The 141394-nt window shown below is 37.7% G+C and overlaps 2 protein-coding genes across 2 annotated transcripts; both read left to right on the top strand.

The window, feature by feature from the left end:
* The first annotated feature begins 10702 nt into the window (after window positions 1-10702).
* On the top strand, window positions 10703-106872 carry gli2a (GLI family zinc finger 2a). The gene is made up of 14 exons (XM_055215514.2): window positions 10703-11152; window positions 28941-29059; window positions 67094-67196; window positions 76806-77008; window positions 80213-80389; window positions 91068-91269; window positions 92083-92278; window positions 93183-93293; window positions 96319-96447; window positions 101280-101429; window positions 102555-102719; window positions 102851-103132; window positions 103678-104014; window positions 104094-106872. Exons 2-14 carry the CDS (start codon window positions 28945-28947, stop codon window positions 106244-106246), a joined length of 4323 nt encoding a protein of 1440 aa, XP_055071489.2. The 5' UTR covers window positions 10703-11152; window positions 28941-28944; the 3' UTR covers window positions 106247-106872.
* Window positions 106873-115674: 8802 nt separating this feature from the next.
* slc15a2 (solute carrier family 15 member 2) lies at window positions 115675-139914 on the top strand. Its single transcript, XM_073855300.1, has 23 exons — window positions 115675-116129; window positions 116788-116834; window positions 117058-117145; window positions 117714-117855; window positions 117950-118042; window positions 118198-118297; window positions 121144-121234; window positions 121330-121407; window positions 121963-122045; window positions 123809-123892; window positions 130153-130242; window positions 130622-130666; window positions 131914-131949; window positions 135731-135814; window positions 136118-136204; window positions 136307-136432; window positions 138110-138274; window positions 138363-138409; window positions 138594-138701; window positions 138782-138878; window positions 139011-139154; window positions 139228-139332; window positions 139408-139914. The coding sequence occupies exons 1-23, from the start codon at window positions 116114-116116 to the stop codon at window positions 139609-139611; spliced, it is 2160 nt and encodes a 719-aa protein (XP_073711401.1). The 5' UTR covers window positions 115675-116113; the 3' UTR covers window positions 139612-139914.
* Window positions 139915-141394: the final 1480 nt, after the last annotated feature.

The raw sequence follows: 141394 nt of genomic DNA on the forward strand, positions 1-141394 counted from the left end.
TAAGAAAAATATCCATGTTTCAAACTTTATAACCTATGATAATTAGCTTTCGGTAACGACGCCATCTTGGACTCACGCGATTAACGGGAGTCACTGCGCAACGTACCTTTTAGTGATGCGCGGGTCTTCTTATAACCCGTGAGTTACCCATGGGGTCCGCGGGTTATAAGACGACCCATGCATCACTAAAAGGTACGCTGCGCAGTGACTCTCGTGAATCCAAGATGGCATCATTACCGGAAGCTAATTATCGGGTTGGAGTGGGTAAAGAAATTGTCACTTTATTTAAAAAAAAAAAAAAAAACATGTATGTTGCATGCAATTCCCTATAGCCTATATTACATACTTGGGAATATATATTTTCATAATTTATTAGGTTCTTTGCTAAGGTTAAATTACATAGCAATGTAACTTCCGCAACGTAACTTGCGTAAAGTAACTTGATATCCCCAAACCTTTGGCCTCACGTCACAAAAGCACAAAGCAGCTCGCACTGCTAGCCACAACAACAAAACAAACAAAGAAATAAAAGTGAAGATGAAAAACGAGGTGCAGGACAAATTAAAGCAACACTAAAGAGTTTTTGCTCTTTGCTCCCCCTACAGGTTGGAAGCGGAATTGTCCATTACCACGGTTGTAAATAATTTAGCCTACTGCAGCAAAGCTGGCTCTGATTGGATTGTAGGTCTGCCGTAAAGCAAGTTTTTGTAGTTTTTATTCGAACTACAGGACGGTTGGAAACTTCTTTATTGCGGTTTTGGCCGATAGAGGGCTACAAAGCGAATGTGAAAGTGCCGTTCACCCTGTTTCGAGTGGATGAACAACTGAAACTTTTTTGGAAACGTTATTTTAAAGTAAAAAAAAAACTCTTTGGTGTTGCTTTAAGGTCAGGAATTTGTGAATAGATAAACAAACGGTGCCTTGTAAATGTTACAAATATTTATCATTATCCTATCTTGTTATTAATATGATCATGCTGCTTTCTATAGTTCATAAGCATATGTTGTTGCCAGTTTACAGGGCGATGTAATCTAATGGCGGTTTCCAAGCACTTTTAGGCTGAATTTATTTGAGCTTCTTTTCATTTACATTACAAATGCCTAGTATGTCTATTTTAATGTTCGCAGGACGAGTTGTAAAAATAGATACAGTCGTGCGGGTTGGGGCGGGTGCGGGCCAAATATTTCATAAAAGCGAGACCCGCGGGGTGAAAAAAAACACGTGCATCACTAGTACCTATGGAAACCAATGCTCACTACGCTATATCTTCTTGTAGTGGGGGCTCGTGACTGCTCATCCGAGGGGCGCTAATTCAAAATAAGTGTTCGGAGTGTCATGCGTGTTGCTTTTGTTTTCAAAATATGTGTATGTTTAATTACATTATATTATGCCCTCGCAATAAATTAGCTGCAAGGCACAGCTGTGTGTTAGATGCTGTATAACCGGCACTTTTGCGTTTGTGCACTCGTATTGCTATAGTTTCTACAACCGGAAACTGGGGATATCACAGATATGAAGTCACTAAAAAGGAACCACACACGACGGGCGACATACATGTTGTGACGAACTTTGCATCGAGCGCCCTCGAAAAAAGAAGTCACCGGCTATCTAAGTACACAATTGCATTAAATATATCACACTGTGCAAACGGTTTTTGGATATTTAATTACAAAAACATGCATATTGTGGCTTTAAAGAAACAAACATAAAAATAGCTTTCATCCTGGATTAATGTTTCTAGTTCTTTCCCCGTATAACAGGTCATTGTCTGGCTAATGTTACGTGACCTCAGTGGGGGTTTTGTTTCCTGGATTAAGCCTCTGCTTCTGAAACAGGGCGGATGAAGTGAGCGTCTCTGTGATGTTTGCTTGATAGGCCGTGTGTTCACAAAGACGGTCTAGAGTCGGGGAGCATTTTAATGAGATTCCCGTAATGCGCCCGTAATGCCAGCGACAAACCGGTCAACCTTTCACAACAAAACAACTTCTAATTTTCTAAGCTTTGAGATGGTCTGAAACGTGAAAGATCTCGAGCTAACACCATCTTAATTCAAAAGGTTGATCAAGGCCTCAGAACTTTCACCAAGTCAGAGACACTGTTTGAAAGAAGGGCAGAAAAATCAAAGTTTCTGCCAAGCGCTGCTGCGGGCCCAGGTGGACGGCTGGAGTTCGAGAGGTGTTAAGTGACATGCAGCAATGACAGGAATGACTGCAGCTGGTGGGGGTGTATAAAAGACACACAAGAGGCCCCAGGACATTCTCAAATGGACTGTCCAGTTTACAGCCCGTGTTTATGACAGGTATGTGGAAATGTCCAGAATTCTTGGCTCTACCCCCAAGTAAACTGCAGGAACAAGCCTTTAGACCTGCGAGACATTGTTCAGATCATATCAGAGAGTTGTGAATTATGATCATATGGATTGTTAATCAAGTAAGGGATGAAGATAAGTGATATTTCGAAATAAATGCACTGACCTTCAGTAACAATTTGTGGTATTATGAAAAAATCTAAATCACAACAACGCGGGTGGGGCTAAACGTGTAAAAGCTATAGCAACGACACATTGCGTGCGCATTAGAAAAAGTTGTATTTAAAGACTCACATTATGATTCAGTTGGATTTAGATGACTATCCAAGTTGTTGAGGAGGATGATTTCCAAAATATCGGTAGAAAAGCACAAGGACCGGCATTTCAGAGGGTGTCAGTGAGTAGGTAGATTGGCATGGGAGCGAGACGATAACATCAAAAGCAACACAGTTAGAATCTCAATGTTATCAGCTGGTGGCGTTCACATCACGTACCCGTTTCCCAAAAGAGATGAAAAAGGTTTGCTGTGTAAATCATAGCGAGAACGCATTTACAGACTAATAGTAAAATAAGTGTTTAATGTACAAAGTGTTTAACGTACATAAACATCCATAAAGAGCTATCTGAAACTTTATCAAGACTACCTGCCGAAGCAACAATAACCCTTGCCCTCTTGCAAAGGGACATCAAAGACGCCACAAAGCATGTGTACGAAGCAAGCAGCGAAGAGTTAATTCATTCCTCTAACACTAAAGCAATGGAAGGGTTACAACAGCACAACAGGGCAACCCAGCAACCTCTGACCTCCTCTTCCTGTGGTGCTCCTAAGTAGAAAGAAGTAACCCTGATGAAACAAACAATCCATTTGTACATTTGTAGATTACATTTACTTTAAGAGACTAGGTTTTTCTAAAAAAGTTAATGATTAAAACCTAAAACAGATCAAAAAATAAGATTTTTCCATGAGATACATCACACTCTGCAAAACAAGTAGAAACAATTTTGTATCAAGAATGGGCGAAACAAAAACTAGTTGATGCATCCTTTCTCACAGCGAGGCAGGTAGATGTTATATCTTCCAAAGATTGCTGATAGTGCTCAATGAAAATACAGGCAACACAGCTACACTGTATCTGTCCAAGCTTTGCTTGATCTGTCAGTTTCCATAGCGTTTATTTGTGGGACATCGATGGCATTGTGCAGAAGAACGACAGTAAGGCTTTGAAGAGCCTCGCCCAAGCCACCCGCAGGGTTTCCTCGTTTTATGAATACACGATGGATATCTTAAATCAAACCCATATCAAGATGTGACCTCATCCGAGGATCCTTACAACTCTGCCTGGTGTTTGCGGCTCAAAAGGAGAAGATAGCATTCAAAGCACCATGACTACAGAGTGACGCACGAAGCTTCAGCATTTTATCGGCACATCAGAGTCTATTTCAGACACATTCCTGTCAGTTCACGTTTTGACATCGCCACCAATGTGGTGCGTAGATTACAGATGCCAAATAAAGAGATGGTATATCTGCGTAAATCTTTGCATTACAATTCAAGCATACTGGTATTGTGAATGTTACTGGTAAATATGTTTTGACTCCACAGACCTACTTTTTGAAATCCGAAGCCAGGAGTGTGGAAAGTTTCCGAGGAGTTTTCGAGAAGCGATACCCCGGAGTCCTTTATCAATTACAGAATTAGTTTAAAGATAAATTGAGTTGATTCTAAACAGATTTTAGTGATAAAACAGCAGGATGTCACCGTCTACCAAAGGGTATTTCTGTGGTACCTTTTAGGACACACAGCTGGTCAAACCACCTGTTAAAAACCACCACAGTATCATTGGAATGTCACAGAAAAGCTGTTTGTGCTAAAACATAGGGGCCTGGTCTTCCTCTCCTTGTAAAACGGACAGCGTGCACCAGCACAAGGGACGCGGCACGATTTAACAGACAAAAAGTGTGGAGTTCAAGGAGAAATGGGGGTCAGAGGTGAAATCCTCCCATGACAGAGGTTCTCACATACTAGATGGTGGGGGAGAGAAGATCCAGAGCATGTAATCAGAAGGGTGGAGGAGACTGCACAATAAGTTACACACCTGCCAAGCTCGAACATGGAGAGGTGAATGGGGGTCACCGTGCAATTTGTTTGCGTACTGGATTTTTGAAATATACTGCGGTGAGGTTGCCTAGTGGTTCAACACTGAGACAAGGTCACACGCTAAGTTGAATGTTTGTATAGGGCCGTTCATACAGGATAGGCCCCTTCGCTCAAGAGACATATTTGAGTTCTGCTATGAATTCGATCTCTGTGATGCATTTTGCTTAAAAGCCTATCCACCTTTTTCCCGAACGCGGAAGTAGGTGATGTGATGTATTGTCGTTCCGAGACTTCCGGTTCAATAGCCAGCCGGTAGAAAACAGTGTAGTGGGAGCACGCGTAAAACATGATTTAAACAGTTAATATTTACTACACCTGCCATGTATGAACCAGTGTGAGGATGAAATTAAGAAATGGCTTGACATGTGAAGATATATTCAATCATTTCGTGTTGTTGACGGGTCTTTAATGTGCAAATATAAAAGCACAGAGACACACCAGTATCTTTACAATGGGAAAGTCAGTCGAGTGTTTGTACATGGAATTTACCAAGACTTGGTGTTTTTAAGTTTTCAGGGGCTGGTTTAAAATGTCACAACTGTCCATCTGGTGTGAGTTTTTTTAAACTGCAATTTTTAATGGACTTATGGCGGACATCAAGCTTCACACGGTCCGACACAGTCAGCAGTATCTTTCTCATTCAACACATTGTAAGTTATTTGAACAAACCATAATAAACATATTAAACTACTACATGTATTGAGTATTGTTTTCGTTTTATGAAAATGTTATTACATCGCTTTTTACGCACTATAGGTGGAGACATGAGCTTATTAAATTATTTGCTTACTTTTTTTAAAGTATTCGCTTTTTCATTTAAAACATAACAAAAGTACGCGCAAACACATTACGAACTATTATAAACATTAAAAGCAAATTATGTTGTATATATTCTGTACTGTAATCACATTTTTTTGTAATAATATATAGTAGCAGAATAAATAAATCAGCTAAATCAGCATAATGTTAGTTGTTTTTAAACAATTATTGTATTTATTGTTTACTGGCAGTTTCTATGAAAGGTTTTACTGGATGGATTTGTAAATACCGATCATGAGTGCATGTGCGCCACATACACATTCAGTTCTTGTGCATGGATTGTGGTTAAAACAAATGTTTTGTAGAGATTTACTGCATTTGTATTAACTATTATGGCAACCCCCTAACTGCACAAATTATGTCGGTCTTCCTGGATTTCATAATAAACATTAAACAGCCATTCAAAGCGGCACACTTGTGTCCTTCGCAATAGACTACCATTAGCTTTAGTGGCTTACCGGAAGTCATAAAGCGGAAAGCTCAAAAATGGCGGTGCCCACATTTACGTCAAGAAACAGGTGGATATGATGCTTTATCCTCAGTTTTTAAGAAGCTTTGTCAAGTTAAAAAAAAGTTCAACTTTTTCGTCAAAAGACCATTGCGTGTTCAAAGGGACATGGGTTGGAATCCCGTCTGCATCTTATGCTTACTCTCAAACTGGCTACAATTTATTGTCCTATAAAAAGAAATAAATCCGATAAAAATAACATTTAAGAAGTGACTTTATTATGATTCAAGTCCTTTTAACAATGCAATTACAGAATTTTGGCAATTTAGAGTAATCTGTTAATCTAATACAAGGCAGAATTGCACCTCACCCCATATTTTCTGGGTCATGTTTGCATCTTTGCATTTGTAGGTTATGCCCTACAAAATATAATTTCTTCACTAAATTAAGTACGTAGAAATGAATGATGTTGCTTCAAGATAAGTAGCACAGACTGTATGGTCCTACATTGCAAAGCAAAGTTCACTGATGCCATCTAGTGCCTAAAGCAAAGAGTTCAAGTTTGCAAAGTGGCATTTCTTGGTTCACTGACTTGAGATCCAAAATCTCTGTCATTAGACTAAAAAGCAGGCCAAACCACACAGAACTAAACATTACGGGAAAACCGGAGGCGTCTTTCCAGGTCACCGTCCCACTTCAGAGGCCTTTAATTTATTTCTCTCTGGAAGCGTAAGTTTGTCATTAGCAGGGAGGATATTATGGTCGGGTCGCGTGTTCTTGCACAGACACTGAAGGCACGACATGGTGGACAGAGTCATTTATGAGTCACAGATGAGCGTCGTCTGGCTGGTATAAACAGATATAGCACTAGATAACATCTCAAGCAACAGCCATATACATAACTAGTTTAGACATCAGACCAGATTAAAATCATATTTAATGTGTTACCATGGTCAAAAATATCTGACAGAATCTAAAGACAAGACAATCTAAGGTACTCTCCAAAACATACACATTATGAATCCTGGTATTTGTCACAAAAGAGGAAATTTGGGCATGAAATTTTGTGTAACTAATACATATAATGAAAATCTCAGCTGCTAAACAACAATTAAATTAAATTAGAAGAAGAAAATGAAGAAAAAATATATTTTTGCTTTACAATTTTGCCAAAATCAAATTATCTGGGCTATACTGTCCACATTAATGTTGTAGCTCATGCTACTGTTTTTGTCCAAAGTAATTCAGGAGAAACTTTTGAGACACAAAATGCCTAACATTACAAAGAAAAATTTGAAGTATCCTCAGCATATAGAAATAAGTTTGTTTTGCTTAACACAAAGGAAGATATTTTGAGCAATGTTTGTAACCAAATCGCTTTTGAGCACCATTGACGTCCATGGCATTTTCTTTCCTACTATGGAAGTCAATAGTGCTCCTGTTTCCTGCTTGATTACAAATATCTTCCTTTGTGTTGTTTAGCAAAACAAAGGCATTTGTACAGGCTTTTAACAACTTGAGGGTGAGTTAATGATGACAGAAATATCCTTTTTTGGTTAACTATCCCTTGAAGAATGCAAATTAAGAGTTTTGTTGCAAAACAAGATAACTCTGTTTTTTTAATTTTTCAGAAATCTAATTTTTTGGTTGTGCATTCCAATTAATATCAATTCAACTGCAGTTGGAACACATTTTGTTTCTGCTGAACCATCTTTTGGCTTTCACATAAATGGCAACATCTAATCTGCCTAAAATAAACAAAAAAGCCACAAATGAAACCACAGACTCTGAGTCAGTTGAGGGACCGTAAACCTCCCAACTTTCTTGTTCTTTGAAGTGGCAACACTGGTCAAACAATATAAACTATCCCATGACAAACCGGTCCAATCACCACCTGCTGAATGGCCTGTCCATTAGTTTGGCATGAAAACGTTAGACATGCTTTGTGATAACATCTAAAAATGATCAGTATTAATTTGTGCTTCAAAGAAAGTCTAGACGTGATAGAGGTCTATCTGAATAATCCACAAGCATGACCAACCACTACATGCATCCAACCATGTATTACCATTAAAAGACAAACAACAATACGATTTTGAGTATTTCTAAACTAAATCTACATTGAGATATAATCAAAAGGGACCCCTAAACTGTGATCTCACTGCCAGTAAAAGATAAACTGTTTAAAGGACTATTCAAAAGATAAAGGCACAAACAGAGCAAGTGCTATATGACATATAGTTGTTTTTTTATATATATGCATTATCATGAATTCTCAGTGTTTCTATTGTGATTGTTTTAAGAAAATAAGTATACAGAAAACATATTAGAAAGAAGCCAACATTGTAGAAAACAACAAATAATAAATATAGCATACAAAAAACATGTTGTGCTACAACAAAATCCCTAGAGACATTTTGCGTTTTGAAAACGTTTATCAACTGAATACAACTTACCTGCATTTCTGGCTTCTGTATGACTTATAAAGGTGATATGAACATCTAAAAGTAGGCTAAATATCTGACCTAGTGCTCGAATTATCTTGTTATTTGGCGTCCTCTAGTGAGTAACGAGGAGCGTAACCGCGTGACGTAAAGCGCATGTGAACGTAACAGCAGACTTGTTCAACTTCATGCGGCGCCGCAAGAACCGAGAGCCGGATGACGTTAAAGTACCGCGAGAACAATTAGAAAAATCATACGAAGTCTAATTTCGTCTCGCTCTCGCGGTACTTTAACGTCATCCGGCTGTCGGTTATTGCGGCACCGCATGAAGTCGAACAAGCTTGTTGTGATGGGTAGCGATAGAGGAGTGAGAGGTTTCTAATGTACTAGGACTGAAAGGAGGTCCCGTGATTTAATAAAGTAACATATTGATTTAATATACAGTTCCCGTTGTTGCTGAAAAGGTGATTTGTTCATTTATGAACATATGGACAGAATTTGCCTAACGTGCCGCTAGATGTCGTTGTTTCCTCCGGACTCGCGCTTCCAAAAAGTTGTACAGACTTTTCAAATTATTCATTTCAAATCGTTTTCATGCCTATTTTGTTACTCTTATTAGGTCGGTGTCGCTACCAGGCTACCTATTCGGTACACATTGGTAGTCTGGGGTTGTTTAAAAATGTCGCATAACACAATAAGGAAAATATGTGCATGCAACAAAAGTTCATAAAGCATAAGTTCAGGGAAAAAATATGTGGTGGGTTGAAGCTTGTTTTATGTTAACTGGGAAAGAAATGTAAGCTTGAATACTTTTAAAGGTACACAGACAAGAGTTCATCCATCAACTCAGCCACATGTTTTATTAAATACCTAAAAAGTGTGTTATGTACTTTTAAAACACTTGCAAAACATTTAAATAAACCCAAAAGTTTAAATGTATTATTTCTTTGTATGTATTGGGTTTTTAATTTCCTTAATTTTTGTTCTGAAGTGAGAGTGATTTCCAGAGAGGACCAACTTGCTCATTAACATTCCTGCCCTTGGGGCCTGCTGGCACAAGAACAAGGCAAATGGCTTGTGAGCAAAACCCTTTACGTATTGGACAAGAAAAGCAGCGAGTGTGCTTTAGCACTCAAGCATGATGGACCCAAGTGACAAAAGCTTCCCCTTTGTGACTACGATCTACAATATGCGTTTCTAGGCATTGGGTAGTGGTGAGATCAGAGTACTGATCACTGATATTGCCAAGGTTTTCATATAATATCACATCAGATTTAAGCCAAAGGTTTAAATCAATTTAGGGTGTTTAAATTAAGTTTAGGCCTATATTTAAGCAGTATCATTAACTGTACATTCTGTCATTTAGAAAGTTTGGTGTTATTTGACAATTGCTAAAAATTGTCTAAATCTCATAATTTTATTTTGTTAAAATAATAGGCTCCATTTGTGTATATTAAAAAAAATATTGATCTTGAAGTTTTCAGATAAAGACTATTTTAACAAGGTGTCAATAAGAGAGAAAAAAATATTTAATATATTAAAATGTATATTTTTTATTTCAAATATTTAACATGTATTAAACTATTAAACTTTTTTTTTAATTATGCCATTAACAATTGACAGTTGAGAACATAGTATTATACAATAATAAGAACAAACATTCTGTTATAAGGGATTTACAATAATAAAAAAATAATAAAAAATAATAATGATGATAAAAAATAAAGAACAAACAAATAAATAAAATAAATAAAGAACAAAAAAACATACATAGACATAAAATAATTAATACATTTTTACTCAAGTAGGGGGTAGGAAAGTTCATCTAAAGATTTTATCTCAAATTACAGGTTCAAAACCTTATTTAAAATCTGGTATGATTTAACTGCTTTTTTGTTTTTCTTTAATTTACATAAGGATTCGGTTAAACTTTTTAATTCGGAGAAAATATTAAACTTTTAATAACTACCACACTGTTTTATACGTGAATCTCCTCTTCTCCACTAGATGTCGTTGTATTGAGTTTTTGCATCGTCCATCACGTGCGGTGTTTGAGAATGCTTTTTGTTATCATTCAATGTAATGGAGTTCATAAAATCACAAGAAAATAAACACACATTTTTGTATTAATTTATTGCTTCAACTATATATACCAACAAGACGCAGTCATTAAAATAAATTTCTTTGAATTTTTTTATAAATAAAAAAGGTACCCACGAATATGTATTTTCTTTTGTATAAAAATACTTTTCTTTTGTATAGAAAATTTTAAAGAATCTGTTTAAAATTAGATTTTCATTGAAAATTTAACTTTTGAGTTTTGCAGTGACCTCAAATATGAGTTGTTTCTAAATGAATAAGGTAGCATTTAAAGTGCCAACTAATCTAGCATAATTACACTTACAACTTTAACTTTAAACTGTTTAAAATTACATTGTATTTAATGTTCCTATGCAAGAGGTTTTTTAAATCTCCGTTGAAACTTGAAATCAAACTCCTCTTACGCCTTACCTATGGTTTCATTAAACCCGGCCCATCTGCTAAAGCGAGTGGCCCAGTACTCAAAGCACTGACTGAAGATACAGACGAGGGCAGATCGCATTGAAAACAAATCAACCCCGCAGACTTTCACAACGTCACAACTGACGGCTGAATAAACTTGCTTTGGGTACATTTCAGCCGCGCGGAGGGACAAATAGCGGTTTAATGTTCGCGTAACAACTCTTTTCAAGTGAGCGCGTGATGGATCGACGAAGTTTGCGGCGAGATGCAACTGTAGCGCTTCATGCTTACAGTGAATGATGTAGTTTTTCCTCTCGCGATCCCAACATCTGCTTTTGCAAACGATAACAGGACGCTGATGGAGTTTTGTGACATTATACAAGCCACTTCTAGCGTTTTTTCGATTACAAAGTTGTTTTTCGGATGCACGTTGGACAACTGAACTACTGACGAACTTTGCACCATCGAAAGAGGTATGCGTTTCGTTATGTATTATTTGTGAATATTCACAAAGCATAATAGATGTTACTTTTTATAAGTTCTGTGTATTTAGTAGCGGGCATCTCAAAGTTTGTCTCAAGTGTCCCATGCAGCGATAAACAGACTGCATCTAGTCAGTTGTTTCCGTGGCGTTTCAGCTATCATGAGCTGTGTAGTTTGTTAATGTGATTTATATAGTACAGATAAACACAAAAACAAAGTCATTCCTGCTGTAAATCTATGAGTATAGGGTGCACAGTGAAGTTGTTTGTCACATGCAAACTTCCTAAAAAACATTTTTTGACTGATAACACAACTCTGTAATTTACCAAGATCAACATCCCCAATTACAGGCAAGCATACATTCATTGTTGACTTATCTTTGGTTTTTCTGTTGACATACTTAACCCAAGTATTCTACTGAGTTTATGAGTAATACTAAGCTTAGTTAAGCCAATTGAGATGCCACAATACTAAACATTTTAAGACATTTTGTCACTATTTACAAAAATAAACCCCATTATTTTCTAACTTTGTCTATTAGTCAGTAGATTTTTACACGCATATTGCAAAAAAGTAAAGTATTAACCTTTTTTTTATTTTGTGTGTAAATAATTGCAGCAAAAGTGTGCCCTGTTTTCCTTAAAAAGTGTTGTGTATGTTAAATTTAATGTGATGCCCAGTCCAGGGCATTAGCATAAGAATAAATGGTCTTAGTGAATTTGCCATTGTGTGGAATGAGAAGCGCCAGCAGTCAGAAGCAGAGCGAGTGAAAAGATAAAAAAAGATGGTCCATTCAGATTATTCAGCCTGGTTTGGGCCACGACTTCAGCTTCTGAAGATTGGGTCGACCGTGTCACTTTCATGTTCCTTTCCTGTTGTTCTGCACCATTTTCACACATTTTCTCTTGTCCCGGCTTAAATCACGGCTGTTCAGCCTTGGAATTCCGCGGGAGATTTTTAACAAATGCTCATAAAGACGGACCTTGAATGACGTGGTGAATGAACCCAACCGGGGGGAACCGCAAGTGACTATCAAGGAAAAAGTTTTTGTACAATTAAGTAAGGATTTGTAATATCAATAAATTTAGTTGGATAAAAAAAAAGTTTAAAGTAAAGGCTGCAATTCATGATAACTCGAGACAACCTGGTATGTGCATAGCTGCTTCATTTGAAGTCACAAATCCAGTTTGATCCTTGAGGATATGAATAAAGTTATGCTATTATACATCAAACGCAGGTTATTTGTCAAGTGATTAAAGGGAAATGCTTTGACGGCTAAAAGAGGCGACTTTGTGTCTTGGACAACACATTTAACGTCTTGGCCAAGGTAGAGTTGTGAGGAGTGCCTGAAGTACACTCGTGCCTCCAAGTGAATTGATGAGAAGTGGTGTGAACAACAGCTGTGTGTCGTGTTTCTAGTGTCGGTCTGAGCTGGAGATGACAGCAGTGGTGTGAAAATGGAAGGATGTGGAAAGTGGTAGCCCTCTCAAAGACTCGGTTCTTTCAGTCCCATCTTGTCAGCTTCGGCCTGTAGACGTGGGACAATCCCTGCATTTTAGTAGCTTGTGTCGGACGGCCCTCCAGACATCCGCCTCATTCTCTCACAAGTGTCTGGGGTTAATTAGGATCACATCACATCCGGTTTAGGAGTGTGGATGGGGTCCTTCAAAGTTTTTTCTGTTCTCTCATGGAGCTATCAGGGCATTGTTAGGTTTCGGCTGATGTTTTTGAAGAAACCACACGTTTATATGAATGAAAATATCTTATATAAGGCTTTAATATGGCTTTAAATGCGTATGGCAAATTAGTGAAGGTTTGATTGATGGATCTCATTAGCCAATGGCAACTGTTGCCAAGACGTACTAGCAAGTTTGTAGATCTTGTAGGTCTTTCACATATGCTGGACACGTGCCATGTATTAATTATAATATAAAAATCACACATGCGTTTCTTTATGAATTCCATATCCCAATAGATTGGGGATAAAGAAGGGGTTGTTGCAGGCGGCGTGCCACACCAAACGTGTGTGTGCAGCGAAATCACAGGAAGAAAAACTTAACCTTCCTAGAAAAAAGTCTGTTTAAGGGTTTATACCTTTTTTTGACTATGTGTTTTCTTTTTTCCATGCAATAAAAATTATGGGTACTGAGGCTGTAAGTCACGACTAACATCATATTTTGTGCTTTAAAGAATAAAAAATAGTCGTACAGTTTTGAAACTGCAGTAGGGGGTGGAAATGACAATTTTTATTTTATTTTTGAGGGTGAACTGCGCTTTTAAGTGGATACTGATATGGTTAAATAATGGGGTGTGGTATTATATCATGCAAAGCACTGCGTAGTGTAAGCATTTGGATGTAAGACCCAAATTTTTGTTATTTCAGATTGAACTATGTCTTTAAGTTAAAAGCTTTCCTCTTTTTCTCGGTTCTTTTGTGCTTCCACCATTTAAAGACAGCTGGAAAATGAACGGTTGAAATGTATACTGTTTACATTAAGTTATATTTGACTTGTCATAGCTGTGCAGGGACTTTATACACAGTCAACGGCTAACGTTTCCCAAACCACACGTCCACCTGTGATTCATGCAAACCGCCAGACAGAGTGCGCGGAGGATGGACCTAAATTTATTTTATTAGCTGACCAAGAATAAACATTATACTTAACCAAAATTATAAGGCTGTATGTGAATTTTAGATGAGGTGTAGAGACAGCTGGTTCGAGCCCATAGGAATACCAAGAGAACTTATAATTCCAGCATCGCTGTACGTTTTCATGTGTACAACTATCAGAATGAGATGGGTTGTGGTATGGGAGTTCCCAGGATGGAAATTTACAATACAAATAAATACAGACATTACATTTTTAAGTGGATTGTTTATTTTTCTGGGTTTTATTTTGATTATATACAGTTTCATGGTCATAGTGTAAAATAGGCTAAAAATGTGTTGGTTCTCAAAGTGTCTAGACGAGGCGAGCTTTCAAAGAGTCCTACTTTTGGAACACTCGGCTCTCAGTATCAAGCAGAGATCAATAATGTAATCTAAAAGTGTTTTAAGAGAGAATGAGCATTGATATTATTTAAAATATAGCATAAAGTCACTCAAAGATAGTCTTTAAGCTTGTGTCTTAAAGTAATTTGTGTGTTATTTGTTGTAGCTTGATAGTTCCTGGATGTTCTGCATTTATATTTACATTTGCATTTATGCATTGGCAAAGCGACTAACTAATGCTGCGTCCGAAACCGGTTACTTCCATACTATATAGTAGGCGAAAAGCAGTAGGCGAGGCGAGTAGTATGTCAGAATACATATTTTATCAAAAACAGTATGCGAAAAGTACCCGGATGACCTACTGCTTCCGGTTAGATTTTGAAGTGTGCATATGACGGACACTTCACTATCCCATGGTACCCCAGGAGAGGAGTTATCCAATGCAGAAGAGGAGGCGATGTGGCTGTATTCACGCTGGTATTACATGACGTGATGATAACGTATGTCACGTGATGTATCAACATGGCGGACGTAGTGCGGCCGAATCACATTCATACTACTAGGATTCATGCTATACAGTACCTACTGTTTTAACGATCAGTAAGTAGGTACTTCATCTCATTCAGTACGTACTGTACAGTATGCAGTTTCGGATGCAGCCCAAGTCTAATTCTTTTCAGTATTTCAGTATAAATTTTCTGGGAATGACCCCATGACCTTTGTGTTGTTAGTTCAATGTTCTAACCACCGAGCCACACACTGAACATTTTTTTGTTAAATTAACTAAGATTTACAAGTCATGTCAACAGAGATGAGTTGTCACAACTTATAAAATATAGTTGAGAAAAGTCAACAAAATTTTATAAGTTATAACAACTTACCTGTAGTTATAACAACTCATCTCTAGTCAAGATAAATAATAGTAAGTTGAAATGACTAAAAGTTTTAAGGCAGCAAAGTATTTTTTACAGTGCAGGAACATGATCGATCATTCTGGGGTGCGTTTCCCGAAAGCAACTATAGTGGTCCCAAGTTTAGTCGTTACCAATAGAGTTTAATGGTAACAACGATCATAGTTAGCTAACGATGCTTTTGGGAAACCACCCAGATCAGTGTACCTCAGTGGTAGAGCATTGTGTTAGCAGCACAAAGAAAGGTTTCATCCTGGGAACACAAATACTGATAAAATGTATACCACTTCAAGTCTGCAAAATGCATATATTTTAATGTAATCGTAGTTTGTAAATGGATAAAAATAAAAAAAGTATACTTTATTCACTTTCACTCAGTGATGTTTAACATAAATCTGTAAATTATGTTAAAAAAATATAATTCAACAGCCACTGAATCAAAGTATGTTGTGACACACTGTTCCCTCTGAGGGTTGGCTTTGATAAGCTAGTTAATTAATTCCTGAAGGGTTAGTGACAAGTGAGCCGACACTACGCTGGATGAACCTCTCAACTCATTATTACAGTTATTGTATCATCTTCACAGCCCGGGAGTCGCCTAACAGTTTACCCTCTCGCTGTCGCCTGCTCAAACAATAGCACAGTGTTCCAAGTGTTTGTTGTCGGTGTTAATCAAATGCAGGAACCCAGTCTGAACTGCACAGGGGCCACGGGCATCTCCTCTGTGTCGCTGGGACGATCTTCTGTTTCTGCTTTCAAGATGGGATTATTGGAAACGGCAAAGTCGATGCAGCAAAGTTGTGATTTATCAGTCTCGCAGCTCCTGACCAGGCTTGCCAGGAATGGAGGGGGCAGATAGATCGTCTCGTCGCGTTCCATAGGACGAGCAGGAAGATCCAAAGAGGAGCTCTGAGCCCCTGCCAGGCCGCAGACTCCTCTCCAACAGACTGGAAGACGAGCTGGAAGCGTTGAGCAAGGAGAAGCCATGTGGTAATCTTCAGCAATCGGCTCGTTCTGTTCCCTGACACACACGTCCACTCCCGCCCGTAGCCTCTCCCTGAACGCCTCGCTGGCCCTCGGCCAGGCCGCTCCGCACTCACTATGGAATTCTCCCTTTCTCTCGGAGCGGACTGGATAAGGATCATGTGTGTCACTGTCATCATCTCGCAATTCCTGGTGTAACTTAAATATATGACTCCCCACAATGTGGTCTTGAAAACGGCAGGCGTCTCGGAGAGTTAAAATATTAATGAAATGGGACAGGAAAGTGGTCTTATTTTAACACACATTGAGTCCTTCCCTGAATAGAAAATTTCAATATCATTGTCCAGGGGCCTTATTTATAAAGCATGCGTACGCACAGATTTGATCGTAAAGTGTGGATACGCAAAAATCCACTGCAAAGTCCTTGTTAGGCATTGTTTAAAAGCGGAGGTCTGAAACTGCGCAGCTGCGCACAAGTTCAAGATCATTTGCGATTTATCAATTTTACATCTAAAAGAAAGGGGTACGCACATTTTCTGTACATAAGTTCGGTTTATGAATCACACGTACGCATTAGGGGTGGCACGGTTCATGAAAAAAATCCGAACTGTTCGGTTCGCTTGTCTCGGTTCGGAGCGCGTGTGTGCTGTACGGTTCAACGGTTCATGGCATGCGCAATGTAGCCTCATGCCCTGTATGTGACCCCAGATAGCGTGTTTCCCTTTCGCGAATAGCGCGAAAGAAGAGGTGACTGGTGTGGAGAGTGAGTGCTGCCGGTCATGTTACGTGTAGAAATGGCAAGAGGGAAAGAAATGGAAGTCTGCCCGGAGTTGGAGGATGCCCCAGCGTCGTATAAGTTTGGTGTGTGGAAACATTTTTTATTTTATGTTACCTATGATGACAGCGGAAATAAAACAATAGACACAACCACACGCGACAGCCTTCTCTCCGACCATTTATCTAATCTGAGGTAATGAACACTGTTTTACGTCTTTTCGTATTCAGCGCTATTTTTAGCCTTTCATTGATAAAACGAAAGCGGCTGATTTCCGCGTAGTTTCATTTTGCTAGCGTGTGAAAGTTGCGCAATCTTATTTCATAAACTGCCCCTTAAAGTAACAGTTAATCAGGACAGAAATGGTCAAAAGTGGACAAAAGAGACGGATTTAAATATAACAGGTATAAACGTTATGTTTCTCTCTCGTCTACATACTCTCTGCAGTATTTAAGCAGCCTCTCGGTGATAAATCTTAGAGCTACACTGAAATAGGCATTTTGATAAATGCAAGTTATCTTTGTGTGCTAAAAAGGCACATAAGTTCATGTAGATGGCAATACACATTCTCTTTTTTGCCAAATAAATGAAAAGCATGTTGAAATCATCAATGTCTTCCCTCTTGCTGTATCAAAATCTCGCCTGGCTTTTCTCAGAGATGGTCCCAATAATTAGTGATGCACCGAAATGAAAATTCTTGGCCGAAACCGAAAACCGAAAAAAGGAAACCAAGGCCGAAAAACCGAAACCGAAACACCGAAATAAATTATTATGCCAATTATTAGTACAATTGCATTTATGGCTATCACTGTGTGCTAACTTTACTAGGGGTGTGTGACGGATAAAAAAACTCACAGTTCGGATCACATTACAGTTTTTGAGGCACAGATCAGATTATTTTTCGGATCAGCAAAAAGCAGGTGGGAAAAATCTAATAAACAATAAAGAAATTGCAAACATTTATAAAAGAGTTGAGGTTGTAAATTAATAAGGTCTGAAATTAGCATTAGGTACAGAAATCAAATTAAATTAATCATAACACAATAAATTAAATATATTATTATTTTTTAGAGCTATTTGTCTCTTTGTCATGGGTTGTTTGATCAACATTAATGACACAGACTTCAGTAGGTTAATCTGACTGTAATCTTTACAGACATAAACAAATGTTTTTATTAGAAAAAGAATACTGTGGAGAGAATTTTGTTTATATGTGCCCTGTCAATAACAGAGATATTTTATGTTTGCTTGTTTTTTTTTAAACGCGTCTCTATTCAAATTATTACTCTAGTGCAGCACTGATTTGGAGACATTTACAGTACATTAAAACATTAGGATAGGTGAAGAAAAGAAACCGATCCACCATTGCAAACACAGTTTAGAACAAACAAGAAGACAACAAAGAACAGGAATCAAACAATATGGTAACAAACATGCTCCACAGCTTTCTGTTTATGGATGAAATAAAATTAAAGAAGAAAAACAATAGTATGTGTGCAAATGCTGTCTATTTCCTTTGTATAATTGTTTGTAGTGGAGTGTCCTGTCTAAATATTTTCACGCGCATGCGATGTTGTACGCGGACTGTACGCGCACTGTCCGTGCGTTCTCAAATTTTGGGCTGCACGCAGACGGCCGCAGACCCTCCTGATGACGAAAATGATGGCGCGCATACGCGGACGTCCCTAGTATACTTTCGGCTTTAAGGGCACTTAAACGCATGCATATACAGAGACTGATGGTGAATCCCAAACAGCGCAACAGTCGCTCCACATAAAAACGTTACGTTGTGTTTCATTACTTTATTCGCCAAATGTACGTTAATGGATTACAGTAAGAGACACATAGCGCGACTCTCTCTAAAGTTTACACATCAAGACATTCTTAATCTTTGCAGACGCGTGCAAACAGCTGGACCCTGAGTGAAACCTGCTTGAGCACGAAGGGGAGGGGTGGGAGACGACTGATCACCATGAGGCTGAGTGAAACCCAAGCGCTAGCGCACAGATGAAAGGAGCGCGGTTGACATTCATTTTCGGTTTACATTTTCGGCTGGATTTTTTATTTCGGCCCGAAACCGATAATGCCATTTTCGGCCGAAATTTTCGGCGACCGAAATTTCGGTGCACCCCTACCAATAATGTGCTTAAAGTCAAATTCAGTTTGTGCATGATTACATGATATAACTTTTTTAATACTCTATCCTAAATTATGGATAATTAATACATTAATAAGATAATACATTTCTGGAGTGTTAAAAATTAAAAGAAAAAATAACAACAAGAACCGTACTGAACCGAGAACCGTGATACGAACCGAACCGAGGGTTTTGTGAACCGTGCCACCCCTAGTACGCATTTTTGATAACTGATCGTAAGATCAAAGATGGTTTCTAGGCAGCATTTTATAAATGAGGCCCCAGATTTCCACAACCATTCATTTATAAAGCGTGCATACGCACAAATTTGATCGTAAAGTATGCGTACGCAAAAAGCCACGGCAAAGTCCATATTTATAAAAACTGTCTTTGACGTGTGAAAGTGCTTTGTGCCACGTCAGGGTCTGAGCAGACGTATGCACTTTTGCTTATTCGATTGCTGCAGTTTTTTGGCAATATAAGCCATTCTTGTTGCTCGAAATTGGGTTTAAACATTGACAAGCGCTCTTTTATATGTCTATGATGTTAATTAGGCTTCGTTTAAAAGCGGAGGTCTGAAACTGCGCAGCTGCGCACAAGTTCAAGATCATTTGCGATTTATAAATTTTACATCTGAAAGAAAAGGGTACGCACATTTTCTGTACGAAAGTTCGGTTTATGAATCATACGTACGCATTTTTGATAAATGATTGGAAGATCAAATGTAGGATGGTTTCTAGGCAGCATTTTATAAATGAGGCCCCAAATTTCCACAACCATTCATTGTGACCTGGGGCTTTCAAACTTTACCATTAAAAAAATCATAAAAGTAATAATTTTTACATTTACAGCCTGTTGTCACTATACACAACATGGTGACTACATAATGTTTCTTCACTTTTGTGTTATATAAAGTTATCTGTTTGTTATTTGTTATATAATAACATTTTAGAATGATGGTGCATAAATAATGGCAATGTTTTCACATTTCCACTCCATTAAATAATCTGTTTGATATTTTGTAAAAATACTATTTCCAAATAGTGTGTTATCCAACTTTTTCTCTAAAGTTGGACAACATAAACACCCCCATATCTAAATCTTTATATTATCAAAGTAACGCAATAAATGGCAACATCAAAACCTGCACTCAAATTTTGTCATACCCAAAATATAATTAATGTGTGGGATTTGCGGTTGCCATAGGCAATGTTTCCTTATCCCAGATTATATTTACAGTACTTTTGATGCTACCGTATACGCCCATACTACAGAGCCAAACTGTACAATAAAATACATCCCATTCAGTAAGTCAGCTGCTAATTACCTTCAAACTACATTACACCACAACCGTCAGAAGCGGGTAATTAACATTTGCGTCTCTTTCTCTACGGGAGGACGGACGGAGACATGACAGCTGGGTTTGTAGCAAATAAGCACTAACTACCCATTTGGTTTAGCGACCCGAGCAAATGGTGTGCAGAGAGAGCAAATTCTTTCGCGAGCTCCGATGTGACAAGCAACAGCTGCGAAACGCCGTTAAAGTATCCTCACAGTAAGCCATACCTTATTTATAAACACTTGTAGTATAAACACAGCTCTCATAACGATTTAATTAGGTGCGCAAACATATACAACTACATTCTCCGGGCGCTCGACGCAGCTTCCTCTCTGACCCTCGCTGAGAAAGTTTTTCAAACGAAACGATAGACGGAGACTCTTGCAAAGTGTAGGCTGTAAAGTCAACATCTGTTTCAGATTTTTGGGAGGACAAAGAGATCAACCACAGGATATTGCATATATGCAGGGGTTTTGGGGTGGGGGTGAAGTGGGGGTAAGGTCATCCTTTGGTCTTTGAAGAATTCCTCTTGCTGGTCAGTGTGGTTTAAATCTATCTCTAGCCAGCTGCCAGCTCATCGGGTCTGTCAGTGTGGAGAAAGGGGTGTTGTAGTGTGGCTGTTTCACGCTGTAACATCTGACCTCCGCAGTTAGGGTATTTGTATGTGTCATCGGTGTGTTCGGGAATTCGATAGTGATGTATATTATTAAGTTTATGTAGTAACGTCAGTGAGTTGACTCAGAGAGCACATGGGAGGATTACGTCTGAACTAAAAACCTCAAGAAGAGGTTTAAAAGATAAACTTGAATGGTTTTGCCTGGCAGACGAGCGTAAGTGGAGTATAATGTGCAACAAAAAACTCACTTTTGTGTTCGTCATTGACGTAAAGGAGTAAATAAAATTTGAACAATTTTGATTTAATACAAAAAATGCTGGTTTATTTTCAACCCAGCGTTGGGTCAAAAAGGGACAAACCCAACTCACCGAGTTTTAATTTTTAACCTATGCTGGATTGTTTCAACCCAAAACGCTGGGCTGTTTTAACCCATTGTTGGGTCAAATATAAAAAATTCTGGGTTAATTTAACACAACAACTGGGTTCGTCACGGGTGTGCCTCATAAGTCTTGAAAAGTGAAGCTGTGGTTCTTTGATCGCCCCCTAGTGCTGGCTGCAATACAAGTGATAAACCCCGCCCTCTCCTCTCAAACGAAGTTTCCGAAAGATGGTTTTGGTCCTTTAAGGTAGTTGTTTTCACGCTGATATATGTTCAAGTGTGATTAAGTTTCATTTTAGCAAGTAATTCGATGCTATATAAACGGGGCATGTCGTTATGATTGGTGTCGTTGAATTGGCCCGAGTGTTTGGGCGGAAGTTTGATACCGCGGCTCCACCTCTGGCTCCATGGACGATTCCTTCTGCGCATGCCTTGGCTCAAAACTGATGTTTTTACGTAACATGGCGGCGACCATGTTTGGACATTTTTGGCTTAATTCATTACAGTGAATGAGGAGGCGACGTCACGTCATCCATCTTCTTTGACAGTCTATGGTGCGTCCCTTTTGACCCAATGGGTTGAAAATAATTTTTTTGAGTATAAGAAAGACGAAGCAGGGCTCCAGACTGCCACCAAAATGTGCGACCAGTAAATTTGGCCTTTTTTATGTGATGTGACACTGAATTCAGGGAACTACACTAACCTTTTCCACTGGTGGCACTCGCGCTACCAACTATTTCAGTTACTGGCGCAAAATATGATTTGGTCGCACATATTTTTTTCAAGTTATATTAAGGCGCTCTGGATGAACAATAATGAAACTGTATTGCATACAGATATGCTTTTTATTTTACTTGCCATCTTTTGCACATGCCTCCTTGTTTTCTTAAACGTTGCAGTGTTTCCCACAGATCAGAAATTTACTTGGTGGTCGTAGCCGGTGAAAAGGGCAATTATTACCCACTGACAAATAATGGTCTACTATACATGTGACGAAGAACTAATAATGTGTGACACAACACAATACTTTGATTTATTGAAAATTAATATTAATTTCACATTATATTTCATCAATCTAACCACCCCAAACTTTCTTTGCCATTAACAATCTGACACTGTTTGTCAAAGCACCACGAAAACACTTACTGTTTTTGCACTGATATATGAAGCAATTAGACCCCTTTTATCAAACTCAATATAATACAATACTATGTATAGTATATTAAACGACAGTGCAGGTCTATAGATTATAAATGTGACTGATGTTATGACTGATGTTATAATGGTAATAATTTCTATTAGATAGGCACTTTTACTGCTTCTGCTCTATCTTTCTATTTCTCTCTTGCCGATTTAAAAAGCTTAATCCACTCATTAGTTCAAATTTAAAAGTCTACTTACTGTCCCGGTGACAGACTTTTGCTTTGCTCGTTCAGTGCAATGGGCTTGACATTAGCACTGCTTTTTGCTACAATCTCTGTCCAAACTTAATATGGATGTGGTTTTAGAAAAGATATGGTTTATTAATAATAAGATTATTAAAAAACTGTGAGAAAGAAAAATGCTGCGCGTGGTCGTAACAAGAACCATCGCCATAGAAACCGAAGGCACGCTGAGACTGCACTCGAGCTTTAGCGCGGTAGCGATCATGGCCGTTTTCCGATCGACCCGGGTTATAAACACAACATTAATCAGACTTGGGACCCAAAGTAATTTAACTAGGACCTAACCGGACCCGACAGACCATTTAAAATATAAACCCGGAACCATACGGGTCCCGCGTCCTCAGTGAAGAAAGACCTCTGCTCAAGTTCAGAAACATGGAAGACACTGACTGCGCTTGCGTCGTGTCGCACCTAATTCATTGAGAAACAGCTGAGCACGCAAACGCACACTGATAGGGAGAGACACGACGTGCTTTCACGCAAAATGAAGCCAACGTGTTGATGGCTCAGAGCACGTTATAAAACGTATTCTTAAAATCCACATTCCTGTTTTAATAAATGCTCATAGTAAATCATAGCATATTGTCTAAAACATTAGGTAGCACATTTGCGACCCATTAAAAATTAGGGTCGCAACGGCAGTTCAAAAGGTCGCATATGCGACCATTTTGGTCGCAGTGTAGCTCCCTGGAATTTGAAAACAGCACATTGTACTTTCTGCATCTATTATTAAAGTATTTATTAGAAATACAGTGGAAATTAGTAGAAATGTTAATATTTGGTAAGCATGTTGATTTACAGTGTGTGCCCCTACATTTTCTGGTTGCGCCCCTAAAATTTTCAGTTAGGGGCCACCGTGCTCCTAGTGAAAAAAGTAGAAATAAATTTGCTTAACTGTTTCCTCAAAGAAAAATCTGGTAACAAGTTTTAACACTGGGAGTAATTACTAAAGTATTTCCATTATAACAGAGAATACAATGAGTAGATTTAATTCGTTATCGAGTAAACAGATATTGCATTTTTGTAATGTTATCTCTTGCTGGGATTACAAAACAGCCTTCACATGCAAACTGACTCTGAATGCAGGATTAGATGTTTAGAGATAAGCAAAATCTTACCAGCCACTTTAGTCTATGAATAGATTTGTATTGTCTTCTGGAAAGCAAATAAGTTAATTTAGACATAATGATATTATAGTTATTATTTAACTATACATTATAGTTATTATACAGTTTTAAGAAAATAATAGGTAATTTTTGTCCCCACCATAATGTTTTGTGAGAGATTGTATCCTACAAAAGATCAGACATCAAACAAGATTAGGTTTTGAACTGTTTGCATTCCATAGCGTTGTGTGAAAGGCAAGCTGTAACACAGTAGTTGGAGAGAGGATCACTTAAACGAAACAAGACTCCAAGGCAAACACATGTCCATGTCATTAGCATACTGGAAGTGTTTATTTGTTAATGTAGCAATATCATTTATCAGTTTATCCTTCAGTTTGTTTGGTGTTATTGGTGTGCATAAGACACATTGGCTTCTAAATTCAGTTATCATTTATTATATTATTAATGATGATATAAGATTGTACTATCTTTTTTTTGTTGTTGTTTCCTTTTGATTGTCCTGAAGGGCCACAAGGGCTGCTGTCTTTATCTTTGGTTTTTGTCTGACTGTTTCTTTTCCCTGTCCCGTGGGTTAGATGGTCCTTTTCACACCTGTTGCTTCCATTCAAAGTGATTACAAGCACAAAAGGAAACGGTCAAAGCTGTCTGTCATGTATTCATGAGTTTTCTGTAAGAAAAACATTTTTGACACTTTGGGAGTCCATGTAATTGCCGGTGTTAAGTAGTCGATGTAATTACGTTCTTCGAAATGGAGGAAATGAAGTTGGAAGCAGATGAAATGAATAGTGTAAGGCCTTATTGCTTGACTTCTCTTGCCATTGTCAAGCTGTTTTGTAAAAGGTAAATCGAATTTATATAAAAAGGATAAAGGGGAATGAAATGTTCTTTCAGTTTGCTCTCACTCACACACTGGTGGAGAAAAAGATGGTCAGGTATTTTCATTACCTATGAGGGTGAATTTGTAAATCAAGGAGTTGATTTACATGCCAGGTAGAAGAAAAACTATTTAAGGCTGGTTAAGCATTGAGACCTAAAAGTGCTTAAAGTCCCCATGTAGTCAGTCATTTTATCACTTAAAACTCATTTTTGAGCATCATAATAAAATATCTAAAAGTTTTTTCTGTGACAGTAATTTTTTTCATGCTGTAAAACAGCTTGAATGTAACTCTACACCCTTGCCTCCTGTAGTATATGTATATCTGTAAATCAGTCCCTCCAAAAAAAACGCGATTATGCGTTTGCATGATTCAATGCATAATTAGCCAAAGTCTTCATATTTATGTGGGAGCCGCATTTTTTAAATACACTGCACTTTCGCCGCATTAATTGCAGATTCCTGCTTGCAAAGTATGGGGCCGTGCATGATTTCGTAACCCCCGCATTTTCATAACAAAAAGTCATATAGCAGAAAGTTGAAAAATATTGCATTTACTTCACACATGCGCAGCCATGTCCCCTGTGGTCATGGGAATGTTAAGAAGTGACATAATTACGCGACGTGAACATCAATGAAAAGCTGCAGTTTTTTGCTAATTCCCTGCAATTTTGGCAAGTTCCCGCAATTTCATTGCATAAAATTGCATAAATATCCCGCATATTCCATCGCATTTTTTAAGAAACCGCGCCACAAGATCAAGGATTTGACCGTAAGAATCACAAAAAAGGCGTTTTTCTGGAAGGACTGATAAATATGCAAATTACTCAGTCGCACTGCTCGGGCCATAGATACAAATATGCACATTAGTCCCCACCTCCACTCTTTTGCACCACCTTGGACCATAGATATATATAAAATAGATGCTACATTCAGTAGTTTCGATTACATAACTGCTAAGTCAAGTTTTACACAAACCATACATGAATTGCAAGTTTTAGCACTAATATTTTTAGCGCTGATGTTAACAGGCTCGTGCATTCACAGAAGTAGAGCTGAAGCAACTGTGCTGCAATCGTTTTAGCACCACAATGCAACATCCATACATAATGTCTATGGCTCGAACTACTGATCCACTTGTTCAAACGTGTTAATGTGATTGGTTATATGTTTGAGACTTAAGAAACCGAGGCGATTTGAAATTGCGGGAATGAGACTGTCTTTGGAAAACTGCAATTTAATAGAGAAAATACTGCGCATTGGTGTTGATTGAATGATGACTTTGCAAATGGTTCGTCTTAAAGCATATTAAAACACCATATATAGACATATAAATAACAATAAAATTTGATTTTCACCACAGGGGGACTTTAAATCTGACAGAACAACTTTACTTTTTTGCAGTATTTATTTATTGAAGCAGTTTTTTACAACCAGGTGGTCACACAGAGGAAAATGTTACCGTTCATAACTTGCTCTTTTGTAGTTTAGAAGATTTGATGGAGTTCTCAGTTGTATTCTGAAAATTTAAATAGAAACAAATGTGAATTGTTCAAATATGAACATGGAATAGTAAAAATTATGTAGTATAGCTAAAATAGTTTAGATTTGGGTACATTTAAAATTTGGATTTGAGTTCATTGAGTTTTTCAATAATATTGATTGTTTAATTGCAGACCTGGCATTTCTAAGCTCAGTTTGTAATATTGTTGGGATCTCTTTTAAAACTTTAATGGAGACATTTGTGAGATTTCTGAGGCACGGAAAATATCTGAGACACAGGAGACTGTTAAATCTTATTGCTGCCTAGGAAAAATAGTTGAAATGTACTAAAGAGACCTCGTCTGTGATTTTTCTTTTGTGCAGTCCTTAAGTTGAAGTGTAGAGGCAATTTTATGAGCAGTCACGCCAGAATTTTTCGGTCCAGCAGTAGGTGGGGTAATGCCGTAGGGGGCTGCTTTAGGGGATTAATCCACAAGCCTGCATGGTCCCGCACCCCTCTGTCATGTGGACCGAAATTCTGATCCTTTTCACACGCTGCATTTGTCAGAGCAGTCACGCAGAAGGAAAGTGTTGGTTTCTTGTTGTTCTCAACCTTCACCACCTGTCCACTTGTTTCCTTACACCTGCACTGTCCTATCAGATCTTCGTGTCAAAGGGACAGAGACAAACATAGTCTGCAGACCTAAATGTGGAAAGGGCGTGCAGGTTTGAAACAGCTCCAAATATAGATATTGTTGTAATCATAATGATTGATCATGTTTGACAGGCCTTTGTGAGCCATTGTTACTATACGTCTATTCCGAGACAGATTTGGACGGAGTATTAAGTGTTACCGGCAAATTATAGGTGGCCGATGCCAATAATAGCATTCTTGAGTTTTCCAAATGTCATCAAAGTTTCATTTCATTTAATGTTCCCTTTTAACAATTGTGGTAATGATATGGAACCATAAAAACCATGGATGACTTGAAACCTGGAAGGTGGTTTTCATACGAGAGGTGTAGATCTGTCCCAATTGTTTTAATTGGCTTGTTTCAGTCAATGACAACACTAACCTTACAAAGCAGCATTAGTGGCGTCAGTATTACCTTAAATTAAATGAATCCTAGCACTTTTAGCGACATCTCCAAAGAAAAGTCTACAGAGGTGTCAGCGAGACAGGATGGCAAGTTTTGGCTAACGCGCTGAAACAGACGCCGTCCAACTCCAACGGTCCGCCTTTAATCGGCTTATCCTGGCATTGGGATGTTTGTCTGGCACAATCAAAGGGTGATGAATGTGGCCACAGGTAATCTTACAGGATACCAAACATAAGAAAATGATATTTTGGTAAGGCATGTTGAAACAACATTCAAAAGGTCAAAAGCAAAGCATCATTTAGTTTGCGTGCAACATTTTCCTTGTGCTAGTTATTATTGCTAATAGCTTCAGCGTATGATAAAGGCAGATATTAAGTGTAATTTGCAAGGGTATTTTGTTTTAATCTTACCGCTGACTTAAAAAAAAAAACTAGTAGAAGAAAACAATAGTGTTTTTTGCATGTTAAAGGGACCATGGCATGAAAATCTGACTTTTTTCATGTTTAAGTGCTATGATTGGGTCCCCAGTGCTTCTATCAACCTAGAAAATATCAAAAATATCAACCCATTAACCTAGTTTTGGTAAACCATTCTATACAACCACATTAAAAAATAGGTTGTTGAAATTTGGCTTATTATTATAATAATACCCCCACTTAATCTGCACTATCCAACCACAGCACTGCCATTTAGTGCAGAGAAAAGCACAATTGAGTTTTAATTGCAACAAAACACCATCATTGTGATCAGTGTTTGAATTTCATCAGCTCATTTGCATTTTAAGGGACACACCCAAAACGGCACATTTTTGCACCTACAAAGTGGCAATTTTAGCATGCTACAGTATAATAAATTATTTATATGGTATTTTGAGCTAAAACTTTGCATGTGTACTCTCTGGGGAAACCAAATATTTATTTGACAACTTAAAAAAGTCTTGTGCCATGGCCCCTTTTTCGTGCAAAATCTATGCAAGTCTTAGTTGAAATTTTTTGCAAAGCAGGCCACACTTTTAAAATTTGGTTTACGTTTTAGTCCGTATTAAACAGACTTGTTCATCTGCTCAAGAACAAACAACATGGGCAGCCGCAATCAGAGACTGAATGGCCTCCGCTTGGACCGCTTTTCAGTCCTAAACCACTCGCTGTTTGCTCTGAACCAAGGATAATCTTGTAGGTTACACAAAGTTAAACAAGCGGCGTGCTGCCAAGTCATCTGCCTTCAGCGCGGGCCCTTGAGTGCTCTGACAGAGCCGCTGTAGAGGAGAGACTCCATACGCTCGCTGCTTTGTCTCTTTTGGTAACATGGCGTTCTAGTACAACTCCTTTAAGCTCTCAAAACAAACAGACAAGTCATGAGACAGGGCATAAGGAAGTCAGGGATTTTCTTTAGAACTAAAGTTTATATAATTTAACCACACCCTTTAGATAGCTAGTTGAGAGACTGATGTGAGAGGCATTTAGTAGCTTCATTTTTGCCAACTTTATAGTTAAGATGCAGTCTGTTTGTTTTTATGTCTCTTCGTTTGCTAATTTACTGCGCTGCATGTTTTCTGTCGCCTGTTGAAACAGCTGAAACAGTTTTGTGACCTTATATTCTCATTCATGGCCCTTTTAGAGTTATGGAGACCACAAGTCCAACCACCACTGAGAAGAAGGAGTGTAAAGGCTCAGGCCTGGATGGAAGCAGTTTCTCAGACCTCCCCAAAAAGCCTTCTCCAGCCACGGCATCCAGAGGTACGATACTTCTCAAAATTAAAGTCCTGTTAGATTCATTTTTTTAAATGGTGAAAGAGAGGACCTGTACTGTACTGAAAGCCAGGGCTATTCGGCTCTGGTTTTGGAGGGCATCCAACCTACAGTTTTGCTACAACACTAGTCAAACACACCTGAAAAAGCTAATTGAGGTCTTCAGGATTACTTCAAAATTGCAAACATGTGTTTTTTATTAGGTTTGGAGCTTAACTCTGTAGGACAGTGGTCTCTAGGATAGGAGTTGAAAAGCCCTGCTGTATTCAAGATGATTTATTCAGATTATTTATTTTCTGATTTCATTTTAGATGCTTTCTGTTGCACTTTGAAACATTACTAAATCTTTTAATGTGTGAATACAGTCACGATTTTCCTACAGTATCACACCTACTGGCTTTATTTATGCAACGGTAATGTACCATTGTATAGCTATAGCTCCGTCCATTTTAATGTTATAATGAAACTAGAGCTGCACGATAAATCGCACGTGATTGTCACACGCATCTTGGTAGTAAAGCCGTCTCCTTTATTAGTAATAAATCGCCATCTGTCAAATGGAGCGACATTTAATACACAAAGCCGTAGTTCACTGACAAGCAGGGGAAATATCGCATTCATAATCGCAAGTGATTTATCAGATTTTCGTGGAGCCCTAAATTAAACTATTATACATACTAAGTTTTATAACTAGCCATGTTAACCTATCTTACGCATCAAAAATTACATGATATACGACATTATTGTGTTCATATATTGGTCGAGATGAAAAGACATATCCGAAATAAAGCCGGTCTATTCATGTATATCTTGTTTATTTAAAGAAAGAGGAAGAGAATAGATCTGGACATGTTTAAAAGATATCAGCGAATGTGTGATGAAAACCCTTTTCTAAGTAGGTTGAAAGCTTGTTTTTACCTCGAGAGTATACATTTTCTGAATTTCTTAAAACTTTAGGGAGATTGGTGGACGGCGCTGTCCATCCGAGTCCTCAGACAAACATGAAGATGGTGAAAGACCTTTGAAATGCTAATGCCCCTCTTGTAATATGGCTTTTTACTGTTTAATGAGGGGTTTGGTGGCCTGCCATTAGAAAGCAACGGTCATACATTGTTTAGGAGAAATTAAAGTAAAAGTAGGGCATCTGTTTAGACACTCTTTTACATTTTGTAAGACAAAAATTAATTACTTGCATATTTAGAAGAGGAAGTTAGATTGCAAGAAGAATAGAGATTTTTATTTATCAGTCGTTGGTTGTCAAAAGATTTTTAATACAAACCTCAGTGATGGTGAGTTTTTGTTGTTTACCTCTGGAGCCCAGAAGTGATGTATTACTGATCATATCTGTCTTTGTTAGCACCATATTGTTTGGCTGTAAGAGTCTGCACTAAAATGGAAAATGTAGCCTACTCGTTTACCATTGTAGTACATACTGTACTGTGGTGGGTAGCACCAATAGTTTGTTGGCCTGCCGGAGAGAAGTAATGTAAAGATGTTTGTTTTTTTTTTTTGCTGTGAGGTTTATGTTTACAGTCTACTAAATTTCTTCAATGTCTATTAATTAGAATTGAGGTGATAGTACAGCGAAAAATGAATATTACCCCATGATTTTCCATCGGAGATACACATGCCCATCATCTTTCAGACGAACACCATTTAAGTTATTTTGGAAAATGAAAAAAAGTGCATTCATCCTTTACAGAAGTTATCCACATAACTCCACTAGGTTAATAAAAGCCTTCTGAGGGTAATCAATGTGATTTTGTAAGAAAACATCACTTTTTAAAACTATAAACTATCATAACTAGCTTCAAGTAGCGGCCAATGCGCATTATGCATAACGTACGTTTTGTAAAATCTGGTGGCAATAAACTTTTTTGACAACTGTGCGTTGGGAGTCGTAATAACTAGAGATAGGGATAACTCAATGTCCTCTTGTGTTTTATCGTAATCCACCATTTTCTTGAAAATCCTGGGTTTAGACTTTTTATTTGTGACTGACATTGTTTTCGATTTTCGTTTTTTGCTGAACTATCGATTCCACGTCTGTTTAGCATATAAGAATAAACCTTATCTTTAGCAACTTTGCATACAGCTAAAGGATATACAGTATTTAATACATGGCCAGATTTTTTTAGTAGGGAAGAAACATTAAGGGTGGGTTGCACCAACAAGGATTAGTGGTCGTGGTGGTGCTATTCAAAGATATGTTTATTATAACGTCTTAACCGAGTGAGTTTGGCGGCACAGTAACGTGTTTTGTTGGCTTTGAAGCGTCAAGTCTGGGATAGCCTCACTATCCTACAGTATATTCAAAGACATCTTTTTTTAAATACATGGGATAGAGGTCGATCTGAACTGAAGGGAAATAAATAAACAGGCGCGAAGGCACTTCATGACAAATGCGTCGACACATCTTGTTCATTAACAATATCTGAGCTTCGCAATATGCCACACTACTCGGTTAGTCAATACAATAGACTGTTAAAAGATCGTCAAATGTTTTTATTTTGAATAATCCCTTTACTGTGGGTTCATACCAGTCGCGGTTGAGGCGTCAAATTCACGCCTAGTTTGCCGCTTGCACCTTTTAAGTTTACTCGCTTCATTCGCGGTTGAAAGCTGCGCATGAAATTCTAGTCATCGAGACATTTACGTGGAAATTCGTGTCATGGGAGGGACTTCTGTGACTCCGCTCGCTTCCAGTAATCACGTCACTGCTAGAGCAAGCGTTTTTCTGCCAAAGTTAAAATTTTTCAACCCGCGCATTTCCCGCGGCAACGCTTAATTCGCGCGAACTAGACGCACGAATGAGGTGGAATCGCGTCTACTGCGCTAAATGCTCTCATTTGCGCCGCGAGACCTCCAGACTCGTGTCAACGCGTCTTCACATTGACTTAACATTGAAATCACTAGCGCTTGACGCCTCTACCTCGGCTGGTGTGAACGCAGCATTACCGATGTACTGTATGTAGGTGTAGTGATTTAATGATACAAAAATTGAATTTCATTTGCCTGCATAAACTGTTTGTTTCCTTTTTGAATGTCAACATCAATATTGTTGCTGTTTAATTATACTGGCAAATTCATCATGGTGGACAAAATAAATCCCAGATGAAGGTTTTAATTCATGTTAAAGTTTTAATAAGATTTGTTAATCAGTATTTAAATTTAAGTGGTGCAACACAACTCAAATTAAAATTAAACTGGGATCAACAAACCCTAGATTAGCTCTAAACTCTGCTTAATTTAATCCTTTTTGGTGCAACCCACCCTAAGAAGCATTAATTAATTAATTTAATGCTATATATATGAACAGATTCCTTGTCTACTGATCTCTGATCAGTCTCTGGAGATCCTGGAAGTCCTGCATGGTATAGTTCAAACGTTACCTGTAATTGAAGCAGAAGACCCTGATTCGATTATTGTGTTTGAAGTATATTGAAGCTAAACTCTGCAGGAAAGTAAAGCTCGGGGTGTAGGATTGAGCATGCTCCGGTGAACTTTCTTAAAGCATTTCTCAGCTATTCAATATGTTTTGTTTCGTCTCACTTTTATGTCTATTTACAGCTTCTGCTTAGACTTTTATGCTGCAGAATGTGTTTTATTGAGGTCAGTGGAGTGGTTATAGGGGATCAGAGGGATTTATAAGACATTCGGGTGAACCTTTGTACCAGAGACAACGGGTTCAGTGCAGGTACAGATACAAAGCAGAACTGCTAAAGATGTTAAAGTTTCCAGGAAAATATGCAAAGTTTTCTGACCACAGTGCATTCTTTTCCACCACTTTTAAACAGGCCTGATTTAAATACGTCCTGAAATGAACTTGATCTTTGTTGGCCAATCATCTTTGCTCAACCGCCATCTGTACTAAACCGAAAATCTTGTAGAGGATTATACAAGACTTCTTGAATCAAATTGTGGCTATGTATAAAGATTTTTCAGGTTGGTTAAGTCAACAAGTTTGCTTTCCTATAGAACAAGTCGCCTGCTTCTTCTTCGGTGGTATTGTACGGAATGGGCGCTAACTTAGAACCAGCACCATGTCAGTGGTATTTCTTTATCCCAGTGAGCTGGTCTCCGTAGAGACGATGAAGAATGGATAGGGAGGTTGGGTGGGAGGGGCAGATAGCAGTACAGCAGGCAGCCCAGGGGAAAGAGGGAATGCATCAAGGGTCAAGCCACTGGCAGAGAAAAATGTGGCTTAAAAAGCTGCTCTATCCGCAGCCCACTCTAAAGGGACAGCCACTAATCTTCCTGAGAAAGGGATTTATTCTCTCTTTCTTCTGCCTTGCTTTTCTGTTTCTCTAAATGAGGCCCTTCCGCTGCAGTAGGTTTTCTGGCCCAGAGAAGATTGGTCAGAAGATGAGGAAGGATGTCTGACAGGTTAGAACAGGCCACATCCACGATGCTGTTGTTTTTGTTTTGTGTTCATGTCTTCATCCAGGTTGTAACATTTGTTGGAACAGGAGATACTGTAGCTTCAAATTTTCTAGTCATTCATCTGAACTTTTATCATTTTTATTTGTTCGTCTTTGTGTTTTTTTCCAAACCGTTAAATTCAGGTGAATTTCTTCATATGATGAGTGAATGGATACAGATGCTGTCAAGCCCAAAATTATGCTTTTTATTACAGTATAAAAACTAAACAGGATCTGTAGCTAAATTGGTAGAGCATTGTGTTAGCAGCACAAAGGCCATGGGTTCAACCCCAGGGATTAAAATGTCTGCCACATGCATAATGTCAATGTAATACACACTGTAAAAAGAGAAAAAAAGTTGGATCAACTTAAAAAATACATTTCAAACTAAATTGAATTTTTGAAAAATATTTTTTTTAGGTGTTACCAATTTAATTTGGTTACACTTTTTTAACTTTGTGTCTTCTAAAAGGGGACTAAAGGTCTCTAATGCTTTGTACACATCAAAATTGAAGCATCTCTCTGGATAACTCACGTGATCTAACTTCGCATCGTGCAAATTTTTGAGTTTATATTTTCAGGTTGCATTTAAGCGAACGGGTGATTCTCACGAAAACTTGGTTTTAAAAATGTCAAGCATGAAAATGTAAAAATTGCTTAAATTTACTTTTTTTCCCACCAGACATTGAAAAACAAAGTCTGGAGTAAATGGGAACATTAATTTAAAAACTTTTACTTATCATTTAACACTTTTTGTAACATAATTTAAAAAATTAGTCCTAAAAAATCTCATTACCGCAACAGTCAGAAAACATCAACACTGACATATTTTCAAAATGACATGACAAACCTGAAAGAACATAATTTGGAGATTCTGCACATGCATTTAAAATCAAAGTATTATGCTTCTATTAATTAAATTAACATTTAATAAGCATCTGTTGCGGTAATGATAATCAAAATGTCGTGTAAGCATTCTGACAAGACAATATTTCAAATTAACTGTAAATAAATGATCTTACCTGGTAGCCATCTTGAAGTAACTGGTCCATGTGCTTGGTCACTTAAAATCAAACTTTATTAAAATTCTGTATGTGTGCTTAAACTGTTCTCAAAAAGTGTTGCGGAGGATGAGAACATCAGTCATGGACACATCATTTTCCTAATTTTTCTTCATTATTATTATACATGAATATTCAGTAAATATTTTTTCTGTCATCAAAAGTAGTCTAGCAAAACATCCATTTATTTTTTTTCTTAATATTTTTGTGTTCATTTGATTAAATTACAACATAACGCATGTTCAAACACAGCCAGACACATTGTGGTAATGAGAATTTCAGCAGAAAATGAGATAAAATGTACAATTATAAATTCTTATGTTGAAATCACACATTGTGCAAGGTAGAACACAGTATTGTGTTAATTCTGATGCTTTTTAATGTTACTATATTACACATTTTAAAGCTAAAATCATTAGTGCCATGGTGATTCAATGGTTTGTGAGAATCACCCGAATAGTGCGTTGCACCGGCCAATTTGGGTCACTTGCATTGCCTCATGCAAATTTGTGTCTTCATTAACTTTGTATGTAATCTACTTGCGCAAAAAGTAGCTTCTGGTGTGTATGCAATAGGGTGGTCCTTATAATGGGTAATTATTATAATTTTTTTTTAAAAATGTTCAACTCTAACCCCCTAAATGTGTTAGGATATCAATAAAAACACACTGTGCAAAATTTTGAATTGTTCCTACAATATCTTTAGGTTGCTCAAAGCCTTTGAATATTTCCGAAATCACATATTTTTGCAAAAACTGTACCATTTAAAGGTGCAGTGTGTAAATTTTAGCGGCATCTAGTGGTGAGGTTGTGAATTCCAACCAAAGGCTTAGTCCACTGCTCACCTCTCGCTTTTGAAACACATAGAGAAGCTACGGTAGCCGCAACCGGACAAACATGGCATCGCCAGAGACAACTTGGTAAAAAAGTTGTCCGTTAAGGGCTCAAACATGGCACCACAAAATGGCGTCTTTCATGTAAGGGGACCCTCGGTGTATGTAGATAAAACGTCTCATTCTAAGGTAATAAACACATAACGGTTCATTATAAAACGTCTTTATACACTCCTGATAATATAGTTTTATAGTATTGTTTTGCATTTCTGTCAAGAGATCCTTCTAAAAATTACACATAGCACCCTTAAAGACGCACAACACACATAAAACTTGCTTCTTTCTTGGAGGGTGACTTTGTTCCAGTTATTTCAGTCTCTTCTGATCTGAGTAACCATATAGCGGACTTGCTTCGTGTTGCTTCAGCCATTGTCTCAGTGTATATTGTCTATTGTGCTTCATTCACATTGAAGCTTTCTTGCTTTGAAAGAACAGGAGTTTTAATTGCATGGAGCATGGTCAAATAAGTCCATTGCTGCCATAAGTATATATTATTAAACAATTCATGCAGCACAAAGTATCACATAATATGCAAATGTGTTAAACTTCAAAGGTCTTGAGCAACCTCTAAATATTAAATAATATTGTACAAATTTTGCCCAATATTTTTATTTATTTATTTATTCATACATATTGGTGGGGTGAGAGCATGAACTTTTAAAAGTTGAAATATAAGAACCACCCTAGTACGCAACATAAGACTTGCCTTAAATTAATTTTATTGATACAACAGCTATCACAGCTTAATGATATATGCAGGATTGTGTCTTCGTTTTTTGTGTGTTCCAATCTTTTTTTGCACTATTTGTAATCATGTAATATTCGCTGCGAATTTTGACCACAGATAAGTGGAAACAACCTCTTTCGCCAGCGGTTAAGGGGATTTGTGCAGTTTCCTTCATGTGGCTTTTATAAACAGTTAACTAAATGGCTTTCCAGGATCCCCCTTCTTTCCCCCATCTTAAATTTCACATGGGGGACTGACCAGCCCCAAAAGGGGATTTGAAGATTAGATATGGTAAGTAAAGGCAGGGAGATGTCTTGATTTTATGCACAGGCATTTGTAGGGTAAAGTCTGCTTGAAAAACATGAGATTCTGATCAAGAAGTTAAAGAAGTAGCTCAGATTCTTTCCACTCTCATTAAACAAAGTTAAAGTCAGAGAAGTTGTGGCCTACATATAGAGAACGAGACTGAAAAAATGATGTCCGGCTTGCTTGAAGTTTGCTTGAATTCGGTCACATGGGTTTCAGTCTTTTTTCTCCAAAACATTTGATGTCTAGTCTAAAAAATGTCTGGTGTATTTCGAACATTAGTGTGCTTGAAAATAAAGAATAATATATGTATACTGTTAACATCTGAGGAATTTTTAAAACGCTCTGGAAGGACTTCTTTTAAAAAGCGCTCTTACGCATCGCAAACTAACTTAATGCGATGGATAGACATTCACTTCGCTATTACAAGCAGATTTTTCACATGTTGTACGAGCCAGACGTAAGACATCGACTGAGATACGGCCACCACACAGAGATACAATCCATAACTGACTAAGAAATGAAAGAATGTACCTCTGATATTACTTTAATGCTAGAAGGCTCTTGCCCTGCTTCAAAGCCTCTTGTAAAAAGTCAAAAAGAGGGAGCTTAAGGCAACGTCTACACATATAAATCTCTATACTGGAGACATCCATACATGCAGGATCCAAAGACAACATGTTACATTCCAAGCCATTTACAAGCAGTGAGAAAGTAAAGAGCAATATATGGATGCTTCGGGGGATTAACCCACTCGCTCTCTTCATCTCTCCCTCCTCTCTTCCACTTTTTAATGGCGTGCCATTCCCAGCATGCACCATTTAGTCCTGGCTTCGAACCCAGAGATAGTTTCTTCTTTTTTATGTTTCCTGGTGTAGATTTGTTGGCTTTGGAGACTCCCTCCCCTACAGGTGTTCTGTACCTCTGTTTCCATTCATATGAGAGTAAAAAAAAATACCAGTATCAAGCGATTTTCATGATGTTTAGTTCAGTTTATGGTTCTTGAACATCTGCTTCTGTAGATGGCATGATGTGCTAAAATACTCAAGCAGCAAAAGCTCAGATAAGAGATGTGATGAGAGACTGGATGCTGGTTGTTTTGCAGAACATTGTTTAGCGTATTTTTGTTTGAAAGATGGTACATAATTGCTTTTGCCGCTCAGTTATTGGAGAATTGTGTTTGTGGCATAAAGTCATGGTTTTGATCCAAGGGAACATGCATACTGATAAAATGTATACCTTGTAATGCCCTGTAAGATACAAGTATCTAAATAGTTAAGTAAAATCAAAATCGGAATCATAAAATTCCTGAGGTTTTCCCTGTCGAGTGACTAGTCCAACGCATATCCGCTCATTTTTGCAACAAGGTAATAGGTAGTTAGAAATTAGACCGTGTGTACAAAGGAGCTGGGAGCTATAAACATGAACTTGTGTCAACATGGCTCATTCTTCTGGCTTTGGTTCAGACAGCACAGGGTGAGATATAGTGAGTCCACTGAACACACATCTGTAATGCCGTTAATGAAAACAGGGTGTGAACCACCCTACCCACACACAATCCTGAGCCAAGCCAGAAGACCAGTGAAGCATGACAGGAAGAAAATGTCTGAAGTCTTCCAGACATCTACACAAGATAAACAAAGACAATATTCACTTCATAACACCACCTTATAATTCCGATTGCTGAGAGAGACGGCAGTCGACTGTATTTTTTTACTTAAAAAAAGTGCACTCAAAAATGCAAATTCAGTCATTCAAACCACTCTGTGGTTTTATGTTTACAGTTGATCTCTAAGAGATTTTTTTTATGTGTATCTGAGGGTCCACATATAGTGCGCATAATGTAATATTCGTCATCAGAAGAGTGTGCACGAACTGTGCACGAACGCGCAAATCTTGTGTGCATTGTACGCGTACACGTACAGTTTAAATAAAATATGCTTATCAAGGCTTTACGTTCGACCGTGTGTGTACGTTTTCATACACATAAAAACAGACTATACTCTAGGCTTAAAGGTGAATTTGAAAACGTGCTGTATCTGTCTAGTTGCAGCCCTCTCCATGTCCCACAATCATAATAGTGCATTGAAGGTACAATTTTGCCTCTTTTATTGCTCTTTTGAAGATATACATTTGCTTCATCTAAGGAACTGATTAAAGTTGCTGAAATCTTTTGTTCTGTTCTAGTTTTCAAATATGGGGCCTTTTGGTTCATTACCTTAAGTTGGACTTGATAACATCAAGCAGCGCAAAGGTCATGGGTTTAAGCCTATGGAATGCACTGTAGGTTGCTTTGGATGAAAGCCTCTGTCAAATGCTTACATTTAAAATGTAATGTGTATGTTTGATGCCATTATTTGCTTTTGCAGAAGGATCAGAGGTTACTTGTTTTTTTCACCTTAAAGGAACACGCCCACATTTTGGGAATTTAGCTTATTTACCGTATCCCCCAGAGGTAGATAAGTCCATACATACCTTTCTCATCTCCGTGCGTGCTGTAACTCTGTCTGACGCAGCCTCCGCTAGCTTAGCTTAGCACAAAGACTGGAAGTGAATGGCTCCAGCTAGCATACAGCTCCCAATGACACTCCCCACTCCGCCCAGTAGCAGTGCTTTGGCTTCTGAGAATATAGTTCCCAGTATGTATACTGTTAAAAGATGGCTGTGTCTCATATTACCTTGTTATTTGTACACGGTGTGACTATACAAATCACAACACATAGGTGGGAAAATGTTTGCATTGTTTTGTCACTTATTGGGAGCAGTGTGCTGGCTGGAGCCGTTCACTTCCGGTCTTTGTGCTAAGCTAAGCTAGCTAGGGCTGCGTCAGACAGAGTTACAGCACGCACAGAGATGAGAAAGGTAAGTATGGACTTATCTAACTTATCTAGGGATACGGTGAATAAGCTAAATTCCCAAAATGTGGGCGTGTTCCTTTAAGCTGTCTCATGGCTTTTGAGTACAAGGAATATTTAAGCTATTCACAAGTACTGTAATTGTATTTGCTTTTTATATAGTATTATTCCCTATGCTAGCAATTACGATGTGTTTTAAGTAAGTGTTTTATAGACAAAATAGATTATTTTGGGTGGTACTGTGGGTAGCACTGGTGGCTCACAGCAAAAAGGTCCATGTTTTGAGCCTCACTGGGTCGGTCACAATGGCGTTTCTGTGTTGTGTTTGCATGTTCTTTCTTTGTCAGTGTGGGTTTACTGTGTCCTCTGGTTTCCTCCTACAGTCCAAAGACATGCAGGTTGGGTCATGGAGATGCCAAGTTGTCCTTGTATATTAACAGGTTCTCGCCATGGATATAGCAATAGATGCCCCTAATGGCATTAATACATAAATAAAATAATCAATAAATAAAATAAACACATACACACTGGGTGTTTTCCCAGACAGGGTTGAGATTAATCCAGGACTAGGTCTTATGGCGCTTTTCTATTGCATTAGTACCCCACGGTTTAGGTCGGGTCAGCTCACCTCACTTTGGCTTGGTTAGCTTTTCCATCGAGTTTAGTAACACTTCGGAGTGGGAGGGATTATAGGCGTGTCATTATATTTGCGCTGCCTACTGCTGTGACATCATACAAGTGTGAGCGTCGTTGTACATTCCCACACATTCATTTTTTTCTCAGTCCGCCCCAAAATTAAAATTGACCACCACAAATAGATGTTTGCACATCGCATTTATCACTACTCTGTCTCCCATGACAGTTTCTGTAAAACGCCAGTGGTGTCAGTCGATGCGCTCCACTAAGCCTCATTTAAGTTGCATTTAAGCATATATGCGGACGTGCGCATCGTGAATGTGCCACCACAAACTGCAAGTCTGGAAAAAAATGGTATTGTGTTCCTGATTCTCAACCTGTGGATGATTTTCATCTCTAAAAGGGAGTTTGGGAAAAAATAGCAAAGCACAGATGACAACAGGTTTACTCGAGACAGCACAAGCTAGCATGAAGGTAAAGCTAATCTTATACATTATAGCGATGACGCTGGTAGTGACGATTCTCTCGGACCAATCAGTGATCTACAGTGTTTTCGCATCACGTTTTTGTATCAGCTCTTGGAACCCCAACCAGTACTAAAAAAGTATTGGGTACTACGTACTGCACCCAGTGGAAAAGCCCCCAAAAGTAAGCTGACCCAACCCAAACTGTGGGATACTATGCAATGGAAAAACATATATAGTTTTTACAAATTAACCTTACCAAAAACAACACTGGTGTGCATCTTGAGACAAAACAATGGCACTGATATATGTTAAGATATGTCAGTGCAAATTGTTTTAAATTAAAGCAGCCCAAACATGCATTTTAGTCTAGGATAAGCCTTGCCCAGGAAACCACCCTATAGACTAACTATTTTAGGTCTTCACCAAAAACCCAGGAATATACTTAAGTAATAAAGGTGCTAGTTTTTGCTATTATATTTATACTTAAAAGCACAGCTGTGAAGCATTTTCAAAGGCATATTTTCCCACCGATTGGCGGTTGGTGTGTCAGCAGGTTGTCCGGCATTGAAGACATTGGAAGAGGGGCTGACAGCGGTAGTCATCATTGGACACGCTCCAAAGACAGGGCCCAGACACGCTATAGTAAACTGTGTGACCAGCAAAATAAGCAGCGGGGGTTGGCTGTGTAAATGCAGTCGGCCAAGTGATAACAAACAGAGGGATCCTCCAACCGCTGGTGGACAGACACACACACAAAGAGGCCTATGGTGGCTTTCCTAGCCATTCAAGCAAGTGTCCGGTGCTCTCATGACCGTCTTATACTTTGATGCACAGCATCCTCACCAGATTACCAGGCAGGTGAGCGAGAACGCTACCAAAGAATGCTCAAGGTCAACTAAGTTAAGACTTGGCATTACATTGATGCAATTGGCACAATTGGCAACTTGCATAAAATGTGCATTCCTTGGGAATTGAACCTATGATCTTGGTATTGCTTGCGGTATGCTCAGTTGAGCTACAGGATTTTGGAGTAGATACTGTAAGCAGACTGTCTAAAGAGGTAAGGGGGAAAATATTAGAAACGTATTTTTCTTGATTTGCAGGTAGACATTTGAAGCACTAGCTCGCTGGCTTTTCGAGTCGTGCAAATTTGTTCGATTCACAGAACAAGTGCTTGCAAAATAGTGTGGAGAAAATAATATGTGGATGGCCATTTACTCAAATTTGCTGAAACATTGGCCTCTGGAGGCAGCCGCAGGATATACAGTATCATATGTTCTGCTCACTTCACTCTTTCTGTGTGGCCTGTGGGCAGCAGGGAGAAGCTGCCAGGGACCAAAATCTTTTGGAATTTTGAAAGCTTGTACATGGGAAATGAAATCAAAATGTTTCCTTACTCATTTGCTTCTTGTAAAAGACAGCTCGCACTCCTGGCAGCAGCGCGCCGTCTCAATCATTCTCAACGCTGTTTTCCCAAAATAAATCTGGCTTATGTTAAGAGTTAAAAAAGCAAAGCTTTTAGGAAAGTGGACATGATTTCCAAAAAGACCCCACCTACACACCAAGGCTGTTTTTTTGGTTATGTAAACTACATGTTTAAGGGCAAATTTTGAGGTGAATTTTAAAATCCGCTGCGGCTTAGATAATTTCCCCCAATGTAAACCACGCATTCTTGGCCGGTACTTGAAAGAAAAAGGTCTTCGTACAGCACCAGCAGATATGGACTTGTTCATGCCCCTCCTCTTCCTGGAGCTGAGCGGTTTAACATGGATCCAGTGGGATAGCATCTTATCTTTGCGTCAAACTGCATGAAACCTATGGAATAAACAAGCCATGCTCTCGACATGTAGTGGCATGGAGCCATGTTGTAGTTATCATCGCAGGTAGGCAAGATCCAAATGCTACAGGAAGCAGATTAAAATCTCAGACGTCTTATTTATACTTGTGCCTAATCGGAATGCTCACATAACATAGAGTGAATTATGGGATTTGAAGAGCTTGTAGAAGAAAAATGAATTTTCAGTACAGAGACATGGCGTTTCATTAAAGCGCGGTAAGATGTTCCCAAAGCCCTTAAATAGCTATTATGCAGGGGCATTACAATTATTGGTTTGTATATGTATTTACAGTACAGAACTAGGGTTTTTGAATGATGGATTGATATTTTTAACCATTTAATATTTTTGGTTTTGGAAACCAAAAATGTATCTTCTTTGGCTTCGCTGAAAGAACCTAAATTTTAAAGAGTATTCCCTGTAGTGTCATACACTGTTTAAACTGTTACTTGGATCTAACTCAATTACACTTTTTTGCAAGTTTATTGAACTAAGTGATATTTTGAGTAAGGACAACTTAATAATATGGATTTTTATTGAATGCGAAAATATTAAGTAGCATTTTAAGAAAATAAAGTACAATCAATGTAAAAAAAATCTGTATATGATACTCAGACTTAATTAAAATAGGTAACATTTAAATGAAAAAAAATACTAGTTGATGTCTTCTGATTTATTAATTAATTTTATTAACATCAAGTTGAGTTAACTTTTTTTGGAACAGGTAACTTATTTATGTTTTTTTTGTTGTTTTTTATTCCGTGAGATGAGGGCACGAAACGTTTATTCAATCAACTCGCACACTCAGTTTTGTTTTGGGCAGCTTTAAAGCGCAACATACTTCATTATGCAGTCTATGCACAAGCACCAGTCTTTTGAACAATGGTAACTACAAAACTCAAAGAAGAAACAGAAACTCTTCCATATCTCGAAGTTAAATGAACATTGAACACTAACACTCTTTCTTTTTAGTTAAAAACACATAAAATAGAGATTAAATTCAAAATTGAATCTCCAAATGCAGTCCCATGCAAAGCATGTTGGGAACTTTGAGTCCACTGCCTAGTTAGTTAAAATTATTAATGTAGTTTCAACACAAAAAAGTTAATTTCCTTCGTATTAATTTAACAAGAATTCAAAAATTTTAATACAGTTTACTCATTTTATTTTTGTTAAATCTATTAAGGCACAGAAACACTCCTTACAGTGTATGTGTCATGTACGAAAATTGTTCAAAATATAAATGTAATGCTGCTTTTACACCAGCCGTGGTAGAGGCGGCAAGCGCGGGTGATTTACATGTTAAGTCAGTGCAAAGACGCGATTAGGCATCCTGCGGCGCGGTAGGCACGGCGCGTTCTGCGCGAATTGAGCATTGCCGCGGGAAATGCACAAGATGAAAAATCTTAACTTCGGCGGATTTCCGCGCCGCGTTAACCAATCAGGACCTTGCTGTTGTAGTGACATGATTACAGTAAGCAAGCGGAGTCTCAGCAGAGTCACAGAAGCTTCTCCCATGACGTGAATTTCCATGTGAATGTCTCGAATGACTAGAATTTCACGCGCGAATGAAGCGAGTAACCTCAAATGTTCAAGCACCCAACTACGCGCGAATAGCGCATTTTTGCCGCCTCTACCGCGGCTGGTGTAAACGCAGCATTACAGTACACAGACACAGGCTTAGGACTTTAGTACAATAACACTAAAAGCTGCAAGGGCCTAAAAAAGAGAATGTGACCTCATGAGTTTTATGTTGATGATTTCAATCTATTTTTCTTTTGTTTCTCCCTTCCTTGTTTTTTTTACAATTTTGTTAATGTAGCCCTGCAGTGGGTTTGGATCTATTGGTATGCTTCAGGTACCTTTTTTTTGGCAAGCAAATCCCACCCTGCTGTAAATGACACATAGCGGCGTCTGTGGGATCAGGTGTCCCAGCTTTACCCATAAGACAAAGCCAAAAAGGAAACTTGGTTCCCAACACTGTACGGCATTGCCATACTGTATGCCTGTACTGCCTTACTGTATTACAGCAATGTGGTTACTGAAGAGCCTCAGTTCTTCTTGCAATGTTGTTTGCGCCGCCACCAAATACCTAAATTGAGAATGATGTTGACTGAGACCTTGCAAACTGTAGCATTGGACCAGTGTGCAAATATGCACTGGCTTATCAGATTTAAGCTGTCAGTTCTGTAGACATGCAGTCCTTTATTGTGACATTACCCAAAGATATGATCCAACAGTGTTCTTTTTCCTGATGATAGATTTCTATAAGTTCTTTTTTGATGGTGCAAAATTGGAATGAGTGCCAATTTTTATATATTCAACTACATTAATGATACGTTTTTGTTGGCACGGTGCTACGAAATCAAAATTATGATTATTAAGAGCTTGTTTGCTCATGCACATATTCTTAGGTTGTGTTTGGCAGGTTTTACGTCATTGATTCAAAATGCTATTTATTCTCGCACGTGTCATTAACCACGACATGCCAAGTTAGCTGACTAATAGGCGTTTGTCTGGACTTTTAGGCTTTCCATTCAGGCAAACTGATATCAAAGCTAATTTTGGTAATATGTGGAAAAATTGTGTCAGAATAAGGCATGTGTGGAATATGTTATTGCAGGTGGGTTCATGTTAACTGTTGAAATGGAGCCATCAAATCCCCCTAAATAGACCTTGTGTTTTTTTCTGTTTGTGTAGCCCAGTTTTTTGACAACGGGAGAGACTTTGAGCTGGCGGTTTGTCAAATGGCTTGAGACAGTGTAATGGCATGTAACTGCCAATGATAATGTGCTCACACAGAATAATACTCAATGTGACAATGTCATGTTCAGTCCATGCTGAAAGCTTGGCTTATAGTACAGCCGGCTCTACGATACACATTTATGATAAGTCAAATCAAGCCACTTTGTCTGGTAAAACTCAAATGCTGTATTTCGATGTCAGAGTTACATTTCAATGTACTGAAACGTGCCCTTTAACAAAAACAGTGCATTTAATTAAAAAAAACAGAATGCTGATGCAGAGGCAGCATCTGATATCCATTCAGGAATGGGCTCTTGAATGCGAGTACATCTGTGGTGCATGTGTATCTTCATCAAGGCGGCAGTGACTGTTAAACTTCAATGCACTTTGAGATTACTTTGTAAGAGAATGGGGCTGCTTTTTAATCAGTTTCTTTGTTAGGGCTGGTTGTGTTTTATGCCACTGTTTCTATTGCGACAGTGGTTTGAAGACCAGATGTTTATATCTGTGTGAATATGCTACTTTAATTGGCATCTTTGTTTACTTTTGCAATTATCCAGGTGTTTTTAATTAAATGTTACTTAAAAAAAGTCCTTAAAATGTTTTTTTTTTAGTTGTATGGTTCCATAAAGAACCTTTAACATCTACACTGTAATGCTGCGTACCGTACACACCAAATGCGAATCATTGTATTCCTCGGTCTAGATTACTCTCGGGATTTAACTTTGTGTAATGTGAATTTTTTTTGCTTGTGTTAAATATTTTTAACTTGCGCGAAGATGCGTGTGAGGCGAATAGCACATATTTTTACAGCAATCACGTCGCTCAATTCGCGTCATTCACATCGCCCCGCACAAGTTTGTGTCTATTTCCGTCTTTGCATTGACTTTGTATGTAATATACTCACACAAATCGTTGAATTTGCGTTTGGTGTGTACGCCCCATATAAAATGAAAGTTGGATTCGATCTTCTTAAATTGGTAACATATACATATAGATTTTTTTTTTAAATTTACGTTTCCTCACTTTAAGTAAAAACTTTTGAAAATTACTTGGTAACAACTAAAAACATAACCTTTTTTGGGGAAAAATATATTTTTGAATGTAAAGGGCTCGTTATAGTTGTGCGTAGGTCCTACGGCGTATCCGTGGCGGCGTAGGTTCCGCGTCGGTTTTCGTCGATGTGCAAACATGCGCGCAGGCTGCTGGTAGGCAGTATCCACGAGTACCACAGTAGCAGCGCGACCGTCAAAGAAGAAGAAGCTTAGCAGGTTAACCCACAAACGAAGAAGAAACAGCATCTTGTGTATGATTTGAGAAGACCAGCGATGATGGAAGTAAATAAACAGTGACTTTTGTTGCAGTTTAAATTAAATCACTCCTCAACTTGGCCATTCTTTGTTTTTACTGTCGCAGATGGAAATACCTATGACGCAGTTTTTTTACGGGAGGGGTTCTGGTGGACCAATCACAGCGCTTGCGGTCTGCGTAGAATGGACACGCTGTTAAAATTTGTACGAGTATCACGTTAGGCTACGCAGAGCTACATACAGGCTACGGATAGCCTACGCCTTAGCTACGGCGTAGAACTTACGCACGACTATAAATCGGGCTTTACCAATTGAAGTAATTTTATAAGTTAATCCAACTTTCACTTTTTTCTGTGTACAGATCCTTTCTTGTCCATGAAAGGTTCCTAGTCTTGGAAAAAGTTTAGACTATAAAAGTGGTTGTTTTACGGCGTAGAACTTACGCAAGACTATAAATCGGGCTTTACCAATTGAAGTCATTTTATAAGTTAATCCAACTTTCACTTTTTTCTGTGTACAGATCCTTTCTTGTCCATGAAAGGTTCCTAGTCTTGGAAAAAGTTTAGACTATAAAAGTGGTTGTTTTAAGAACCTTTGTCTTAAAAGGTTCTTTGAAGAACCAAAAATGCTTTTTTGTAGCATTGTTGTAAAGAACTATGAGTGCATTGCTTTTATAATATTAAACAGACTGAAACAAGATCTTACTTTACACTCTTAAAAATAAAGGTGCCTCATGATGCCCGATGCCACAGAAGAACTTTTTTGGCTGTTTGGGTCTACAAAGAACCTTTAAAGGGGCACTCCACTTTTTTGCTTTTTACCATTTTTAGCATAGCTTAGCATAATTCATTGAATCTGATTAGACCATTAAAAATAACCAAAGAGTTTCGAGATTTTTCCTGTTTAAAACTTGACTCTTCTGTATTTACATCGTGTACTAAGACCGACAGAAAATTAAAAGTTGTGATTTTCTAGGCAGATATGGCTAGGAACTATACTCTCATTCTGGCGTAATAATCAAGGACTTTGCTGCCGTAACATGGCTGCAGCAGGTGCAATAATATTACGCAGCGCCTGAAAATAGTCCCCTGCCATTGAAAGATACTAAGGGGACTATTTTCGGGCAGTGCATAATATCACTACACCTGCTGCAGCCATGTTACAGCAGCAAAGTCCTTGATTATTACACCAGAATGAGAGTATAGTCATATTGGCCTAGAATAAATAAAGAGTAAAAAGTTCTCAACTCATCTCATGTTTTTGTTGTAGTACCATTTCACTTTCTTACTTAAAATGCAAATGGAAAATGTTTGTGACTGACATCCTCAGTTCCCATGAACTTTCATTATATGATAAAATGTCAACGTCTGCATTCTTCAGAATTTTTCATCATATCTTATGGAAGTAAATCAAACGGGTTTGGAACGACATGAGGGTGAGTAAATAATGTCAGAACATTTGTGTATTTGTGCAAACTATTCCTTTAAGACTCCGAAGATGGTTTGAGTTGACACACCCTCTACAAAGTCTAAATGGAAAACATGAACACATTGAGGCGCTTTGATTGCCGTCTAAATATCTTTGTAAGAGAAAACTTCTGCTAGTCATTTAGACTTTGGCCTTTTGACAAGAACTGATTCAAAACAAAGCTTCATCAAAGGCCTATAATGAATACGAAATCTTGTTCCACTGCATGTGTTAAGGTGCATAAAACAAATCGTGAGTCTCATGCCCTCCCTGTGATTAAATTCACAGACATTTCAAATACTCGGGAATTCACTTTTGCATGCAATCCTGTGTCAACTAAAAAGTATTCTCAAGGGGAGTGAATCACCTATGCTATCAGCGGGTATAGATAACCCCCTTAGCAGTTTCTATATGAATCATTTTCTCCTGTTGACTCACTTGATACCGCAGAACATGCAGGCCGAGTAGATTCAATGTATCTCGCTGGCTAAAGGGCACACGGCAAACTTTACATCCCTTATTCTCTCATCCTTCAATAGTGTAATTTTACCTGTCAGTAATTATCAAATTAAGGTGTCTAAAGTGACACCCCTCTCTGTTATTTCTTCATGACCTTTCTCTCAGCTCCGACAGAGTGTATTGTGTTGTCCTTTCTAGCTGACAAGCTCTGACCAGTCAGCCACACTTGCTCTTAGTCTGCACTTGTTTCAAGTATTCACAACACGTATCTTGAGGCTTCTTTGCCCGTGGCTAATTGCTTACAATTATCAATCCTTATTTTGCCCTATTGTTGTATCTGTGAGCAAAAGTAATGAGAAGTGATGACATCTGACAGGTGGGTGCTCTTGAGTGCGTGCAGATTTGTACAGTTAAAAGAAACTTTAGGACAAAGAGCTTTTAATGCTCGTGACATGCTTTTATCTGTAGACGTGAGATATAATGAAAGATACCCATTAGGGATGCATATCAATTAATCGCGATTAATCTATAGCAGAATAAAAGTTTTTGTTTACATCATATATGTGTGTGTACTGTGTATAATAACTTTGTATAGTTAAATGCACACACATGCATGTATATATTTAAGCAATGTTTACATGTGTATATACATTTGTATATTTATGTATAATTTATATTATATATAAATATAAATACTTAATATTAGGGCTGTCAAAAGATCAATCGCGATTAATCGCATCCAAAACAAAAGTCCGTGTCCACACAACACATGTGTGTGTACTGTGTCCAAACATTATGTATATCTAAATACAGACACATTCAGGTATATATTTAAGAAATATTTGCATTTAAATACTGTATATACAATTATATAATTTATATTATATATGAATATAAATATTTTATATATAAATATAATAAATTTTTCTTAAATATATACATAATTGGGTGTGTTTTTATATATGAATAATAATTATACACCATACACACACGTTTGTTGTGTTGACACAAACTTTTGTTTTGGATGCGATTAATCGCGATTAATACTTTGACAGCCCTAATTAATATATAAATATATTTTTTTCTTAAAATTATACATGCATGTGTGCATATTTATATATACATAATTATTATACACAGTTCACACACATATATGATGTAAACAAAAACTTTTATTCTGCTATAGATTAATCGCGATTAATTGATATGCATCCCTAATACCCATATGTACATCCACTCTTTGATAAAGCCACATACTTATCTGAGAAACATGCAGGTGAATTTTACAGAGTCGTGTCTAGGTTACATTTAACCCTAAAATTAAAGAAATCCTAAGAAGAAATCAAGCTTTGTTACTTTTTAGCTTTTTTGAGATTCTCATTTCTGCAGTATTTTAAGAGTATTTTATATGCATTAGCACTTTAGTGTAATAAATTACAGTGTTCCCACGGGTCCTTGAAATCCTTGAAGGTTTGTGAATCTGGGGGAAATATTCAAGGCCCTGGGAAGTTTTTGAAAATATACATGCATAGATACAGGTCATTGGAAGTGCTTAAATCTATTTTATGTAAGAAGTTTTTTTGGATTTCTTCCGTCTTTGGCAATATTTCAGATAGCGATATACTTCCCGGCTCCCGCGTCAACCTGTCTTTGTCGTTAAGCATCACCATTGGCTGAATTTGATATACACATTCAGACGCACTTACCCCTGGAGGTGTCCCCAAAGTGTCACCGCAGTGATGCAGCATGAGTTTCCTTGAAAGGGAACTGTAACAATGTATCTTAAATAGGAAACACGATGTGCCCTTGCTCTCACTTGAAATGTGTCCCCACATTTAGTCCTTGAATTTGAGGGTATTGGAACTGGAAAGTCATTGAAAGGTCCTTGAATTTGAAGTTAACTAAGGTGTGGGAACCCTGAAATTAGCATGCATACATTAAAGGGGACATACCATAAAAATCTGACTTTTTTGTTTAAGGGCTATAATTGGGTCCCCGGTGCTTCTATCAACTTAGAAAATGTAAAAAGATCAACCTAGTAACTTAGTTTTGGTAAACCATTCTCTGCAAGCATGTGAAAAATTAGGTCATTGAAATTTGGTTTCCCTTGTGATGTCAGAAGGGTATCTTAAAATAATACGGCCCCTTAATCTGCCATTTAGTGCAGAGAGGAGGAGAGAGAGAAAAAAATATTGACAGCACAATTAAGCTTCAATTTCAACAAATCACCATCATTGTGATCAATGTTTGCTTTTCATCAGCTCATTTGCATTTAAAAGGACACACCTACAAAGTGGGAATTTTAACATGCTATAATAAATTATATGTGGGGTATTTTGAGCTAAAACGACACATACGCAATCTGGGGACACCAAAGATTTTTTTTTACATACAAAAAAGGAAATACATATACTTTTACGTATAAATAGCCAACTAAAGCATTGTAATGCAAACAAGATGGTGATGAGATTTGGGGGATGGAGGGAATGTACTTGATTCATATGAAAATTGTCACAGTGTAACCCAAAAACAGACTTTTCTTAAAACAAAATAAGATTTAACAGTGAAATATAAAGGAAAACCAGTATTGCTTTATAATGCTTTACATTTTTTTCCTACAGTGTAGCATTATTTCAGCATTTACAAATGCATTTCCCAAATCAGAAGTTGTAACTGTTAACATTAGTTAATTCCCAATAAACTAACGTGAGCAATTGTATTGAAATTAACCATCATTAACAAAGATTAATAAATGTTTATGGGTGATTCTCATGAAATCCAGATTTAGAAGGTGTCCAGCATCAGAATTTTTAAAAAGCCCTTGAAGCCCTTTTTTTGCATATACAAGATTAAGGTCTGACTGACTATAACCGTTATTTTTAGAGGATTTAAAAATATTTCCTATAGAATTATTTACATTTTTTAGATTCTCATTATCAAAAATGATCATTACCGCAACATGATATTACATTAAATATATGCATTTACAAACTCGTGTTTCGGTAATGAGAACTAAAAAGTTGTCTAGGTACTATGACACACAAAATTTCAACTTTTATCTGGAGAGAAAACATAAGAACTGCTTACCTGGTAGCCATCTTGAGTGTCACAGTCAATTATGTCTGTTCCAACTATTTTTTTTTAAATGTTAGTTGCTTGAGGGCTTAAACAATGATTAAAAATTGTTGCGGAGGATGAGAAAATTTGTCTTGGACACGTTTATATTCCTTATTATTGTTTCTACATTTTCCAATGATCACCAAATATCACATGTTTCTATACTGTAAATGTTTATAGTATAACATGCACTGAAGCTTTTTATTTTTTAGATTTTTTAATTATAAATATTTCCATGTCAAAGAACCCAAATCCAGTCATGGACACATTGTGGTAATGAAAATTTTCCCCTTAAATGTGGAAAAAACAACAAAATTGGTTTGTATGATGTCATTTGAAATCATGTGCAGTGCAAAATAGTACATGAAGAGATGTTTGGTACTATATGCTTCTTATTTTGATAGCATTTACTTTTTTATCAAAATATTTTATGACACCTCATGAGTCTAATTTCACGAGAATCACCCTTATGAGACTATATTGTACATTGTTAGTGCATATTGCCTAATGCATTTCCTAATGTTACCTTATTGTAAACCAACTAACTACCACATTAGGACTAGCTTGTTTTAATGCAGCATGCTAATGCCGTAATTGACACCAGTACCGTTTTGGCATTTCCCTTTGCCAACCATCCCCTATTTAGCACTGCAGGCTCTGTCTTCAAACAACTGGCTGTTTGCCCGCTTTGTCTTTCTCCTAGTTAGCACCATGCTATTGAGTTGTGAGGTCAGTTACTAGCACTTTCAGAGAAGTGTTGGAGGGCTGTTTTAGACCCCTCTGAAGTGTTTACCTACACCCCTCTCTTCTGTTCGAGCCCTCCCTGCAGCCTGCAATAAGATAAATATTACCCTGTACAGAGCAGAGTCTTAGAGGCAGACAGAGGCAAGCTTCTGCTCGTCTGACAATATTTACAAGAGCTTTAAGAGGACTTAAACGAGTGTGTGAACAAAACGCACTAGACTCGAAGTTGACTTTTGGTCCGATGTTAAACACAAGAATGTTTTGAACTATTAGCTTTGATTCAGTATCCCACTAAAGATGTCTGAATGAACTACGCTGGTAAATTTAGGACACTTTCATGTGTAAAAAACAACAACAAACAAAACAAAATAAAATTTAAATACTAATCTGGTTTAGTTGGTCTCCCAGCTTAGTGAAACTAGTGCTTAGATGGTTTAGTTGGTCAGCCAGCACAAGTATTTTACGAGGTGGGTAATTTGTATGATTTTGTACATTTCATTTGTACTTATTATTACGATCTGCTCTCGCCCCAGTGATTTAGTGGTGGCACTTCATTATTGCTTTTTTCTAATAATTGTACGTTTCTGAATGATTCACATCGTACGATTTAGTATAAATTAGCCACCTTGTAAAATTCAAATTACAAAGCCATCAAAAAGTTTAGGCTGCTTTAAAGGGACACTCCACTTTTTTGAAAATAATCTCACTTTCCAGATCCCCTAGAGTTAACATTTGATTCTTACCATTTTGAAATCCATTCAGCTGATCTTCGTGTATGGCGCTACCACTTTTAGCATAGCTTAGCATAGTTCATTGAATCTGATTAGACCATTAGCATCACGTTAATAAATAACCAAAGAGTTTTGATATTTTTCCTATTTAAAACTTGACCTTCTGTAGTTACATTGTGTACTAAGATTGACGGAAAATTAAAAGTTGTGATTTTCTAGGCCAATATGGCTAGGAACTATACTCTCATTCTGGGGTAATAATCAAGGAATTTGCTGCCATACAATGACTGCAGCAGGCGCAATGATATTACGCAGTGCCCGAAAATAGTCCCCTTGGTAACTTTCAATATCAGCCTAGAAAAACGCAACATTAATTTTTTCGTCTGTCTTAGTACACAATGTAACTACAAAAGAGTAAAGTTTAAAACAGGAAATGAGCGTGATGCTAATGGTCTAATCAGATTCAATGGATTATGCTAAGCTATGCTAAAAGTGGTACCGCCAGACCCGGAGATCAGCTGAATAGATTCCAAAACCCTAAAAATCAAACGGGGGAGCTGGATAATGAGCCTATTTTCAAAAAAAATGGAGTGTCCCTTTAAGCCTTTAAGCATTTAAATTTTTTAGGAGAATATTTTTGAGGTAAAATTATTAATTTTATTTATCGAAATGATTTTAATTGAATGATAGGATAAAACTTTGAAGAAACATAACATGGTAGAAAAGTACAGCATCATATATGTGCTCAAGCTAATATTTTACTTGGTCATTCACAATGAATTTGTACCCTCATTAATGTCGTGTTTTCTCATATAGATCTGTACGAAGAAAGACACAGTCTAATATTTCCCCACATCTCCTCCCACTGACCTTTACCAGTGCGAGTAGAAAAAGGCGAAATGTGTTACTTGTGAGTTTTTGTTTATTTAGTTTTCTGCCTGTATTGCTGCCAAGTAAACATTTCAGTTCCAGTCTCATAGTAAGTCATTTCGCAGACGGTGGTTTCGGAGGTATGGGGAGGGATTGCAGGTCTCTCTGTATGCTGCATTCATGAGCCCATCACAGTAAACCTCGTCTTTAGTGCCTCTTTACCTGGGCTTACCTCAGCAACCACCAAAACATAGGTTTGGTTTATTTTCTGTTAGATTTTTTACTGAGGATCTAATAGGATTTAAAGCCGACATGCTCAAACATTCATTAAAATTTGGCTGAATTTGTATTCATCCTGTCATGGGTTTTAAGGTAAAACCTATGCTGCCCTGTTTAACCACTTAAATTATATGTTCGGCATCCAGTCTTGGTGAGGTTAGGTGAAGGCAACTGAAAAAACAAGGTTGTAGGATAAGGTACTGTGTAAACAATTAGAACGCTAAAAGTGGTAAACAGGTGGTCCCTTAAATTAGAAACAATGGTGGGAAAAGCATGAGTTGACTAAAATGTTTCCCACAAAAAAGGGCGCTCTTGGGATAGCACAAGACTACCCTAATGATTTATGGGACACAGGCGGCACTGCTCAAAGATATGGAGGCTCCTTAAGTCTTCACCGGATAAGAACTAAGAACAGCAGATTTGATCTCTCTACTCCTCCTTCAACCATTGACAAAGTTTTAACCAATACCAGGGTTGTGTGCCATTCAGAATTCAGGTGAATGCAGAATAACTTTGTAAATTGCAATTCAGATCGTACATTTGAATTTGGGGAATTGCTGGGTTAAAATGACCCAATGCTGGGTTGTTTTATGCAACCATGGGTTATAATAACCCAGCAATTGGGTTAAAACAACTCAGCATTGGGTAAATTTTAACCCAATTTTGTGTTCTGTTCAGTATTTCTCTGGCATGGGACATTTTTACGTTGTGTTTACATGGGGCATAAGTGTAAACGCTTTCCATTCACTTTTAATGGGTGACGCCATGCGTTGTCAAATGGATTCGTCGGCGCCGCGTCACTGCCGTTGCTCCCAACAGAAGTTAAACATTTCTCAACTTTTTAAGCGGCAATGTGTGCGTCAGCCAATCAGATCGCCTTATGCAGGCAGAGCCAGCCATTTACCTTAATGGAAGACCAGAGCATGTGTTGCGGCCACTGTAATTGGCTGTCGGCTACACTTCAGACAAGCCTTCCGTCAAGCGTTAACGCTTCTGTCCCGTGTGAATATACCTTTACGGTGCATTCACATGGGCATAAGCGTTAACGCTTCCCTTTCACTTGTAATGGGTGATGTCATGCGTTGCCGAACTGAATTGTGGATCCGTCAGTGCCGCGTCACTGCCGTTGCTCGCGACAGACGTTGAACATTTCTCAACTTTTCAAGCGGCAACATGTGCGTCAGCCAATCAGATTGCCTTATGCAAATTACATAGGCAGAGCCAGCCAATTACGTTTATGAAAGACCGGAGAATGTGTTGCGGCCACTGTGATTGGCTGTTGGCCACGCTTCAGACAAGCCTTCTGTTAAGCGTTAACGCTTACGCCCCGTGTGAATGGGCCGTTAGAGTGTAGTTTTTAGTTAATAATTTAAGATAATTTTTAAATTAATAATTCAGAATAAAAACACTCTATGGAATACTCATAAACATGTTATACTGTCGCTAACATACAAACATATTCAACCTACACTTTTTAAAATTTGTATTTATTCTTATGAACACAAAATAAGATATTTTGATAAATGATAGTAAGCACACACATGTAACAAATACTATGGAAGTCAATGGGCAACGTCAACTGTGTGCTTACCATCATTTATCAAAATGTCTTCTTTTGTATTCAATAGAAGAAAGGAAACTCATACAGGTTTAGAATAACATGAATGATGACACAATTTAATTTTTTTTGGTGAACTATCCCTTTAAATACCTAGAATTTTTCCTATCATTTATTTCATGGCTTGGTGTGGCTTGGCTAACGCAATTTAAAGTAATTTCTCAAAATATGAATTGTGCCCGACCCGCTAGAGGCAACACTTTTGTGAGGGCAGTAATTACCTCGATGACCTCCCGTCCTTACGAGCCATCCAGGGTTTGAGACGGCTACGCACCCTCCTTCTAAAACTTTCTGAATCACGGTACAGGCGGAATGCACCCCTTTTGTCTAAAAGAAAGACCCTCTCATCCACCCATCCCCCTTTCCACTCTATAATAGGAGGCCCCCATTCCAGCCTGTTAGACATTTTCCTACGCCCATCCTCCACCATTCTGTTGCCATCCCGTAAATTGAGCTTTCCCTTTGGAGGCACTAATTAAGAGCCTAATCCTCTCATCCGCAGTAAAGAGGGCTGACGGGAAACATTTTCTTGCCGTTCATTATCTATGTGTCCAATGGCGCTGACGCTGTTGCTGGCGGTATCGTTCTTGGTTGTAAATGTTATAAAAAGTTGCAACCTCTATAAATCATCTCACGTTTTCAGCACGACGACCGTTTCTAGCCAAAGCGCTTCTGGTAAAAGAAAAGTATGCTGCCAGTTTCTGTGCTGGTGGTGAAGACGGTCTCTTTGAAACTTGTATGGTCCAAACGGATGAGTTAAAAGCAATGTACGGCGCTGAAAAGAATGAGCCACGGGGATATGGCAGCGAGAGAGGAAGTTTCATCCAGGGGAAGTGATGCGTTCACAATAGCAAAGAATTTTAATGAGGGGTCTTATTGTCAGTGGGATTGAGGGAGAGCGTTTGTGACCTGGACCTCCACAAAAAGGATGTTAAATGCTGAGTAACAGAAATGAGTGTTTTGCCACCGTTGCTAACTTCATTTCAGACAGCCAGGAAGACCACAGCTGGGTTTACAACGACAACAAAGAGGCCGAAACAGAAAATGGAACCAAAGCTTCTTCGGTTTATGAAAAGGACAAACTCGCTGAGCGTTTATAACCCAAGGCAATTGAAGAAGCAGTACAAACAAAAATTGCGGAGAGGGACCTTAACCATCTTGTCTGACCCTCAACTAAGGCATCCACAAGGCCAATAACTGTTCCTCCCCAGCTGTTTTGAGTTTAAGGTTTACAACAAATTCTTTCAGATAATTCCCCCAGAGCTTGTTGAAGTCAGAGCCAGGATTTGGGTAGATAGGGTCCTGTTTTTTGTGACATTACCTTAACAATTACAGTATCTTATCAGACATACAAAGCTCTAACACTCATATCTTGTTTTAACAATGGGACAATCTGCAAAACCAAGATGCAACCAAGATAATAATTCCCCAATGCCTTTTTATTTGAATTGACCCTGTACTTTTCTCAATGGTCATTCTGTAACACTACGGATAGCATCATCTCACAAATTCGAGTGTTGACTCTATACTTTCCACTGTTGTTTTTTTTCCAAACATCTCGGATAACAGAGTCTCACCTCCGAGTGAACCCCAGCAGGGATTCCCTCAAATGAATCACTGTGGCCCTTGAGTTCCTGCTTTGTCTTAATGTGAGAACTTCCTCTACTGCCATCATTCCTGTCGTAAAGGGCCTTTTGGTGTATCAGCAGTGCTGAAGCAGCACTGGCCAGTGTACTAGAAGCCTGTTAGTGCTTCCATTGTATTAATGGACATCCTTTGTATCAGCTGTAGCACAGAGGCCAAAGGGCACGATGAAACACCAGAGATCAGCGCTCCCGAGAGTAGATCTTAAAATGAACTCCCTTGTCCATTTTTAGATCCGGCTCTGGTGGGTATGGGAGTGCTGACCGTGAGTATGTATTAGAAACCCTCAATCACTGTTGAGCTCACATTTCTTTTGGGTTTGCTCACCGTTTTTGTGAGTGCGGAAAGATGGTTTGTTCTCTGGGGAGTAGTATATCACTAATTCAAGCAATCGTCAAAAGCACAAAGTAGCTCTTAAGAGGATGTCTGAGTGCCATTTTGAAAACCACAGTTAACAGTGATGTGACCCAGGAACCTTACATCTAATAAGATTCTGAGGTACATTTATGCTTTTTACATTTACTGTACTATTATGCATTGATCAAATAATTCAAAGAAACTTACAGTGCATTAAATCTTAACATTTTTAGTATGTGTACTATGGGATTGAACCCATGACCATTGAGTTGGACAGCAACATATAGGAATGCTTTATGGATCTATTTTGAATGACAAACTCCAGGTTTTAGGTTTGTGCATATCGTCATAGATAAATTCGTAGGATACACATTAAAGCTGCAATATGTAACTTTTGCCTCTATATCGCCATCTCTGTTTTAAAGATAAAATTGCAGGTTACCTCACATGCTTAAAAGGCACCTATTTCATTGCTAAAAAAAAGTTATTTTGTGTATTTGGTATAATACAAAGTGTTTGCGTGGTTTATGGTTCAAAAAACATTATTTTCCACATACCGTACATTTTTGTAGCTCCAGATTTCACTTTCTTCCTGAAACGCACTGATTTTGTACAAAACTCATCGATTTGAAAAGCGCTGTGTCCCTGATTGGCCAGCTAGTCTGTACGTTGTTATTGGCCTGAATGCCTCTGACGTCAGCCGGAAATGTGAAGCTCCTTACTATGTTTGAAAGATTCGCTCACAATGCAATGCTAACAGGAGTTAACTTACAGGCTGTGAGTCTGAAGCAGGAGGAATTCTGATAATGTCGGTCTTGTCTACATCACCAGTCCCAGGAAGTAAACTGTTGCCTACAATCCGTGTGTTGTAGTCCCAGAAAAGAGATTTAACATTGGAGAAGTTAACTCATGTCATCGTTTACTTCGCGGGATGTACCTTTTGCATATCCTTAAAATGTAGTAATACACATTTAAGCGCTGGAGCGCGCTGCGACGCTTCGATAGCATTTAGCTTAGCCCCATTCATTCAATGCTACCATTTAGAGATAAAGTTAGAAGTGACCAAACACATCAACGTTTTTCCTATTTAAGACGAGTAGTTATACGAGCAAGTTTGGTGAGACAAAATAAAACGTAGCGCTTTTCTAAGCAGCTTTAAAAGAGGAACTATATTTTATGGTGTAATAGCACTTTTGGGAGTACTTCGACTCGCCTGAAAAGTCCGCTCCCCTTCTCACTCTCATAATGGGAGAGGGAGGGTGTTACTGCGCCGAGTCGAAGTACTCCCAAAAGTGCTATTACGGCATAAAATATAGTTTCTCTTTTAAATCCGCTTAGAAAAGCGCTACGTTTTATTTTGTACCACCAAACTTGCTCGTATAACTACTCGTCTTAAATAGGAAAAACGTTGATGTGTTTGGTCACTTCTAACTTTATCTCTAAATGGTAGCATTGAATGAATGGGGCTAAGCTAAATGCTATCGAAGCGTCGCAGCGCGCTCCAGTGCTTACGTGCACGCACACAGATGATAGAGGGATGTATCAACAATTCTTAGTTAAGGTAATAACATATTTTAATATTGAAAATGAGTAGACTATTCCTTTAAACTGTAAATCAAAGTGTTTTGAATCTGGGTGAGGTAATTAGACAATTTTGAACACTAATTCTTTACTTGCTAATAGTTTACACTGCTTATTTTAACCCCAAAAAAGTTACGAATTGCAGCTTTAAAAAAAAAAAACTTTCATAATCTTGGCAAACCCACGTGTGACACTGTTTCAGACTAGACTAATAATAACTCAGGACTTCGACTAGTGCGTTATTAGTCATGGTATCGTCTAAGTATGACCATAACACCGTATGCATGCTGATATTCAGCACCTGCATCACAACTCAAATCATGCCATAGTCCACCTTGACATTCCTTGGGTTGTGATACATTGAAGTTATTTGTTGTTGACTGCCCTGATAGCTGTTGTCCAACGTCTGAAACACTATGAAAGTATCAAGATAATTAAGGGAACTACTGTAGTCCAGTGCCTTAGAGAGGCTTAATAAATCACATTCAGCTCTCTGCTGGCCAGCAGCTTGTTGGAGCTGGAAATGATGTGAGTGATTGGATGGATTTGGCCAGATATTTGACAAGGCCCTAGATTGCCAGAGAAAAGCCAGGGAGACCCTGCTTGGTAAACACTAACAGGAAAAGTCTGCTCAGAATCTGTGGCTACTGTATTTATGACAGGGTATGAACTGAATGTCTAGGACATTAATGGCACCTAGAAAACCAAAGAACTGCGCACATTAATAATGCACTGAGTTTTTGGAAAAATTTTAAAATAACATTTATTATATATAGCTTATATTTTGCTACTGCATATTAAATACAGCTGCAATCAGCAACTTTTGCTGCTTTATCGCCATCTCTGTTTGGAAGATAAATAGCAGTTCACTTTACATTTACCTTAATTATTTTAGGTTATTGATGTAGATCGGACTAAGATAAGAAGACGACTTCGAAAAATGCTCTTTTCAGGACTTGCTCAATAACAAGTTGTTTATTGTAATCCAAAAAGTTATGGATTGCAGCTTTAACAAACATTGTATAACCTAAAGATTATTAAATGGTCAGCTTAAATACTTTTCTTAAAAGGTATTTCAATTTACGAAACCGGATAGCATGATGTAATGGTTTTTATAACATTTTAAAAGCATCAGGATTGCTCATACTTGGGTGTAGAGATGTGAATGACCTGTAGCCTGTAGAGTATTGCAATTCTTTTTCATTCGAGAGGCGAATGTGAGCATATTTGTTTAAAAATCAATATTGAACAAGAAATCGATGTAAATAAGACATGAATGAATTTCCTTCCAAGTTAGTAGTATGGATACCATAACGTAATCTACTTGGTCTTTACCAGAAATCCCCTATTAATAAGAAATGTATCATTTTACAAAGCCCCTAGGGTGTTAAAAGAAAAGTCATTCACTTAATGCTTCCTTTCAGAGCTGGAAGCGGTTTTCGTGCTCTCTCTTAAACCCATAATCCTCCTGCCGCCACAACTAACGCCTTGGGAAAAAAACATCAACGCAAACTAAATAAGGATGTTAAATGGGTGACGTTTCCCAGGTGCAGAGTGGATTAAAAAAAGACAAGCCTATTTCCCCCCCAAGCGTTTCAATGTTGCGTACTTGTACCGCCCATTGATATGTGACATTACCGTAAGTTACCAGAACCGGTGGGATCGCTACCGCTTGGCCTGTCCTTTCCCAAGGTTCAGTACAGCTTAGGGATCTATTATGGAGCGGTTTGCACGGTGCTGTGTAGTTAGGCTTCTTGCCAGGCTATTCTGTTGGAATTTCCTGTCTGAATCGACTCCCTCTCGCTCGCGAGACAGAAAAGCTTTTTTAATTACACTGCCGCTGCCCGGCCTCTCAGGATATTATTATTGTTCTTGAGTGCTTCCTCTAAGATGAGCTACTCTTAGTACAAAGCGGACTGTCTCGCGGCTCCGCACGGACATGAAAAGTGAATGTTTTTCCTTTGCTTTGAGTAGCCGATGATAATGTCTACCACCTGGTATCTTCTTTAAAAGGACATCAAACACCAACCTAATCTTGCAATGTAACTTGGAGGGCAGGTTCTCACTCGGTTCTGTACAGATGTTCAGTACATTTTAGTGTTCATTATGGTGTGCAATTACAATATTTTGCATAACCTAAACACTCTCTGAAGGAACCTGAGTGTGAATGTGAATGATGAAAGCATGGGGCTAGGAAAACCAGGGTCTTAGGTTTTGATAGGTTGGATAATAATATATTTTTTTAAATGAGCATATTTTAAATGCGTAAATGAAACTACACAGAATTACTTTTCCACATGTAAGACATTTTAAGGCCTATAACAAAACGTCTCATGTTTCACGCTCTGAAGAACAGAGTGGGACAGGCTGTTCAAGCACACACCTGTGTATCCTCGAGAGCGCTTGACTTTGGTTTGGTCCAGAAACAATGAAGCTGTTAGATGATGAAAAATATCTATTTCTGTACATCCTCATGAGGGCCTTTCTACCTTCTGGTCAGTTGTGCTCCTAGATTACTGATGTTTGCTCGGTTAATGTGTTTGGAGTGGCTACCATCAAGAGGAGGATATACACTACAGTTTACAGTAGTACATAAAAGTATTAACAGGGTTTCCCGCAGCATATTTCAGTTAAGGCGGCCCGCCTAAGCTTGGAAACCCTACCGCCTTAACTAGGTCGTCAAAAAAAAAAAAAAATCACTGCACAAGCGGCCGTCAAGTGCATCTTGGAGAATAGCGCGTACGCGCATCACACCGCGAGCGGGGACGCGTGCCACACGGCCGAAATGAGAAAAATGTGGTCCGGACCGTCACTGTCTGGAGGATAACTAGCCAGTTGATAAAACATCTCGGAGAATAGCGCAGACGTGCTTCACACCACGACCGTGCACACGCACCACACGGCCGAAATGAGATAAGACGTGGTCCGTCATGTCTGGAAGATAGCCTGTAAAACGCGTGTCCGTGAGAACTGTAAGTGGACTTATGTTTTGGGGTTATTTAAGCCTGTTATTGTATTAGTCTATAGTTCTTGCAAAAAAGTAAGTTAGCTGGTGAATTTTTTGTTTGAGCAACCTGCTAGCAACCTGCAACCTGGTTTCACGTACCTGTTGATTAGATATAATTGTTGAGCGCTCTTGCTCACTTTATTTAAATAATCAGTTTTTACCATTTTTGCGCCATCTATCGTCGTTCGCCAGACGTTCTACAACATCTGCTTTAGTTTGTGTTTATTAACCCTTTAGTTTCACATCATCACACAGCTATTCCCGTTAGAGGTAAAAACATTTCATTCATTAATAATCTAGTATGTGTTCATTTCTTCAAAATTAAGTTTTATTTGAGTGTTTTAAAAATAAATATTTTATGTATTTATTTTATTTAAATATTTTTAATTTTCATCATGACGCATACTCCCCTTCCCTTTGATTGCCACGCCCTCTGCCCCGCCCAACCCTACCACCTTAACTAACAAATTTTCTGCGGGAAACCCTGGTATACTAGTAGCCTGTTTTTTGTGGGGTGCTGCTAAACATTTTAAAAAGTATGCTGTATATAGCTGTCATTTCTTTATCCAGTCCTTCCGTTTTGCAGCTTTCCATTGATGTTCACGTCGCATAATTACATCACTTCATAACATTCCCATGACTACAGGGGACATGGCTGCGCATGTGTGAAGTAAATGCAACATTTTTCAACTTTCTGCTAAGATATATATGACTTTTTGCTACGAAAATACAGGGATTATGAAATCATGCAAGCTCTGCATATTTTGCGAGTAGAAATCTGCAGTTTATGCAGCGAAAGTGCGGCATATTTAAAAAATACGGACTTCGGCTGATTAGGCATTGATTCATGCGATCGCATAATCGTGTTTTTCTGGAGGGAGTGTTTATAGGGATGCATGGGAGTGGCATCCACTTGTCGCTTTTTGGAAGAAGGTATTTTTTGGGAAGTCTAACTAAATAATAGGTTAAAATATAGATGTTGAAAATTACACCTTTAAAATGCAGGTTTTTTTAATAATTTAGTTGGGTCAAAAAAGGACAAACCCAACTTTTGGGTTATAATTTAACCTATAGACCCCTTCGCAGCATGGGGTCAAACTTTTCATACCATTTAGGCTTTTTAGTTTAATCTAACAGGGCTGAAAAATGATGACTTGCCTGAAATGAAGTGAGCACTACAAACACAAGCCTCTTTGATCTTTGCATCGTCCCAGTCTGCACGTTTAATTGCTTGCATTCACAGATGTTGTATTTTTTGTTTTTGAGATTCTGCAAGAATCACGAAAAACTTAACGGCAGACCTGGTGCGATTTTCAAACCCACGACGCAAGTAGGCATTTTTGACGATACCGAATAATATGCAGCTCAATCTGCTGTAAGGACTTTTCTGACCCCGACAGTGGACGCAGTGGGAACCGCCTGTGACGTGAACTGTGAAGGGGCCTATGCTGCGTTGTTTCAAACCAAAATGCATGGGTTGATTTAACCAATTGTTGGGTCAAATTGTTTGAATGGGTTCTGGTAACAACTGGGTTCGGCCCTTTTTTGGCCCTACGTTGGGTTGAAAATAGAGTCCAGAATGTTAAAAATATGATGTATGGACTTCTGCTGTTTTTTTTTATTAAATCAAAATTGTTTACTCCCATGTCTTTCTACACATGTGTTTTTTAATTTTTCCTATGAAACTTTGTCCATTTTTGAGATATTGATGTAGTCACTGTTCACTGTAAAGTAAAATTTAACTTTTTTACTTTTGTGTTTGAAACAACATAAAACTGAATAAATCTGACAGAATTAAAAAAAAAAAATAACTCTTTTAATGTGAAACAGTATTTTAGCTCAGCAAACAACAAATTGAAAAATTTCTCTTGGTAATAAACAACTTTCTATGAAGTCTCAGTATTTTACCACATATATGAACCTGCACGCTTTTCACTAGTGTCTCTCATCATTCTTTATCCCACAGGTTTCCAAAGGCTTACTTAAGCGTTCTCGTGCTACATACTTGGCAGAAGCATAAATGAATATGTTATGTATATATTCACATGTATTCTCCCGCATGTTCTCCTACACGCAAGCCCTCATTATTATGGCCCCTACACCCAGATTTGAGAAATGCCCCTCAATATCCAATTCTCCAAGGAAAGGGAGTAAACCTAATTGGCAAAGAAGAAACACAGTACTACAGCCTAAAAGTATGCAGTCACTTTTTCCTTCAGCTCCCTTGCTTTATGAGAGGGATTTTAAGCCCTCACATCAATCCCTCATTACAGTTGGCATGAAGTTATGCTAGCTTACCTGTCATTTGTGCTTTCCGTTGTGAATGATGAAAAAGTTAAGCGGTTGATCTTTTCTCTTGGACTAATTCCACTGGAAATAATAACATGCAAATGTACTGCAACTTTGTAAGATACATAAACATAGTGTATCCCACAATGCTGTGGGACTTATATATGAATTTGCATTAACAATTTAAACATCTTTATTTTAATGTCCTAGAAACAGACACAAAATTGAATTAAAAAGCATAATAAGCATTTTAAAGCGAGAGATGGATCTTGCTTGCATGCAACAAGTCATGATGGTATTTGCACTGTTAAAAAAACTGTATTACTTTGATATTTAATAGTAAATAAATAGTTTAATAAATTAATAGTAAATGCCAATCTGTAGTAAAATATATTAAAGCATACAACAGTATTTAATAAAGTTTATTTCTTAACTATAGTTAACAAGACAGAATTATAATTATTTATGTTAACAAAATAAATTAATTACTGTAATAAGGATGTGTAAATTTTTTACACACCTTTTGTGTTATGCTATTTAACACATTATGTGTCATTTTGTGTTAAAATAAAATGACAATACAAGTTGTGTTAAAAGTAACACAAAATGTGTTGTTCCAATAATAACACAGAGATGTGTCTAGTTTGGGACAACGCATTTAGTGTGTTGTCCCATAAATAACACTGATTGTTTTTAGAGTGTGCTACAGTTTACTATAGTAAATACTAAAGTATACTACAGTATTTTTTTAGTTGGTGTGCAAGACTATTTGTATGCTGTATACAGTGTAATCTAGTATTTAGTAAGCAGTAAACTAGTAGTTCACTCTGAACATTTAAACAAAATTGCATTTGGCAGATGCTTGTATACAAAGCAATGTACAGTGCATTCAGTGTATGCTTGTTTTAACATTATGTGTGCCCTGGGTATCAAACCCTTTCTTTGCGCTGCTAACACAATGCTCCAACCATTATCCATGCATCCAGAAACTCAAAGGTCTTGGAGAAGAAGTAAACATACACAGAAACATTAAAGAAAGCTGCCAACATGAAGTTTTGAATCAGAATAATACATGCTTGAGAGCCATCGTGATGACTGTAATGAGATTGGCAGGTCTGGAATGCTTACTTGCATGGGTCTCCTCCTGACTGCCCCCTAAGAGGCCCCTGTGGCCCTTCCCTACCCTGAGCTCCTCTAAGGTAGAGATAATGATCTTAGGACTTTACCCCCATAATCTATCTTCTCAAGTCAATCTCGATTCACTGATTTGTGTGACGCCACAAGAATTTTAATGCAAGCTAGGAATGGGCCCAGGGAGCTGGCCCCAGTTTGCCAGTAATGCAAACAGGCATTCACACTGAGAAGTGAGCAAAAAAATGTGATGATTCACGGATAAGGCCATGAGTCGGTCCAAATATAGCCTAAGGAGCTTGTTAAGAGCGAATAGTAATGATAAACACAAGTTTTAAGATGCAGACAGTAAATTCACCCAAAGCCCTCTTACCAGCACCTTAAGTAACTTCCAGTCATTATTGAAAGCACGTTGGTTTTTAACAATACCCCCTCAAAGCAATCAAACTTTTTATGGCAGGAAGAAAATTTTTTGCACTCCTTTTGTCAGCCCAGACAATTATGTGCAAAACTGTATTATACTCATTGCACATGTAAGATCACCAGTATTAAGGAGGTTTAATTAAAGGGATATTTCACCCAAAAATGAAAATTGGAAGTCAATGATTACAATCAGCTGTGTGCTTACCATCATTTATCAAAATATCTTCCTTTGTGTTTATCAGAAAAAAATATACAGGTTTATAGCAACATGTGGATGAGGAAACGATGACAGAATTTTCATTAATTTCACATTGATTTTTAAACTTTAATGGTGCCTTCACACCAAACACGGTAGAGGCGGCAAAAACGCGCTATTTGCGCCTAGTTGGACACTTGAACATTTGAGTTTACCCGCTTCATTTGCACCTGAAAGCCGCGCGTGAAATTCTTGTCATTCTAGACATTCACGCAGAAATTCGCATCATGGGAGGGGCTTCTGCATATCCGCTGAGACTCTGCTTGCTTCCTATTATCACGTCACAACTACAGCAAGGTCCTGATTGGTTAACGCGCAGGATGCCTAATCGCGTCTTTGCATTGACTTAACATGTAAATCACTCGCGTTTGCTGCCGTCTGGTGTGAACCCTGCATAACACATGACCTTACTCTGTCGATATTAAAGGCGGGGTGCGTGATTTTTTTGAAAAACACTTTGGAAAAGCGAGTCGGGCTGACTACCAAAACACACTTGCAGCCAATCAGCAGTAAGGGGCGTGTCTACTAACTGACATCGTTGCCTGGGTTGCGTATGTGTGGGGCGGGTCTATCAAAAGAAGGTCCAGATTCTATTGGGGTAGGGGCGTTGTTTAGGTGGTTTCAAATATCAGCATTGGCTTTCAGAGATCATGCACCCTGCCTTTAAAGACATCAAAGTTATATTTCAACAGAATGTTCATTGCATTATGTATGATGATTTTATGTACAAAACAGTTGATTACAAAGCCACGTGTCAAATTTCTAAACTTTGTCTTATCTTTTTGACGCCACAGCTCCTCATTTATTCTCCACCTTCCACACACCAATTCCCATCGACATGCGCCACCATGAGGGAAGGTACCATTATGAGCCACACCCTCTCCACCCCATGCATGGGTAAGTGAGTTAGCAGCTTCATCTGTTTTCCTCCATCTGTACAGATGGATTCAGCATTAATCAAATATGAATGAGATAGAACCTGTGTTCAGGGTTTCTCATAGCCAGGTCACAGTCCTGCACAGCCATTCATCTTCTGCACTGGACAGCATGGAGAGCATGCATCCAAAAACACCAATGATTTAAGCAGTTTCATATGACAGACAGATGAGAACAAGAGAAATGTGGATGGAAAAGAGTTGTTTTGATACAGAGCTGTCTGTAATGTTCACAACTGCTTCTGTCATTCTGACATTTATTGGAACACAGGTTTGTTTACACCTGGTATTAATATGTATTACAGGTGATCTGATCACAGCTGGAAAGTGCTGCTAACTGTAGGTGTAGTTAGTTTGAATGCATATGAATGTGTGTGGGCACACATTAAACGGTGCCAAAAAGAGTCTTGCCAGTTTTTTTGTTAAAAGAGTTAATATCACATGTAAATGCACATACACAACCTTAGTCTTTCCCAGCTTTTTTCTACTCCTATTGTGTTTTTGCTCATATGCAAAGTACAAAACCATAAGTGTCTCTGTGCTTTTATTCACAGATTCAATACTGTGTGCCCAATGACAATTTATCACAAGCTCTGAAATAGCTAGAGAAAGAGAATCCATGCATTTTCTTTCTGTTATCTGGGTCATTCAATTCATAAGACTCAGCCCGGACAGAGACCTCTTCATGCAGACCTGCCCTGCATCTGAAAAAGCCCACTTCCATGCAATACTACTGTATATGAAAATCAGTATACATTGTGAATTGCATATCCAAAACCACAGTAAGCAAATGATCTATGCATGATCTAATGCTTTCACCAAGATTTCTCAATATGCATTAGATGCAGACTTTTCTATCCCATGACGAAAAAAAAGGTGCTAGATTAAAAATACTGGAAAACTCTAAGCCGGGCATCTTGTTTAAAGTATAATATAGCATTATGTAAGCAAAGCCAGAACCTCAGTGACAGCAGAATGAATAAAAAAAGCACATCCCGCCTTACTAACTGGTATTTTTCATTTTGGAAAACACTTTAACATTGCGGTGTGGAATTGAGATATTTTCAGACCAATGTGTGTAAACAGATGTTGTCCAACTTTACTATATATAATTAAGCGAATTTGAAGCAAAAGTAGTTGTTGAACGTATAATTTGCCAAAAACATTCAGTTAATATCATACATTTTTGACAGAGGTGGCATTTAGCGGCTTTTACATCTGAACATACACTAAAAAACGAAAAGTAAAATTATAAATTAATGCACAATTAATTAATGTACAAAATGAACTGTGTGGGAATAGTAAGTCGTATTATAATTTTCTTGTATTATTTAACTACACTAGTCAACATTTGAAGTGAATCAAAACCTTTCCTAAAAGTTGTCTTAAAGGGACATTAAGTAGAGTTTTAAGTGTTTTATTAATCAAAATCAATGTCTTTATTCATAAATATGTCCTCATTGGTGTCAAATGACCTCTGCCAATGATCTGACTTTTCTTTGTAAGCTTAATTTCTTCTTTTTACTTACATTGAACGGGTAAGTCCAAGGAGGCTTCCATGTCGTTTCACCATACTATTAAACTATAATAGCAGAGAGGGACAAAAAGCACTAGCCTACCAACGCGTTTCTACAGCGCGTTTTCATTCAGAACACGCGACCTAACTGAAACGGACAAGGAGATCAGTGATTACATAACGGCTACCGTAGTTGCAACACGCATTTGGAAAAGCGAGGCGCTAGAGAGCACTATTCGTTTGAATGCAAAATACAATTTCACCAATAGATGGGGGTAAAGCCTACTTATTGTCCCTTTAAAACCAAAACCAATTGACTAGTGTTTTGTGTGGAAAATCAAGTTTATGTTTTGCGTTATAATACCGTTTACTAACTAAGTCCATACAACTACAGTATGTTAAAGAAAATAATAAACAGTAAATACAATCTACCATACAACAGTAAATAAAATTGATTTAATATTTTTAGGACAGCAATGCTTAAGTATTTAAAAAAAGTAGTAGACTTTACCTAACTTCTAAAATAAAAAATAATTAAGTGACATTTACTTAATTATTTAACAAATGTTTCATGCATTATTAAGTAGTTTTTGTTTTGGTAGGTAAGTTGTACTTGAAAAAGCAGTAAATTTTACTTAAAAAAAGTTTTTGCAGATTGTTACGAGGATTTTATTAAGTAAATTTTACAATAAATTTGATACATTTTATAATATTTACACTCACCTAAAGGATTATTAGGAACACCTGTTCAATTTCTCTTTAATGTAATGGTGTGGGGGATGTTTTCTTGGCACATTTTAGGTCCCTTAGGGCCAATTGGGCATCGTTTAAATGCCACGGCCTACCTGAGCATTGTTTCTGACCATTTCCATCCCTTTATGACCAGCATGTACCCATCCTCTGATGGCTACTTCCAGCAGGATAATGCACCATGTCACAAAGCTCAAATCATTATAAATTGGTTTCTTAAACATGACAATGAGTTCACTGTACTAAAATGGCCCCCACAGTCACCAGATCTCAACCCAATAGAGCATCTTTGGGATGTGGTGGAACGGGAGCTTCATGCCCTGGATGTGCATCACACAAATCTCCATCAACTGCAAGATGCTATCCTATCAATATGGGCCAACATTTCTTAAGAATGCTTTCAGCACCTTGTTGAATCAATGGCACATAGAATTAAGGCAGTTCTGAAGGTGAAAGGGGGTCGAAAGGAGGTCAAACACAGTATTAGTATGGTGTTCCTAATAATCCTTTAGGTGAATGTATATGATCACTATATACAGTATATATCTTTCTGAATTTATGCAAGTGCCTCACCAAAAAAATATATTTTTGTATTTTCTAATCTACAGCATGCCCCAGATGTGGTCGGTACAATTAAAAGCTATAATTTTTTTGTAAAAGTATACAAAAATTAGTTATTGAGCAAGTACCGGAATAAAGTCTTCAAAACTGTCTTCTTACCTCAACTTTATTCATGCTGGTAAGCTTATAATAATAATTTAACATTTGAGCTGTTGGCTACAGTTTTACATTATATGTCAGTGTAGCATCATTTGACTTCAATCCACATAAAAAAGTACATAAAGGAAACAGCAATTTCATGTTTCAAACTGAGTTTGTGATAGGGAGGCAAAAGTTACGGTTTGTATCTTTCGGTTATCCCAGAAAATATCATGGGTTTTCGTATCAGTCCCTAATGAGATTTTTATATTTACAAAACAGCATTTGGGTCCCAACATGGCCACGAAAACCAGGAAACTGCTAACTTAAAACAATAGTTAAGGTATTTTTTGTTGCCTCATATGTAATTGAGCTTTCACTGACTCTTCCTGTAATATAGATACACATAAGACACATAAAAGTAGCAAATGGAGACTGTCATTGTATTGTTACTATGGGCAGGTACCACCCATGGTGCCGCAATGGAACCTGCAAAAATGACAGGTAGCAATTAAGGAGAAGCTCTCTAAATGCACCATGACATACTCTGTCTCTGACTAAGGTCTCTTTTTAACCATTCAAGTAGCATCTTGTCAGAGAGAGGGGCGTAACAATGAGACTTTGGCTATCATTCTTGTCAGTAGGGGCCCAATTTTTCTTATTCCCGACAGGTAAAGTTGTAAATGATGGCTTTTTATTGAATGCTCAATCAGCCTCTGCTGGTTTCTTGATTTACTTGCGCGTTGACATGTTGTCGTGTCTTTTTTTGTCTTTGCTGGCAAACAATTGGAAATGTGGGAATGTACCCAAAACACAGGGTTAATATATGTTTATGTATTTAAGTTTATATGTCTAAGAGTCGTCTTTGGTGTTGTTGACTTATTTTCCCATAGTACTACCATTGTGGTGTATTAGAATTCAATCTTTGCCTTACAGTGAACAATAAATGAAAATGTATTTTTTTTTTACAATTCGTCATTGCATTTTGTTCGTAATCTTTAACAAAAACAACTTGCACTGCCTTCTCTTCCCTGCTGGTAGGGCTACGTAATGCCTGCTTTTTACGGTCCAATTCATTCCTAATAATATAAATTCCCCTCCTGCGTTGTCTTGTTCAATGTTCAGTTTCATAAAGTTGAACTTTAGTCATGCTTAAAGGATTAGTAAATTTTCTTAAAAAATTCCAGATAATTTACTCACCACCATGTCATCCAAAATGTTGATGTCTTTCTTTGTTCAGTCGAGAAGAAATTATGTTTTTTTTTAGGAAAACATTCCAGGATTTTTCTCATTTTAAGGGACTTTAATGGACCCCAACACACGTTACATATATAAAACGCACATTTGTGGACCATTTTAAACAATAAACTGACACAAAGACATTAATTAGTATCATTTGACATACAACAACGTCGGAACGGTCCTCTTTCTCCACACTTGTAAACACTGAGGCGTAGTTTCGATATGTCATCCGTGACCTCTTGACGTGATGACGTATTACGTGAGGTCGCGCTGGCGCGTCACAGGACCGGAGGAAGTTCGAAAAGTTGTGATTTAAAAGTGCATATTTTTATTTTTCTTGCCAAAAATGACAATCGTTTCACTAGATAAGACCCTTATGCTTCTTTTGAGATCGTTTAGAGTCCTTTGAAACTGCAATTTTAAACTGCATTAAAACTGTTAAGTGTTGGGGTCCATTAAAATCCATTAAAATAAGAAGAATTCTGCAATGTTTTCTTCAAAAAACAAAATTTTTTCTTCTCGAGTGAACAAAGAAAGACATCAACATTTTGGATGACATGGTGGTGAGTAAATTATCTTTTTTAAATCATATTTTAAGAAAATTACTAATCCTTTAACTTTGTTTGCTTGGTGTGCACCTTTCCAAAAATGTAACCACTGTATATTGCATCCGCACAGACCAAATCAGCAGTGATTGGTCTCTTTTGTAACCAGAGAACGTTTCTCCACCAGGAACGCAGAGCTACAATGCAAAACATTGAACCTTAACGAACCCAAATGCACAGATAACGCATCTCTGCTGCAAGTTTGCAGCACTTGCTCCAGCAATCCACCTACCCCCCACCTCCCAGATGAAGGGTAGGTTTGGTGTTTTGTGTGTACCGCGTCTGTTTTCTCTCAGCTCCTCAAGAACAGAGACGTCTTTATGGCTATCCATTCATGGAGGCTGATGGCAGAAAGTTGGCAACTGGTCAATCCTGGTAGTCTGCAGGCGTTTACTGGAAAATGAGCACGACTCAGGCTGGGTGCAGGTTGGCCTTCGAACAGAGAGGGTATAAATGTGAGGCTGAGATGAAGTTGGCCTGTGCAAAGCATAATGCATCTGATACCCGTCATTCAGATAGCCACTGTAGGCCCTGCTTGTATTTCGTTAAGAAGTTACAAAAAGCAGTTTATACAGTTTAGAAAAATGCATGTATTAATACAGCTGGGGAAAAATGCTGGTTTTAAACTGATCTAGTTGGTCTCTGGCTGGCCAATTAAACCAGCCTGACCAGACTTTAACTACCAAATTTTAGATGGTTTAGCGTTTTTCAGCTATAGGAAAAATTGGACTTGGGTCAAAATCCTTAAAGGATTAGTCCATTTTCTTAAAAGAAAAATCCAGATAATTTACTCACCACCATGTCATCCAAAATGTTGATGTCTTTCTTTGTTCAGTCAAGAAGAAATTATGTTTTTTAAGGAAAACATTGCAGGATTTTTCTAATTTTAATGGACTTTAATAGAACCCAACATTTAATACTTAACTCAACACTTAACAGTTTTTTTCAACGGAGTTTCAAAGGAATATAAACAATCCCAAACGAGGCATAAGGGTCTTGTCTAGCGAAATGATTTTCATTTTTGACGATAAAAATAACAAATATACACTTTTAAAGCACAACTTCTCGTCATGTAGATCCGGTCGTGATGCGCCAGCTGACCCCACGCAATACGTCATGACGTCAAGAGGTCACAGAGGACGAACGCGAAACTCCGCCCCAGTGTTTACAAGTGTGGAAAAAGAGGACCGTTTCAACGTTGTTGTATGTGGAATGATACTAATTAATGTCTTTGTGTCAGTTTATTGTTTACAATGGTCTGCAAATGTGCGTTTTATATATGTAACATGTGACCTCCCTACGTCACTACGCATTTACGTTAGGTCGCACTGGACCGGACCTAGACGAAAAGTTGTGGTTTAAAAGTACATATTTGTTATTTTTATTGTCAAAAATGACAATCGTTTCGCTAGATAAGATCCTTATGCATTGTTTGGGATTGTTTATAGTCCTTGAAACTCTGTTGAAAAAAACTGTTAAGTGTTGAGTTAAGTATTAAATGTTGGGTTCTATTAAAGTCCATTAAAATTAGAAAAATCCTGCAATGTTTTCCTCAAAAAACATAATTTCTTCTCGACTGAACAAAGAAAGACATCAACATTTTGGATGACATGGTGGTGAGTAAATTATCTGGATTTTTCTTTTAAGAAAATGGACTAATACTTTAAGGGGGCGTGCACACCAAATCTTTTACGCCCACGGCCGGCGCATGTTTTCAATTGTTTTCAATGGAAGCTCTGCGTTTTTCAAATAAGCCAGCAGCTAGCGTTTTTTTTCACACTGAAAGCCGACACTCAGCGGTTTTTGAGTGCTCATGGGACAGAAGCGTTAACGCTTGACGGAAGGCTTGTCTGAAGCGTGGCCAACAGCCAGTCACAGTGGCCACTACTCATCCTCCGGTATTCCATAAATGTAATTGTCTAGCTCACACTAGGTTATTTGCATTAGGCAATCTTATTGGCTGACGCACGCGTTGCCACTTGAAAAGTTGGAAATGTGCAACTTCTGCCGCGAGCAACGGCAGTGACGTGGCGCAGACGGATCCACAATTCAGTTTAGCTTGACGTCACCCATTAAAAGTGAATGGGAAGTGTTAAAGCTTGAACGTACCATCAGCGCTGAGAGTTGAAAGAGATTCAACATTGGGTGAAAAGTTCTCACACAGCCGTCCAATCACAGTGCAGGAGGGGCAGGACAAGTATCACTACAACCAACCGGCTCACAGCTAAAGTATCACAGCTACCAAAGCGCTCAGCTGAAGAAAGCTGGCGCTCAGCTAAAAAGACAGCTGGCATTAGGCGTCCTCCAGGCGTAAAATTTGGCTCTCCTTGTGATGTCAGAAGGGGATAATATCCCCCTTAATCTGCACTATCCAACCCACAGCAAAATCGAAACCTCAGAATAACTCTATAAAGGGCTCGTTATAGTTGTGTGTAGGTCCTACGGCGTAGGTTCTGCATCGGTTTTCATTTATACTTTTGAGTCGTCGTCCGCGTCGGAGTGCAAACACACGCCAGACCGCTGGTAGGCAGTATCCACGGGTGTAACCACAGTAGCAGCACGACCGTCAAAGAAGAAGCAGCTTGGCAAGTTAAAGGAATAGTCTACCCTTTTGCCATATTAAACTATGTTATTACCTCAACTTAGACAAATTAATAAATATCTATCTTTTTTCAATGCGTGCACTGTACAGTGCGTCGTGAATGTGTCAGCATTTAGCCTAGACCCATTCATTCCTATGGTACCAAACAGGGAAGCCACCAAATACTTCCGTGTTTTCCCTATTTAAAGACTGTTACATGAGGAGTTATACCAGTAAGTATGGTGCCACAAAATAAAACTTTTTTTTGGTACCATAGGAATGCTAAATGCTAACACATTCACAACGCGCTGTACAGTGCACGCATTAAAAAAAGATAGGTATGTATTAATTCGTCTAGGTTGAGGTAATAACATAGTTTAATATGGCAAAAGGGTAGACTATTCCTTTAACCCACAAATGACGAAGAAACAACTTGTTGTGTATGATTTGAGAAGACCAGCAATGATGGAAGTAAATAAACAGTGACTTTTGTTGCAGTTTGAGTTAAATCATTCCTCAACTGGACCATTCTTTGTTTTCACCGTCGCAAACGGAAATACCTATGACGCAGTTTTTTTACCTGACGGGAGGGGTTCTGGTGGACCAATCACAGCGCTTGCGGTCCGCATATAACTGACCCGCTGTTAAAATTTTTGCGAGGTGCACGTCAGACTACACAGGCACTTACACACGACTATAAAATGGGGTGAAGAGTTAAATTTAACACTTTAAAAGTGTCTCATGGGATCCACTCCCAATAGAGTTATTTCAACACTTTTTAAAGTGTTGGCTGGTAAAACTTCACATATGTACTCTGGGGACACCAAAGATTTATTTGACATCTTAAAAAAAGTCTTGTGAAATGTCCCCTTTAACGTTAAGACAAATTTACAGTTAAAAGTAAAGTACAGTGAATGAAACGTGCAGCTAGACCCTGTTTGCCATCAAATCCTCAAAAAGAAATCTTTACTATAACTTTGCAGTCTAAATACAACGGTGTGAAATGCTGACTCTGATTCATACTAACTTTGATTCATACTTCTGGTCATTTCCTGTTTTTCTAAAAGTGCAGGAAAATAAATAAAGTTATTGGCGTATACTATAAAGTGGTCTGGTTTATTTAACACCATTCGACATTTCAGTGTTCGGTAGCATTCCATTTAGGGTATTCTCGTGGACTCAACTGCAATAAAAAGCTTATAACTGTCCTTGAACTTCCTCTTGTCCAGGTGTTCGGCACCAAACGCTAACAGGTACTTGAGCGATTTAGTGTTGGAACCACACATATGCATCTCTTCAAAGATCTCTACTTTCAGACCAACTAGAGTTACAACTACCTCCTGGCTGGTGGACCGGCGCACAGGCGGTGTAGATATCTGCCAAGTCGTGACACATTTATGTCCTCCACATGACCTGTGGGCTATCTGTGAACTCCTGCCCCATCATCTTGTTTTACACCTCAGCATCTTCTAACGGAGAAATGAGTGGGAAGTTTTAAACATCTCATCACAACACTTGGAGGCTTCTGTGTCTGTTTGAAACACATCCTTCTACCCAGACATTACAGCTAACCATGTACTACAGTGTCTCGACTTGTTTACCGCCTCGGGCATAAAGAAAGGAGAAACATGTATACTTTTGGGAGTCATGAAATAAAAAATGTGACCAGTTTTACGGTAGATGTCTGTAAATAAGCCGGTAAATGAGACACTGCACCTGAGGCTTACTGTTCAGTGTTATTGTATCTAAACCTCGAGTCAGAATTAAGATATGCAGTGAGTTATATTAGGCTGAAGTATAGTGGAATTGAAATGTTAACAATGTGCACACAAATGTGATATAAGATTTTTTTTTTTTAATGAAATATCTTAAAATAATAAATGAAAATTATTTTTGGTTTGCCACTGGGATGCCCCAAAGGCCAATTGGTCATCAAATTGGTCATGATTTACTGTAAATTACTGTCTTTTTTATAACGTAACGTCCGATAGCACAAACACTCTTCGACTATTTTATTATAATGTCTGCCAAAATGTTTTGGAATAAAGAGTAGCCGTAAAGGATGTAAACAAAAATATGTCGTGCTTGGGGAATGGTTGGGTTTAACAAGTTCTTTGTGGCATCTTATCTCCATAATCCACTAATGCTAACATCTGTTTTTTCATTGTCTTTTGCTAGACCTCATGGATTAGCTGGAAGTCCAGTTATCTCCGATATCTCTCTGATCCGACTGTCACCTCACGCGGCGGCTACAGGAGAGTCCCCCTTTAACCCTCCACACCCGTATGTCAATCCACACATGGAGCACTACCTGCGATCTGTCCACACCAGCCCAACCCTGTCCATGATCTCTGCTGCCCGAGGACTAAGCCCACCGGACGGTAAGTGCAATATTAATATCTACCAGCTTTATTAGGAATGGCAAGCTGTTTTGATATTATGGTCTCAGTTGTGTTCCTGTAGCTCAATTGGTAGAGCATTATGTTGGCAACGCAAATGTCATGGGATTAATTCCCAAGGAACAAGCATACTAGGAAAAACTACTATGGAAGTCAATGGTGCCCAAAAATGATTTGATTACAAACATTGCTCAAAATACCAAAATAAATATTACAGCTTGCTAGGAGCGACTGCAATGTTCCTTTTTTGAAGTTATAAAATGCTAGAAATGTCCTTTACTGCTTGTCACATATACGCAAGGAAAAACAGGTACATACACGAGATGTCAAGAATATGATACAAATACACCTGTGATGAATATCTTATTTTTATAGGCCATTGGCAGCGTTATGCTGCGTTTACACCAGCCGTGGTATAGGCGTCAAGCGCGAGTGATTTCAATGTTAAGTCAATGTGAAGACCCGTTGATGCGCGTCTGGAGGTCTCGTGGCGCGAATGAGGCGTTTAGCGCTCTGTGGTAAACGCGATTCCACATCATTCGCTCGAATGCCCACAAGAAGCGGATTTCGCCTCTGATGCGCGTCAAATGCTTGCTTTTTCCGCGCGTCTACTTCACTCTAGATGCGCAAATGCATTCAAAATTTTCAAGCGGCAAACTAGTAGACGCAATTTTGACGCCTCAAAATTGTAACATGGCTGCAGGAGGCACAATGATATTAGCAGGCGAAAATAGTCCCCTTACTAACTTTCAATAGCAGGGGACTATTTTCGCGCAGTGCGTATATCATTGCGCCTCCTGCAGCCATGTTACGGCATCAAAGTCCTTGATTATTACGCCAGAATGAGAGTACAGTTCTTAGCCATATCTGCCTAGAAAATCACAACTTTTAATTTTCCATCGTCTTAGTACAAGATGTAACTATAGAAGAGTCAAGTTTTAAATAGGAAAAATATCGAAACTTTGGGGGTTTTTTTAGCAAGATGCTAAATGGTCTAATCAGATTCAATGGATTGTGCTAAGCTATGCTAAAAGTGGTAGTCCCAGACCCGGAGATCAGCTGAAAGGATTACAAAAACGGTAAAAAATCAAATGTTTAACTCAAAAAAAGTGGAGTGTCCCTATAAATATTCACATGTTTGTGTCGTTTACATTATATGCACTTTCCGATTCTCAACAAAACACAGACATTTGATGCAGTTTTACATACTATCTGTGACTCATGACCCAGTTGGGATCGCCCATTTCAATTAAATCTAGTGTTAAACACACACGCACAACTCCACTGCTCTTGGTTGGTGTGTGCGTGCGCTATTCCGGTTAAAGTGCCCATATAAGGACTTCCACTGTACTTCCTGCACTGAAATTGCCCATAAAACAAATAGAGTAAGACGTCTTTTATAATAGAAAAAACTTTCTGAAACTTGTACGAACCCTGGCAAAGTGCATACTCTGTCACACGTCCAACTGCTTTTTTGACACTTTGCCTATGTTTAGCATGAGGAATCAAACTCTTAAACAGTTAATAAGTCAGAATGCGTGAAATAGCTTTACCCCCAAGGTGCTTAAAACAGGCCTGCTCTTAGTGCACATTGGCCAGAATAGGAATTCACACACATAAATAACAGTGTAAAAAGAGGGCAGTGGAGAATTTTTCGAACTTTATCTCATCAGCCAAAAGCCAGGCTGTATCAGACTTGTTACCACAACAGTTTAGGGACGAGTAAACCAAATAAGAGATAAATCACTTAGCACAGTCTGTTGGCAGTAATGGGTCTGTGTTTTCACTGTTGTATAATCAAGATCGTGTTGGTGATTAAATCGCAAATTTGGGAAATTAAGTGCATGTATAGTTCAAATTCACTTTAAAAGGTCTCTCATGTAAACCTTTTATATATTTGAATGTAAATTTGCTTTGTAGTCCTGCTTTAATTTTGTTTATTCAGTCAGTTTTAACCTGTGGCCATTGTTACATTGCATTATACGGACAACTAACTTTGACACATCCCATCGGCATTGTGACGGACCTTCAGGTTTGTAGAAGTCGATCATGTTCTTCCTTTACGGCTTCTGTTTAACACAAGGTCCGTGAAGGATCGCTGATAAAGATCAATGGAGACGTCCCCAGCTCCAAAGCGGCTCCTCCGACTGCTGATCTGCCTTCATTGGTCCATTGCCTCGGGCTTTATCAGTCCCGGCCTCTGCCGTACCCCTCCGCTGTCTCTGAGCCCCTCTGGAGACACAGTTATACGATCCGGCGAGCGGGGAGAAAAATAAACGGCCTTGTTCTGCCATGAATCCAGCACAAACACACGCCTGTTCTTTTTTAACCTCGCTGGGGCCTAATTGTTCCTGATAGATCTTTTATGGCATGAATGGCCAAGCAGGCAAGAGGAGAGGAACGAAGTGAAACCCCCTTCATCTTCAGGATCCTATAACTTAAACAGTATGCGAACGGCTACCATTTCCACGTCGTAGAAACATGGTACAGAAATAACGTAGCGGGCACTAATGGTTATCTGACCCGGGATGGAAGAAAAATAAACGTTGCTTTAGTTTATTGGCTTTGACACATTTAGATTGTGGTTTATTAGGTGATGGCGTTAACAAATTTACATCAGTTTATGTAAGGCGCAGGGTAGAAGGCTAAGGCGATATTTACTATACAGTATGTTGTCATCTAGATGATGGTTAGGAATGAATAAAAAAGCAAGATCATAAAAATGAAAACTTTTCCCAATGTTGGGGGAAGGGTCATTGGGGAATGTGTGTATGATTGAAATTTCAAATAAACATTAATGGCGGGGTGCACGATCTTTGAAAGCCAATGTTGATATTTGAAATCACCTAAACAAACACGCCCCTACTCCAATAGAATCTGGACTTTCATTTGATAGACCCGCCCCACATATATGCAACCCAGGCAACGATGTCGGTTAGTAGACACGCCTCTTACTGCTGATTGGCTACAAGTGTGTTTTGGTACTCAGCCCGACTCCGTTTTCTAAAGTGTTTTTCAAAAATAATGCACCCGCCTTTAATGTGACATAGATGTTGACCCCAAAAATCATCCATTTTGCTTTCGTGTGAAATGGTTTTCATGGTCTCTTCTTAAATATATTGTCATGTGGCACACCTTCACCCAACTGAAACATGACATCTTTCCACTTCTTCTCTCTTTATGCAGTGACCCATGAACATCTAAAGGAACGGAGTTTATTTGGTCTGCCGCCTCCTCCCCCTGGAGCAAACCCATCTGAGTATTATCATCTCATCACCAGTCACCGAAGTCCCTATGGAGACCTGCTGATGCAGACAGGAGCCGCGGCCGCACATCTACCCGACTACATGAGCCCAGTGGACAGTAAGTTACCCAACCAACATGCACTACATTTTTAGGTCCCTGTTTCTTGGGTTAAGACCCTGGCTCTGTGGTTTGTTTTGCGGCCTGACATATGAACTTCTGGCTCGGCCAATGGTGTGATTTTGGGATGAGAAACCTGTTAAATCGGAGCAATGGTAGACACAGTGTGATATGAGAATGCACATTGTTGAGTAACACAACCAAAACTTAAAGGATTAGTCCATTTTCTTTTAAAAAATCCAGATCATTTACTCACCACCATGTCATCCAAAGTGTTGATGTATTTCTTTGTTCAGTTGAGAAGAAATTATGTTTTTTTGAGGAAAAGGACCGGAGATAGACGAGAGGTTGTGGTTTAGAAGTGCATTTTTTTTCTTGTCAAAAATTACAAACATTTCGCTAGATAAGACCCTTATGCCTAGTTTGGGATCATTTAGAGTCCTTTGAAACTCTGTTAAAACTGCAATTTTAAACTGCATTAAAAATGTTGCGTGTTGGGGTCCATTAAAGTCCATTTAAATGAGAAAAATCCTGGAATGTTTTCCTCAAAAAACATAACTTCCTCTCGACCGAACAAAGAAAGACATTAACATTTTGAATGACATAGTGGTGAGTAAATTATCTGGATTTTTTTCTAAGAAAATGGACTAATCCTTTAACACAGCCAATACAAACTCAGAAATAAAGGTACAAGAAGATACGAAAGTTGTCACTGGGGCGATACCCTTTCAAAAAGTACACTTGCACCTAAAAGGTACATACTGGTAACTCAAAGGTACGTATTTATATCAAAAGGGTACATATTAAGACTTTGCTCAAAGTAAAAGGTATTACTATATCTATGTTCAGCAGAAAAGCGATTGTTGGGTAAAAATTAATTGCGTACAAGCATTCCACATCAAAAACGAAGCTTTTTTCACCCATGTATATAACATGACTCACGTCGAAACATCTGTAAACATCAGAGATTGTAGCAATTTACGAGGCGTTCGTCTTACGGCCTCTAATTCAGATTGGGCTGCAGGTGTGATGTGTTATTATAAGTAACATTCTGCACTTCCCTCCAGTCTCACCTTAAAAGGCAAATACACTGTAAGGAAGGGAGACATATTTTTGCAGTGGGCTATGCCAGGCCTTTCATCTCTGCTCTTTGTTTTCCAACTAGTGTTATGGCAGCGACGTACCCCCCCCCCAACACCCCTCCTTCTTCTTTGTAATGTGTACAGTCTTGATCTTATAAGGTACAGATTACTTCTTTGCTTAATAATGTGCCGTTGTTAAAAGATGCCCAGAGGATCACTATTTCCCCTGTCATCGTATAATCTTCAAGGGTGAGCCAAGGTTGCAGGTTAGGTCTCACGATACGGTACAGGATGGGGCCAAACAGGTTTCCGTTGTTGTTCAGAGTTTTCACTAGAGTTTCTAGGAGATAAACGGTACGTGTTCCTATAGATCAGTTGATGGAGAATTGCATTAGCAGCGCAAAGGTTTTGGTTTTTTTGTTCCTAGTGAACACACACCTATAAAATTGTACACCTTGAATGCACTGCAAGTCGCTTTGGATAAAATCACTTTAACATGACTTTACTCAGTCATTCATCAAGGTTATATTTTCACATAATACATTGTCATTATATTATATTATATTATATTATGTTTTTTGTAGAAAAGATTAAATCACAAAAAATTAATTGAACAAGGTTTTCAAAGGCAGGGTCATTATAAAACATAATTTTAACTAGGGCTGGGTATCGATTCAGATGTGCCAGATCGATAGATCGATCGATTGGTTTTCGATTCACAAGCTATCGATTTGATTTCGATTCTCGAATAGATTTTCAATTCTCAAATCGATTTTTATACTCGATTCAACTCAATGAATATAGATTTAATACAAATACTCCATTTATAAAAAAAAAAGTAAACATAAGTTTACAAGGGTAATTAATAAAAAGAAATTAAGAGCCACAAACCTGTATAATAAACTCTTTTATTTTAGGTACACTTGGGTACAGAACCCATCTCTAATTTTCAAATGCATACAATTATGTTAAATACAATAAAATTTTGATGCAAAATGAAAAATGTATGCTGAAAAAAGTCAGAACAGTCTAGAGGAGAAGACTAAATAGATTAACGTTAATCTTACGTTTGCGGAAATAAATATGAAAAACCCCCGATTTGTGGCCTTTAAGAATCGATTTTGAATCGACCAAGTAAAAAAACAGATTAATCGAAGAAGAAAAAAATTGCCCAGCCCTAAATTTAATTAGAGTTGCATAACGTTTAATCGCGATTAATCTATTGCAGAATAAAAAATTTTGTTTACATCATATATTTGTGTGAACTGTGAATAATTATAACTATGTATATATAAATATGCACACATGCATGCATAATTTTAAGAAAAAAATATATTTATATATTAAGTATTTATATATAATATAAATTATACAGAAATATACAAATGTATATACACATGTAAACATTTCTTAAATATATACATTCATGTGTGTGTATTTATTTATACAAAGTTATTATACACAGTACACACACATATATATAATGTAAACAAAAACCTTTATTCTGCAATAGATTAATCGCGATTAATCGATATCCAACCCTAATTTAGCACTAAATTCTGATTTGATGAACCAAGCTTGAAGTTGTTTTATAATAATGAATGAATAATACAATTTGACAGAACTAAAATTGAAACCTGTTTATTAAACATTAACACTTTTTTTGGTGCCATTGAAAGCATTTCATTAAAGCAATAAGCAGGCCTCACAAATTTCCTAAATATTTTGCTTATAAAAGCACTTCAGTTTATATAACTTGCATAATATTACTGCTATGTATGACAGGGTGAGCAGGTTGTGAATGGGCAACACTGTGAGAATTATGGGTAAGTCAGTGTTGGGTGTCTGCTCAGGAAATTAATGATTTTAAAAAATCAAGCACACAAGCTGGCACGTTCCCATGTATATGCAGTGCTGCTTTGATCCACTGCAGCCATCCGCAGTAACTCCGGCAAAAATTCACGAACCCTCTCGCGCTGCATGTTCCAATTACCTGTCCAAATCACTAATCAAACACAAACCTCTGCGTTTTTATGACCTTAACAAGTCAGCCAGGAAAGTTCCTGCATTTCTGACCGCTAACGTTGGTTGCCCGCAGTTTGTGTAGTGAGACTTGTTGGCCCAAACGCCCGCAAACAGACACAGCGCAGAGCTTTCTCCCACCCCGGGCCGTGTCTTTGGCTTTCTCCTGTGCCTGGATTGATGTGGTCATACTCTGGGCACTCAGGTGTACAGGCCTCTCTCACACCAACCCACAGACACAGGGCTTTCATTGATGGTTAACGTCAGCTCGTGGCTCAGTCGCAGAGCCCATGTATAAAGCAACCCGTTCAGCCGAGCGAGGGGCTGATAAATATGCATTGCAAAGTGTACCGCTTGTCTTGGAATGGCGTGGCGATAAAATTCATATGCATATTTAAAAATCAATTTATGTACTAATAAATTCAACAGACCCACCGCAAGTGTGACCGTTCAGCATGCACAAAGTGGCCTTCTTGTTTTTACTCGATGATTCCCTGTTGCCTTTTAGCTGACTGGTAGAAAATTTTTTAAAATAAATGTTTTAAAGACTTTACTGTAAATGGATGTACAATGGAAAATTTGTGTAAGTTCCTATTAGAGCCAACGTGTTTTTTTTGTCTACATTTTAAATGCACTTCAGGGTCAAACCAACGGTGCACGGTATAGCGATTTTAATAGACTTCACTGTAAGTGAAAATAACAAAGTGTTTGCATTCCAACGTTTCACACAGCTATAAACGTCACTTTAAGGCTGTGTTTTCCACATCTCCACTTTGCATTAAATTCCTATAACTACACATATTTATATAAGTCCTATTTAATGATTATGATGTACATAAATTATGATGTAGATTTTTTATTGGGGCCTCCAAAGTACATTTATGACAATCTGAGCCCCCCCAACCCTCTACATCTGTCTTTACATTTGATTTTGCTGTTAAATTGACAAACATGTTGAGACAGAGCGAGCAAATATAATTATTTAATTTTTATTTTGCACACAAGAACATTTTAACTACCTTCTAACTAGCTAACAATCTGGCATCGTTAGCATGATTAACAATAAAAATTTAGTTATATAATAAATAATTAGTGGAAAATATTTATGCAAATTTATTTGAGCTCAAAACATTGGATCGCGCCACCCCCCTGGTACATTTTAGCGCCCTTCCTAAGGGGGCCCCGGACATCAGGTTGTGATCCACTGACACAGTTATAGTAAACAGCAAGCTAATACACTGAGTGATTATCTAAGTTAAAGGCACAATATGTAAGATTTTTGTTAAATAAAATATTTAAAAAATTATTAATGGCATAATATCTGTGCTATCCTCAATTTCTACTTGTGAATTCTATACATCTTTGAATGGTTAAAACTTCCCAGCATTCCAATCTCTTTCATAGCATCACTAACTGTGCATTCACACCAGATACGATAGAGGCGGCAAGCGCGAGTGATTTACATGTTAAGTCAATGCAAAGACGCGAATAGGCTTCCTGTGCAGCGAAAGGTGCGGCGCGTTGCCGCGGAAAAACGCGCAAGTTGAAAAATCTGAACTTTATGGAAAAACGTGACGCGTTATACAATCAAAAACTTGCTCTAGTAGTGACGTGATTACAGGAAGCCAGCTGAGTCGCAGAAGCCCCTCCCATGATGTGAATTTCGGCGTGAATACCTCGAATGACAAACACGAATGACACAGTTATAGTAAACAGCAAGCTAATACACTGAGTAATTATCTAAGTTAAAGGCACAATATGTAAGATTTTTGTTATGAAATATACAAAAACTACTTGCGCAGTGTGATATATTTCATGCAGTTGTGTACTTTAATTATCCCAAAAGTTCCCAAGGATCTGTAAATTTTAATTAATGGCATAATGTCTGTGCTATCCTTGGTTTCTACTTGTGAATTCTATACATCTCAAAATGGTAAAAACTTCCTAGCAATCCAATCTCTTTCATAGCATCACTAACTGTGCATTCACACGAGTGATTTACATGTTAAGTCAATGCAAAGATGCGAATAGGCTTCCTGCGCCGCTGAAGATGCAGCGCGAGAATGGCGTGTTGTCGCGGGAAATGCACGAGTTGAAAAATCTGAACTTTGCCGGAAAATCGTCCGCGTTAACCAATTAGGAACTTGCTCTTGTAGTGACGTGATTACAGGAAGCCCCTCTAATGGCGCAAATTTCCGCATGAATGTCTCGAATGACTTGAATTTCATGAGCGGCTTTCACATGCGAATGAAGCAAGGAAACTCAAATGTTCAAGCCTCTAACTACATGTGAATAGCGCGTTTTTGCCGCCTCTACCGCGTCTGGTGTAGATGCACAGTAAGATTCGCCTTCATTATTTGTTTAAAAATGCAACCTTTGGTTGCGAAAAGTTACATATTGTTGTGAATAGCGCGTTTTTGCCGCCTCTACCGCGTCTGGTGTGAATGCACAGTAAGATTCGCCTTCATTATTTGTTTAAAAATGCAACCTTTGGTTGCGAAAAGTTACATATTGTGCCTTTAATATTGAGTTACTTAGAATTAAAAATGAATACAGCTAATTGTTAACAATAAAATATATATTTTTGGTGTGTTTAATAGACTGATTTGTACAACCCAATAATTTTAACTCATGACAGTCTGCACAGGCTTTAGTGTTAATGGCAGTGTTTAAAGCAAATCTCCTCTCTCTCCGTGCATTCCTATAATTAAGCCATCCATGACAAATGGTAAAGGTAAACTTTTAAAACATAAGAATCTTGAATTTACACCCAAATAGTTTTGAATATATGTAACAGAGTCCTGCAGATACACAATAAGTCCTCTTTCCCAGTGATGTCCCAACGCCAAGTGCATTTGCCCCAACAGGCCCCATAATAACAAATAGCAGCTAACAATGAAAAGAGACACGTCGACTGTGAATGCACGTCTTTCTGAAATGCTCTAGTGGTGTGCCAAATGCATGCACATGCCAATGGCGTGCACTTAACATGTTAATTATGGTCTCCGTCTGACAGGGCGAAACGTTGAGTGCCTTGAAAAAAACCTGTTGCATTTTCCCTTCGCAGACAGACTTGTGATCCTTTGGTCCTTATTGTGTACTCTTAGTAAATCTATACTGCGTGCAGTGTTATGAGTGGTCACAGTCAGTGCTTCTCTGTGGGGAAGATGGGAAATGCTGGCCTAAAGCCTCCCGGATGGATGAATAAATAAATCAGAAGCTGTCACTAACCACAGTCAGATACTGTCTTATACCCACAAGAGTAGGATAATATTTTAAACAGACCTCTCCCTTGTACCGACGGCCTAATTGTCTGCTGCTTCGCTCTGCCGTGAGGGCGTAAAGGGGCTGGTGGCCTCTAACTGTCCCTAATTGGGTTGATTACACAGGAACGCTTTAAGATTGTGAATGGAAAGAGGGGAAAACAAATGTTGAAGTAATTTGTGTGCCGTAGCCAGCGGGGAACAGTTCAAGGTCCCGTGATAATAGCAGCTGCCAAAGCAAACGTCTGGTGTCCAGCTACAGGCAAGATCCTGGTGTTTGTGAGTGGAGGATTTTCGGTGTATTGAAGGGGGGGCTCTGTCACCACTGCCGTTTTAATACACAACCCTCTATTACACATGCTTGCACGGGTCAGCTGGGGTGGGATACAAAACGGCAGAGGGTATCAGGTGCGAATGATATAAATGTTGATGTCATGGGATTAGTCAGATTTATTACTGAAAACTAATTTGCCATCCTTTTTTGTGACTGATACTTGTATCTGACATATAGTCATTTTAGTGTCTTTATTTATATATATATATATATATATATATATATAATATTGATGATGCTATAATAATAGTATCAAGTATAATTTATCCAGTATAAAGAAATTCAACATTTCAGGTTTGGTGTTAATGGAGATCATAAGCTGTATTTACTGGGCTGTAAATAGACAGATGCAGGGAAATAAATATAGAGATGGTTTAAAACAAATATTTTGTATTCTAAAATCACAAAGGCTCAATGAATACATCAATGCAAACGTGCAGAAAATGTCTGTAATTATAAAGCCATATATAAGGCCATATGCCAAATTAAAAGCTCCTACGCCCCCCCACACCGTATCCTATGCCATGGGGTCTGCAGGCTGCCCGAACCCGACTCTGCCAACACAACCTTACGGCACTGCACATCTGGTTAAACACTCCTCCAGAAACCTGTGCACCCCTAAATTAGAGACGCGGCTTATGAAAACAGTTCATCACAGAGTGTGTGGGACAGGCCAAGCACTGTTACCCCCTGATGTTTCCTTTGACTTTGTGGGAAACAGCCTGTTCAAGTGCTGCCACACACTGCCCATCAACGTGGCAGTGGCGGGCGCTGCTCAAACAGATCTGTTAAGGAACTGAGCCCTGCTTGCCTTTTAAGATTCAGAGCCATTGTATTGAGATACATATATTTATATTAAGTAGAGTAGCACCTATATTACTTTTTTTTCCCGCCGATACAGATAGCCGATTATTTAGGTATCTGCCGATACCAATAGTTTGTTGGTTATATAAACTTGCATTAACTACATTTTAAAAATTATATTTTCTGAATTTTATTCATTCACGTAATAACCGTTAATATTGAACATTAAACTACTGATGCTTCTTTACATTCATTGCATTTTCCGGTTCTCTTTTGATTGACAGTATATCAGCCATAAGACTTATTTTCCTGGACTTTCATGACTTAGACCGGCCCACTTTAGTTTATGACTGACTATATTAAAATAATATCATTAACCTCTTATGGAACGGCTGAAATTCCACAAGGGGGCGTATTTGTTCCTCAGACGTTGCACAATAAACGTGACATCCGAATATATTTATTATAAATTGTGAATGAAAAGTGAGATTCGAACGAATGTCCATTAGTGAACTAATTGTATACACTATTTATATCGTAATTCGGTCAGAAACGTCAAGATTGTGAGATGAACAAATCGTTTTGGATTAAAAGGCTTGGATATTCCATTTTCTTGGACTTTTGGGGATTTATGAACAATTTGTTTTGGACAATTTCACCAAAGCGGATAAAGGGAAGGTTTTGAAGGTAAGTAAAATATCCTAAATCGGCGCCACCCGGTTCAGGTAACTAACAACTAGATGACTGCTAAAAATCATATTATGCTTTGTGTGTGCGCTTAATTGAATTCCGAAAGTCTAAGCTTTACAACGATGTGCCGCATGACCGTATATTTTGAAGATTTAATGTTTCAAAGTTACAATGACGTAATGCAGCCTCACGTGCAAGGGAGGGGGTGTACCATGTAGGGCACAGTGTTCCTTATCAGGTTAAATCCTTAGTAAGCTACATAAGTCTGCAATAGTGCACTGTTCTCTGCAGCGTTGCAATTCATTGTATTTTTCAAATATATCATTTCCAATACAGTAGCCTAAAAAATTATGATTTTTGGCATAATCGTGCAGCCCTACCATGAAAGTATTTTAATATTATTCAATTAAACTTATTCAAAAACTACTGAAAGGGAACAAATGTGTTTTCTACATTTCTATAAAAAAATGGTGAGTTTTGGGAAAACCTGTTGGGTTGAAAACGTTTGGAAACCCTGATATACAATACACAAGCAAGATTTATTAAGTATGCAGGGGAAACAGATGGAAAAATAAAAATCCTTATCTTAATATTTTAGTACTTAGATCATGTATATTGTCAAATAACATAAGGTAGGCCCAAAAAAACAATTGGGACAATTCTCCTGGTCATCCCTATGGCCAATCCGGGCCTGGTTAGATGAGAACCATTTTTTAAGTAATGATTTTTAAAACACTCACGGAGCTGTCCGAATGCTGAAGATTTTGGCTCTCTCCACGTTTGTACATTTTTTATCTCCTGTTTGTTACAAATAAAGTATTTTTAGAGTACAAACCTTTTCTAGCATATTTGTAAATTATTCTTTGAGATTACACTGACATGTAGGCTATCCATACATTTACAGCAATTAAAATCCTGCTGATTTTACATCCATTACTGAAAGAAAACGACTTTTAAAGGAACAGTATGTAGGATTGTGGCCAAAACTGGTACTGCAATCACAAAACTTGTGGCTAAAACTGGTACTGCAATCACACAACTGGTGGCCAATAAACAAAATGACAAGATAAACATTAGTTGAGGGCTGCAACTCCACTTTTTAAATGACAATATCCTGGCCGGACCATTGTTGTCAGTGATATAAGTAATTGAAATGAAAATGATTTCTTAATGTTTAGTGACATATCAGGAAACTATTTTTCTGTCGTTAAATTAGCAAAAGTGGATTTGGACACACTCTTTTAGACTGTGCGCGTGTGCTTTAGACCCTGCGCTTCGATCGTTAAAATAGGGCCCTAAATGAAAATGACATTTCTATGCAGTAGTTTAGCTGGACTGGCAAATTATTTCCAAAAACTGGTTGTGTCCCATAGTGTTTGATTTATCCAGAGTTTTTAAAAGGTTAAAGGTGAGGTGTTCAATTTTATAGATGCTAAAATGCAACCTTCCACTCATGGACATCTATAAGTAAGACATTTGTATATTAAGTTTACTGTAAAGTGTACAATTTGGCTCTGTAGCATTTGTTTATTTTTTGACAAAAATGTTGGCTCAACCAATAGTATGAGCTAAAGGAGGGGGCATTTTTTGCATGACTAATACCAGATGGGGTTCATGTTTGCCTTCACTAAATCTGCATACAGGCTGTTGGATCAAAATCTCAAATATGTATATTGTAAAAAAAAAATGCACATCAAAAATATTGTCTAAAAATGTACAGATCGGAGGCTGGGATTTGACAGACGTCTGTTTAAATTGTCAGCAGAGGGTTTTTGTGATGTGTTTGTGTGTAGTTAAATGAACCCATTACTTGTTTCCTGTTACTAGCACCTTTGCTGATGCCCCCCCGAAGGGCATGAAAGCCTCCTGCCCGGCTGCTGTTCTCTGTCCTTTTACACAAGGGCTAATGCACAGCACCTGTTTCATACAGAGCAGCTGGATGCAAATACATGCACCCGGCAAAGAAACATGAGTCGGGACAAACTCCTAAAAGAGCCATATTGTACTTCTTTTAACCATTTTCATTTTCGTTCTGAAATCCAGTTGTGTTATTCAAGGTCTCTTGCATGCACAAAAATAAAGTACACATATTCCAGTTGGGAATCTCTGTATAAAACATGGACTCTGCCAAATCTTTTTTGCTGGTTTATGATTAAAATAGAGCCTTAAATAGTAAATTTATTTATAATGAGAGCTGCATTGAAATTAGTATAAAACTAATAAAGGTTTAATATTAACATTTTACATTTATTTATTTATTTTTGCTTATGGTCGACACTTTTATTTTGAGCAACTTACAGTGTAATTTATTCATGTTTTCAGTATGTGTGATCCCTTGGATCAAACCCATGACCTTTTGCGGTGATAACGCAATGCTTTGACAACTGCGCTACAGGAACCCCGGTGGTTTAAAGAAATGTGATGTTCCATTTTTCTTGTCTACTTCCATCTGTAAGGCTAAATTAAAGTTTCTTTCTGTGCAGTGTCCCGTTTCCCAAGTCCCAGACTGACGCCAAGGCTCACCAGGAAACGTGCGCTGTCCATCTCTCCAGCCTCGGATGCCAGCATCGACCTGCAGACCATGATCCGCACCTCGCCCAATTCGCTGGTGGCCTACATCAATAACTCCCGCTCGAGCTCGGCCGCCAGCAGCTCTTATGGACACCTCTCTGTAGGGGCCCTCAGGTACAAGAATGCCCATTCTCTGCTTGCAATAGAAAAGTTATGGGATCAATTCCCAGGAACACACAAACTCGTAAATGTAATCCTGTCTGTGAAATCCAGGCTGAAGTCTCATAATCTTAATATTAAATATATCAAGGTTATGAATCTGGAATATTATTCCCTGTGTAGTGTAGGATAATATCATAAAAATTCTATACTTTTTAAGCACACGTGCTAAACTGTTTGCTTTAAACGCTTATATCTTCTGTATGCGAATGTTGAATCATACCAAAATGCTTTTTTGCATAGTTGTGTTTGACACATGAAAACGTCTTGGGTTACGTATGTAACTGTTGTTCCCTGAGAAGGGAATGAGACGCTGCGTCTCCCTTGCCATACTTTCTCGGTCCCTGTAATGCAATATTTCAGATAGCGATATACTTCCTGGCTCCTGCGTCACCCTGTCTTTGTTGTTGAGCCTCACTATTGGTTGAATTTGATATACACATTCAGACGCACTAAACCCTGGAGGCGTCCCCAAAGTGTCACCGCAGTGACGAGCGCGAGTTCCCTCAAAAGGGAACTGAAACACTGTTTCTTAAAAGGTAACACGATGTAACCTTGCTCTCACTTGAAGTGTGTCCCCACATTTAGTCCTTAAATTTGAGGGTATAGGACCTGGAAAGTCCTGGAAAGGTCCTTGGATTTGAAGGGAACCCTGCTGAAAAGTAAATCACAAAAATGATTTTAGTTGAGTTTTCACAAACATTATTAATTTATGTTACTAATCATTGAACAAACACTAAATTCGTTTTTTCCTCTATTCCATCTCAGTCCATCCTTCACTTTCCCACATCCCATCACACCAGTAGCGTACCACCAGTTGCTGACCCAGCAGAGGGGCCTGAATGCTTTTGGACACACCCCACCACTGCTTCAGCCGTCCCCATCCCTCAGCAGCAGACATCAGACACTGATGGCAGCTGCCGCCCTGACCAACAGTACCGACACCAACACAGACACCAACCAGGTGAATTCACCAAGATGTATGACCAGTGCCATTTAAATGAGTGAAAATGTGCTAATTTTAAGCTGTAGGCAAAAGATGTGAAAAAGGTCTTTTTTGGTCATATTTGACATTTTTAATAAAAACAAGTATTTTAAGCCCTTATCTAGCAATCCCAATGCTCCAAATAGTAATTATACATCTAAAATGATTGTAAGTTTTCTGATAGGTGCACCTTTCTAAATCTTTCCTATTACAAAGGATGCATGTCCATCGGAAGCAAAGCACTTGCGTGTTTTCGCATTTTTTAAGTTGCTGATGCATTTCCCCCTAACTCCAGCTTCTATACTTCAATCTGTGCAATGTTCATCTGCTAAAAGTGGCTGTCACTCCAGTGTAAACATTATGGCCATCCAGAATATAAACTTCCTCTGCTGCTCTTATCTGCACTCTCTCTGTCCCGACACCAAATCAGTTTCCACAGCACCCACACACTCCACCCGTTGTTAGAAACCCATTTCACTCACATTTCAGCAAGCCATGTCCAAGTTATGGAAAACATGGACCTTTGCCATAGTGTATGTAGTGGCTCGAGTGCACCTCTCCTCAGCGTTTCTCCGCGGAGAGCCCGTGTGTTCGGAGACTCCGTCTGTTGAATTATGAATCCATCTGAGGATCAAAGTTTGTAGCCGCACTCTGGGCGTAATAATTTCTTCCTTTTCATATTTCCATCCGACAGATGCTCATGATGCAGTCTAAACAGTTTAGTCTCTGTGGTGAGATGCTTTTTAAAATAAGGCATCTGGAGCTTGTGGTGACTTTGTAGGCGTGAAATCACAGCGCTTGCCAGCAGCCAAACTGTCGTCGCATAGTCTCTGCTGACTCTACGCTTTTTCTCTTTCTCACCCGTTGCCATTTGCCATTTCAGAACGCTGGCGGAGATTCGGCTGTCAGCAGCACGGTGAACCCCATGATAATCAAGAGGTCAAAGGTGAAAACGGAAGCCGACGGACCGCACCCAATCTCACCTGGTTCTCAGGTTTGTGAGGTCGATTTCATCCTAACGTCAAACCCCCTCCATATATGAGGTGGATTTTCCACATTTCACAGTTGGACTGGGATGACATTTTAAAGGGCGTTTTATCAGTTGCTCTTAACAGCGCAGTGTTTGCTAGTAAGCAGAGTTGTTCCTTATGACTGGATATCACGCAATTGGTGTGTGGGAGAATATGTGGCTATAAAGCATTCAGTTCTCTCACCACATTAGAGAGGTTTTGGAAAGCTAATGTTTAAAGTTTATTAGAGGTTAAAAGCATTATTAACATTCCCAGACCTTAAGAGAAATGTGGGTTACGATATTGTGTTGGAAATAGACCTGAGAACCAACAATAGTTCCCATCTGATTCTAAAATAATTAAATCAAGATCTAGTTTATTTAAAGTCACCGGGATCAAAGTTAAATCACAAATGTGGTTACTATAATATCTTAATTGTTTCTCCTAAAGCAATGAGATCCTAATGGGGAGCAAATGTAGTTTAGGTCTCAGTTTTGAAAAAGGAAAAGGCTCTAAAAATCTCATGTGACTAAGTTGCAGAGTGAACGAAAGTGCACCGTTGTTTTTACAAACTAAGTATTTGTTTAAATGTCAAAGGTGACATATCATGACAATCTTACTTTATAATGTTTAAGTGCTATGATTGGGTCCTTAGAGTTTGTATCAACCTAGAAATTGTGAAAAAGAACAACCCAGTAACTTACTTATGATAAACCATTCTCGGCAAAAATGTGAAAAAATTTGAATTTGGCTCCCCTTGTGATGTCAGACATCAGCTCATTTGCATTTAAAAGGACACACACCTACAAAGTGGCAATTTTAACATGTTATAATAAATTATCTATATGGTATATTGAGCTAAAACTTCACATACATATTCTGGGGACATCAAATATTGACATCTTAAAAAATTCTTGTGAAATGTCCCCTTTAAAATATACCGTCTATTCCAGTATGCACTGACACTCATCCAGGCAGTCTCTTTATTAATGTATTTTTATAATCTTTCAAAGCAGTGTTGAACAAAACTGTATTTTGCAACACTGCTGCTATTAACGATTCCTCCATCTTAGATTTCCTAAAAAGGTCATGTATGCGACGTGTTGACCTCCTATTGGTCACATGTTCTCACGTTATATGAATACGCAGGTCACCAAACTTGTACTTTGGAACGCATGAGGGTGCGTTTTGCATCCATATGTGTATGAATGCATCTGAACTGAAAGTCTAGTGTGATGGTGGCATTACTCATCCTTTATTTATGTTTCCTTTCCACATTTAAGAATAATAGTAAATGCAAATAAAATAATACAAGTATGAAAGTTATGTCGTATTAAAAGCATTCAAAATAAATCAAAACTATATTATAACTATATGTGAAACCCCAGCTAAAGTAATGTTTTTGTGATTTACTGTTTTCTACATACTGTAAAATCATCCTAAGCTGTCCTTTAGCCATTCGTTTTGGATTTTTTACTAACAACATAACTCCCACAATTATTTGTGATTTACATTACATTATTTCGTTTTTGGATATTTACCATGCAGCTGCTGCACAAAAAGTTATAAAACATTTCAAAACTTCAGTCTATAATCTATTAAAGGCGGGGTGCATGATCTCTGAAAGCCAATGTTGATATTTGAAATCACCTAAACAAACACAACCCTACCCCAATAGAATCTGGACCTTCTTTTGATAGACCCGCCCCACACATACGCAACCCATGCAACGATGTCGGTTAGTAGACACGCCCCTTACTGCTGATTGGCTACAAGTGTGTTTTGGTACTCGGCCTGATTCCCTCTTCCAAAGTGATTTTCAAAAATCATGCACCCCGCCTTTAATCCATTGACAATAATAACCGCAATTACAATATCAAGGCGAATAATGTTTTTTTTTTGTCAAAATCATCCTGCCCTAAATAAGGTAATGTGCAAGATTAAAATCTATGCGAAATCAAATTTTGATGTCCTAATCTCATTTATTTATTTATATTATAAGACTTTAGTCTTTATTTCACAGACATGGTCACATTTTAGCATCTTCAAAGTAGCCACCCTTTGCCCAGATGTTTTTGGCATTTTATTAAGCAGCTTATTGAGGTCGCACTCTGGGGTGACTTTTAAACCATATAATAAAAGATTTATAATTTATTATTGGGTTATTTTGGCTGCTTTGTCTTCATTATCTGGACAAAGTCATCCATTTTATCATCCAGAAATTAATACATGGGAAAATTAAGATTTTGTCTACAAAAGTAATTTTAGAGATTTATACATACACCCAGTGGCGGCCGGTGACTTCTTTTTTTCGAGGGCGCTCGATGCTAAGTTCGTCACAACATGTATGTAGCCCGTCGTGTGTGGTTCTTAATTTCTATATATGTGTTCTGCGCATCGAGTAATCCTGTGTGCATCTTGTGTCTTGTCAATATAAGTGCCTGCTGCAGACGCGTCTAAAGGGTTTATGATAAAAGAGACGCTCGCGTTTGCCAGATACTCACATAATCTCATGTGTAATCAGAGTTTACTGTTAAGTGAGTGTCTTGCTTGTATTTTGTGAACGTGACCGTCTCTTGTATCACAAATGGTTTTGATGCGTTTGCAGCAGGCACTTATTTTGACAAAACACGTGATGCACATGGTCCACATGACGCAACAAACACAAATTTTGAAAACACAAGCAACACAAACGACACTCCGAACATATATTTTGAATTTGTGCCCCTCAGATGAGCAGTCACAAGCCACCACTGCATACACCTTTAGATCATTAGAAACTTTTCAGTCAAGTGATTGAAAACTTTTGAACGGTAGTGTGTATATCATATTTTTTATTATGGCAACAATTATCTCCAAAGGAATTTTAAATGAAGCATCTGAGGTCAGAGCAACTTCTGAGCAATTAAACTTTGACTGCAAGTTATAACATTTCTGAGAACTATTAATGACATCATCAAATGTAGCATTCTGCTTTAGTGTAGTCTACTAATGCTGTTCCCTCTGCAGGATCACATGGAGTTACGGGAGGAACTTGATAAAGACGAATGCAAGCACGAGCCCGAAGCCGTATATGAGACTAACTGTCACTGGGAGGGATGTACCAAGGAGTATGACACCCAGGACCAGCTAGTTCAAGTAAGTCACATACTTCTATTCAACACCTGGTTGGTTGTAACCCATTTCCTTTGATTTTCGAAACATCTTCCACTTTTTTCAACACAAGAAATGTACTGATGTGCTAATGAGTTTTATGTATTGAGTAAAATATTTCATCCTGTATTCACTGAGCTTGAAGCAGTGCATTCTGGGATTTTTCTCTCCACATAAAATAAAATGCTGCTTTTGATTTAACCTTAAAGAAAGATGCAGAATAAACTGGATGGCTTGCATGGTGAATAATAAAAAAAATATAAAGAAGAGGCATTTTTTGGTTGCCCAAATAACAATTTCTTTCATACCTTTTCATAATCTAAAAAAAACCTTTACATAAAGCCAAAAATGGTTCTTCTATGGCAGTGGTTCTCAAACTTCTTCGGCGTGCGGCCCCCCTTGGGTACAATGCATCCCTTCACGGCCCCCCAAAAGAAAATGTGTGACATAAAACATTCTAAAACTTAACAATTTTAATAAAACAAAACATTAAAGGGGGGGTTCAATGGTATTTCGTGCATTCTCACTTATTAACACAGTTATAGAGTTGTTTCCTCATGCTAAACATAGGCAAAGTGTCAAAAAAGCAGTTGGGCGTGTTACAGAGCATTTCTGTGCCGAATGCACTTCGCCAGGGTTCGTACCAAGTTTCGAAAAGTTTTTTTCGATTACAGATCCAGCTGACGTTTCAGGGGTTTTCTATACGTATCACTTCTTTATATGGGCACTTCCCCCGGAAAACCCCATCCACCCATCAATCAGCGGGAGACGCTAGCACTTGCAAACATCTTCACGCGACACAGCTAAGTTTAATTTCAAAACTCAACAGTGGCAGGAAAGAAGAAGTGTGTTTTTGGATGTAAGGAGAAGAAAGCCAGCCTTATGGAAACAATGGATATAGTTTTTACTATCCGGGGTAGCAGCGGAGTTTTGCGTGTGTGTTTGATGCGATGGATTTTTCCAACCGGGTCACGAGTTGCATGTGGTAAATAGGCACGTGCATATTATATAAATGACACGAACATGCAGTGAATCATAAGTTATAAGTGTTGTATAGTGTTGCATGACTCATACTCGCTCCACCCGCGGTAGTAACTCCTCCTTTTTAATTTTTTCGGACATTATCGGAAAGATTTGGTAAAGCTAATCTTTCTTTTATAAATCTGATTAAACTAAAGACTCTTCGGAGATATAAAGGATGTCATACTACTCTATAGGTACTCCAGATTAACATCAGAAATGCAGAAACAGCGTGTGTTACGTGAGCTTTAAATTATATAACATATTGCTGTTGGTTAGTTGTCTTATTTTTCTGAGGTTTCATTACACAGAATTTATGATAAATTAATATATTTTGTAAAATGTCATAAAACTGGGGCCCCCCGGCACCATCTCGGCCCCCAGTTTGAAAACCACTGTTCTATGGCATCATGTAGCACTTGCAATGGTCACTATTACTACATCATAAATAAAACAGCTCTTCTCTTCATTTAGAAAAAGAAATAACAGCAGATAATAAATAACTGCATATTATTGGCCTTGAAACCCTTCTCTGCTCATCAAGTTCAGTTTCTCACCATCAGTTGTAAGCCATTCTTTTCGTGTCAGACATATCTAGGGTTAATGAGCATGCTGATACCCGCAGAGGTGTAACTGGTCTCACAGAATGGCTTCACTAACACACATGTACACACGCATATGTATGGCCTCTGACTTTGTACACCCTCTGGCCTTTGACCTTCCCCGAGGCCATGTAGTAAATCCGTCATCATGCCCGCAGTTCTGGAGTGGCCCTCTCCACCTCTGACACCTCGGCCCCTCTGCTGGGTGTTATTAACCGTGTGAGAACCGCAATGTGACACATAGACTTGGGCTTGGAGTCGGACTTACTACCCTGACCGGAACATGCTGAGCCAGTCTGGCTCCTCATAGGACCATGAGATGGTGCTGGGGACGCGTCTGGGGGTGATGGAGCAGTGAAGCTGATGCCTTACCATTCTCCTGTTTCAGAACAAGCCCAAACCAGTTTAAACACTGATGCACTGAAAGATATTAACAACCTTAGATATTTTCCTGAATACATTTAAGCTGTTATAAAGCCATACACAACCATAATTTAGTTGGTTGCCGATGATGTGTAAAACTTCAAATATGCATAAGGAAGCTCTGTACACTCTCAGAGAAAATGTATGAAAGTTGTCACTGGGACGGTACCTTTTAAAAGAGCCCTAATTTGTATCATTTAGATACAAATATGTACCCGTGACCGTGAGGTACTAACATGGACTCTTGTACATTTTGAAAAAAAGGTCCACACCATTGACAGCTGTTGTACCATTTTTCTGAGAGTTTATGATTACTCTGGTTTCAGATGGGCTTTCAAGACATTTAAATGACACATTTTTGTCTGAATAGGGTCAAAGGGAGAACAAGAAAATGCAGGGGGGGGGTTAATTCAAGTCAGGAAGCATAATTGTCATTTTACCCATATATAGCAGTTCAGTACAGTTTCTTCAGGACAATGGTGCAACATACAGACACTGAACTACGTAAGCAACAAGGAGCTAAAGACTAAAAAGTAGTTTAAAGTCGCAATGAAATTGAGATATAAATAATATATATTTAATATAACATATATGAATATATATTAAAGCAACACTATGTAGTTTTTTTACCTTAAAATAATGTCTCTAAAATTATTTCAGTGATAGAACAACTTTTAACTGGACAAATTGTACTGTTTCTGCAACCTGAGCAGCCTCCTAGCTGCTACAAGCACACTCTAAAAGTGGCGGTGGAGGGTAGGAAACACAGCCCCGCCCCTCCCCCTGCCTGCAGAAGAGTGTCTGATACCAGGCACTGTTGCGATATTCAACCACATGGGGAGCTGTAAGTCATTTTTACATGGAAACTACATAGTGTTGCTTTAATATAACATATATATATTTTTAAATATTATGATTCATTATTCATAATCTTTCATTAGAAACGCAAATCTCATTACCTCCTTGAAACAATCGCTCTTTACTTTTGGTCAGGAGGAATGGCGGTAGGGCGGAGCCTGGGAAAAGATCGCAGTGATTGGCCAATAGTAACATGACCCAACGATCCAAACAATTCTCAATGGATGAATTCAAGTCCCGCCCCTACCTTTTTTCCTCATTGCAGTAGCCGTTTCACTTGTATATACACGTCATGACAAGGAAAATGAGACGTTCGCTACTTCCGTTTCATTGTGACTTTAACCTAGCCACATAAAGTGCATGTGTGCAACCTATTATAAACAGTGCCAGACAATAGATCGTACAAAAGACAGTGCAAGACAAAAGACAGGTGCATAAAAATAAATACAAATAATGTAGACTAGTATACAGTCTGTGGTTCTTAGTACAGAAAAGAAATTAGAAAAAAGTCAATACTTGTGCAAGAATGGTTAAAACACAGATAAATCTCAGCATTTTAATTTAAAAAGACACTCCACTTTTTTTGAAAATATGCTCATTTTCCAGCTCCCCAAGAGTTAAATATTTGCTTCTTACCGTTTTGGAATCCATTCAGCTGATCTCTGGGTCTGGCGTTAACACTTTTAGCATAGCTTAGCACAATCCATTGAATCAGATTAGTCCATTAGCATTGCGCCTAAAAAAATAACCAAAGAGTTTTGATATTTTTCCTATTTAAAACTTGACTCTTCTGTAGTTACATTGTGTACTAAGACCAACGGAAAATTTAAAGTTGTGATTTTCTAGGCAGATATGACTAGGAACTATACTATCATTCTGGCGTAATAATCAAGGACTTTGCTGCTGTAACATGGCTGCAGGCGGCACAATGATGTTACGTAGTGACCGAAAATAGTCTCATACTATTGAAAGATACTAAGGGAACTATTTTTGGCTGCTGCTTAATATCATTGCACTGCATAATATCTAGCAAAGTCCTTGATTATTACTGCCTGGAAAATGGCAACTTTTACTTTTCCATCGGTCTTAGTACACAATTCAACTACAGAAGAGTCAAGTTTTAAATACGAAAAATATAGAAAGTCTTTGGTTATTTTTTAGGCGTGATCCTAATGGTCTAATCAGATTCAATGGATTATGCTAAGCTATGCTAAAAGTGGTACCGCCAGACCCGGAGATCTGCTGAATGAATTCCAAAACGGTAAGAATCAAATGTTTAACTCTAGGGGAGCTGAAAAATGAGCATATTTTCAAAAAAGTGGAGTGTCCCTTTAAGCACTGCCACTTAAAATATCAACACAAATATTTGTATATGGTTGCAGGATGACTAGTTGGGTAGTCAATCATCATGCCGCATCCCTAGCAAATGAACAGATGATAGAGATTACAAGGCTGCTGGCCGTCTTTATTGGATTTTTTAGAAATAGAATAAATGCTTTTTGAAAACAAGGCCAAGTGAATAAGGTATAATTACTGCCAGGAACGCAGGGGGAAAAGTCGCAAGAACATGTGGAAACAAAATGATGTTTAGAGACCAGAGCAACACTGTGGGCTTGGACTTCCTCACTACACACCCTTTTTAGTCTCAAGGCTATAGTCTGTGCTCTCCCTGGAAACTAAATTACATACCTTGAGAAACAAAGTAATGGCATGGTATTCGGTTTTATTTGCGATTCGTCCCTGCAGAACTTCATTCAGGGTTATGTTAGGTGCTGTCTGAAGAGTATGAACCTAGTATTGAGGGTACGTTTCCAGTCCTTTGGGAGGAAGAAGCACTATTATTACTTCTGCAACGTATATGTGAGAAATGAAGGCAGCTGTTGAATTTCTGTTTTTTGCTTTGGCTAATTGCAGCATATCAATAATGACCACATCCATGGTGAGAAGAAGGAGTTTGTCTGTCGATGGAAGGAGTGCTCGCGAGAACAGAAACCCTTCAAGGCCCAGTACATGCTGGTGGTGCATATGCGACGTCACACTGGGGAGAAGCCTCATAAGTGCACGGTAAGCAGTGCTGACCTTCATTTCTTTCTATGCATGTATTTCTTCACCCTTCCCTATTTAAAGATGCAGTTTTCTCTCATGTTGAGTTTGTGTTAGTTAGTTATTTTAATTTTCTTAGTTTTTTTTATTAAGAATGTTTTTTATTTTTGCATGATTACATTTTTTTGGGAATATTGTGGTATTTTTTACAAATGACTTATCTGTGAGCCTTATTGTTTTAAAAAAATATGTTTGCGAGATTAGCAGTGATTAGCAAATAGCAACATGACCCACCTTCCAACGATCCAATCAATTCTCGATGGACAAATTCAAATCCCCTCCTACGTCTTTTCAATCGGATATACGTCACGACTGGGAAAACAAGATGATTGCTGGGGTGTCAACAATAATCGATTCAGCAATGCATCGCAATGCGCGCATGCACGATTCAGCATCGATGCAGCAAAGTGCCATAATCGATTATGTCACTGTTTATTTTCTGGCCTCGAGTGGACAATAAAGTTGTGAAGTTGTAATTACTTCCGGGGGCATAACAACAACAATCAAGATGGCTGAGAGAGATGACCGTGATAGACGGGTAAATAAAAACGCACCCTTTTCCATAGAAAGTGGACATATGGGCACATTTCGGATTCTACGAAGTTAATGGGAAACTAGACAAGACTTGCGCTGTGTGTATATAATTGTCATTGTCTTAAAGCTGCTAAGCTTCCGTTTTTGTTGAGAATAGTTGTACTTGACTGATTAAAATTTTGCCTTGTTGTGTACAGTAGAATTCTGATGCATCGCAATGCATCGTAGAATCGAATTGAATTGAATCGTTACCTGATGAATCGTAATTGAATCGAATTGTGAGGGCAGTGCCAATGCACACCCCTAACGATTGCTACTTCCCTTTCATTGTGACTTTTATTGTGAATAGGGGCACATGTAATTCATAATGCAAATAATCGTATTTGTTTTAAAAATAAACAGAATTGTCTTGAATATAATTATTTGTTCCTTCATTTCGTCTTCATTTGGACCTGGACCCATTCGTATTATTCACCCATAAAGTTTAATTTCAAGTTCAGTTTAATGCACGCTGATGTAATGCCTCCTGTCTCTCTCACTTTCTCTACCTAGTTTGAAGGTTGCTCAAAGGCTTACTCTCGGCTGGAAAACCTCAAGACTCACTTGAGATCCCACACGGGGGAGAAACCTTACGTGTGCGAGCATGAGGGTTGCAACAAAGCGTTTTCCAACGCCTCAGACCGGGCCAAGCACCAGAACCGCACGCACTCCAATGAGGTTCGAGCTTTCAACACGCATTTAATTTCGTGCTGTTTTTTCCATCTTATCTCGTAGAGGATAACAGCATGGCGTTTGATTTAAATTCGATTTGACTGCACACTGAAATCTTATCTGTGACTCTTCTGTAGAAGCCATATGTATGCAAAATCCCTGGTTGTACAAAACGCTACACAGACCCCAGCTCTCTCAGGAAACATGTGAAGACGGTTCATGGTCCAGAAGCACACGTCACTAAAAAGCAGCGTGGTGATCCACCGCCTAAACCCCACCCCCCTAAGGGAAATGGGGAAAATGAGGCAAGCACGAAACATGCTAGGGGAAGAACAGAGGGGATTTTGGAGGCCAGCACCACCACCAGAGGCGTAGATGACTGCCAGCTCGGCAAAGCTATCAAGACTGAAAACACGGTGGTAAGAAGACAGAGTGTTACGTTAATGATGCAAGGTTTAATTACTGCCGAAATTCAACCTAATATACTAACCGTCGCCTTAATGTATGTACTAACCATTTCCTCTTGACTAACTTGCAAACATATCATTTCTCTGGTTGACCTTTTAATGCTTCACTTTGAAAATATTGGACAGACTGTACTCGGGTAAGCATTGCAACAACATGGTATTTTCATGCATGGTCTGTTTCACAACTTGTTGCACCATCCAAACATCTTTAAATAAATGTTTAATGCTTTGTGTCCAACCACTTAATTGAATTGCTATTAACTTGCATTATGATTAGAGACCATCACTTTGTCACCTTCATGTCCTGCTTCTGGTATCCAAAGAGATGGTGTTGCCTGACTAAAATGTTTTTCCCATTATCAACATGCCCTTGAGTAAGCTGTACTTTGAAAAAAGATGACCACAAAATGAACTTCAATCTTTGGCATGGCCTTGCTCTGTCAATATTAAAGATATTAGAGAATTGACGGCCTCGCCTTATTGCTGCTTCTCTACAGATGTATCAGTCCAGCCCTGGTGGTCAGTCATCATGTAGCAGTGAGCCGTCGCCACTTGGCAGTGCCACCAACAATGACAGTGGAGTAGAGATGGCCATGTACAGTGGAGGCAGTTTGGGGGACCTTAGTGCTTTAGATGACCAACCTGTAGTAGATTCTACGGGATCTCCTGCTACGTCTGCAGGAGTAGGTCTCCATCTGCGTAAAAACAGAGGAGGGCTTCTGCACCTTGAGCACATCAAGAAAGAAAAGCTAAAAGTTGTGAGGGACTCCTGCCCCTGGGCGAATACAACGGCTCAAGTCCGAAATACCAAGCTGCCTCCGATATCATCTATCGGTGAGTAATGCAAAATATTGCTCATAAGTTTTGTATGTAACAAGTTCTATTTAGTAACATATTTCTTAATGTCCTTTAGACTCACTGATGGATTCTCCAAATATGGTCATTCCAATGCATGGTCCTCCAACCCAGCGTTCAGGAGACTTTTCTTTGTGTGAGATGACTGTGCTAAATCAGTTAAATGAGCGTAGAGACAGCTCTACCAGCACAATGAGCTCGGCGTACACGCTCAGCCGTAGGTCCTCCGGGATATCCCCATGCTACTCCAGTCGGCGATCTAGTGAAGCTTCACAATTCGGAGCCCGCAACAACAACATCAGCTCAGCAGACTCATACGACCCTATCTCCACAGATCTGTCTCGCCGTTCCAGCGAAGCCAGTCATTGTGGGGGTGCAGGTGGACTAAATCTTACGCCCGCTCAGCACTACCGACTTAAAGCAAAATACGCTGCAGCCACAGGAGGTGCTCCACCCACACCTTTACCCAACATGGATCGCATGAGTCTTAGAACCAGAATGGCATTGTACAATGACTCACAGGATAGTTCGATGCATTTGCACCACACCTCAGCTGCAACTAACTTCAGACGCTGCAGTGACACAAGCTACGGTGCTCCGGGCATGATGCCACACGAAGCTCCATCCAATATTCCACGGCGAGCCAGTGATCCCATTCGTCGTTCATCTCTGGACCCGCTCTCCTTGCCGAGAGTTCAGAGGTTCAACAGCATCAGCAACATGAACCTGTCACGTCTGCCTGCGGCAGATCGTCGGGTTTTCAACCTGCAAAACAACACTTGGTCTGATGGCAGCTTGCACCGCCATTCCCTTAACCAAAGGCCACCTAGTATTTCAGAGAATGTTTTAATGGAGAATATGGCCACTGATGGAGGTGATCATCCAGAGGATGATTTGGTGCTTCCAGATGATGTGGTACAGTATCTCAAATCCCAAAATGGTGGCTTGAATCAGGACCCTGGGATTTCTGTGAATGGTGGTCATACGCTAGACTTCCATGGTAATATGGCCTCCCAACAACAACAGCAGTTTTATGGGCAACGGAGAATGGCCATGGTAAGCAACAATGCGAGCCATGGAGAGCAAATAACACCTCTTTGCTCAGGTTCGGAGCACATGGCAGACCCACAAGGAATGAACAAGAACAACATGCCTGTGCAATGGAATGAGGTTAGTTCTGGTTCAGTGGATACAACTACGAGGCATCCAAAGCAGCAACAACTCAGAGGAAACTTGACGGTGGTACAGCAGAAGCAGAACGTTGGCCACTACCAAGCTTTCAGCACCAACCAACAGATTGTGCCAATGAGCCAGAATCTTGCGAGCCTACAACAAGGTTATCCACAAAGGACCACCCAGAGGATGAATTCTGTCCAGCAGTATAGGCAGTCGGTTGCCAATCCGTGTCACAATCTCGGTGAGCAAATAAACCCTCCACAGCAGGGATACAGGCAGGACCTCACTTACTCATCGTCTGGAAATGGCAGTCAACGCTTAACATTCAATGGTATGGCTCTACCCGGTGGGAGAGCCCAAAACCAGGAAATGCAGAATTACAGATCAAACGTTACCAATGCGAATAACGTCAACCAGCTAAATTATGTCCCTCAAAATGTAGGCCGAGGACTGATGCAGCCCAGACCTCCATCTGGGCCCAAATCAGCATTGAATAGACAACATTTGGGGTCAGGTATGGTGCAGCAAAATGGTTGCTCCCTGTCCAACATCAACTCTGGATTTAACACTTCAGAAGCTAGCCCAAAGAGTCATGGTGACGCAAATCAACACAACAATAGTATTGGCAGCACAATGTACTATTCAGGTGAGATCCGCATGTTGGACACCAATGTGGATTACAGTTCTCCAATGTCTCCATGCACAAATCAAGCCCCTGCTTCAGCATCTACGATGGCATCTCCTGGGGTTAACCAAGTCACCAGCACAGTAGACTCCTCTCAAACAATCGAGCACCCTCCAATAGACTTTGATGCCATTTTGGATGACGGTGACCATTCGAGCCTAATGTCTGGCACATTAAGCCCCGGGCTTCTGCAGAGTTTCTCGCAGAATTCCTCACGACTCACCACCCCTCGTAACTCTGTCACATTAGCCTCAGTACCAGCAGGTATTGGCAACATGGCTATCGGTGACATGAGCTCGATGTTAACCGCCCTTGCAGAGGAAAGCAAATTCTTAAACATGATGGCTTGAGATCTAGAGTGGATTTTTATATACTGTTTTGAAAATGTAAAGACATTGAACAATGCTACAAAGTATGTTAAGTACTAAAAGGGGGGATTTTTATGCAGTTTTGTTTCATGAACAAAAGCACTGATATACATAACAGTGAAACTTTTCAGCATTTCAGGTGAATGTTATCAAGGTTTGCATTTGTAAATACAATGTTGTATGCAACTAGATTGTACCTGTACATGGCAAAGACCTCACGATGATCCGAACTGTATTACAAAGCCATACGTTTTTGCAAAAGTTTGTTTGTTAGTACATTTAAGAAGAAGTGTACATCAGGGTAATGGTTATTGCGCTAATTCAAGTCTAAATCTCCCTTTTCTCAACAGTGCACTGATATTCACTAAGTGCCCTTACATAAAAGAACACTTTTAAACTCATATAGTGCTATGTAATCTGCTATATAGCTATACTAATAGAGTTATGGATTTTTTGCTCAGTTTTGTTTATAGTTATGCCTTTATCTTTCATGCTTGCATTTATGTGTAATGCATATTAACTGCTCAAGCTTTGTTCAATGCTCTCATTATTGCTTCGAAGTGATATTACGAGAAACCAGGTGGGAAAATAAATAATCTCTACCCCAATCCAAGAAGTGGTGGCCAGTTTCTTCTATAGTATCAGATTGCCTCAAACCAATGTCCAGGAGTTACAGATCTCTGTAGTTGGTGAAGGACGGCCTTACGTCTGTGAGCTTTACTCTGAAGAGGCCTGTCAACCCTCACATCCCTTTGAGAAGATATCTTTAAAGGAATATGCAAGTACACTGCGTGCTCTCAGCGGACATCACAACCCAATTAAAAGGTTCATCGCCCTCAGACTTGTGATAAACCACAGGCGCATACTAAAATGACTTCTGCCTTTGATTTAGCAGCATTACAAGAAATTCCCACCAAGGACAGAGAGATAACAGTTTTCTGAAGGTCTGATTTTTTTGAGTTGGAAGGAGGATTTGGTATTTCATGCCGTTTGCAAAACTATATGTATAGCTTTTGTATATTTTTAATACAACATCTTCATTCTCTGTTTTAACACCGGGTTTGTGTTGTTTCTTGCTGGTAAACACTTGGTTCATGTACAGAAGGTGTCTATTGCACCATTCTGAAAGAGTATTATTAATATTATTATTATTATAAACCAAATAATAAATAATAATGTTATGTAGGGTGACCATATGTGCCATTCTTTCCAGACGTGTCCTGGCCAGGATTTCAGGTGCATCTTCCGGAAGTCATATTTGTCGACCGCATACGTCATAGAGGATTATTATTATTAGTAAAGCGACCGTTACATTTTAAGGTAAGAATTAAACTACGATGTTTTTAAATGATTGCCGTATGCGGTCAACAAATATGACTTCCGGAAGACGTGCCAAAAATCCTGGCCAGGACGCGTCCGGGGAAGAATGGCATGTATGGTCACCCTAATGTTAGGCAAGGCAAGTTTATTTGTATAGCACATTTCAAACACAGAGGTCATTCAAAGTGCTTTACATAGAAATGAGAAAACAAAAAATCAAAGATACATGAATTTAAAATATAAATTAAAAGAAAATAAATGTGATTTTAATAAAAAACTGTTTAAATGTGTTATAAAGAATAAAATAGGAATACAATTATAAAACAGTTAAAAATAAGAATAAAAACAAGACAAATAAAAATAAATTTAAAAAATTGTTATGCATAAGTGTTATCACAAAACTGTAAATTCTGGTATAAAGCACACTTTTATTCCTCTCCTGCATCAAAACACAGGTAATAATAGCTGTAATGTATAGGCAGCCGGTTGTTATTGCAGAAATAAGCCATGACAGTGTGATCAGGAGGGCTTGTATCACACTAAAGGGGCTTATTTTGTGATAACAACCGGCTGCCTGTGTAATATCCTGCTTATTACACAGCTATTTACCATGTAAAGAAAAAAACATTAAATATTGATTTAAAATATTCCATTAGCTAATTTTTTACGAATGCAGACCTTTCGCAGGGAAAACACGTTTATTTTCGGTTTTAAGATAAGAGGCATTCAAATGTCACAGACACACTATTTGATTTAATTATTTGTAAATATAATGTCATACACAGTAAAAAAAAGTTAAAACTTGGTCAATTCAACCTGCTATGTTAAGTTTTGACCCATGATAAGTTGACATAATTTATAAGAACAAGTTGAAATTGTTGAAATTGATTTTTTAAGTAAAAGTAACATTAAAATATATGTTGATTTGACAAAAATGCTGCATTTTGTTACAGTGTACATGATATTAAAAACATATTTAATTTTTGTGTAATATTAAACCGTACCTGTCAAAATTATTTGCAGCATCAAGGTTACCGTGTGTTTTTAGTTTGGAGCATTAATTATCTGGGAATTACAAACTGCAAATGTCGCGACTGGCCAATCAGAATCAAGCCTTCCAATGAGTCGTGTATTAAATTAAAAAACACATTGCTATCTTCAACCCAAATTTTGTGACACCTTTTTGTAGTCATCATAAGCTTTATAAGTTAAAGTAATTCATTAAAGACCATACATAGCAAGCAATTCATTCAAGTCATTTTACCATCTAGGTTGAAGGGACACTCCACTTTTTTTTAAGTGTGCTCGTTTTCCAGCACCCCTGGAGTTTTTTTTACAGTTCCGTTCGGCTGATCTCCGGGTCTGGCGCTGCCACTTTTAGCATAGCATAATCCATTGAATCTGATTGGACCATTAGCATCGCACAAAAAAATAACCAGATATTTTTCCTAACTTGACTCTTCTGTAGTTACATCGTGTACTAAGACCTACAGAAAAGTAAAAGTTGTGATTTTTATAGGCAAATATGTCTAGGAACTATACTCTCATTCTGGCTTAATAATCAAGGACTTTGCAACATGGCTGCAGGAGGCGCAATGATATTACGCAGTGCCCGAAGATAGTCCCCTGCTATTGAAAGATTCTAAGGGGACTATTTTCAGCTGCTGCGTAATATCATCAGTTTTAAATAGGAAAATGTCAAAACTTTGGTTATTTTTGAGTACGATGCTAATGGTCTAATCAGATTCAATGGATTGTGCTAAGCTATGCTAAAAGTGGTAGTGCCAGACCCGGAGATTAGCTGAAAAGATTCCAAAACAGTAAAAATCAAACGTTTAACTCTAGGGGAGCTGGAAAATGAGCATATTTTCAAAAAAAGTGAAGGGTCCCTTTAACTATAGACTGGATATAGTCTGGCTATGGGTAACCCACTTCTAGCCAAAATAATCTTGAATTTGGTTACATTTTTGGTTGTTTTTGCCAAAATAACTTGAGAGATGTATGATATTCCATAATGTAAGCAAAGTCAAGAGTGATTAAAAAGTGATCGAAGGTCTTCGGTTTCATTTGTTTATTTTATTTCATTTATTTTTGGGCTATGGCAGACGTCTATTAGACATCTTTCAAACGCAGAATTGCTTGCTGGTACAGTCGAGCTTGAAAATAATCAAAACACACATAATGCATACTAAGTGCTTTCTAAAGTTAGCTTGCTTGTGGTTAACAATGAAGGAATTTGCCTTATAAGAATTTCTGAAGGGACTACGTGAAAGAGTTTGAAGGGGAGTATCAGGGGATCAGCTGATGCGTAAAGGGAGCAAATGATTCTCTTCCAGTCTTACAGCAAATTTTGTTGAGGATTCATTTGATCCACATCCACATATTTCTCTTGCCTTGTAATTCTTTATTCTCTTAGAGAAATGATGGAGGAAAAATAGCTCCAGGGTAAATCTCAAAAGTCTAAAGAACAAGAGGATAGCATGAAAGTGGAGTCGACAAGCAGCTGATAAGGCATCACTTGCGATTTGTGCTGTGTTGCTGGGAAGATAAACCACCAGATTCTGAAATAAGTTGTTTTGAGGTATAAAAACTGACCAATGAATTTTGACGTTGCATCAGATGTTTAACCTGTAAAGGTTACCTGTAGAAGTTGTTCATTAGAAGTTGGCTCAACAAATACACAAAAAAAAAAAACGACTCAAACCATTACGTTTGACCTGGACATGGAGTTGTAAACTTGAGATTCACTCATGTGTCTATGTACGCCTGAGTATTTTCCTTTCAAGCTGATAATATATATATATATCCTTACATCTAGAAAAGCTATAAAAGTCTATGTGACAACTGTCACATCCCAACAAGAAAATGCTTTAGTGCTACTTCAATGTATAAAAGTCACGATTTGACCTCTGACCTGAAGCAGGTCATCACATTAAATATCACACAGACAGTACATTTCTTTGAGTCAGTTAAGACTTTCGATCAAAGGATGCTTACAAGTAACACTGGGTTTGAGATGAAAGAGATCTTATTCGAGGTCAGGGTGCATCCTCTTTTCCTTACTCAGGCATGCTTTTGGGTTATGAGAGGCTTTTGAATGCATGAATGGTGACATTGTGACCATAAGAAGCACAATAAGAGTCCTCACTTTGATCTGTAACTTTTAGCACCAGGAAAGGGAGATCTTTTGTCAATATTAGACCCACTACTAAACCGGAATAAACGAACCGGAAAAAATAACAAAGGATAGATATATGAAATATGAAGGAATCCCCCACATTTCTCCTTTGACTGAGACACATGCTGTATTGTATAAGGTGTGCGATGAGGTTCAAAGTCTCTAAATTTTAAAATATTTGCCCAAAGTGTCAAAATATTTATGCCTTACACTTTCTCATTACTAATTTATATTATTTTTATTCACCTCTAACCATCTGGTAACTATCTGTCAAAAAAATATTTAGGTACAGATATGTATACATTTGGTACCAATATGTAAGTTTGATGGACCAATAAGCACATTTTTTGGTAGGTATGCTCCTAATGTGAACTCTAGGTGCAAATGTGTACTTTTTGAAGGGGTACCGCCCCCAGTGACCATTTCAGTGTATAGTGTATTATTTTTTATTTTTGAAGGTCTGAGGTAATTTCCTCGAATTTACACAGAAATGCTGTAGCACAGTAATCACAAGTGTACAGTAGTTCATCATCACATTTGCTATGAGTAAAGGTCAACTTGCATCTCACAGGTATCATGTATTCAGAAAATCCCCTGAGATGTGAATCAGGAAGCAGTTTAGAAACAAGCAGGAAAGAAAGGAACAAAACAACTTCTGTTTTCCACCATGCTAGCCTACAATAGTTCACAAACAGTAAACCAGTTTTTCCCAACCAGGGGGCCAAGGGCCCACTAGGGGGCCTCAAGATGACTTGACATTATTAAAAATATGAATATGAAGAAACAAGCACTAAATAAGCAACTACAAAATTACTAAAAATCAAGTTACAATATATTTGTAACAAATATAAATCTGTCTAGTTATGCCAAGGTTAAAGCATAACTAAACCCCTGGTCAGAACCTGACTCCACCCACTGGCAATATTTGAAAAATGCAAGAAAAGTGGGTAGATCCCAACGGAGATAGAGGGGACGAACTAAGTGTGTGGTGAGATCGTAACAAGGGCGTGGTGAGCTTGAACCTGCTTACATCACAAGGTATCTTTCGGACCCAACATCCAATAGGAAAATTCAACTGCAGTAGCCACCGTTCAACCTGAAGAGGGCAGCACTTGGACGTTTTTACACCATATATATAACTAAAAAAAGTTGGTTTAGGGTTTAGTTACTCTTTAAGTTTATTTATTAAGTAGAAATTATGAGTGGAGGCCTTCAAATATTAATTGGTGTGGGCAGTGGTGGCTCGTGACTGCTCATCTGAGGGGCGCAAATTCAAAATAAGTGTTCGGAGTGTCGTGTGTTGCTTGGGTTTTCAAAATATGTGTTTGTTGCGTCATGTGAACCATGTGCATCACGTGTTTTGTCAAAATAAGTGTCTGCTGCACACGTGTCAAAACTGTTTATGATAAAAGAGACGCTCACGTTCACAAAATACATGCAAGATACTCACTTAACAATAAACTCTGTTTATGCATGAGATTATGCGAGTATCTGTCAAACGCGAGTGTCTTTTTTATCATAAACCCTTTGGACGCATCTGCCGCAGGCACATATTTTGACAAGACACATTATGCACATAGGATCACTCAACGCGCAGAAACATATTTTGAAATTACGAACCAAACACGTGACGGTTACATACATGTTGTGACAAACTTCGCATCGAGCGCCCTTGAAAAAAGAATTCACCGGCTGCCACTGGTTGTGGACAATAGGGGGGCCTTGAAATGAAAAGGTTGAAAACCTCTGGCCTAAACCGTCTTGTTATTAGTATGTAATCATTTTACATACTATGTTAGTTTGGGGTTTGAATGTGTTGATTTGTTTGTTTGCAATAGATCCCTCAAAAAAGTCCTTCAGTTTAAAACAAATAGCTTTCATAGTGAAAACACACATTAGTGACTTAAAATGATCAACTTTTTAATATGCATTTCTTTTACATATAATGCATTATTTTTAAGTGTAACATTTAGCTTTGAAGATGATTTAATTTATGATCTCAAACTCAGAGATCCAGATGGCTATTAACCTAGTCCATCTGATATCCATCAGTTCCACGGCCAACTCTTCTTCACTATTAATCCTGGACCTAGTCCACAGTCTGACAAGGGAAAGTATGTTCATTAGTGTGCTGGGATCTTGGAAAGCATTTATCGGGTTTTCTTTCACTTTCTTAAGTTGTGGTGTTTGAACAGGATCTCCGGGGGGCAAATGCTTCTCTTGTGTAGAGCCAGTAAAGAGGGGAAGAGCTTTGAAAAACAAGCACAGGGTCAGAAGAAATGAGGATCTTTCTTTAAGCATGATCCAACAGAAGTTTGCCTTTTTATTTTTTTTTAAATCTGAGGAATGCTTAGATCAGAGGAATAAAAAATCAGTCCCTGGTAGTTTATGGTAATTAAAAGGGCAATTTTGACAAAGATTATTATTGGAAGTTCCGTGTTGCTGTTGCTTTTATGCAAATGCCTACACTTTATTTAACAGAATTGTGTTCTTGGTATTTTTGACAATAGTTTTTGTTGACAATAATTAAATCTGTTTGGAATAAATCTAATTTTTGTTGGGTCTAATAAAAATCAAGTTTTAATATTATTAAATATAATTTATTATATATATATAATATTATATTATATATAATATAATTAATATTATATTAAGATTTATAAATGCATTTATACAAAATACTGTAGTTTATTATTTACTTTAGTAAACTGTGGTAAAAAATAGATACTATAGTGATTTTGACCCTTACCATAGTAAATAGTAGCCTAAAGTAGACTGCAATATGTACAGTTAATTTAATACTACAGAATATGGTAATGTGCATTAACAAAATTATAAAATATTAATCAAAATATATTATAATATTAATAATATTAAGTACATTTTATAATATACTAGACCAGTGGTCTCCAACATCTGGAGTTGCCCCTTAAGTTGCCCGCCAAAGCACATTTTATTAATAGCCTCAATTTTAATATTTATTTATTACATATTTTTTATATTAGCTTGGCTTATTTTATGTATGTTAACATTTTAAACAATGATAAAACATATCAACAAGTAAAACAAAATGAAAATCAACAAAGTAACACAAACGTTTAGAGTAGACTATATCAAAAAGTAGCCCTCCAGATTGTTTTATCCATCGTGGTAGCTCTTGATCACAAAAAGGTTGGAGATCCCTGTATTATATAAAATTTACTATAATCAATATTAAAATGTACTTCAGTATATTTTATATATTCAGGGTTGTTGGGCCATTTGCCAGTTTTATCTAAATTGTTGTTGATTTTGTTTTGACATTTTGTGATGGATGTATTTGTCCGTTTACTGAAAGTTTTGTTGAATGTTGTGTTTCATGTAAGTGTTGAGATAGAACAGCTGTGGTATAGAAATGTTAAATTCGAATGCATTATATGGATGAAGGCAACACAGAAAGTAAATACAAAATCAAAGGATGCCCTCTAGGGGTAAAATTAAAGAAATACCACCTGACAACCAGCTTTATATCTCTATCCACGTACCTAAGTACAGAATTCCCACACATCTTTGACAACTAAATTTACATAATTCATAATATAATTGGAAAATGACAGCAAACTGGTTCGGATGAACTTTTTATATAAAAATCTTACAAAAACCAACCACGATTTTACTACAAAACATATAAATCAAAAATACGAATAAAAAATAATAAAACATACTATAGAAACCATGGTTCCCACAAATAAGCCATCGTTTTGCTACAGTATATTTTAAACGTGTTTTTTGTAGTCATGATTTTACATCTTAATACTATAATAAAACCTTCGTTTAAGGGAAGGAATAGTTCAGACTCTTCTTTTGTTCACAACTAATTTTGTACTTGTTGTACATGAGGTCACAGGTTTAAACTATTGTTTTAATAATATACGGCAAAAAATATATTTTTAAATATGTTTTAAACTATACAAAAAAGGCCAAAAAATGTTTTCTGAAATATATTTTGAAACATGTATATATAAATATATTTATATAGGCCTATTTTTTGTATATTTTGAAATATATTTAAGATGCAAATATTTTAAATCTTAATATATATAGATTTAAAATATTTCAACCCAAGGTAATATTCACTTCACAATGGAAGAAAAACTTTATTTATGATACAAACATGTAAAGTGTTTTAAATAGGTTAAAATCAAATATATTTTTAACTTAAAAAAAATATACTTTATAAATGTAGCATATATTTATAATGCTTTATTTAGCAAATACATTTTGGCAAAGAATAAAAAAAATGTGCCATATGGGATGTAAAATTAGAAATGTATTTATGTGTTTTTTTTTAATATATGTTGATATACAAAGGTTAAAACTAAATATATTTCCAAATTCAAAAATATTTTCAGTTGAGCATTACTTTCTACAAAATGTATTTAGCATATATTTAAATATTTATTTATTTATTTATGGCCAGATAAATGTATTTTTTTCGTATAGGGGGTTAATGAAGTGTCCAGTATGACTGTGTTTGCATTTAGATGTTTTTTGGATGCGAAGGTCATTGTTTGGTATATTTTAAGGATTATTTGGGGGGTTGCTAATGCATTTTTTTTCTAAGTATACTACAGTTTACTTACTAACTGTATACAACAGTTTTTTTCATGTGGCTGCTAACAATAACTGAAAATGTTTGTTGTTTGTTCTCTTGTTTACTTCACTTTCCACGAATGCGTTGCCCAATCAGAGGTCATTTTTTATAAACATCAGTTTAGGTTTCGTGTTTAGTATATTGGAGATATAAAACATTTCATTTGAACGGGTAAACCTGTAAAAGTGATTTTATCAGATTATATTATATTTTTATTTTCAAAAGTAAGTTTTGCATCATGACTAGCATTGCTCGAGCACAAACAGCAGAGGACGCCATTGCGCCTGCGCTGTCCAGCAGCACCATCACGCCGTCACTCCTCGTGCGTTTAAAAACTTCCATAAACTCGAAAAGGAGTAATATTGCAAGCAAATTTCGCAGACCAGCACTTACATTGTGAAATGTCCCTGACATGCCAAGCAAGGAAAAGACGGAGTTATAATTATTTCCATCTGAATGCTACGTTTTTGTACAAAAAGTTAGCCAAATAATCTCGTGTAGCCTGTGTTGGTTGTAAATGTGGCACATCGATCCAATTGCCTGGCAGTTAACTAATTTTTGTCAAGGTGTAAAACATTAACTTAAGAGTGTTAAACAAACTGATATTACAACACCGTTAGGAGGAAATTTTTCACACTGGAGGGACGGACTTGGAGACGGCTTCAGGAATCCATTGCATATCGAGTGTCCAAAATAAACTTCAGGATTGATTGAAGACATGGGAAAAATCAACGGTACGATAGTTCTTTTCAAACCGACCTTTCCTTTAATACATTTTAAATGTGATTGACTTTTGTCTATAATACGTGCACTTTTGCCTTCGTCTGTGCGACAAGACCAGTAAGTTTGTGGCGCCACTGAGGACTTTTAACTTTCTCAGAGTGTTAAGTTAAAACAAAGAGTATATACTCTTTGGTTACAATTTACACACGCCTCACTGTGCGAACGGTTTGCAGCATATTTTGAAATGCAAAAATACACATTCGTGTCTTTTTAGGCATTGCCAAATGAAAATAGTTCATGCACTATAATCAGTTATTTCTTATATGCCAACTCTCAGACATTTGGCGAAAACAATGTTGTTCTGCTATAATTTGAATGCACGCCGTGGGAATGTGCACGAGATGTTTATATAGCTTTTAATCTAGTCAAAATGTAATGCTGCTTTTCCTATTTCTGAGAAACAATGATGAACCGTTATGATAGTGTTTTTTTTTTAATCTATGGGGGTTGATCAGCCTGCCTTTTCCTAATGCATCACCAACATGTCATTGATAAGGGTTAAAATTGCAATGTTTTTAAAATGTCATATGTATGAATAATACACATCACAGTGAATAATAGATGTTGTACATTTCCTAATTCTGTTCTTCAATTTGTTTTTTGCTCTAGAAAAAAATGTTGATGAGGAGACCCATCTGAAAAAACATGTCTCTCCGGTGAGGGTTTTTTCACTAGTAAATCATCATATATATATATATGGCCTAATATTTAAAAAAAGCAACACAAGATGGATGCTGCTGATATCTGAATAATATGTTTTGGAATAATTATTAGTGAACATGAAGCAGCCACTTTGTTTTATGTCTTGTTTTTATGTACTAAAAAATATGAAATGCCTTTTTGTCCTCATATATAAAATACTTCTTTGTTTACCCATAGAAATTATGTGGGACAAACTACCCAGTTAGCATCGCCTTCGTTGTGGTCAATGAGTTCTGCGAGAGATTCTCTTACTATGGCATGAAAGGTAACCAGATGAAAAACTTTTAAAAGCTAGCAAAAGCATCATTTAAAACCTTTTTAATGTTTCATGGTAGTGTTTTGGAAAAACTCAATGTCGAGGGTATATTACATTATGTACAGTACGTTTTAAATAACATTTTCAACATTTTATGATGCCAAATCGCAAAAATAGGTTAAAATATATTTACAATTATAGAAGACATTGAAAGGAAAATAAAGGACGAATGCCAGTCAAATAGTCCATGACATGGGGTCTCTTGAGGGAGTTGGGGAAGGGTACCAACAGTGTATGAAGATAAAAATGTCTCATTCTAAAGTAATACAGACAACACAGTTGATTTTGTAAGGCCTTTATACACCACTGATAATATAGTTATGTATATTATATTGCATTTCTGCCAAGAGATCCTCCTAAAAGTTACATAATGCACCTTTTAAGGTTGCAAAAATTACCATTAGGTAATCACCTGGAAACTGTCAATAGTTTTTTCCTGCATATGAAAAGCTGTGTAATCTAATTTTACATTATTTTAATAATGTTATATTGTTTGTCATGCAATTTATTTACAAAGCGTTGCTCACACTTTACTTCATCAACTATCTGCACTGGGACAAGAATCTTTCCACAGCGGTGTACCATGCTTTCTCAAGCTTGTGCTACTTTACCCCACTTCTGGGTGCTTTGATAGCAGACTCCTGGTTGGGAAAGTTCAGGTAAGTTTGTTGTGTTTTCCGTGGTAGACTTTGTAGTAGATTATTAATATTGCAGATAACTCATTTTCTTATCTATGCATGTCTCCGTTTACAGAACCATCATCTACCTGTCTATAGTTTATGTGATTGGTCATGTGGTGAAGTCCGTGGGTGCCATTCCTGATGTGGGAAACAGCACTGTTCATATGTAAGCTTATTTGATTTTAATCAACATAAAGGACGGTACTGTGAAAGTGAATGTGCAGTGTAGCTTTATGGGCATTGTGTTTGAAAGCGGCAAATGGAATGTTCATCAGTATGTCAGAGTCGGATGGGATATACAAGGTTTTTGTTTCCTTACAGAGTTCTGTCAATGCTTGGCCTGATCCTTATAGCTTTTGGGACAGGAGGAATTAAGCCATGTGTCGCAGCTTTTGGTGGTGACCAGTTTGATGAGGAACATGTAAGTCATGATGCCATTCACAATCACTGATGAATGAGTTTCATTAAAGGGACACTCCACTTTTTGAAAAATATGCTCATTTTCAGCAGTTAAACATTTGATTCTTACTGTTTTGGAATCCATTCAGCTGATCATCCCGGTCTGGCGCTAGCACTTTTAGCATTGCTTAGCACAATCCATAAAATTCAACATAGCTTAGTACATTCCATTAGCATCGCACCTAAAAAAATAACCAAAGAGTTTCGTTATTTTTCCTATTTAAAACTTGACTCTTCTGTAGTTACAACGTGTACTAAGACCGACGGAAAATTAAAAGTTGAGATTTTCTAGGCAGATATGACTAGGAACTATACTCTTATTGTGGTGTAATAATCAAGGACTTTGCTGCTGTAACATGACTGCAGACGGCTCAATGATATTACGCAGGGCCCGAAAATAGTCCCCTGAAAGATACTAAGGGGACTATTTTCGGCTGCTGCATAATATCATTAGGCTTGTTCGACTTCATACGGCGCCGCTAGAACTGACAGGAGGATGACTTTAAAGTGCCGCTAGAGCGAGACGAAATTACACCTCGTATGATTTCTCGAATAGTTCTCGTGGTACTTTGACGTCATCCGGCTGTCGATTCTTGCAGCGCCGCATGAAGTCAAACAAGCCTATTGTGCCTCCTGCAGCCATGTGACACGGAGATCAGCTGATTGGATTCCAAAATGGTAAGAATCAAATGTTTAACTCTAGGGGAGCTGGAAAATTAGCATATTTTCAAAAAAAGTGGAGTGTCCCTTTAAAGACAATTCACTTTTTCCTCTCCATTGACGACTTATCTCATCAATTAAGAGAAAACGTTTCCCTGCCAATGACGAGTTTTCACGGCAATCCATATTTTTGCTATAGTCCAGTAAGTGGCGCTATTACCCAACTTCTAAAACACTAAAGCATCCACTGAACCAAAAACAGTAAAAACTCTGTTTTGATCAACATTCTGAATCTGATATCTAACAAAAGTCTTTTGTTAAAAATGCAATTATCTGTGTTATTATGGTATTTTTGAAGAAACCTACCAATATTTAAAGAAGAAAATTTTCGGGAAGGCATTAAACTTTTATTAAAATCATAAAAAATGCTGGCGCTGACTGGCAACTTTTATTAAACTGGCATTAAACTTTTATTAAAAACAAAAAAACCGCTGGCGGGGAAAGAGTTAATATATGTGACCCTGCCTGTGAAAACCAAACTAAAATAAAAAAAAACTAACTTTTTTAGATTTACTGTTTTCGACATAAAATCATCCTACATAATGTAAAGAATATTTTGTGCAAATCTAATCTTGATATAGTCAGATATTGAAATCATAATGAAAGTACTGGGCTGGGTTTCCCGATAACGATTGAACTTAGCACTTAAGATCGCTTTCTACAAGCTACTTCACGAACATTCGTTGTTCATTTACGTGCGTTTCCCAAAGATGCACGTGAAACGATCGCTCGCAGCTGGGTTTTAAGTGCTACTTACGAGTCGCTATCCGTTTGTCAAGTGCTGAAATGTCACCAATAGAATGACTCAAATTTGTAGCAGAAGCTTGTTTAGGCTAATGATCTTTAGCCGATATGCACTAATATTTTTGTATATATTTTTCATTATTGTTCAATTACTTTTTAAATGTTTTAAAATAGTTCATAATGAAATATTCTTTTTCGTATTTAGTTAGGACTCGTCCCACTGCAAAATGCCTTCTGCATTTTATATTATAGTTTAGATTATTATTATTATTTGTTGTTTATTATCTAGCCTATGTTTATTTATTATTATGTATTATTGCATTGTACTGTAAATATTTATTTGGTTTCTTTAATCAGATGCCATACCCTTCAAAACATTTTTTTTACTGTAGCCTAGATGAATTATAGCAGCAATTGGTAGGAACAATTATCAATTTGCTCATACCAACTTTTACCAAAATTGTACCAAATACGTTTTCCTTCTTTATTAATATATGTTTAGTCATTTAAATTTGATTTCTCATTAAAATTTTAAATATATTATACTAAAAAATTTAAACAAAGAAGAACCCAATAAATAAATATACATTTAAAACATTACATTATCGTTATTGCAGGAGTGCAATTTGCTGGTTGTCCTGCAGGTGACTTTGTAACTCTGTTGTCTTACGACGCACTTATGAATTAACGATTACTCCAGAGCACTCGTAGATCTACGACAATTTTCAAGTGCTACTTAAGTTACGAAGCTTTTGGGAAACGGCTTGTAATTCTAAGATGATTTGTACGATCGTTTTTACGATCTACTTAGCCTTACGATGCTTTTGGGAAACCCGGCCCAGGTCGAAATCTTGATGCTCGTTTTTATTTAGAATTTGATTGAAAGAAAGACTTTAGCCTTGTTTTCACAGACAGTATCACATATCCCATTTTTAAAATGGCTTGTTGTTTGTGTATTTCTAAGTCTCTTGTAGAAGTTACTAAGGCAAAGGGACTTTATTATTGCATTGTAAAAACTTTATATGTCATCCATAGAAGATAAGACAACAATAGGCTTGGAAATGAAATGCATATGTCTGCTAGTTTATCTAGTAATTGGCATGAATGTTCAATAAAAAGTGTTGATATCCTCAAAAAAAAAACCTGACATGTGCTCTCGTAATGCTAGAGCATTGTGTTAACAGTGCAAAAGGTCATGGGTTCAAACCCAGGGAACACACATACTGACTAAAAACAAAAGTATACCAATGCACTGTAAATTGCTTTGGATAATTATGCATAAATGTAAAAAAAAAATTTTTAATCTTGTAGCCATTGCAATTTCACCTGTTTTTTCTTTCTCAGTTAGACGAGAGGAGAAAATTCTTCTCAATCTTTTACATGTCCATCAATGCTGGAAGTGTCTTGTCAACCATCATCACACCAATATTAAGAGGTCGCAAGATAACCTTTGCCTACAAAACAACCATTACAAGAAGTATATGACAATCATAAAGTGATTAACATATCCATCGCATTAAAATTCCACAGGTGACGTACAATGTTTTGGAGGAGACTGCTATGCCCTGGCCTTTGGAGTCCCTGCCATTTTAATGATTATTGCACTAGGTGAGGATATTTGTTTCCTGAGAATTTAACTTGCAGCAATGGAGGTGAGCCATGTCTTAAACATTTATAAAAAAACCAGACAATTTATGTTATTTCATGATTTGCAGACTTACTATTTAAGCTCACCCACCAACTACTGTAAATGATTTTGAAAATGTAGAAGAGCTCAGATACAGAGCCCTTAAAGTGTGTCTGACATGTTTTCTTGTGTTTGAGCATTTATTATCAAACTCGTAATGGATTCTGCCAACAAAGCTGTGTTTCTGAATGGCCTAAGGCCAGGATTAAGCAGATTTAAAGCAAACATTTTAAACGTATAAAACGTGCCAAGAGAGCATTCGGTTAATATCATCATCTCATTTTTGCAGAGGTGGCGTTTAGCGGATTTGCATCTGAGCTCCTCAATATAATAATAATAATAATGATAGGTGTTTATATGAACTTATATTTGATTTTATATCATTACTAGAACATGGGGTTGATATCCATAAATCTACTGATAACTTTAATAAGCATGCAAATTATTGTTTACTTTATCTCTCATCTGTTCATCAGTGGTGTTTATTGCTGGAAATGGGCTATATAAGAAGAGTCCCCCTGAAGGAAACGTCCTCGTGCGTGTTTGCAATTGTATTGGGGTCAGTGCCTTCTCATTCGTTTTCTTAGGGCCAGATTTATTAACAGCATGCGCCAGCGCAAACCATCATTTTGGCGTTAAATAACGACTGTCGGGAGATGCGCAGTGGATAATTAGCGCTGAAAAGGTTTGGTATAGTTATTTTTTGTGACTGCTCTAATTGCATATGCATTTTTAGGAGTTTACCTTTCAGGTGCAAATTTTTGGGATTTTGAGATTTTTTAAAGGACAAGTTCGGTATTTTACACTTAAAGCCCTGTTTTCAGATTGTTTATGATGAAACAGAACGGTTTTGACTGAAATTTCGACATATGAAGTTGGCCCGAGAATCCTCGGGTGTCTGTTGCATCACCTCCCACCTCCACAATGGGTGTATAGGTGCACTGGAACAATCCTTCCTAAAATGCATTAAACTTTCATTTACAAAGACGTGAAACTCACCGAGTGGTCAGGGGTGTTCACTGATATGCTCACACAAAAATCACTGCAAAAGATGCTTTCCAACAGGTTTTATCGTAGTTTTTGTCCAACTCCATTGACTTGTATTAGATGTGCTGTGAGGTACGGTATTACTCTGCGCCGGGAACGTTGTTTGTATTCTTGCAATTGGCAAAGGTGGATTATCGCCACCAACTGGGCTGGAGTGTCTATTATTCAAGCTCTCAACGGAAGAATGTACGGGTGTGAGGCGTTTGGAAAAATAGGTCCACAAGTTTTCAACGAATGCTAAAACACCTGTTGGAAAGCATCTTTTGCAGCGGTTTTAGTGTGAGCATATCATGAACACCCCTGACCACTCGGTGAGTTTTACGTCTTTGTAAACGAAAGTTTAATGCATTTTAGGAAGGATTGTTCCAGTGCACCTATACAGCCATTGTAGAGGTGGGAGGTGATAAAACAAGCACCCGGAAATTCTCGGGCCAGCATCATACAGTATGTCCAAATTTCAGTCAAAACCGTTCTATTTTATCATAAACAATCTGAAAATAGGGCTTTAAGTGTAAAATACCGAACTTGTCCTTTAAATGATTCACGCGACGCAATTTACCAAAGTTTGTGCGGGTGTTATGACTGGTATTGGCGGCATTATTTAATGCAGAAAAAAGCATGTCTTAAAATAATTTATGCTTAAAATTGCTGCAATTTTTGCTAAAAAAGAGGCATCACAGAGATCAGAAAACGTGTGATACAATGCAGAGGATTGTTTTAGCTTATTATTAAAAAATATTGTTTGCAAAGCCATTTTATTTTTTATTTGCTAAAGTAAATAAAATAGGAGTCACTAGAGAAGTCACACAATACCACACGTTTCAAAACCTTGTGTAAACATTCATTTTTTATGTCCTCCAGTTCTTTTCGGTGAACTATGGCTTCATTAGCTGGGATTACACACCCCAAAATTTTCTGCTGTGATGTAGTAGTGCTGAACTCAAGATCAGCTCTCCTTATTTGCGACCCTGAACTAATTTGTGCATCTCTTAGTAGATTGTGTTGGTCATTATGGAAATCAGCTGTTGTGCTTGTGTTATTTAATTTGCCTTTTTTTAGTAAATAAACAAGTAAAATACGCTTTTTTAGAATTGTGCTCTTACGCTAACTTGCCCCGTTTAGTAAATCTGGCCCTTAATGTGTTACTGAAGGATTTGGAACATGACAAGACATTTAACAATTAAGCTTAATTAGCTTAAGTATTTAAGCTTAAATACTTAAGCTAATTAAGCTTAAGTATTTAAGAGGAGTCTTCTTTTATGTTTATTTTACCAGTTTGCTATAAGCAACCGATGGAGGAGGTCTAAGGACAGCCCGGAACGCAAACACTGGCTGGATTGGGCAGAGGAGAAGTACCCGGTATGAGCACTTAAACGGGCATGGTTTCTTGGGAGGAGGAGGTACCCCAATAATTAAAACAGGGTTCCCACGGAGCCTTGAAATCCTTGAAAATTTGTGAATCTGGGGGAAATAATTCAAGCCCCTTGGAAGTTTTTGAAAATATACATATATAGATACAGGTCATTAAAAGTTTTCTAGGAAAAAAAATCCATATTATTCCCTGTGTAGTGTAGGATAATGTCATAAAATGTATAGCCTTTTAAGCACACATGCTAAACTGTTCACTTTAAATGCTTATATCTTCTGTATGCGAATGTTGATTTATACCAAAATGCTTTTTTGCATAGATGAAAACGTCTTGGGTTACGTATGTAACTGTTGTTCCCTGAGAAGGGAACGAGACGCTGCGTCTCCCTTGCCATACTTCCTGCATCCCTGTAACCCCGTCTCTGGCAATATTTCAGATAGCGATCACCCTGTCTTTGTCGTTAAGCCTCATCATTGGTTGCATTTGATATACACATTCAGACGCACTTACCCCTGGAGGCGTCCCCAAAGTGTCACCGCAGTGACGCAGCGCAAGTTCCCTCGAAAGGGAACTGTAACAATGTATCTTAAAAGGTAACACGATGTAACCTTGCTCTCACTTGAAATGTGTCCCCACATTTAGTCCTTGAATTTGAGGGTATTGGACCTGGAAAGTCCTTGAAAGGTCCTTGAATTTGAAGTTAACTAAGGTGTGGGAACCCATTTAAAACAAAAAATTACAATATTTGCACTATGTATACTATGATTGATTATTTCCCCCCAATAACCACATCTATGCCCTTGGCTTGAAACTCAAGTTCAAGTTCAGTTTATCTGTTAAGCGCTTTAAAAAAAGGTTGAGACCTACCAAAGTGCTATACATAGTCAGGCATACAGTAAAGACATAATAGTAAGACATAGAACTTAAAACACATGACAACTCAAATTAAAAGGCAAAATATCCAAGCCTAGTAAAATAATACAGTAATAAAACATAGAAACATAAAAAACACAGTAAAAGCACGATTAAAAAGGAAAATTTTCAGTCTCTTTTTGAATTCTGATATGGTAGAAGGAGTTTTAATTGCAAAGGGTAACTTATTCCAGAGGGTAGGACCGGCTACAGCTATGTCACAGTTTCCTTTTGTCTTTGAGATTTCGGCATCTGCAAGAGGAACTGATTATTGGAGCAAAGGCTCCTATTAGAGCTGTAGAAAGAGAATAGAGTAGATAGATATGGGGGGCGTGATTATTTAGAGATTTATACACAAGTAATAAAATTTTGAACCTGATGAGAAACTCAATAGGTAGCCAGTGCATTGATCTAAGAAGGGGTGTGACATGATCATATTTCTTGTAACCCTTCAGAAATTTGGCCGCTGCATTTTGTACTAGTTGAAGTCGGGAAATTTGGGACTTTGTGATGCCATAATAAAGAGAGTTACAATAATCCAGCCGCGATGTAACAAAGGCATGGATAGCAGTCTCCAAGGTACGCTCAGAAAGGAACGGTTTCATTTTAGAAAGTGAGCGGAGATGGAAAAAACTAGTGCTAACAACAAAACTGATCTGTTTATCGAAAAATAGACTTGTGTCAAATATAACCCCAAGATTCTTTACATGGGGAACTGTAGTAGGATAAAAAGACTGGAATTCAGAAACGTTGTGGGTTTTGGCGTTAGATGGGCCAAAGACGATGATTTCAGTTTTATCAAATTCTAAAGGAAGTTTGTAGATAGCCAGGATTTTATCTCGTTTAGACAAGACTTCAGGGTGTTTAAAGCATGTGGGTTTTTCTTAGGCCCTGTTTACATTAGAGCATTTGCGTTTTAAAATGACATTTTAAAATGTAAACGATCCTCGTTTATACTGGCATTTTAAAAAGAATCTTCATCCACACTCTACACGACCATAAAAGCATGAAACACCAATCACGTAACTGGGCATGCGCATAAAAGTGTAAAATAACTTATAACTCTAATAATAGCTTACCTTTGCCCATTTAATTTTGTACGAACTGACTGTATTCTTCAGAAAAACACCAAATAACTTAACTTCCCTTACCTGTCGCTGTTCAGTGCGTGTGTGTGTTCCCTTACACGCGTTCTCCGACAAAAAAGCGTGGCCGGCTAAAGTATTAAAAATTAATATGACGTTCATTTTTAAAAGTGTGCGAGGTCCTTGCACGTCCTCCGCTAGCAACACAGAAATATAAAAAAGCGCAATCGGCTAAACGAGCATTAAATATTAATATGACGTTGATTTTATTGTTTTTATTAATTTATATTCACAAAACTTATCAACAAAACATCTATTAAAATTAAGAGACATTTTAAAGTGGCAAAAAAACTTAAATTAAACTCGAAAATAATGTCTGACCCATTACAATTCTCCCATCATATTGGCCTTTACAACGCCCTATAATGCGTTTAAAATTACAGTCTATCTTTCATAATAAGCTGACTAAATTTAAACAAAACATAAACAACATTACAACAATATTCAAATATAAAACAGACATTATCTATAAGGATACATGTTAAAACAATCTGATATAGCGTTTATAATAGCTGGTTGGTAGATGGTTAGTATTTTTGGAAAAACCTCCGTTGCAATTTACCTGAATAAAATAATTTTTACTTTGAAAATGATGTGCTGTCATGTTAACATCAGCTGTTCTTTTAAATAAGACTCCGTCTACGTTCATTTACACTGCAGCGCAACGTCTGAGTTCTCAAACTAAAGCCGAAAGTATACTAGGGACGTCCCCGTATGCGCACCGTCCGCATGACGTCATTTTTGTCATCAGGAGGGTCCGCGTGCAGCCCAAAATTTGAGACCGCGCAGACAGTGCGCGTACAGTCCACGTACAACAGCGCATGCGCGTGAAAATATTTAGATGGGACACTCCACTACAAACAATTATACAAAGGAAATAGACAACATTTGCACACATACTATCGTTTTTCTTCTTTAATTTTTATTTCTTCCAAGAACAGTAAGCTGTGGAGCATGTTTGTTACCATATTGTTTGATTCTTGTTCTTTGTTGTCTTGTTGTTTGTTCTAAACTGTGTTTGCAATGGTGGATCAGTTTCTTTTCTTCACCTATCCTAATGTTTTAATGTACTGTAAATGTCTCCAAATCAGTGCTGCACTAGAGTAATAATTTGAATAAGAAATCATTTGTATTGCGTATAGTGTCGAACGCGGCCATCCGCGTGTAGCCGCGGGGAGTATACTCGGAAAGCTGAGCCGGACGCGTACGCGGAAAAAAGGTATACCCCGGCCTTAAAACAGGGTCTTCAGCGTTTGCGAACGAATCCGTTTATGAGGGTCGAAAACAGTGGTGTAGTGTAAATGAAAGGCTTAAACGTATATAGTTTTTAAAATATCCGGAATTTTCCCAGAATTCATGCATTTCTTTAGAAATGAGACCACCTCTGGACCTATGGTGTCAAGCATTAACCTTAAATAACCAGGGTGGATGATATCATTAGAAAAGAAGGAGGGTTTTAGTTTTGCTGTTATTTCTTTGACAGATTGCAAAGAGACAGGATCAAATGTAGACCAATTGTAAGAGGGAGTGACACTAGGCGATGCTGCGCTATTAAAAACCTGAATCTGAGCTTATGATTTTAACCTCAAAATATGACCTGAAGTCAACACATAGAGCAGAGAAGGGTTTTGAAAGCTATTAACAGGGGAGGGTTCAGTGTGTTTATAACAGAAAACAGAATTTTTGGTGTATGATGATGTTTCTCAATGAGATCTGAAAAGTAGGCGTTTTTGGCCTTCTTTACTGCGTTCTGATAGCGTGATTAATAGTCCTTGAGAATGTCATAAAAACTTCAAGTTTGTTTTTTCCAAGTTCTTTCTGCCTTTCTGCAGTCTTTCCTCAGGGAGCGTATAGACTGGTTAATCCAGGGCTCAGATTTCGGTTTAGGTTTAAACATTTTGTAGGGTGCGATAGAGTCTATTTTCTCAGTCCAGACGGTATTTAAAGTGAGAAAGTGCTCCTCAGCGTCAAGGACAGTCAGATAGGGCTCAATCTCAAGCATAGTGCACGAGTCTTTATAACACCTGGCGAAATCCTCATTGAAGGAAGGGGTATAGATCCGGGCTTTAAATGGGGGTTTTCCGGTTTTAGGAGAGATGGATGGAAGGTCACATTTAAAAGCAATTGGAAAATGGTCCGAGATTACAATTTCAATAACCTCGATATCAGTAACAGCCAAGCCAGTGGATAAAATTATGTCCAATGCGTGTCCTCTAATATGTGTGGGATCTTTAACCCACTGTGTCAAATTAAATCAGTCAATAATACTCTGGAATTAAGATATGAGGGGTTTGGAAGGACAGCATACATGTACATTTAAAATCTCCTAAAATAAGGATCCGTTCATGTTTAGTAATAAGATCTCCAACAAGCTCAGAAAATTCCTCAGTAAAGCCTTTAGAAAGATGAGGAGGACGATATAGTAGGGCTAAAACAAGTGGAGCATGCCAGTCGAGTAGCAAAATTTGAACTTCAAAGCTTATGTGGTGGAGGAAAGCATTCGACATTTCTGTTTATAGCATTCCCTGGCAATAGTTGCTAAACCTCCGCCTCTACCAGAGAGACGGGGAGAACTGTAAAAGCAGTAGCCAGATGGTAAAAGGTCCGTAAAAGGGCTTTGATCGTTTCTGTAATAAACAGAAAGTCCAAGTGCCGTGATGATCATTTAAAATGAATGTTTTGTTGACCAGGGATTGGGCATTTAGTAGGGCCATCGTCGGAGGGAGCGGCGTTGCTAAATCTTCCAATTTCCTTATGCTGCGTTTACACCAACCGCGTTTCAGGCGTCAAAATCGCGTCTTCCGTGCCTAGTTTACCGCTTGAAGAGTTTGAATGCATTCGCACGTGTAGAGCGAAGTAGACATGCGGAAAAAGCAAGCATTTGACGCGCGTCACGGCAACATCCGCTTCTTGTGGGAGGGGCCAGTGCTATGCGGCTGTCTGTTTGCAGGATGGCTGATGTTGATTGTGCATTTATCATGAGAGTTCCCGGTTTGTATTTGGTCACCTTACTATAGGGGAAAAATAAACAGCGCGGGTTGATAAACGTCACGTGACTCAAAAGTGAAATGTGTATTTACAACTTACCAGGTTGCCCGATGTCCTCACTCTTCCAAGCGAGGTCCTCATCCGCGCCGCGAAACCTCCAGACGCACGTCAACGCCTCTTCACATTGACTTAACATTGAAATCACTTGCGCTTCACGCCTTTACCGCAGCTGGTGTAAATGCAGCATTACTGTGTGTTTATACCAAACGCGAAGCGTGCAATTGCATTGCGTTGCTCGCTCTAGATTACTCGTGGGATTTAACTTTGGGTCATGCAAATTTTTCGCTTGCGTTGAAAATTTTCATCTTGGGCAAAGACGTGTTTGAGGCGAATACGGCAAACGTGCCGCCCATATCGCATCATTCGCATCGCCCCACGCAAGGACGCGTCTGATTGCGTTTTTGCATTGACTTTGTATTTAATCTACTCGCGCAAATCGTTGAACTCGCATCTGGTGTAAACCCACAGTTAGAAGTTGGAGGTTTGAACAGTTAACACCAGAGCGGCGTCGAGTTGTAAGCCGCGGGTATAGCTTCTTTGGGGGAAAACCGGTGAGGCTGAGGAGGATGATTCGATGCGTGTTAGCCAGTGAGATGATTGGGATGGCATCACCACAATCACATAGCGGCCTAGATCCTGCCTCAAAGACCGGTTCTCGCCGTCACGAAGTCAGATCTTGAGTCTGACGCTCGCTCCGCTGCATTTGCCCCGTCTTTTTCGGTGTTTCCTCTGTGCAAACTTTAGTGGCCATTGGTAAAGGAAGTCCGGGATGTCGCACACTAGGGTCTCATGTGGGTAGTCGATAATATGTCAGGTTAGTATCGTGGGTATATAAACTCCATTTTCGAATGTCCAAGAGAGTCTGACGATCGTAGACGATAGACTCCGCAAAAGATGCGAATAAAAGGGGGAAAAAAACACAAGTGCCAATAAAAGATAAACGAAAAGATAAACAAAGTACTGCGAGACTTACGGCTTGCCATGCACACCGGCGCCATCATGAATCACGTGCAAAAAAGCCCAGCACTAATATCAATTAGTCCTCAATTAAACTCAATATTAGGCTAATCTAAGTCGATGATATCTGGATCTCCCATTTGTTTGTCTATCTGTTTGTTTACAGTATGATTTTGCTATTTTTACAGAAGCGGCTCATTCAGGAAATTAAAATGCTGTTTAGGGTGCTGGTCCTGTACATTCCTTTACCCATGTTTTGGGCTCTCTTTGACCAACAGGTAAATGTCCTTGGATTTTTTTGAACACATTAACTTAAAACTGTTATTTTAACTTAACCACTGTCCCAGTGTTTTATTTAAAGAGATAGTGTACCTAAACAAATCTGTCATCCGGTTAGTGATGTTAAGAACATTGTATAGGTCACTTCAGATCAAAGCATATGCTAAATAAATAAATATAAATGCATATGAAGTTGCTTAAACAATGAGAACAGATGTAATTTTTGGGTGAACCATTTCTTCATTCATTATTGTTGTAACAGATTAATGCTCAATTTCAAATCACTTTACCAGCAGACTAAGTAACTAGTGATGATGATTATTTATTTAAACTTTTTTACCATTCTTATTAAACACAACTTAATTTATTTTGTGCCAGGGTTCACGCTGGACTCTCCAAGCCACTCGGATGAACATGGATTTTGTAAGTTATTTCTCATTGCAATAAAACCCTATTTATTTGTTAAAGGATGTGATTGCAAGTATGTTTTGCCAGTTGTTAGGATCATAAAAGAAATTGTACAATATTATCTCTTATATACTATATAACTAGTAATCTTATATAACTATCAGAATGATTAAAAACACAATGAGAAGCATATAATTATAAAATAAAATGATAAGATAACACGATAAGTTCTTGATTTGACTAAATGATTTTATGATTGCAGTATTCACAATAGACAACCTTAACACGGGTAAATACAAAATTACCTTTCCTTAAAAACATAAAGATCAAATGATAGCAAATTTGTGGGCAATTCCATGAAAATGTCAAGTTTTTAACCATACTGGTAACTCAGATGTCAATATTTGGTGCTTTAAATACCATACAAAGTCTTAAAATTTGTAAAGCATTGGTTAAATTATTTTTCATAGTTGAGTAAGATGACATTTTTGAATTGTCACGACAGTATATTTACACACACACACACACACACACACACACACACACACACACACACACACACACACACACACACACACACACACACACACACACACACACACATATATAACATTTCTGAATTATTTATTTATATATAATATAGAAATATAGAATATAAATAAATATATATATATACACGTAAATGTATTTATTTATACATAATTACACACAGCACCCACTTTTATATTATGCTAAAAATCACTTTTATTTTGTATGCAATAAATCGCCCAGCACTAATTCATATAAATATTATTTGTTCTTTGAGAAGCTGCAGCTTCTCCATTTGTTGAATATTATTGCTTCTGGTTTGAGCATTGTAATTCACAGAATTACTACAAAGTATGTTGTCTCCCAAACTTGTGTCCTATTTTTTCACATCCATAACACATACATAATTACCTCTTTTTAAATAGAAAAAAATATATAAAAAATAACATCTCATTTAGTGTTCCACAGAAAACCGTAATCAAAAGAACTTCATAAAATCAAATACTTGTTGACGCCCTGGTTATTTGTAAGAGTAACTGATAACACAATTTTGATCCTGCTGATCTTTTGACTGAGTAAGATCATGTCAAAGATTAAAATCAATGATTGATATCAAATTTGTATGCTCCTAAACCCATAATTTGATGATAAGACTTTAGCCTGGATAGTCAGGATCATAATTTCCATAATTGTATAACAATCAGTATAATGATATCCTAGTTTGTGTTTTACAGGGTGGAGGATTCATACTAAAGCCTGATCAAATGCAGGTGAGTAAAACAAACAGACAGACAAGCACACACGCATGCATAAACAGCAAAATGTTTTCCTGTGGCTTAACTGGTTGGGTAAGTGCAAAGATTGTGGGTTTCGATCGAGGGGCCTACTTTAAAGGTATTGCGGAGGATTTTCTTTTTCCGGGTGGATCATCAAGACTATTGGTCCTCTAGTTGTCAATCTGGAGTGTTGCGCAATTGCATTTTTTAAAAAAGTGGAGAAGGCGGTTCTTTTTCAAAATTAGAGAAAATCCTCCGCTACACCTTTAAGCTTCAAAAACGATTTTCAGAAACCTATGGGTGATGTCACGGACACTACGTCCATCTTTTTTTACAGTCAATGGTTTCAATCAGTGTCGACGTTTCACAAAAACCTAGGGTATGACATTAATTTCTTCTAGCCATACAACAAGGACATTAACAAATAATAGAACCATAGAACCACATTATATATAGACCCCTTCACCGTTCACGTCACAGGCAGTTTCCACTGCGCATGTCAGGGTCAGAAAAGCCATTACAGCAGATAGAGTTGCGTATTATTCGGTATGGTCAAAAATGCCTACTTACGTCGTGGGCTGTGAAAATCGCACCAGGTCTTCCATTAAGTTTTCGCGATTTATGCAGAATTTCAAAAACAAAAAAATATAACATTTGCGGCTGCAAGCAATTAACGTGCAGACTGGGACAATGCAAAGATCAAAGAGGCTTGTGTTTGTAGTGCTCACTTCATTTGAGGTAAGTCATAATTTTTCAGCCCTGTTAGATTAAATTATAAAGCCTAAATGGTATGAACAGTTCGACCCCGTGCTGCGCGCGCACCCGATAGTCATTCAATGTTTACAAACATTGAAGGGGTCTATAAAGCAAAATGTCTACATACTCCACCAACATGTAGAAAATCAACCATACTTAAAGGAACAGTATGTAAGAAATTTATATCAATTAATCATAAAATGGCCCTGAAATGTCACTAGACATTAAGAAATTATTTTCATTTCAAATACTTATATCACTGACAACAGTGGTCCGTTCAGGATATTGTCATTTAAAAAGTTGGAGTCCTCAACTGATGTTTATGTTGTCATTTTGTGTATTGGCCACCAGTTGTGTGATTGCAGTACCAGTTTTAGCCACAAGTTTTGTGATTGCAATACCAGTTTTGGCCACAATCCTACATACTGTTCCTTTAAGAATGCACGGACGTGCACAGACTTACAGATAACAACAATACGCAAACAATACTAACACAGAAATATTATAATCCGGGTTTTCAAAGACTGTAATTTTGAACTAAGTGCAACTCTAGGTCGAATTCCTATCAAAAGTGATGTTCCCTACACTGTTCCCTTTTGAAGACCATAAATCTTGTATGTGTACGCTCTATAGGGAGTTTAATTTATAGCCGACTCTGCCATATGCAAATCTGCCCCTGGTTTCAATCCTCAGGGAACACGCGTGGTAAAACATTTATCTTGAATGCATTTTAAGTCACTTTTGATAAAAGCATCTGCCAAATGCATTAAATGCATGTAAATGTTATTTTTTGTACAAAAGTGTAATATATATAATAATACAGAATATTATATACAGTGTTGGGGGAAAACACATTACAAGTAACGTGCATTACAAAATAATATTACTTTTCTAAAGTAACGCATTACTTTTTAAATGTACACATCAGGGTACCCGCGGAGTCTTAAAAGTCTTGAAAAAGTATTGAATTTCATTTTCCCATATTAAGGCCTTAAAAGGTATTGAATTCACCTCAAAGTCTGGAATTTTTCACGGAGGTCTTAATTTTTCAAATGATCAATAGATTTATATGTTGTTAATTCAGACACAAAACTCGCGTGCACAAAAACCACGCGCGAGCGATAGATACGAGCGCAGAACACTATCCATGTTCGGAAAAGCATCTTAGCGAGCGCGCAGAACATTATTCGCGTGCGGGAAAGCATTCTCGCGTGTTCACAGAACACTAATTGCGCGCTGAAAAACGTCCTCCCGAGAGCGCACCTCTGTTCACAGCGCACAAATGCAGTCACGCGAGCAAAATATAAAGTTAAGTAAAAAGGCTGGGATGATAAAGTAAAGGCTGGGATGAGCGCTCGCTTGACTCTCTCTATGCGCACGCAGGTGCACAACACACACTTTCTCGATCAAGTTGACTTTGGGACTGTGGGGGCGGGACAATGACAGGTGTCCAAGCACCTGTGATCAGTTGTTTGATTTAGCACACAATCTTCTGTTCCACAATCCGTCTCTAGTAAGTCTAGGTAGAGAAGACACGTTTTAATATGATCATTATGTCGGAGAAGGTCATTTATATGTTAAACAATAGTCTTGTTTTATCCATGCAATAATAAGCTGCAAACAATAATGCAAATTTTTAAGCTATTATATATTTTGTTTACTGTTTAATTAGATAATATCATCTTGCAATATATACTATATTCTACATATTTACATTGTCACACTAAGTTAGCATTAGAAAACTTTAGTATGGTCCTGTATAAAGATTAACAGAAAAGATTAACAGAAATATATCTATATGAGCTTGTGTCCAGTTTTTTGTTTGGTGCAGTGAACAGATCTCTTGTCTTTTATGGTCAAAATAGCATAACATTTTAATTTGTTGTTGTGTTTGAGGGGTTTTTGTTTCATTTTCCATAATATGGTTAATTTTGTTTGTCAGTATTGTTCTGGTTCAGAGCATTACTGATGAGTGTTATTAGATGTTGTTATTATCTTAACTATATTAAACAGCAAAAAAAAAATTAATACCTTAAAATTGGTGTTTTTGTTTGGTTTGCAGTCATGGATCAAACAAGACTATTGTTTTAACATAAATTACCTTCTCCAACATAATGGTCACATTAAAACGTGGCGGGCTGCACAAGATAAAGAGGAGGGGCCATTTACAATAAATGTACATTTAAATCTATTAAATCTATTTGATTGTTGGTTTTGATTGTTTGGTAAAGATAAGGGTTAGGCCGTTTGGGCCTTGGACTCAGCCTTTTTAGAGGCATGTTGTCATGAATGTTCAAACACTTGTAAATAGTAATTATTTGAGGTATATTACATTATTTAAAATGATTTATTCTACTCGAATGGTATTAAATTTCATTTGAAGTGGTATTGAAAAGGTCTTAAAAAGCCTTGAATTTAAGTTTGACAATCCTGGGGGTACCCTGACACATTAATATTTGAGTTACTTTAAAAAAAAACTAATACAAGTTACTTTTTTAGTTTAATTAATTTGATAAAAAAAATGATGTACTGAATTAAACTAAATGTACACTCCTGTGTGGGAACAGTTTGATTCAGAAATTGAGATGGCAGGCCATAGCTCAACATTTTGTGATGAAATATGCAATTTCTGAATGCAGAACTTTTCAGTCATAAAAAACACCTGCAAGGCCTGAAAGAGATCAAGACTCAGCCAAGTAACTAAAAAGTAACGTAAGCATTACTTTCCATGAAAAGTAACTAGTAATGCAATTAGTTACTTTTTTGGGGAGTAACTTATTATATTGTAATGCATTACTTTTAAAAGTAACTTTACACAACACTGATTAAATACAAATGAAATCATTGGGAGGGTTTACCTAATAAAAGTTTTTTTCCACCACTAGCCAGTTTACGATGTGTCATAAAGACATTATCATAAAATCTAAGCAATAAAATGTACTTTTATCACTTTACAAGCAGTTTTTGCATGATTGGTATTATAATGTCATATAATAGGTGTGTGTTTCTTAATGTTTAGATGCTGAATGCTTTGCTTATCCTGGTGTTTATTCCAATCTTCGACATGGGCATATATCCACTGATAGGGCTGTGTCGCATCAAACTCACGTGAGTGCTGCATAAATACACTACATGAATCGATTGATAAAATCATTCAATGGAAATCTGAGGTGAAAAACACGTTTCTGTCATACTGTGTTTCATGCACAGTTAAAAATGCAGCGTTTTTGTCAAATCAACATATATTTTTATCTTTTTATGTCAACTTTAAGTCAAAACTTAAACTAGTAGGTTGATCTGAAACTTCATGCTGCATTTTTTTTCATTGTGGGTTATTTTTTACAGCATATTGTTTTCTAATAAGCAGCAAAACCAATGAATCTAATAAAAGGTTTTCTTATTTCCTCTCACTCCTCTGAAGAAGATGGCGACTGGCATGATTCTTGGTGCACTTGCTTTCGTTGCTGCAACTATTGTAGAAATCAACGTCATTGTACGTACATTTCTAAAAATGCATTAAATTACATGTAAAGAAACTCTTAAGTGCTGCAATTTAGAGATTGTGAAAAAAGTGACACTTTATGTCTTGGTACAGAAAACTGTCGTGGAGCCTCCTCCAGCCACAGAAAGCCTTGTGCAGGTTTTCAATCTTATGGATACAGACGTCACTGTGCAATTTCCAGGACAGAATATATTTTCACAGCCAATTAAATCCTATGAGGTAAAATCACTGGAGCCAAACACAGCTGTTTTAAAATGCTTATATGGGTGATTCTCACGAAACCATTGAAACACCACGGCACTAATGATTTTAGCTTTAAAATGTGTAATATAGTAACATTAAAAAGCATCAGAATTAACACAATACTGTGTTCTACCTTGCACAATGTGTGATTTCAACATAAGAATTTATAATTGTAAATTTTATCTCATTTTCTGCTGAAATTCTCATTACCGCAATGTGTCCGGCTGTGTTTGAACATGCGTTATGTTGTAATTTAATCAAATTAACACAAAAATATTAAGAAAAAAAATAAATGGATGGTTTGCTAGACTACTTTAGATGACAGAAAAAATATTTACTGAATATTCATGTATAATAATAATGAAGAAAAATTAGGAAAATGAGTGTCCATGCCTGATGTTCTCATCCTCCGCAACACTTTTTGAGAACAGTTTAAGCACACATAGAGAATTTTAATAAAGTTTGATTTTGAGTGACCAAGCACATGGACCAGTTACTTCAAGATGGCTACCAGGTAAGATAATTTTTTTACAGTTAATTTGAAATATTGTCTTGTCAGAATGCCTACACGACATTTTGATTATCATTACCGCAACAGATGCTTATTAAATTTTAATTTAATTAATAGAAGCATAATACTTTGATTTTAAATGCAGAATCTCCAAATTATGTTCTTTCAAATTTGTCATGTCATTTGGAAAATATGTCAGTGTTGATGTTTTCTGACTGTTGCGGTAATGAGATTTTTTAGGACTAATTTTTTAAATTATGTTACAAAAAGTGTTAAATGATAAGTAAAAGTTTTTAAATTAATGTTCCCATTTACTCCAGACTTTGTTTTTCAATGTCTGGTGGTGGGAAAAAAAGTAAATTTAAGCAATTTTTACATTTTCATGCTTGACATTTTTAAACCAAGTTTTCGTGAGAATCACCCATATACTCGAGGTACAAAATACTTATTTTCAAAACTTTTATGTACTCGGTAACTTGTATTTGTATTTTTGTATTAGTTTGCATGCATGTCTGCAAAGCTTTTGTATCGTAGAGTTTTATATTTTTGATAATTTCCCAAATTCCCCAGATTTTGGGATAATTTACCATTGAAGGTTTCCAAAACTTTACAGAAAATTTGAATATTTAAAGGCTATATAGTATAATTTTAAAATGGATAGTTCTGACTCTGAATTGTGATTGGATGAGCTATGTACAAAAGCATACAAAAACTGTATAAATGCACAACTACAGCGATACAATTATAATAATGCAGCAAGTTGCTCCTGTGCATTAATATAATGTTGTACCACGTACAGTATCTTGACCAGGGGTCTCATTTATAAAACTGTGCGCAGGATCCTTACTAAAAGTCCACGTACACACAAAAGCCAAAAATGGCATACGCCAAAAAATATTAAGCAATGTTCCTATTATGAATCACAGATCACATGCAAGTGTGCATACATGAATCATCCTCAGATCCCACCCTGCAAGCCCATTCTCCCATTAAGTTTTTTTTTATAGATCACAACCTTTGTGTGGGCACGCTTTATAAATAAGACCCCAGGTCTCCCTGGAAGAAGATACTGTAAAGTCTCAATAGGACTTTCCTGATTAAATTAAATTCTGCAATCATAAACCATCTATTTTCATAAACAGGATCCCATGGGATACACGAGTCTCCCACTTTCTGGCGAATCGCAGCTCTACACAGTTAATGTCAATCACAATGGGATGCAGCACCAGTGCCAACTCGCCTTTACAGAAAAAAGCACTTACAGCCTCATTTTGTACAGCCAGAATGATGGCGCTGCATGCAAACTGGTGAGTTTAAACCATTAGGTATGTCAAGAACTGGACGTGATGTTTTCTCAATTTGCATTTTTGACATCATTATTTATAAATGATACAGGTGGAAGATCACGTCACCAAATCTGAAACCGGGGCTGCTTATGTAAGGTAAGACGCAACTTTAGTGCTGCATGGGCATAAAATAATACTGGCAAACATTTGTTATATATTGTTTTTTAAGTTACTGTTTAACAGGTGTGTTAACCTTTAGTGCTTCGCTGCAGTTATCAATACTCTCAGCATAACCTTTGACAAAACTGCCATTTTTTAATACACTTTTTCTGTATAATAGATTTATTAATACTCGATCAGAGAGTATCAACATAACTGTGGGCACTGCTGAATTTTACGCACCTGCTGATTATGGGATTTCTCACAATATAAGTCTACAACGGGGAGAGTGAGTATTTTAAACCCTTTCATACTGTATCCACATAATAAAGTCTAGCACATTGTAACTTTTGCTTTTTGTATTTATAGATACAAAGGAGTTAAATGTGTATCAGGCGCCAATCAGTATTCCATTGATCTGGGACTTCTCGATTTTGGTGCCTTCTACACCATCATACTCAAAGGAGTGGGTGATAGTTTCTGGTTAATATTTTATGTAGTGCAAAGTTAAAGCTGCATAACTTTATATAGTTAAAAATAAACTTAAAAATGTGCCCTGCTTGTATAGATTTGAAACAGTAATGCTCCTTTTCCATAGGACACACAGGAACTGACTTTCACAAAGATGGAGGACATCCAAGCCAACAACATTCACATTGCCTGGCAGATTCCCCAGTATGTTTTTATCACCGCTGGAGAAGTGATGTTCTCCATTACTGGTCTGGAGTTCTCATACTCACAGGCACCGGAGGTCAATTCAGTGTTGTCGTTGTTTCCTCTACAGTTGTGTTTCTATGTAACGTTTGCGTTTATAGGCACCGGCAAGCATGAAGTCAGTTCTCCAGGCCGGATGGCTTATGACCGTGGCATTTGGAAATGTCATCGTATTGATTGTGGCAGAGGGGGCCGGCATGGAACAGGTAAGCAATTTTTACTAAACACCTGTATGGTTTTGCATCCCAGATTACATATTTTTCTGATTATGTGATTTACAGTGGGCGGAGTTTATTCTTTTTGCTGGTCTTTTGGTGGGGGTCAGCATCATCTTCTCCATCATGGCCTATTTCTACACCTATGTGGATCCCGAACAGCTAGACAAGCTCTTCGGTGACGGCAAAGATTATGAGAATGTAGATAGTTTTGAGAGAAAGAAAAATGAGACTGTTAACATGAACGACATGCAAAAAACAAAGATGTAGCAAGAAGCTACATTGTGAACGAACAACTTCCATTAATTAAATAAGCTGATCATTTATAATAAACTGTGTTAGCTGGACTACAGTTTCAGGGGCTTTAGGTGATCTTCTGCTGAGCTCTATGGCTCAAGGATCAAAGTCCAGCTCTTTACTCTGCTGAACAAATGCTGATTTGATCTGACTTTGTATGTTGTTGTTGTACGTTAATGAATCTCAGTTTTAAAATGTTTGGATATTTTTTAGAATGTGAAGAACTTTACATAGAAATGTATTAATTATTTACACTAAAATAATGCCATTTGCACATTTGTTCATAATGTTTCTATAATTTTTATGACCATTCAGGTGTTATTGATGAACTTCTAACAAACTCTGAAACTATATTGAGAAAATGTAGGATTTACAAATACATTTAAACACAGAAGTTATGTAAAATTTTATATATATATTTAAGACAAACATTTCTTGAGCCTTATTCTCCAAGGGGCGGTTTCCCTGACAGGGATTAGCTTAAACCAGGACTAGACCTGATTTTAATTGGGAAATATAACTAGTTTTAACAAAAATACCTTACTAAAAACATTACTTATGTGCATTTTGAGGCAAAACAAAGGACACTGATGTATTTTAAGGTATGTCAGTGCAAGTTGTTTTGAGTTTGGACAGCTCTTACATTTATGTTAGTCTAGGACTAGTCTAATCCCTGTCCGGGAAACCGCCCCCAAGTGTTGTGCTTATGTAGACTATTTCATGAGAATGTATTTGTATATGTAAATAAAAAAAAAACTTAACAAAAAGTTTGCTAATGGGCCAATGTTGTTCGTTTTGCGAAATGATCTATAAAATGTATATACACTATCAACATTTGAAATGGATCAAAACCTTTTATTAAAGTTGTCTTAAAATTTGAACCAAAATCCATTCTTTTCTTTGGTCAACTTTTTTAAGCACTTTAAACGTTGACGTGTGTGTGTAATATATATATACATTTATTTATTTATATATTTATATAAATATATATATATAAATAAATATATATATATATATATATATTTATTTATATATTTATATATAGTTATATTTATATATATATATATATAATCATGATTAATCGCATCCAAAATAAAAGTTTGTGTTTACATAACGTGTGTGTACTGTGTGTAAATGTTATGTATATATAAACACACCACACACACACACACATTAATGTATATATATTTAAGAAATATTTGCATTTATATACTGTATATATATTTATATAATTTATATTATATAGAAATATAGCCAATTTTTTTTAAATATATACATGATTGTGCGTGTTTTTATATATAAATAATAATTATACACAGCACACACACATATGTAAACACAAACTTTTATTTCGGATGGGATTCATCGCAATTAATCTTTTCACTATATATTAATATATCTCTATATTTTGACTATAATTAATATATATATATATATATATATATATATATATATATATATATATATATATATATATATATATAAACTTAACCTAGTTGTTTCAGACTTTTGGACCTCACTGTATCTAATGTCAATTTATGTTTTGTCAATCATTTTGGGTTAAAATACATGCATATTAACTCATTCCCCGCCAGCCTTTTTCTTTAAAAAGTTCCCCGCCAGCATTTTTTGTAATTTTCACAAGTTTCACAAAATGGCTTCCAGGAAATTTTTCTTCTAAAAATATATAAACATACAAATATATCAAATGAAAGAACATATCCTCTGCTTTCAAACAAACAAACAAAACTGGAAA

This window comes from Misgurnus anguillicaudatus, chromosome 17, assembly GCF_027580225.2.
Source record: "Misgurnus anguillicaudatus chromosome 17, ASM2758022v2, whole genome shotgun sequence".
NCBI lineage: Eukaryota > Metazoa > Chordata > Actinopteri > Cypriniformes > Cobitidae > Misgurnus > Misgurnus anguillicaudatus.

Bases quoted from the DNA above. Each gene is read 5' to 3' on its own strand.
- gli2a (XM_055215514.2), top strand. From the start codon at position 28,945: ATGGAGACCACAAGTCCAACCACCACTGAGAAGAAGGAGTGTAAAGGC. The intron at 92,279-93,182 runs GTGAATTCACCA...TTGCCATTTCAG, and splicing joins CCAACACAGACACCAACCAG to AACGCTGGCGGAGATTCGGC. The intron at 93,294-96,318 runs GTTTGTGAGGTC...TTCCCTCTGCAG, and splicing joins CAATCTCACCTGGTTCTCAG to GATCACATGGAGTTACGGGA.
- slc15a2 (XM_073855300.1), top strand. The intron at 121,408-121,962 runs GTGAGGATATTT...TCTGTTCATCAG, and splicing joins TTTAATGATTATTGCACTAG to TGGTGTTTATTGCTGGAAAT. The intron at 138,879-139,010 runs GTGGGTGATAGT...CCTTTTCCATAG, and splicing joins ACACCATCATACTCAAAGGA to GACACACAGGAACTGACTTT.